The sequence below is a fragment of the Pinus tabuliformis genome, chromosome 2_2, assembly GCF_031772625.1.
Source record: "Pinus tabuliformis cultivar Carrire ecotype Pingquan chromosome 2_2, CPIR1, whole genome shotgun sequence".
In the NCBI taxonomy this organism is placed as follows: domain Eukaryota; kingdom Viridiplantae; phylum Streptophyta; class Pinopsida; order Pinales; family Pinaceae; genus Pinus; species Pinus tabuliformis.
In genome coordinates, this window is record NC_142300.1 from 815158743 (window position 1) to 815302921 (window position 144179).

The following is a 144179-nucleotide window of genomic DNA, read 5'->3' on the forward strand; positions in this document are numbered from 1 at the left end:
ACACCAAGGGGAAGGCTTACAGAGACTGGAGACCAGGCGACTTGCGATTGCGATATCGCAATATCACATCGGAACTACACCAAAGAGCGAGGCTACACACACACACACACACACACATATATATTTACGATCCAGTCACCGGACCCGATAGCACTTTAAGATGATATTCCATTAACATTTCAAATCTAATATAAAGCCATTGCTACAGGATTTTGAGATATTTTAATGCATTTCTAAAATACAAAGCGACAAGCCATTTTGTGACTTGCGACAGCGACTTGTGGGCGGACCTGATAGGAGTATAGACTAGCTTTGAGGATTTTTGAAATCCGATACACAGTGTTTTTGGCGGATTTTCACAGTTTTGAATATATTTCTCTGTGTTAACAAAAAGTGGTCATTTCAGGGATTTCAAGGGCCCGATGCACTCATCCATTGCAGAATAGGTGGCCACCTCCCCTTAATGTTTTATGCAATGATTGTTTAATGCTAGAAGATGGCTTCAAGCGGATAGAGTCCGAGAGACATAAAGCCGAGAAGAGGAAATGAACAGGCAGAGCAGATTGGCTTTAAAGCAACAGACATAGAGAAAATATAGGCAAGCAGTATTGTACGTAGTGTCGAGATAGAGCAAAGACAGAGACAGAGAGTGATTGAGAGAGTTTGTGTACTCAAAGAGGCTTGAGAGGTTCAAGTAAAACTCTTGTTGTTGTATCTGTTGTGTGTTAAGACTCAAGTTGAGCTCACATTGTTGTAAAACTCTATTCTGAAGACATAATAGAGAGGTCACCACTGAAGACTGGACCAGGAGATGTGGCCCATGAGTATTGGGTGAACTCCTTATTAAATTTTCTATGTTTATGTGTCTTGTCTATTATGATTCTTTACTGCTTCATTGTCTGTGTATTTTGCAATCTTATCGATCCATTGCATAAAATAACATAGGAAAATCCATGCACATGAGTTTGTAATACCTTATTAATTGTCTTAGATATCATTATCAGGTCATTTAATTACTACACAATATAGAAAATAACCTTGCTATGGATATTTGGGAGACTGATATTCAATGTTACCCTTCCCAATGCCCTACACTATCTAAGAAATATGTAGAAATAGATTATGAAAATCACTAGAAAGAACTCACAAGTACACAAATGCTGCATAAATGGAAACAAAAATCCTTTGATTAACTTGAAGTGTTAAGTATTACAATAGTATCACCCAAAAATATGCTTTAGGTATCAAACCTTCTTACTTAAAATTATCAACTATATATAGACTCCTTAGAAAATATCTAATCTATTATAGATTTTATATGAAAATCAAAATCTTTATCCAAGATAATTTGGATAATCCTAATCAAAATGACTCAAAATAGAGATCCTCGAATTGATTTAGTGAAACTGCACACTATTTAAGGATTCAGTTTCCAACTTCTTGCTCAAAATCAACATCTTTCTGATTATGCTCCTAAAATATCTATCTTTTGCTGAAATGTTGCTTGAAAAACTTGTTCCAAAAAATAAGTTCAACAAACTTACCCTATAGGTCTTCATTTGGACATGAAAACTTGATTACTCTTCTATATGCCTCATCAACTTCAATATATTTTTCGAATATTGGTTTACTGATGAAAAGATGGTGAACTTCGTGAGAAATAAACAAGTCATCAGCTATACCTTGAAGAAAACTTTGACCACTAATAGTTCCTTTAACCTTAGAAAATTTGGATTTTTCTATTGCTATATCATGTAATGATCTTTGATAATCTTCATCCTAAACTAATCCACCATGAGAATCTTTCAATGAGGGCATTCCTTTTTGTTCAAGAACAAAAACTTCTTATGAAATTTCTTAATCTATGCTTCCAACTTTTCGGATTTAGTCTCTAACTGTAGCATTATATATTTGTTGATCAACACTTTTCTTACTTCAATAACTGCATATGTGCTACCTTCAATGCACATTTACTCTATTTTTTCTCTCATTTTTGAATACAAGACTTTAATAATTTTGCTAGCATCTCTAGGTCTATTGTCTAGCTCTTCTTTAATGTCATTAATAGCTCATTTAGCTTCCTTTGGTAACTTATCCTCATCAAAAAATATTTCTATTAATAGCCATAAGTCAGGAATTGCACAATTTATATCTAACCAGATTTGTTGTTTTTCTTCTGCTAAACTTCGTGCATTAATAGATTCATCTGAATATTTCTCCAACTGCTTTATAAGATTGAAATTATTTTCTATCTTAGACATGTATGCATTATCTACTTTGATCTTCTACTCTCTAGTGTTGGAGCTATAGTGTTAATAGTTTTCTCTCTCTCTTACTAATATTTTCATTTCTGCCTCCATTTTGTGTGTCTGTAGATTTTGTTCAATAATCATGTGCATCATGGTTTTTTTTCTTTTGCAAGCTCTCCCACCTCTTGAGTTTGAGGATGCTCTATTTTTGGTAACTTGAGTCTCTTCCACAAAGCTTGAATGTCAACATTTATATTTTTGATAATTTCATGTGTGGCATCAACATCATTAGGATCTAATCTTAACTTAATGATGATATCCTATAAAGATTTAAGCCTTGTGTCCTTGGTGACAGATGACATCCTTTCCATTTTGAGCTGAGAATATATATTATTCAAATAACTCTATAATTTTGAAACAATCATGGTAGAATTTGTTAATGAAGAATAAATTAATTCAACCTCCTTTTTATGTAAATCTATCTGGTCTATAGGGCGATTTTTTTTGTATCAAAAGATATAGAGAAGTCTTATAATAATGAGTAGAGAAGTCTTATAATAATGAGTAGTCTTTGTTGTTAAAATTTCTAAACTGAAATTCTACTACTGCAGCAATTGATTTATTTCACCTACTTATTATTCAAAATAAGTTATTTACGAAATCCCTTCAGAAAATATTAAAACAAATTTTACTACATTTATCACACAATTACCCAAAGAAAAATACATGCACAAGAACTAATCACATCAACACAGATATTTTTGGACAATTGTACCTAGAAAACCCAATGTGGGAAAATCGATGCAACAGATGAGGGCATTATTAATATTCAACAACAATTGCTTTTACAAGGAATGATTTTACAGAGAAACTAAAAGAAAACACTTGATACTCTCCCTCTGAGACCTTTTGATAGTTTGGAGACCCTGCTCCCACTTCTGCGTCACCCTTGTGTCACTCTACGTGGCCCAACATGGCTCTAAGTGGCTCTATGTCCTTTTGCGTCATCTTGTGTAAGCTCTGTGTCTCTCCTCTGGACAATGTATCTCTAAGCGTTGTCTCTCACTCTCCCTGCATCAAATCCTCCTCAATCATTGTTTGTTGATGATGCCCTTCTCTTCCTCCACCCTACAACTCTCCCTCTGAAATCGATCTCCTCTACTTGAGAATCAATTTTCCTTGAGATATTGAGTATGTATCGGTGTGTCTCCAAATGATCCTCAAGTCTTCTCTTATACTTTTCCTGTTGATGAATCAGTTACCGAGATTAAGTCCCTAATCAACGGCTAAGATTAAAATAGACTTGATCCTCGTCTCTTAGAAGCTTCTCACCCTTATCTTTATTAATACCCATTAATATTTTTATTTTCCTAACTTTAGACTTAGGAACCCATTAAAAATATTAATTATTTTAATAACTCCTCATCTGGGTGGAATTTCTCAAAACTATTTCTGGGTCTTGGAGATCTCATGTGCCTTATCCTCTAATAGAAATTTCAAGGCTAGATCACATATGATGCTACCAAAAATCAACACTACCTCTTAGCGAGGAATGTTCTCTAACAATGTTTCACTATAGAAACATCACATTGATCTTCTGCATCGGTACCTGTGTTGATGCCTGGCTTGTTGTATCACATCCCCTACACTGTTGCTTCCTGTACTGCTATCCATGACACTACCACTTCCACTGTTGCTCTTGTACTGCAGCTCCCTCTCAACATGTTGCATCATGTTTCCCATAGCACTGACATTGCTAACTGCTGCACTACAACTCCTGACACTTATCCATTTTTCTCTGAAATGGATTCCTTACCATCCCCATCTTCTCCCTAAAATAAACAAACTTTTTTCTTCCTAGAGCCTTGGTGAGGATGTCTACCACCTATTCTCCTATAGGAGTGTATATCAACTCTACTACCCCTCGTTGGACACGGTCTCTAACAAATTGACACCTGATATCAATGTGCTTCAACTGATCATGAAATACTGGATTCTCAGAGAGATTGTTGCAACTTTGATTATCACACATTATCCTGTTCGCTTCCATCCTTCTCCTAAATAAATTCACAAGCAATTTCCTAAGCCATATGGCTTCGCACAAAGTTGTACTAGCTGCCATGTATTATGCTTCAGCTGAGCTCAGAGCCACGAATTTATGTTTCCTACTGCACCAAGAGGTTATTCCTAATCCAATGTTGAAACAGTACCCAGTTGTACTTTTCTTATATGCCAAACTTCTAGCCCAATCTACGTCAGTGAACCCACTAAGCCTGATGTCATTACCTCTGGTGTACAATAGTCCATGCTTGACTATTCCTCGTATATACCTGAGAACATGTTTGGCTGCTACCCAGTGCACCCTCTTAGGTTCCACCATGAACTAACTGAGGTGTTGACAGTGTAACAAATTTCTCGCCTGGTATTGACCAGATACATCATGGACCCTATAAGTTGCCTATACAAGGTGGGATCAACATCTTTATCTTCTGATGCATCAATCTTCTTCCAGTTGGTGATCATTGGAGTAGCCATAGGTCTACAGTCATGCATCTTGAATCTCTTCAAGGTTTCTGAAGCATATCTCCCTTGGCCAAGGAATATCTCACCCTTTTGCTGCCAAACTTCCAACCCTACGAAATAATGCATTTCTCCCAGATCCTTCATGTCGAATTATGTTTCTAGGTTCTTCTTGCAGTCTTTGATGATCCTAGATGATCTTGTCAGGATATATCATCCACATATAACACTAGGATTAGAGGCTCATTCTCTACAACTATATAGTAGAGATTAGGGTCTGCATCACTCTTGACAAACCCCATCTTCTGCAAGTAGCCATCAATTTGACCATACCATGCCCTAGGTTCCTATTTAAGCCCATACAAGTCTTTCCTTAATATGCATACATGAGATTTCCTCTCATGTATCTCAAAACCTTCTGGCTATTTAATGTATACTTCCTCTTATATTACCCCATTCAATAATGCCATCTTGACATCCATCTAATGAACATACCACCCCATCTGTGCTACAAGAGATATCACAATTCTAATAGAAGTATACCTAGATAGTGGGGTGAAGGTTTCGTCGTAGTCTATCCCTTCCTTATGATCATACCCCTTAGCCACAAACCTGTCTTTGTATTTCTCCACACTATCATCGGCAGCATATTTGAACTTGTAGATCCATCTTGAACCTACCACTCATCTATCATGAGCCCTAGGTACCACTTCCTAGACATCATTAACCATTATAGAGTTGTATTCCTCCACCATAGAATCCACTCATACTTGATGTTGAATGGCCTCCTGAAAGAAAGAAGTTTCCCCAACTTGAGATACTAAGGCATGGTATCTATCTCCCTATCTTCGATCCCTTTTACTATTCCTGGGTGCACCAATCAAGTATTATGCATCTCATAGAATCTGTTGGAGTTCCCGACTCGTTATTCCACTGGTATTAGGAACATCTAACAACTCTTCCTCTTCCTGAGATTCCTCCTATTATGAAGATTTGTCTTCAGGAGAATTTATGGTACTGGTTTCCATGTAGAACATTAAAGATATATGAATTAATAGATTGTTTGAAACATGTTATCTAATATTCTTAAGTATATTATTAATGAAAATTCAACAAAAAAAACTCTTATCGACCTTGTTCATTTTGCGGCTCTACATGATACACAACAACCAATACATATTAGATAAACTTACATATAGCTCAAACATATTAATTTTGTAAAGAATTTTCCTTCTCTGCTTTTTATTATGTGCTATCATTGCACGTCGATCAATATTTCTATTACTTGAGACCTTCTTAGACACGTTTTATCAATATACAACCTGTAACATTCAATATAGAAGTCATTAAATATATTTTAAAAATAAATCAAATAAATTTCAGCCAAAAACGTTAGGGTAATAGTGGCGTTTATATAAATAAATGCACCAGTGCATCTATAACATTAAATGAACCGGGTGTTTAATTGTTTAGGCGCAATGTCGTGGAAAAATAATTTTTAAAAATAATTTTAAATTATTACGGTACTATTTGTAAGGATAAATGCACTGAAATTATTTAACGGTGTTGTTTGGAAGAGGCATGTCGGTGCAATATATTACACCGGTAACAATGATTAACAATCTAGACATAATAGAGAGTTTTCTAATATGTCGGTGCGTTGTATTACATAGGGAGCATCAGTGTGTCATATTACAGAGGGTGTACCATATAGTTGTTCTAAAAAAATGAAGACAACTAATAGGTTTGGGATCTAATTCAATAAGTCATTCCCCTACTTTACATGTCAAATGCCCTATATATAGTAAGTGCACAAACCCATTAAATCTAAAATCCCTAAATTGAAAAGCTTTAATTGTAAAGTGGTAGAGGAAGTTAAACCCTAAGGTGAAATTTTGCAGGAAGAAGCAAGGGTTTAATGTAAATATTGTTTTTTTTTTGTTTTTTGTCTGGATTTTAATTAAATCTAAATAGGAAACCAGATTGTAAAAAACATACTAGTAAAATCCATAGTAAATTTTTTATTATATAGGGTTTTAAAATATATATTTTTTATTTTATTTTATTTATTTATTTATTTATTTATTTTCTAAATTGTGAATAAATCTAACAGAATTTATAAAATATTTTAACAGCAAAATTTAAGATTTTTTCTATCTAGGGTTTTGAGTGTATACCTTTCAACTTCTGATCTTAAAGCGGATCCAAAATATTTCGCAGCTCCATAGTTTTCTCAATATGTCTCTCTTGCAAACGATCTCTCTTTTATTTAAACCCTAACAGAAATTGTAAATTTTTTATTAGTAAAATAAACAATAAAATTTAAAATTTTATTATGCAGGTTCTTGACTAAATCACCATACCTTTCGGCTTCTAATCTTCTGAATAGTTTTGTTGCTCCAAAGTATTCTGCTACTTCACAGTGCTCTTGGTATGTCTCTCTTGCAAATCACTCGCTTGAAATTTTGGGTAAAATAATGAAATGGTGAATAACATTTCACTATTTAAAACAATTTATGAAATTACATTTCAAAAAATCATTTTTCGCTTGTTTTTTAATTTGAAAAAGAAAGAAAAAAATTGTGTTTTTTTTTTTCAATTTCTCCACACATCGGTGTGTTCGATAGTCAAACGCACTAGTACATTTATAAAAAAAGTGCACCAACATTATTGGGGCAACAAATTTTTTCAATGCACTAACATGATACAATTTTTTATTATTTTTGAAATCCCAAAATGGGGTGATTAATTTTTTTAATGCAACAATGTGGTTTCTATTTAAAAGCATCGTGCTCTAATTGTTATAAGAGCATTGAATTTGTTGCATTCGTTTTTTTTTTTTTTTGATTAAGAAACAGGTGCGCAACAGTGTTTTTTTTTTTTTAACACATCGGTGCACTTTTGTAGAAGAGCATCGATATGATAACATATTTTTTTCAGAATGTTAAAAGTATTGCGGGTATTATTTAAAATCCCTAGTCCGTATTGTTTAAACACATTGGTGCCTTTGTTTTGATAAGTGCACCGATCTAGTTTAAAAACTATCTGAAATTTTCTTTTCACATAAAAGGACATATTAATCTCAAATTATCCTTTAGGATGCATCCACATGAATTGCAGTAGTTCATGATACACATTTTCCACTTAAGTCGCCTTATTCTTGAAAAAATGTTTGAAAACTATATTGAAATTCATATTGTTATTATATGGTTCTCGAGATTAATTTTTGATTAATAAATTTTTTCTCAAATGCGGGGATAAAATCTCAATAATATCTGCAAATGGCCAATTCTTTAAATTCCAACTCATTCCATATTGTTGATCAAAGTCCTGCATAGAGTTCTCCCTTTCCATCTCCAATAAATTCAAATTTTATTTATATTTTGATTATCTAATTGATTTTTTTTTAATCCATGTCAATTTGAATATAAATGTATCCAAATTTGGGGGAACCTGATTCAAAATCGATTTCGGATGCAGAAAATATTACTCCATATTATTTTCAAAAATGTCGGAAGCTCTTATCAGGAGCAACATATCACAAGAAGTTGGTAGCTGAAAATGGACAACCTCTTCACCCTGCCAATTTGAACATGGCATTTCCAGCTGCAATCATGGATCAACGATGGTAATAATTTTTTGGTATAATGTAATTTCAGAGAACCAATTACATTGACGTGCTTACTAATATCATTGATATTGTACTAATGATGTTCAATATTTTTTGAAATTAGGATTCTAACCATGATGAGAAACCCACCTACCATCTTCCAGAGCACCCACCCCACTACAATTTCAACCTGATAGAAGGTTGCATTAAGAGAAAGAATCAAAGAGGAAGCATAAAAAGAATGGTTGAATGAACCACCTGTTCAATTCCCACTATTGAAAATGCAATAAGAAAATATTGATTTAATTTTGTCCTTGAATTAAATTAGGAATAAAATTGTAATTCCACATCACAAGACAACTTATATGAGTTAACTAAGTTAATTTGACTTAGTTGGATCAGTTAATTCTAGTTAAGGATCTAACTTGAGTCATGTAAAGTGTCTCCTACTTTATAGTAGTCCTAGTTGAGTTTATTTTGAGTTGTAATTAATTAACTCAGTTTAACTGAGTTAAAGTTAGTTAAACTAGTTCCAACTGATGGAGAAACTAGTAGTAGGTTAGACAATGGTGTGTTGCGTCATGTGTTCAAACAGTTAATTGATGATTCACTCATAAATTACTCATTCATGTAAGATCTAAGAGTTACCCAGTTGAGATTGGAGTTCAATGGTAATGTACTATTGGTTGTATAATCATCCAAATTGTATAGATGGTGCATGTATTCAGAGGAAGGCCTATGATGATTATGCAATTCCAATTGATGATTTTCCCTAATTAATAGGGGATCATTCCCAAGGGAACAACACATGGAAATAGGGACTTGGGAAAGCAAAAAATTGGTTGAGTATTGACCTAGGCTTGTCTAGGAAGATGTGGGATAGATAGAGATAGTGTAGAGGTTGCTTGGGCTTGAGTAAAGCATTGTAATCTTCTCATATTTTATGACTAATGCAATATACAGATAAGAAGGGGTTTTAGCTATGGATTTCCCCAGGAAATCATTGTGTAATGTGTTCATTAAATTCTTTCTCTTGTATGCTTTATGATTTCTCAATCAATTAATTGTTTTCGCTAATGAGTAGAGTAGACTCAAGTCTTTTGTTTTAGAAATTACATAAGAAGTTTCAATCTACAAGGAATTTCTACATGGTATCAAAGCTAAAATCACATTAGAAGAAGAGAATATGATTTTGTCTTTGCAGGTGAAATCGAATTTGCAAGATCATTCTTCAGAGCCAGCAAGATGTCATTCTACGGACTGAGACTCGAATATTCCCTTAATGGTAGTTCGAATTATATATCTTGGAAGGACATGATGGATGCATTGTTGGAAGACAATTGGCTGAAGGAATTAATAGACAAAGATATTCCTAAGCCTCCAACAACTGATGCTCAAGATCTAGTAGAGTGGAAGAAATGTGTTACAAAGGCAAGAAGGATCATACTAAAAGGAGTTTGAGATCATATTGTCTCCAACCTCCATGGGAAGGATAAACCATATGCAATGTGGAAAGCCTTGATCGACTTGTTTCAAAACATCAATAACCATAAGAAGCTAGCACTAAAGGAGAAGCTTCGTAAGATCAAGATGGAGAAGGGCGACACAATACCATAATGCTTGAGCAAGTTCACCCAATATTGGAATGAGCTTGGGAGCATTGGTATTATAGTTGTTGAAGATGATCTGGTCATCCTAACACTTCTAGTCCTTCCCAAGAGTTGGCACAACTACTAGGATTTAATAAATGGGAGGGAGCATATACCAAAGTGGGAGCGTTTATGGTCCGACTTGGTGCAAGAAGAGATAAGGCAGAGCACTAGAGATGGAACCTCATCCAAGCATGATGATGAGGAGAATTGTGCCTTAGCTGGAAAGGTGAAGAAAGGGAAAGGAAAGAAATTCCAATCCAAAGGAGATTCCAGTCAGGGAAACAAGAAGAAGGACTTGTCAAAGATTAAATGTTTTCACTATCATGAGTTGGGACACTATGCCACAAAGTTTATGCATAAGAATGCTAGAAATAATCCCTGAGGAGGAGCGAGAAGTGAAGCTCTTTCTTCAAAATTTGTGTCAGATTTAACCCTCACTGCGTATGTGGTAACATCAGTGATGGGCATTTTTTCGTATATGGATAGTGGAGCCTCATTCCATATGACCGAAAATAAATAACTTTTCAGTGACTTGGAGGAGAAGGACCTCCAGATGCACATTGATATGGGAGATGATGGAAGGTATAGCACGACCGACATCGGTACTGAAATTTTCAGAGGGAATCAGGTTCTCCTCTCACATTAAAATATGTCATGCACGTTCCGAGTCAAAAGAATAATTTAGTTTTAGTTACTATGTTGGAGGATCATGGCTACGATGTGATATTTAGCAAAGAAATGGATTTCCTTCGTCACATAGCTAGAGGACAAGTGAAGTGGATCAGGGTTTCAGTGAATAACCTTTACAAATTGGACTTAGAAGATTGTGTTGCTTTGAGCACAAAAGCAGAGAAGTTGTATAGTTGAGACATCGGTGAATTATACCATAGAAGATTGGGCCACTTGCACCATGGATATTTGAAGATCATGCAGCAAATTTTTACAGGACTTCCCATGGGCGCACTAGAGAAGAGAGATACATGTAAAGGGTGTACATTGGGGAAGTACACCAAAGCCACCTTTCATGATATGGACAACGAAGCGCAAACGATCCTTGAAATAGTTCACTCATATGTGTATGGACCATTCTTGATAGCCTCCATGGCCAAGCATAGGTATTATGTAATATTTGTAGATGATTTCTCACATAAGTGATGGATTTTCTTCATGCGAAGAAAGATCATACATTCTCTAAATTTTGTAAATTTAAATCACTTATTGAGAAAGACACTGGTAGTAAAGTGAAGGCTCTCAAGAGTGATAATGGTGGATAATATGTGTCGAATGAATTCGATAGCTTATGTGCATCAGAAGGAAATCGACGTGAGTTAATAGCACCCCATAACCCACAATCGAATGGGGTGGATGAAAGGAAGAAAATAAGTATTGTGGGATCTACATGAGTGATGTTACATGATCAAGACCTGTCGTTTCGCTTATGGATTGAAGCATGCAACATAGTTTTATATGCTCAAAATAAGAATCCTCATCGGATTCTCAGGATGAGTACTCCAAAAGAAGCATTTTCAGGTAAGAAACTAGATGTGGTGCACTTCAAGATCTTTGGTTCATCACTTTATTGTCATGTTACGAAGGAAGCAAAGAAAAATCTAGATCTGATAGTTGAGTTGGGCATATTTGTGGGTTACACTGATACACCTCACAACTATAGGGTGTACCTATCATATCATAGGATGATAATGGTTCGTAGAGATGTGAAGTTCGATGAAGAGAAGGCCATGATATGTTCCCTTGAGAGGGAGTTTTAGTTACATGTAGGTGAGGATATTTTAGCTCCAAGGGAAGAACCTCAAGATGATGAGGAGCAGCCACATGTAGAGGAGAAGAGAGTGGAAGAACCCACTCATGCAAAAGACTTTCAGAGATGGAAGGAAGTGCACCGAGAAGATAGCAGATTGATGCATGATGCTAGAGAGAATGTGGGATCACTCACATCATAGCGCAGGCAGAGAAGGTCACCAGATTGGTACACTAGCTACATGGCTCTGATGAGAGAGAGTGTAGAGACAAGAAATCCTCATTCGAGGAATCACTGCAGCAACCAGTATGGGTTGATTCCATGGTAGAGGATTATGACTCCATTATCAAAAACAATGTTTCAGAAGTGGTCCCAAGACCAGCAGACAAGTCAGTGGTGAGTTCCAAATGGCTTTATAAGGTAAATCACGAAAATTTTGGGAGTGTAGAGAACCATAAGGCCATATTTATGGCCAAAGGGTTCTCTCAAGTGGAGGGAATTGATTATGAGGAGACCTTTGCTCTAGTAGAAAGGTACTCTTCAATTAGATCTATTTTAGCACTTTCAACCCAGATGGGATGGAAGATACATCAGATGGATGTGAAGACAACATTCCTCGGCGAAGTGATTGAGGAAGAGGTGTACATTGAGCATCTGGAAGGATTTGATACCTTCAGCAGAGAGTCGCATGTGTGAAGACTCAAGCAAGTGTTGTATGGATTGAAACAAGCACCTTGTTCTTGGTACACCAGGTCTTAAAACTATTTCACTAGGTTGGGTTTCACCTATTTCACTAGGTTGGGCTTCACAAAAAGTGAAGCAGATACAAACCTTTACCATATTTTGGTTTAAGGTAAATTATTGATTATAGTGTTATATGTCAATGATTTAATTCTAACAGGTGATGAGAAGCTGGTCAAAACTTGCAAATAGGATCTTGCAAGAGAATTCAAGATGAAGGACTCGGGGCTCATTCATTATTTCCTTGGTATGGAATTATGGAAAGGAGATGAGGAACTGTTTGTCTCTTAGGGAAAGTATGCCAACGAGATACTGAAGAAGTTCCACATGGAAAGAAGCAAGCCCATGGAGACCCCTCTAGTATGGAATTAGAGGAAGGAAGATGCTACTTTAGGTGAACACACGACTGGACATATGTTCACTTATGTATTTGGTGAACACACGACTAGAAATATGTTTTTCAAATAACTAGCTTAGTCAATAAATGGTTAAGACAACAAAACTCTATTGCAAGGCAGTTGAACATGTGTTGAGATACCTCAAAGGCACCACTCATTTTGGTATTTGGTACATACAGATAGAGGGAGTGAAGCTTCAAGGCTTCACAGATGCATATTGGGAAGGGATTCCATTGGATAGGAAGAGCACATCAGGGGGAATCTCCAGTATTGGGTCAGCAGCAGTTTCTTGGTACAATAGGAAGGATAGATCAGTTGCACTCAGTTCAGCAGAAGCAGAGTACATGGCTGCTAGTCAAGCCGTTTGTGAGGCTATTTGGATGAGGAAGATCCTTGTTGGATTATTTGGTTAGCAGATGGATCCTACAGTGATTTACCGTGACAATTTGATTTGTATCATACTCTCTGAGAATCCAGTTTTTCATGATCGGTCCAATCATATCGACATCTGGTATCACCATATATGAGATTTTGTGTAGAGAAGAATCATATTTTTGGATTACATTCCTATAGAGGAACAAGATGCAGATATCTTAACTAAGGCACTGTCAAGAGGAAAATGCAAGTTCCATAGAGGTAGGATTGGGGTATTTGATAATCCCTTTCTTATTGAGTGAGAGTGTTGAAAATGCAACAAGAAAATGTTGATTTAATTTTTTCCTTAAATTAAATTAGGAATAGAATTGTAATTCCACATCATATGAAAACTTGTATGAGTTAACTAAGTTAATTTGACTTATTTGGCTCATTTAATTTGATTTGAGGGTCTAAATTGAGTCATGTAGAGTGTCTCCTACTTTATAGGAGCCTTGGTTGAGTTTATTTTGAGTTGTAATTAATTAATTCAGTTTAATTGAGTTAAAGTTAGTTAAACTAGTTCCAATTGATGGAGGAACTAGTAGGAGGTTAGACAATGTGGTGTTGCTTCATGTGTTCAACCAATTAATTGATGATTAACTCATAAATAAATCATGCATGTCAGATCTGATAGTTACCCAGATGATATTGGAGCTCAAGGGCAATGTACTATTAGTTGTATAATCATCCAAATTGTATAGATGGTGCATGTAGTCAGAGGAAGGCCTATGAGGATTGCTCAATTCCAATTGAGAATTTCCCCTAATTAATAGGGGATAATTCCCAAGGAAGAAACATAAGGAAATAGGGACTTGGGGAAGCTATGAGATAGATAGAGATAGTGCAGATGTTTCTCAGGATTGAGAAAATCATTGTAATCTTCTCATATTTCCTGAGTAATGTAATATACAGATGGCAAGTACTTTTAGTTGTCACTTTCCCCAGTAATTCATTGTGTAATGTGTTGATTGAATTATTTCTCTCATATGCTTCATGATTTATAGATTAATTAATTGTTTCTTCTGATGAGTAGAGTAGATTCAAGTTTTTTCTTTTAGAAAATTACATAAGCAGTTTGAATTTACAAGGAATTTCTACACCCACTACATCCAAATCCACCAATTAGGAATGCCAACAAAAATAGTAGTTCTTCATCACAATTTGGAAATGTAGGAGGAAATCAAATGGACATTGGCATGGATGATTACTTATGGGAGATGACTACCATGGAGGAAATGTTGTTATATGCATTCCAGAATGATGAGCTAGGGGATGATGCTCATATCGTTGACACCTTATTCGAAAGCCTGAAATCTTCTTCCACCACCCCTCTCTTTGGATCTGGTGGCAAGTGAAAGTCCACTCAGCTATGGACAATGATATTGATGTACAACATGAAAGAAATGTTTTGCATGTTGAATTCATGTTTCTCAACAATATTGAGGTAATTGACTTCCATGATTGATCAAGTTCTTTATATTTTGTCACACAATCAAATTTAAAAATGGTTGATTTTATGAATTTTAAATATTGACATTGTACAGTTATATTCCCCATCGACTATAAGATATTCAAGGATAAGGTTCTTTTGAGTGATAACGTCCTTCGAGGTAGCTACAAAGAGGAAAATCAGTTGTTGAAAATGTTGGGGATTGAGTACATATCATATCATGCATGTCTGAATTATTGTATTCTATATAAAGGAGAACATGTAGAAAAAGAGATATGTCTGAAATGTGGGCATCACAGGTACTGTAATTAAAAAAAGGGGTAAATCACATGGTTCTCCTCTTAAGATATTGAGGCACATGCTTATAATCCCAAGGATTTAAATACTCTTTCGTTGCAAAGAGTTAGCTGTGTTTCGGGGATGGTATGCATCACATAGAAGTGAGTCAAGATTTGTGTGAATCCAAACAAATTCAATAGACATGAAGTATATAATGGATACATGGCATGAAAAATTCAAGGATGAATTATGGAGTCTACGACTCAGCATAGCCATGGATGGCATCAACCCATATTCCCTCCAAAACACTGACTATTTTTTTGGCATGTAGTATTGATTAATAAACATATCCCACCATGGTTGTTCATGAAGAATGAACCTATTATGTTGGCTCTCATAGGCAGTGGTAGAATACAAGTGAAGAATATGGATGTCTACTTACAACCATTGGTAGATGAATTGAAGGAATAATAGGAAGGGATACATGTGTACTATGAATGAAGACCCATTGCAACAAATAGGATTTTTATGTTGTATGGCATATCTTCTTACACCTTAAATGATTATCCAAGATTAGGAGTTTACTCTGGTAAATTACATTCTTATTGATATGTTTAGTAACAATATTGTTTCACATATTAATTTAATTTTCTCCAATTATTAAAATCTTCATGGTCACTAATGTGTCAGCCTGTATACAATAATTTCGCAGGTCTTGTAACAAAATGGTATCATGGATGTAAATTTTGTGGACCTTCTATGAAAGCTAGATGTTCAGACCACCTAAGAAAGCTAGTGTATGATTGCTCCAGGGTATTCCTCCAAGAAGAACACCTTACATAAGAGCACCGTCTTCTTTCAATGTTAAATAAGAGAGAACCCAAAGGCCTGCAATAATGAAACTAGTTGAATGGCTTAGAGAATATGAGAGAGAGGAGAAGGAGTTTGCAGAAATGTTCGTTTCAAATGGGGAGGCTATGTTCAATGATCTATAATTCTTCGATACCTATGTTGAGAATTTTCCCATTGGGATGAAAAGGAAATCTCTCTTTTATGAGCTCCCTCATTGGGAGCATCTTAATATTTCTCACTTACTAGATCCCATGCATATATTCAAAATTGTTTCATCTTATTTATGGAGGCACATATCATCAAAAGAAAGTGACACTTTGGCTATTATGAGAGATCTTATTCCTTCAAAAACTAAATAGAAACATTAGCCAAGACAAGCAACTAGAGGAGAGGTTGGTCCCTCTCTGTCTTTCAAATAAGGTGATGTCCCATGAATTTTAAAGAAATATGATCTTTCTTTCGAAAAGGAAGTTATCATGACTATGAGGGTGCCTTCTTTATATGGTTCTTCACTACGATGCTGCTTCACTGTGGAAGATCGTTTTTCGGGGTTGAAATCACATGACCATTTGAACCTTCTAAGAGTACGTATGTCAAAAACATGTTTTTTTTATTTAATGGGATATTTTATAATTAACTTTTTTATAATGTACTATTTAAGATGCAGTGTCATTATCTTCTGCTCATGTGTGGTGTGTCAACCATGACTTCCCCCAATACCTACAACGTGCCATATCCAAATTATATTCATTTGTATGTTGGATCACATAAAAGGAGGTTCGTATTTCTTGCATTCCATGGTAGCGTCAAGAGATAGCTAAGATTGTTTGTATGTTTGAGAAAGAGTTGCCAACGAGTTTCATGGGCTTGCAAGTTCCTATTTTAATTAACCTAGTAGATGAAATTGAATTAGTTGGGGTCATTTCTTGTCATTGGATGTTCATCTTAGAGAGGTACATGAATAAATTGAAAGGTTTTGTTCAACAAAGGGAAAAACCCGAGGGGTCTATGGAAGAGGGGTATATATCGTATGAGTCTTTCTATTATGCTAGTGAGTACATCAAGCAGATTGGAAACACACTAGGTGCAACGAAAGTTGGGAAAACAAAAGGGATGAAGAGAAAAGATAAGGGGATATTCTTGAAACGAATGGAAATAGGCACATGATAAAGAGTAAGTGAATTATTACACAGTAACTATTCACACTGAACTTCACATTAATGCATATTTTGATCTCATACATACTATATATATATATATATATATATATATATATATATATATATATATATATATATATATATATATATATATATATATATATATATATATATATATCTGTGTGTGTGTGTGTGTGTGTGTGTGTGTGTGTGTGTTGGTTTGATTTTATCATTAGAAAATTTAGAAATTGAAGCCATCAACAAATTCATTCTTTACAATATGGCAACGACATAACAATGGAGTGCATTATACGAAGAGAAGAGGAAGAATGGGACAGTGACAGGAAATAATTCAAACAGTTGAATGGTAGAAGTGTGCCTTATCCTGATCATTTAAAATAAAATATGCCAATGGCATGCCCTAATAGTTGGGTTGTTGATCAAATCAGAGAGAAATACAATGCATCTGGTCATTACCCACGTGCTGAAGAGGATGCGCTAAACATAGGGATTAGGTGCAACAACTCGGTAATTATATTCTCTTTTTGTATATTTTTAACTTCATACTGCACTTTTGAATTGTAATATATATATATATATATATATATATATATATATATATATATATATATATTATTTTTAATTATGTTCGGGTTATTAGACACATGACACTGTGATTTTTTCACTTTTTTATAGTGCATTTGTTCTCATCTATGTGGGTATATGGACATCATTTCACATGGAGGATGTTGATAATGGATGCATGACACAAGACTGTGGAATGAAAGTCAAGTTTGATCAATCTAATCGTGCTACCCACCGCAATGAAAACCTGATACAGGGGGCATTAGGTTACGTTGGAAATATACAAGAGATCATTCAAGTGGATTTCTCTTTGTTCTAATGTGTTATTTTCAGGTGCAAGTGGTGGGACACCTTTTATCAGAATAATATAAAGCAAGATAGCAATAGTGGGATTATATATATCAACTCTAGAAAGACGTGGCATGAAGCTAGGGAGCCTTATGTTTTCCCAAAACATTGCAACGAAGAATTATTTTACCCAGAAGTATTGGATATGGATTGGTTCTTCGTACTAAAACACAATCCTAGATCAAAACATATTTTTTAGAACAACAATGTTATCATGTCAAGTGAGGAAGATAATCAAGGTGATAACAATGGGGAGTGATATGTATTTATTATTTCATCATTTAGACTATTGTTGTATGTTTGTCGACCCTAGATCAAAACATGTTTTTGAGAACAAGAATGTTATCATGCCAAGTGAGGAAGATAATCAAGGTGATGATAATGGGGGAGTGATATGTACTTGTTATTTCATCATTTATACTATTGTTGTATATTTTTGTTGTCATTATTTTGCGAAACATATTACCTTTTTATTCATCTTATTGACATTTTATAATATAATTGGCAAGATTCAAAAACAGTTTTACATGATTTTTTTTGCAGTGGAAACATTTTTACAATACTTAAAACTAAGTATTTCCAATTGTGTACATTATCTATGATAATAAGGATTCAAGGTCACAACCCTTCTCAAATAGGAACATATCAAGCACACTGAATTTGTGATGGTGATTAAGAGGCATTTGTTTGACTTTCAAATAGATTTGGTGATGCATTTTTGTCTCCTATTTAGATTATGTGAAATAAATATCTATTTTTTTATGTATTTATAACTAAATTATTTAAAATAGACATGTCTTTATCATTGTGAACATGATGTAATATTAGCTAGGAGAAATGTGAAAAACATGAATTTTAGTGACTATCTCGTGATAAGTATGTGGAAAAAATAATATTTTTTGAGTTGCTCATTAAGAAATAATCAAATATATTATTTGTCAAAAGTTTAAATCTAATTTATTATCATTTATGTATTATTTAACTCATATTTATTATTAAAATCAGTTAAATTTAAACCAGTACAATAGAAAATAAATAACCAAAATAGCATCAAATTGTCATATATTTATTACTAGAAAAGAATTTGCTTGCGTCTTTAAGGGAGAATTTATAATAGATGAAATCTCCAACTACAAGTAACTTCATGTGAAGTCTTATCATGTTACATTTCTTCATCCTCATATTTAGAGAGAGAAATTTCGAATTTAAATTGGTAAGATTTGCAATAAATATTAAATTTAAATTGCTTGAAAATCTCATAACTTTAACAATCAATTAAATTTTATAAAAATGGACCTTTTAAGTTTATATTAAATCTAAATTAATTGCACTGAGAGGCCCTCTACAACTCAGCATGGGTGAGATGTAACATAATGTTACATTTAAAAATAATAAAATAATAATTTAAATTAACAAATTAAAAATAGTAATGACAAAAAAATTAATGTCGGTCATAATTACAATACTTCAATTTATACCTTAATCTTATATAACTTTATATAGAAATATAAAGTTACATTTAAACATAGTAAAATAATAATTTAAATTAACAAATTAAAAATAGTAATAACAAAGGAAATTAATGTGGGTCATAAGTACAATACTTCAATTTATACCTTAATCTTATATAACTTTATATAGAATATAAAGTAACCCAAAGTAAAAAAAATAATAATTTAGCTTTAATTATGAGGAAGAAATATAATGAGTAAAAAAATATAATTTACTATTTACTACAAGGAAGAAATGTAATTTTTTCACATGATGTGTAACTCATTCTATGTTCCATTTACATGTGATATTTAAAACAAAAAATATATTTATGAAAAAAGTGTTTTACACCATAAGTAAAATATTTCAATGTCCATATTAAATAACATAATTTTATAGACTCTTTATATAGAGAAAAATAAAGTAATTTAAATTTAAAATTTTCCCATATTTTCACTTCAGTGAGAAAGATTGAGACAATTCTTATAAAGTAACCGAAAGTAAAAAAAAAAAAAAATAGCTTTTATTATGAGGAAGAAATATAATGAGTAAAAAAATATAATTTACTATTTACTACAAGGAAGAAATGTAATCTTTTCACATGATGTGTAATTCATTCTATGTTCCATTTACATATGATATTTAAAATAAAAAATATATTTATGAAAAAAGTGTATTACACCGTAAGTAAAATATTTCAATATCCATATTAAATAACATAATTTTATAGACTCTTTATATAGAGAAAATAAAGTGATTTAAATTTAAAATTTTCTCATATTTTCACTTCAGTGAGAAAGATTGAGACAATTCTTATTCCATTAATAGTTGTTTTCTAATTCAATGTATGAGGGATATTTGTAAATTTTTCAATGTTTAATATGGATTTGATATGTAATATTTTACAAAATATTAATAATAAAAATAATTAAATGTATACATACATGAAAATATTATGAGGGGGCATATTTTAACATTTTAATGGGGAGAACGTGAATTATAAATAAAATATTTCAATGTCAAGTGCATATAAATTATACTAGCCTAAATCCATATCAACCAATTATATTAGCCTAATTTTACAATCATAGTTTCAACCATACTAAACTTTGTAATTTATAAAAATATCTTTACATTTTTGTAAAGTAGTTTTGCATGCAATTTCATATATAAAAGTTTCATATAAGTTCACCAATACATAATCTATAATAAATATTATTTCATAAAAATAAACATCATGATGATAACCGTCTAACAATCATAAACATCATCTAATATACACATTCGAATTCACTACCATCATCTAATTATATGCATAAATAATCCAACAAAGCATCATCATCATGATCACATCTAACAAGACACAAACATTCTAATCTAGCATCATCACCACACACATCCTCAAATTAATATAAATCTCATGTAAAATAAATGTTGGCATGCACATCTATTTGCAAACACATTAAATGAACATATCTAACATGACCTATCAATATACACATCAACACCAACATATAAATTACTTACATAAATGTGAACAAAAAATGAACCATATATATATATATATATATATATATATATATATAGATATATAAGTTAAATAACTACATCAAGTCAAATAAGTGCAATCAAATATCCTATAAAACAAACGTAGTGTCATGTTGATCTATAGGAGAAGATAATGCATGCTCAACTACTACATGATAAACATTTGTTGAACTCAACTCACGTGGAGAAGGATGTGGCTGGTCTGCATGAGTAGAAACAATGGATAGTCAGCTACATATGCGCCCTTAACGCGACTTGGTGAACTTAGAGGTGGAGAAGGAGGTGGTTGGTTTTCTCTATTACGAGAAACATGAGGCACATCCTCTAGCTTTGGCATCCGTCATTAGGTGAATGAGGATGTGTACTACTAAATGGATCACCGATACCCTAATGGACATGATCCGATTGGGTGGTACCACCAGAAGCATCATGATCGCCACCCTCATCATTATGATCATAATCATCATCCTGATCACCATCATTACCACCCTCATTTGATGTATCTACCACTGCATGATGTTGGTTTTCATCACTCCTCAATGTCAACACCCTACTAGCTTCCATGATATGTCGCTTAAGATAAAACATCTCGCAAAAATAGTCCATGTTCAAACCCATGAAACTAGGATTCGCGATGATATCTCGAGGCATCATGAGGTGGAGTCTCGCATCAAACATAACTCTGACCAATAGGTCACAGTAGTCCATCTGAACTCGTGGACTAGGCGTACGACCCTGGACGCCCACACCCCCCTAAGGATGTGCCTCACCCTCTTGGGCCTCGCCCATCTCCTCATCTCCTCCAACATATGGTGGAGGAGGAGGCACATCCCCATCAAATGTGTCAATATCTACAATATATATATATATATATATATATATATAGTACATATAAAAAATTAGAAAAATTCATTTAAAAATTTAATAAAATAAGTTAAATAAAATGCTAGAACAAATTTTATTCTAATTCATTAAAACAAGGAAATGAAACTAGTTGATTAATTTAAAGAAAACAATAACATTACCTCTATAATCTGGAGGCTCAATAGTTGTGAAGAAGATAATGGGACACCCTCTCCAATCAATCCCTGTGTATGGAAATGCTAACATAACAAACACATGGTCATCCTCACTGGCCAATAGTGCTAGTGCCTCGCAAGAAATCCTAGACAAAAACTCCGATAGGCCCCACTTGGGCACCATCTACCCCCCCATGCACATTCGGACCTCATTGATTGGCCTAGGAGGGTGACAGACAAATGTAGGCCTTGTCTCTTGAAAACTCTCAAAATATAAATAAAAAATCTGAAGCAAAAGGGAAGGTCTCCCTCCCATATCTTAATGCACAACATCTATCTAAATTCATGCACAAATGCCTCAAAAAAATGATAGACCATCTGATGCAACATGGCACCTGAATCAAAGAATCAACATAATACAAAATAGGGAAACTAATGTTCTTCCCATCACTACTAGAGTGTGAAATGATGGTGACTAATAAAAAGAGGCACATAACCTCCTCTGCAACAAAAAAATAAATATGTAGTTGTCCACCACAGACCTGAAAAAGTTGATGGATGGACCGCATGAGGCTTGACATATCTCAGAGTGTACACAAGATGACTCTCAACTGCAATCACATGGGGTACATCATGGAATTGGGGAAAATCCTTCCCTCTCCTGGATAGACTAGTAATAAAGTATATGTACTCCTCAGTGGGCCTATACCACACCCTAGGACCAACATGGAAATCTTGCTCCTGGACATTCTATCAGTGGATCAGATGCACCAAAAATACAGAGTGTTCCTTTAAGGCTATAGCCTCCTCATAGTACTTGAGGAGGCCTACTTTCCTCAACAGAGCTCATGTTTCTGCAGTAATAGGGCGAGGATATAAATCCCTCTCCCTCTCTTTGACATGCCATGTTCAGATCATATTGTATGGGTCTACCTGTTGCTCCTATTCTTTCTATTTCTCCCTCTACTGACGTATTTGCTATATGATTGACATATAAAATACATCAACCTTATACATAAAATACATTTTTTTTTATTAAATGAAACATGTATGTATAAATATGGAAACTTAACATTAAATTCTAAAAAAAAAAAACTTATCGATGAGAAAAAAACACAGTCATGCACGGGCGTCAATGTACATTCAACTAAAATGGCACCACTATTGTTGAACACATAAGTATGATGCATCGATGTTGGTTCACAATTTTAACTTTTGACAACAATGCGGAAAACTTGTGCACCAGTGTTCACATATAACCTTTTCACACTAGTAACAAACGTTAAGGTTGTCGAATGCACCGAGATATGGCTATATTTTAAATATTAAGTTTGTGGTGTATGTGGTAAATATAAACGCACTGGGCATGGCACACCGATGTGAAATTTGTCGCATCAATCTCGATGCATTTTAGTTTACAATACGCACCGCAACAATGGTCGTGCATTATGTTCACACACAAAATTGCGATGTACCCTATAAATTTATAGGACACACTACTATCGGTGTGAGCCAAACGTATCGAACGCGCCGCGCAATGGAAAAAAAATGAAAAATAGTGGTAAATCTAGCCTAATTTACAATTCTAATCCACTAGAAAATTAAATTACAAATAAACATAGACATTACCTGGACATTTTATCGTTGAGGAGGCATTGTGGACACGTTATGGAGAAAAATAAATTTTATGATAGTTTGAAAAAATTGAAAACTCAAATAGTGAGCATAGTACAGAAGGATTGTGAATAAGAGAAGCATCGATGTCAGGGCACTTGAATGTTGCAAGAGTGGCACTGGTGCTTCAGAGCTCTCCCACACTGTAGATTGTAAAAATGAAAATTACGGTCGGGAGGGTATTTTTTGTTTAACCCTCCTTTAGTGCATTTTCTTAACGCACCAGTGTGCCACTTTTTTTTAATTAAAAAATATCGTGGTGCTTTTCATGAGATGCCTTAGGGCGTTTCACTACAAGTATTGCACCAATGCAATTTTTTTACTATAGCAACTCCCTTTTTTTATAATTTAAAAACCACCTAACAGTGCTCTTTAGAAGATGGCTCAAGATTTTTTATTAAGCATACCACATCGGGGCTTTGTTGGAAAATAGCACCACATTTCTCTGAAATTTAAAATTATAGTGGTTCTCCTTACTAGTATGCACCATGTCATTTTACTATGTGGAGGGAACCGGTGCTATCAACTATTCAAGCATCAATGCATTATGTTATGTAACACATCGTGTTTTTTTACTCTATAAAAATAAGTTTTTGGTGGTGCACCATGTTATTTGCAGCACTAGTGCTTGTATGGATAGCAAAGCACCAGTGCGTTTGTATATTTTATATGCATCGTTGAAAACACATATGCTAAAACATATACCCACCCACCTCCGCCAGTGACCTCCACTACAAACGGATGTTTGGGCTATTTTTATAGGGGATTCCACAAAAACCTCCGCTAGAAGGTATTTTCCTTTTAGTGTACTATGAGTGGGTTGGAAATGTTTGTAGTGTAACAAATCAGCAATGTTGCAGACATAGACCACTATCCCAATCACTTAAAGGAGAAAGTTCTTGTCACAAATCCATAATGTTACATGCATATACTACTATCCCAATCACTTAAAAGGAGAAAGTGAATAGTCAAATCTTGTTAGTGTCCTTGTCATTGAACTTAATTCGACTATAGATTTTGGGAATATTTCAGAAATTGATGAACATGAGTGAAGTCAATTATTTAAGATTTCTTTGTTCCCATCGGATTTCAATATATTCCTTAAATATAAAATGAGATACGAATGGCCGTTTTTGTACATACCTTAAAGGAAATGCAACCTTGCCCATTAAGACATCCAAAATTCAAAAGCAAATATTTTAATTTCACATAGCTCCATATTTCAAATAATATGTATCTCTAGTTCTATCAGAAACATCCTAGGTGTGATTATTTTATATATGATTATATTTGATCCTCCTCACCCTCAACCTTTCAACCTTTCCTAAGTTTTTCTTTTACCCTTCAAATTTTTCATCCATCGATTCCAAAGAAGGGAGGCCCATGTTGGTTTTTATGAATTTTGCAGGAAAGGAAAATTTCTTCTTCCTCTGTATCTTTTTTTCTTTTGTTTCAATCCTTTCTTGCATAATAATGTTTTCTCATGGAAACATTTCTACATTTTGGCCCCTTAAAGATTGTTTGAAGAGGATTTACAATAAGATTTTCCTAAGGTTTTGGATCAAATATTTCCCTTTCTTAATACCTTTGATTCAAAACTTTAATTGTTTCCTTGGATTTTTGAGCCTTTATTCTTGTTGGAGGAAGATCCATCAACCAAAGTGGCCACTCTCTACGGAAAAGAGGGAGCCTTGGGGTTTGATTCATTACTTTTAGGGGATTTTGTAGCCATATTTTGTAGATTTATGCCCTTATTTATTTTTAGTTATTGCCACTAATATTCATTTTCATTATTTTTCTATTTTTCTTCAACTTTCTGGAATATTTGAGAAAAAATCCCATACTTAGGACAAAATTTTCATTTAAAAGGTAGTTGGTCATAATTTGCCTCCTAAAAATGAGTCTAGTTATCCAGCTAGAGATTGATTACTCTTGTAATACCCTTATCTAGATCTACTTCCACACATATTTTGGCACATGGTTGCATTCCCTCTCCCGACTTAACTCGAACAATGTAGTGACCTAATTCATCACTAGTGTATTTGAAATTTTATTCATTCCAATAGTGAAGGGGAAAATATTGAAATTTCACCCAAATTGGAACTGCTAAAGGGACATTATTTTCCAACTTAAAATTTAGGTTTCATCTATCCAAATATAGTTCTTGAGCTCCCATAAAGTAAGGTCCATTACATAAGACGAAATTTCAATCTACTTTATTTTTAAATAAAAAATGTGAGAAACCTTTACCACATAAGGAGACTAACAACTTCCCTTATGTATGAGGAATATATTTTTTGTCAATCCACATATTCAAAGACCAAGGCGATGATCAAAGGCCTGTGAAAATTCAAATAATACCATTTTCAACAAGTTAGATTAATTTGCATGGATTTGGTTTCTTAGAACTCATTGAGTTTTTTGACAAACTTGGTTGGCTTGAAGCATTGAAATATTGGGCCTCCAACAACAAGGGCGTTGAAGGATGCAATGCTATAGTTAGTTGGAGGAGGAGAGGTAAGCACTCCAGATATGAAATCCATAATAGAGCAAGTATGTAGCTAAGGTTTTCTTGAACAGGTTCAGAGCTCCAATAGCCCAAGAACCTAAAAAAAAAATTAACATTGAAGTTTTAGAGTTAAAAGTATTCTTGATTGGTTTATGAACTTTTTCTTGATTACATTCTAATTTTACCATATACCAATATAGATCCATCTTAAGCAAAGATCTACCAAGCATCGAGAAAGATCAAAACTCTTGATATGAAAAACTCTTTTAGAGTGCAAATTTTGAAAAATGGTTTGCACCTCTATAGACTTAATTCCTCTCTACTCTTGATGAATGCATGATTAAGATGTATATTTATTTCCTTTATATGTGTGGGTGTGTGTGTGTTTAGTTTTTCATTGTTTAGATTACATTTTGAATGCATAAATGGATATAATGCCTTGAGGTAAATCTTAAATTTGCAATTCCAACAAATCTTTGCTAGATTTTAAACAAATTTGACAAGAAATATACCTTAAAAACGACAAAAATGTAAAACAATAAGACTATATGAAATGCCTTAACCATATATATATGTGACATTGAAATATTGAAATATTTTATTTATGGACTAATTGTTCATATTAAAATGTTATTATGTTATTAACATATTTTTAAATACACAAGTAATCTTCCATAGTGAAATATTTTATTTATCACTAACCTTGAATATTTTAATTATTATTAATATTTTTTAATGTAGAATACTCGGGCCATTAGTTTTACAACCACAGGATGGGGTAAATCCCTTTTAATCGACATTGTTTACTGCGAAGGGTTTTGACGATTAGGGTTTTGAGACGGTTGCGTTCTTCTCGCTGTGCCGATTTAAGTTTGTTTGGCTGCGGTAGAGATGGGGTTTGATAGCGAATTTCTTGAGCTCGAGCCTGCGCCAGAGGACCTTTTGACGTGCTGGGGACACGAGGTCTCTTCCAATAATCTTGACTTGTTTTTCCCAAAGAATGTAAACATCCAGGGTCCCAGTAAAGAGGCGATTGCGGGAGGCTCACAGTATGGGGTAAGTCGACGAGATGAGAACCTCCCGAGTGTCTAGAATGGTGTTTGGCGGGTGGGCGCTACTCCTGTGGAGAACCAAGAGTAGCTGCGGGCAGTCGAAGATCGGGCGGAATTTTTGAAGCATTTCTCTCATATTATCTCGTCGAACGAGGATCAAGTGGCTCATGTTGGCGGAGTCTCGCAAGGTCAAGCTAGCCCCTATCAAGGTTTTCCTCTGCTTTTCGCACCCCAGGGTCAAGAAACCTCACACGGTGGTGGAGGACCTTCTTTAAGCTCCATTCCGGCTGCTGCTTGCATATATCGACTACCTTGGGCCACATCTTGTGGGGGGGTTGACAGAAACCCTAGGACCTCGACCTCTAATTTGATCCCTCAGGCTGTTGCTTACTCAAAGGAGGTTGGGACCGTTGAAGGAAACCAGTAGAGGAGGTCAGACGAAGCAGAAGTCCCTTCTGTGCCTGAAGGAGGGGGTCAAGGGCCACCTGTTTCGGTTGCGCTGAATGCTCCTGTTCCAAATTTTGTGGGAGCGGAAGGGGACTTCAAGGAAGTCGTGGGGGCAAAGAGAAAGAAATCGAAGTCCATCAAAAAGAAAGAGCTTCGTCCGTGCTATCTGTTGGGGGTAGATATCAGCATAGAACAAACAATGGACACAACTGAGACTATTCTGGTTGGCCGTGTAAGAGGAAGGAAGTACTCGGCCGAATACATAGCGGACTGGGTCCAATCCGAGTGGAAAGAAGCCCGGGCAAGCCATCAAAGATTATTTTTTTGGAAAGAGGTTGGTTTAGTATTCATTTTGACAGCAAATCACATGCGGACTGGGTCTTTGAATGGAACTAGTGTTTTGGAAAGCGTCCCATTATTTTTCGCAGATGAACTCCATTATTTGATGCACAGAAGGAGAAATTGGCGGAGTCCCCTATCTGGGTAAAGCTCCCTGGACTTCCCTTACAATTCTGGACGGAATCTGTTTTTGTCTCTATTGGTAATACCCTGGGTAAATTTCTGGATTATGATAACTCTTACATCATAACCAAGGACAGGAGTATGGTTCGAGTGCTTGTAAGCCTAAATCTGAGGGAGGGATTGGCGGATGCGATGACGTTAAAATATAGGGACCTTAAATTCCTTCAAACTCTAGACTATGAAAACCTCCCTTTCCATTGTCTTCGGTGTCATAAGTATGGTCATCTTGCGAACGAATTTCCATTGGGACATCATTGTCGTCGCCGTTAGATGAGACCCTTTCGACCTCAGGGGGCTCCTGCACAGGAAGCAGGGGGGGCTCAGCAGAAGGTTTCAATGCAATCTCTAGACCAGGTGAGGGCTTCAGAAATAATCGATCTAATGGAGCAGGAACACCTCTTGGATGGTAAAAATGCAGCTGCTGCTCAGATTAATCCGCCGGCCACCCTAGCTCCCTTACCTGATGAGCTTGCTGGGGCGTCCATGGCAGGTACGTCTTCTTTTCCTCCTTTTTGCGAATGTTCTTCTGCAATCTCTTTACAATCTCTCTCAGAAAGGCCTGGTCCCTACAGGCAAATTTTAAATGATTTCTCTGCGCTGAATTTATCTAAAGCCTCCTCTGATAGTATTATTATCTTGGTCTCCCTTCCTTTTGATGATGCCTTACATCCATCTGAGATTGCTATTACTTCTACTGAATCCTATGTTCATATCTTGGATAACCCACCTTATAATCTTTGCCCTTTGGCCAATAGAAAGGGTAAGGGACAGGCTGTAGGAGGAATTGCCTTGGACCCAGTGGTTATTGGGCCAAGGAAGTTAAGGCGAAGAAAATCTTTACTCTCAAAAGCCCAGTTCAAAGCTGTCATTGATATCACTGACGGGAAGCAGAAAACTCTTCTTGGGGTGCTTAGAGCGGAGCCACCACCCCCCCTGTTCCTTGATGATTCTACTTTCCTTCAACTGCAGAGGCTTAGCTAGCCAGATGAAAAAGCTAGCCTTCAAAAACCTTGTGCACTCCTATAACCCTGATGTTATTCTCCTCGAAGAAACATTGGGGAAAAGTGACGATGTTATCTGTACTCTTCAAAAGTTTTTGCCTGGGTGGGCATTCTCAGCTCTCAACGCTGAAGGCAGGTCGAGGGGTGTAGTTACTGGTTACAATATGAGGAATCTCAAGGAAGTTTCGTCTTGGGGTTCTGAAAACTTTTTGGCAATGGAACTCTATTATGGAGAGCTGTGTATATCCTTCCTTATCCTGAATATCTATGGGCCCTGTCTGGAGAGGGAACGCTTCTGGAACTCTTTCTTCAGCCTCTCTTGCCTCTCCCATCCTTACCTCATCATTGGTGGTGACCTGAACTTCTCTTTGGGGGATTTGGAATCTTGGGGTGCTAATTCCCACTCGGACCCCTTCTCTGTTTTTTTCATGAATAAAATTGCTTCCTACCACCTGGTCGATGCTCCTTTGATCAAATTGTGCCCTACCTGGAGAAACAGATGCCTCGGTGTCGATTGGGTGGGAAAAAGACTAGTCCGCTTCCTTCTCTGTGAGCCTCTGGTGGATTTTCTATCAGTTTTCGGACATTGGGTCGGGGAAGGGGGTCACTCTGATCATTTCCCGGTCCTACTGGAATTGAAAGGAGATGCAAAAAAACCAGGAACCCCTTTTAAATTCAACTCATCCTAGCCGAAGGATGAATCCTTTGAAGCTTTTTTCCATGATACATGGAGAAAGGACAATCATAATGAAGAAGGAAGCAGAAGCATCCACTTGTTGAACAATCTTAAGAGAATGAATAAAGCGACAAAAGAATGGGCGCATCAGAAGAAACTGAAGGAAGAAGAGGAGATCAAAAGTATAAACTTTGAATTAGATCTGTTGGAAAACTCGGATGGATCTGGTTATGAGTCCTTGGATTCAAGAAACAAAATTAAATAGTTGGAAGCATCTCGGCGAAAACTTCTCCAGTTAAGGGAAGAAAGCTGGAGATTGAAAAGCAGAGCCATTTGGCTACAAGCGGGAGATGAAAACAATAAGTTTTTCCAGAATTTTGCAAAGGGCAGAAAGATTGCTAATACAATTTGGGAATTGAAAAAAGAGGACGGGGAAATGGCAAAATCCTTTGAAGAACTGGCTTCTCTAGGTGTAAACCACTTTAAGAATCTTTTCAAAGCCCCAGAGGAAGTATCCATAGCGGAGGTCATCAGAGTTGCTCAATTCTTTCCAAGATATGTTGAGGAAGAAGACAATGACTCTATTATGGAAGCTGTCTCTAAACAAGAAGTGGAGGACATTCTCAAGGATATGCAGAAGGACAAGAGTCCTAGGCCAGATGGGTGGACAGTGGAATTTTTCCTTCATTTGTTTGAATTCCTGGGGGATGATCTGGTTGTAGTTGTGGATGAATCGAGATCCTCTGGATATATCTATCAACCCTTCAACTCAACCTTTCTGGCTCTAATCCCCAAATCTGATCAGCCAGCCTCTTTCGATGACTTTCGGCCTATTTCCCTATGCACCTATGTCTATAAAATTATTGCTAAAGTCATTGCTTCCAGGATGAAACCCTTCTTATCTAGGAACATCTCTCCATAGCAGTTTGGTTTCCTGGATGGAAGACAAATTCATGAAGCAGTGGGAATTGCTCAAGAAACCATGCATAGTTTAAAGAGGAATGGAAAGAAAGGGGCAATTGTTAAAATTGATTTATCAAAGGCCTACGACAGAATAAGTTGGATGTACTTGAGCCTTCTGTTGACTCACCTTGGTTTCAGATTCGATTTTGTAAGGTGGATTATGAGCTGCATTACTTCATCCTCTATCTCCTTATTAATCAACGGAGCAGCTTCAAATTTTTTCAATCCGAAGAGAGGGCTGCGACAAGGATGCCCTTTGTCCCCCCTTCTTTTCTTGTTGGCCGCAGATGGGATGAGTCTGATGCTTAGTAGGGCAAAAAGACAAGGAGAGATCCGAGGAATTGAAGTGGCTGTTAATCTGTGGGTAACCCATCTGCTCTTTGTAGATGACATCATTCTATTCAGCAATGGAAGTGTGGAGGACTGTAGAGCTCTAAAGAGCATCCTGGACCTTTTTCTTAAAGCTACAGGTCTTAAAATCAATGAGCAGAAATCGACCCTTACAATATCGGGTATGTCTTTGGAGGAAAGTGGCAGAGTAGGGGCTCTTCTTCCATTTGAAATCAAATCTCTGCAGGAAAGCTTTAAATACTTGGGCTTCCTGTTGAAACCTGATACTTACCAGGTACAGGATTGGAAATGGCTCCTGATAAAAATAGAAAAGAAACTAAATTTGTGGAGTCATAAATGGTTGTCTCGAGCAGGGAGGCTGGTCCTAATAAAGACAGTTCTGATGGAAATTCCTGTTTACTGGGCTAGTCTCATGTGGGTACCTAAAGGTATACTAGCTTCCATAGACAAACTGTGTAGCAGATTCTTGTGGGTCGGATCTAAAGTAGAACATGTAACTCCCTGGGTTGCATGGGATAAGATTTCGAGACCGAACGAATGGGGAGGATGGGGAATTAAGCATTTATCTTTTTTTTCAAAATCCTTAGCAGCTAAGATGGCATGGAGACTTATATCGACCGATTCTCTTTGGTCCACTGTTACAAAAAGAAAGTACATAGCTCCGGCCATTGCAATGGAATGGGTCCGCAATCCTATAAAGTCCTCCAAAACTGCCTCGATGGTCTGGAAGGCAGTAGTTGCTTCGGCTCACACTATTGAACAAGGACTTGCATGGAAAGTGGGGGATGGTACTCGGGTGAGGGTTGGATGTGATCCCTCGGTTGGGTGCTCAGAAAGATATGCCTTATCTCATGATATGAAATTATTTTTAACTAAACGGGGATATCTTTTTGTGAATCAGGTGGCCAATCCTAGGACTACTACCGTTTGGAGAAAAGGGTGGTTGACAGAAGTTGACCTTCATTTGGAGGAGAGATGGAGGGAGGAATGGAGCCTTTTTGTCTTGGACCTCCAAAACTCCTCTGTCCGGATTTCAGAAGCAAGGGATGAGCTAGTTTGGGTCCATGCACAGACAGGAAGCTACTCACCTAAGACGGGCTACAAATGGTTGATGTCCCAACAAGGTTGGGAAGACCCTGCATGGTGGTCAAAACTTCTCTGGAAGCTGAAATGCCCTGCAAAAACTAGACTTTTCTTCTGGTGCATCCTTCAGAAAAAAGTGCCAACATAGGATTTCTTACAGAAAAGGGGGAAAATAGGCCCGGGATGGTGCTCTCTTTGCAAAGAAAATGAGGAATCAACAACACATTTATTTCTCACGTGCCCTTTCAATGTCAGCCTTTGGGTTGAATCCTTGAGACTCATGAATTCTCCCCTCAGGTGGGAAGGAGACAGTATCCAGCAAGCATGGTTCTGGTGGTGGCAGGAGGCCTCTGATGACAAAGTCTGCTCCATCCCTCTCCTGATAGCCTGGGGCACTTGGCTAGCAAGGAACCAAGTAATTTTCAAAGATCTTCCCTTCCCTATTGGAAAACTGGCTGTGGAAGGGGCAGCAATATACGACAGCATCCCATCCTCATCTGGACATTCCATCCACCGCTCTATTCAGACTGAATTTATTAGGGAATCTGTTTCGTGGGCCTACTTTGATGGGGCTGCAGAATTAAATGGACGGTGCGGAGCAGGTTTGGTCATTCATATTACTCCTGAAAAATCTTTCCGTGCCTCAATTGGCCTTAGGCAGGGGACTAATAATTTTGCTGAGCTCAAGGCTTTACATCGCCTTCTTTGCTGGCTTTCCTTGAAACAGTTGAGACAGGTTCAGATTTTTGGTGACTCAAATAATGTTGTGCATTGGTTCAACAGGACTCAACATTGCAGAAATTATATTTTTCTTCCTTTGCTTAATGAGATTTTGCATATCAAAAGCTTTTTTAATGAAATCACTGTTTGCCACATCTACAGGGAAAGAAACCAGGAGGTAGATAACTTATCTAAAACAAGTGTACAACAAGATTTGGGGACCTGGTCAGTAACAGAGATGGACAAGGGGGTGATCAATCCTATTGACCAGCCAGTCTTCGGATGACATTGTTCTGCTTTGATGTTCTACTTAATATCATGTTGCTGCTGTTATTTTAGTTTTAGTTCGAACTACATATAATCTGTTATGTCTCTCCACCAAAACTATGGACTATCTCATTTATGTTTACTTTTTTGAGGGTTGTTTTCCTCATATGAGGAAGCCTGTTAACACAGTTTTCACAAAAAACTTTTTCTGTGTTGTTTTTTCAAGTAACTTTGAGACCGGAATAGTGCCTACTGTCGGTCTCTACAGGAATATACATTTTGATATGTTTGTTGTTTCTTCATATGATGAAGGCATGCTTCTGTCTTTTTCTCTTATCTCTGTTTCGGTGATATGCCGAGAGATTTTAAAGACTGGAAGTGCCCTCTTTTTGAGAAGAAGTTTTTCTGCTTTGGAAGCCTTAGGGATGCTTATGGGTACCCAAGGAAGCCATGACTGCTTTTCTCCCTCACCTGAAGGAGATCGGGAGTTGATTTGTAATGCAATTCATATGATATGAGACTCTCTAATATATATAGAAAGTCAGATTTTTTTTCCGTGGAAAAAAAATACTTCTTCCTATTGGGCATTAAAAAATTTTACTATGATGGATGTGTGAATATCTCCATCCTAATAAAAAATAGCTGAATTACTTTACTTTTAAATACTTCTTCCTATTGGGCATTAAAATATTTTACTATAATGTGTGTGTGTGTGTTTGTGTGTGTGTGTGATTTTAAATTTTCTAAAGTCTTATTTTGAAATATTGACAAGATTTTATATACTTTTAAATACTTGATTTCTTTAAACTTATGATACTTAAAATAGACATCAAAATATTTTATTTATGACTTCCATAGTGAAAGTGAAATATATTTACAAAATCTCCTTTATACTTGGTTGTAAAATTAATATTAATATTTTATAATGCTTTTAATTAAAACTAACTAAAATATGTATCTTTATGACACATTGTTTTTTATTTAAAGTGTATTTTATTTTTATTTTAAAAAGAAAATATATCAACTCCACATTGAGCATGGACAAAATCACACATGACCCTCATACTCGACTTAGTATGTGCCTTGTTACACTGAGAGGGTTCAAATCTCATATGAAAAATTTTTTAAATAAAAAATTTGAAAAATTGTTTCCACTCAAGAAATTTAATTCCTTTCCACGCTTGATAAATCCATGATTAAAATGTATCTCTATTCGTTCTATATATGTGTGTGTAGTTAGCAAGTTTATTTAAGTCTTATACTGAAATATTTATAAGTTAAATATTTTATTTACTTTTAATTATTTTATTTTGTTAAAGTTAATATAAAATTATGGTACTTAACATAGACATGGAATTACTTTATTTATGACTTTTGGAGTGAAAATGAAATGATTTTACGACATCTCCTTCCTACTAGGTTGCAATATTGACAACCAATCAATTGAGCACACCGAGAGTGAGATTATTGATATTATATAATGATTTCAATTAAAAATAACCAAAATAGTATATTCATTTATGTCCAAATATTCATTTATATCCACGTTGCTTTTCTATTTAGAGTATATTTTACTTTTTTTTAAAAATGAACACATGTCAAATACACATTGAGCATGGACCGAATGCTCTCATAATGGACTGTAGAAAGAAAGTGATCAAATCTCTTGATATAAAAACCTCTTTTAAATTGCAAAATTTGAAAAATGGTTTTGTCACATCTCTTGAAATATCATTATATAAATCATCGTAAAAAAAAAAAAAAAAAAAATTGAATTCATATATACTGTAATAAATATCCAAAGGAGTACACCTATCACCTTTATTTTATGGATTAAATTACCTGGTACAAGCCTTACGTAGAGTATAAATGCTTACTATACATGGTAAATATTAGCTTTGGAGTTTCGCATACTGAAATAGTATACTCCGGTGATTTCATTGTAACATTTAGTTATATTTCTATGGTTAAATCCAAGGTTTTTATACCTAAAATCTAATACATTTAACTTGGTTTCCCCCTAGAGTTGGTGGGACCAGAGTTCTGGGTTCTTCCGACTGCCATCCAGTTGTTGGGAACCTTCTCGGGAAGATCTCCTCATCAATGGTCCTCTGTAAGGCAACTCCATCTGACGGAGTTGATTGAAACCTTAACTCCTTTGACATTTTCTTTGTCAAGTGGGTTTTGCATTTCCCTTTCTATCTGGCATAGCCTTCCAGTTTCGGCCCATGGCTTCAGGGTTTGACGTAGGTTTTGCTTCTGCCTCTCTATATTGTTAATGAAGTTCTTTCTGCTCCTCCATAGCTTCGTCATTACTGTATGCCTGGCTTAGGTCTGCAAAGATCATTCTGGCACTTACCGCTCAAAATGAGTCGTCCTGTCGCAACAGTCTAGCCCAACTAATTGATTTTACCTTATACTTAGAATAACACACTTCAATATATTCATTAATTCATTTGTTAATAGGTTGTTCATTTGGATTGTTATGTAATATACCTAGGATGTAGTATACCTAGGGGGATAATATGGGGTACATAGGGAGGTACCCAAGGGAATAATGTAATAATGGGATGGGCCATAGTAATAAATAAGGTGGTTAACTCGTATCATGTAAGGGACCACAAGCGGTTAGCAACAATGTAATAAGTCCATGGTATTAGATAGATGGTATTGAGGGAACCATGGTAATGACCCATGGTATTGTATGTATGAGGCCTATATAGAGGCTAGAGACTCCCCGTTGAGAGATGTCAAGGATTATTGTATGAACAGGCATATGGCTTGTGGAGTGTTCTCCTTCCTTAAGGAGTGAATGTATGGCGTTGCCCTATCTTAAGGGTTTGATTAATAAAGAAGTATTTCTATCTATATTAAAATCTTGTTATTCTTCGGTATAATTGTATTTTGATATATTTTCAGGTCAGATCTATGACAAGTGGTATGAGAGCACTTTCTTGGGCAAAGCAAAGATTTTTTTTTTTTTTTTTGCAGGAACTTTTTGGGGCGACGAGTTTGTAGATCAGATCTGTATTTTCTGGTGAAAATTTTTCAGAATCTAATTGCATATCTAGGTTGCTTGCAAAAAAATACGCAATTTGAAAAAAAAAAAAAAAAAATCAGCCAAATCGGAGTCCGGATGAGGGAGATATTGCTGATTTAAAAATCAGCTGTGTTGCAAACATTTTTCGGGGCGGCGAGTTTGTGGATCATATCTGCAAATTTTGGTGAAAATTTTGTAGAATATAATTGCAGATCTTGGTTTTTGGCAAAAAAATACCAAATTTGAAAAAAAAATCGGCCGAATCAGAGTCCGGATGAGGGAGATATCGCTGATTTAAAAATCAGCTGATATTTTTCGAGGCGGCGAGTTTACATATCAGATCTATACGTTCCGTGGCAACATTTGTAGAATCTAATTGCAGATCTGGGTTTTTTGAAAAAAAAATACCCAATTTCAAAAAAAAAATTAGTCGAATCAGAGTCCGGATGAGGGAGATCTCACTAATTTAAAATCAGCTCCTTTCTCAGAAATTTTTGTGATTGCGGGACAACTGAAGCGCAAATCTGAAATTCTAGTGCCTAGATTGGAATTTGATGAAGATGTACAAATTTTATGGCTCCGATCCGACAATATGGTTAGCACAAATGGAACATTATTTCACTCTGAATCACATCATAGATGATGAAACTAAACTACGTGTGGGAGAACTTTACCTTGACCAAGAAAGATGGCAATGGTGGCAGTCGCATTCTAAATGCTATCCAAGGACAATTACTTGGCAGATGTTCGCAAAATCCAATTGTGACAACTTTGACCATGAATCTAATTTTTTGGATCCTCTTACTAAGATCAGACAGACAAGCACACAACCTAGCAAAGATTTTATTTTTACAGGAAAAAAGGAAACCAAGAAACCTAATGGGTTATTTTCTGTTGGTATCTCCTTATTGCAGGTTCGTGGATTGATTCAGAAGGATGAAAGATCATTGTGTCTATAAATCCTAGTTGTAAGAATAATTTTATCAATGTTAATTTGGCAAAAAAATTGCAAGTTCCATCGAAACAAATGGAGCACATACGGGTTAATAATGAGGAGGTGCAAGTTTATAAAGATTTGAAGTTTTCTATGGATAAGTATGTGTTGCATTGTGATTTTTATATTTCAGATATGGATAACATGGATGTTGTTTTAGGATATCCTTGGATGGAATTTGTGGGTACTGTCAATATTAATATGCAAAATAAATTCATGAAACTCTGGTATAAAAAGAAGAAAATAACATTGCAGGATATTTCTATTAAGACCCAAGAAGAGACTATGGAAGTTGATGCACAAAGCTCTAATGACACTGACACATCAGAAGATGATCCGCTAATGGTCGACAACCAAACACAAACATCAAACCAAGTACCAGAAAAACAGGGAGAATCCAAGGAGGCTGAAGCAGAAAATGTTACAGGTACTGATACATCAAATGAGGACTTAGTGGTTGAAGTAATATTGGAAGATAAGAAACAACAGCAGGCACCACAACATGTACCAGATACCAGTCAGGCTCCATTATATGGTGAATTAAAGAAAAATACACCGTTGATTAAAACTTCAGCATATCACCACCCACATCACCCCGCAAGAAAACAACCAACAAGATGGCAACAAATTAGCCACAAGGACAACAACCCCTGCATGACAGATAGAGAGGGGCGACGATCCACCTACTACACATCAACACAGAAGAGCCGCCAAGGTCAACTTCCATCTCAAGCGAGCGAGGCACCAACTAGATCGAGGGTTCACCTTTCTCTTGGATGGCTAGATGCACGTGCATGGTACCAGTGGACTACTCTTTTGAGTAGATCTTATTATTTGTGTTCTTCTTATGTTTCGGGGATGAAACATGTTTAAGGGGGGTGGAATGTAGTATACCTAGGGGGGATAATATGGGGTACAAAGGGAGGTACCCAAGGGAATAATGTAATAATGGGATGGGCCATAGTAATAAATAAGGTGGTTAATCTGTATCATGTAAAGGACCACAAGTAGTTAGCAACAATGTAATAAGCCCATGGTATTAGATAGATGGTATTGAGGGAACCATGGTAATGACCCATGGTATTGTATGTATGAGGCCTATATAGAGGCTAGAGACTCCCCATTAAGAGATGTCAAAGATTATTGTATGAACATGCATATGGCTTGTGGAGTGTTCTCCTTCCTTAAGGGGTGAATGTATGGTGTTGCCCTACCTTAAGGGTTTGATTAATAAAGAAGCATTTCTATCTATATTCAGATCTTGTTATTCTTGGGTATATTTGTATTTTGATATATTTTTAGTTCATATCCATAACATGTTAGGTTTCACCGGAGGGTTTCATACTGCTTGAGTATGCTCGCACAGAAATAAAACCTTACCTCCTCATACCTGTCTGAGGGTTGCAAACTTACTTGTCCGTACAGCCTCCGGGTAATGTGAAGGGTTGTCTCATGAAATCTTGGGTTGAAGAGATTCAGAGTCATAGAGAGTTATCGGTTTTGTCTTGTTAGATTCTTAAGTTGATTTTCACTTAAAGTACACTTAGACTTATATCTTGTTGTATGTAAAGATGTTCTGCGACTATAGTTTCCCTTTTTGTTCTGAGCATAGTGTCGTCGTTTCCAATTTAAATGATTTTGGGCATGCAGCTTGATTTGGGTTTGCATCTTCCCATTGTAAAGTAAATCATATTTTGATACCAATTGGAAGAAGGTGACTTTGCATTCTGAGTTTTATAGTTAGATACAGAGCTCTGTTACTATGAATTTTTGTGCCTTATATTTTGAAAGTTACAAGGTTTGTGCATTTATGGAAAGGGCTTCTACCTTTGCACAATTCTATTCTTTACACAGAGGTCTGTGGTGTTCATCCGAACTGGCTTTCCTTCTTTGTTTAAAGAGAGCATTAGTCGTTTACCCACATTCAATTATTATGGTCTTGAATTTTTTTATATGTTTCATACCATCTTGTTTCAGTATTTGTATCTGCATGCATTTTTGGGGTTTCTACCCGCATCCCAACATGAAAAATACTCATTAATTTACTATAAATCTCTGATAATTTCGCAGCAGAGTCTTGTTATGTTTTACCCAGATAACCCATGCTCGTTTGGGGTTAAAGTTCTGGGTTCAAAATTCAATTGTTTTCTGAATGGCATTTTTTAAGAATAAAGCTTGTTCGTTTTACCTTATTTCCAGCTCTGATTCTCTCTTTTCCTTAAGAGGCAATTTTCTTCTCAATTTCAGTTCAGTATAATTTGGTAGGCTTGATTTTCCTTAGGGTTTAAATTGATGTTCATTGCTTGCATTTTCTTAGCTAACGAAGCATTAAAAGGGTCATGATCTATATTTTCTTTTCCTGTATCTAGGTTGTCTGTAAGAATTATTTGTTTATTTCTTTTCCAGAATAGTAACCCTCTCCATTTGAAAGTTTCTAAACCCATTCCGATGAGTTCTAAGAGTTTCTTGCTTACTGGTTTATTACTTTTTGAGGAATTATGTATTTTATATATATCCTTAGGAAGTGGATTCTCCTAAAGGATGACTACTAATCTGATTACAAATCTTCTTATTTCTTTAGAATTTCCTTAGTTAAACTAATTTATGTTAGATAGCTAGCATGTTGATTATATACTTTTCTTGGTAATGGTTAGTCCTTTACTGAAATTAGCACATTTAACTTTTCCAAAAGATTACATGTATTTATTTCAACAACATGTTTAACTTTCAGAAAGAATTAAATACTTATCTAATTCCTATAGCAATTATAGTCGACTACTTAGTCCCAGTTTGACTATAATTTTACGAATTTCCTTTGAACCTTGAGACCAACTTTCCAGCCTGAGTCTCCCCCCGAGTTGTTCCTCACATGCAGGATGTTTCCTTTAAGACTAACAGTCTTAACATGCCACAGCTATTTGGTCTTAACCAGACTTAGCTTTATGAACCCGTCTGACATATCAGCGCGGTATCTTTAGTTTCATCTCCTTTTTCTTGATCTCAGGTACGTATACCTTCTTGATCTCTTCCTTGAGAATAAATCTTCAAGGAAGTAGTTAGGGATAGGTAACCGCCTACCCTAACTACCTGACATGTGAGAATTACATGATTTTCATCATCAAGACATTCACTTCATGCATAGCTTAATCAAAATAATAAATATATAAACTTATAATAATAATATCTAGTTTGTTTAACTGCAATAATTAAATATTTACAATTACTGGGGACATCACATCTTTCCCCCCTAAGATTAAACATCGTCCTGATGTTTCTCTACTGCAAATATATTTGGAAAAGCCTCCCTCATAACCTGTTCATCCTCCCAGGTGGCCTCCTCTGGCCCAAAGTGTTTCCATTGCACTTTAACTTGGGTGATAACTCATCTCCGCAACATTACTTCTCTCTGATCGAGTATATCCAGGGGTTCGACCAAGAACTCGCCTTCTAGTTCAACCTACACATAATATAAAAAAAAAAAAAATAGTTAGCCCTTTCCTTTGGTAATCTGCCCTTGCAATTATTTATAATACACTATATCCCTTATGAATAATATAGTTACCTATATATCCTGCTAATTTATTATATGGTTGGGATCATATATATCTATATATATATATATATATATATATATATATATATATATATATATATATATATATATATATTATACATAAACATGAAAAACATTATGCACGCGTATGTGGCTGGGAAAAGCAAGTTGATAAGCCACAAGTCCAATTCAGGCTAGGATTTGGAAAGAACCGCAAAATTGAGGTGCTAATTTAGCACACCCACTCCAATGCAGAGTACTCTTCTTGGCTCATAGACGAACATAAACATGATCTCCAACTTGAAACTCCCAAAAACTTCTCTTCTGATCAACAAAATTTTTCTGTCGATCCTGAGCGGTCTTTAAATTTGAGCATACTTTTTTAACCATATCTTCCATTTCTTTTAACAATGTCAGGACCCAGCACCAATTTATCCTCTGGGCCGCCCCAACTTGAGGGTGTCCTGCACATGCATTTCTATAATACTTCAAACAGAATCATTTGCAAGGATGTATGGTAACTATTGTTGTAAGAAAGCTCCACTAAATGTATATAATCCTCCCACTTAGATGGTTGCTACATTACATAAGTCCGCGGCATATCTTCCAATATTTGATTCACTCACTCAGTCTTCACATTTGTCTTAGGGTGATAGGTAATGCTAAAATGCAATTGTGTGCCTAAACCTCCAAATAAGCCTATCCAAAAAGCCGATATAAATTTTACATCACGGTCGGAAATTATAACCCTCAGTATTTCGTGTAGTTTAAAAATATTTTGCATGAATATGTTAACAATTCGAATAGCCTTAAAAGTAGACTGTACTAGTATAAAGTGAGAATACTTTCTCAACTTATCTACTACCACCATTATTGATTCATTCTTCTTTTTAGACTTAGGTAATTCTGTAATAAAATAAATGGAAATAGTTTCCCATTTCCATTCTGGAATAGACAATGGGTGGAATAGTCCAGTTGGGTGTTGGTGTCCTTCTTTCACTTATTGACACCCCAAAGAGCAAACCAAATATTTGTTCACCTCTTTTTTTATATTGGGCCAAAAATATTCCTTTCTGAGTGTGTTGATTAATTTCTGATATCATGGATGGCCTGCACGAGCAATTTTATGGTATTCATCTAAAATTAATTGTTTAATATTTTTCTGGTTTGCCTCATACATTCTCCCTCTATAAATCAACATACCTTCTTGGTTTACCTCATACCCCAATTATTGTTTGTTGCTATTTGTATTTTTAGCTTGCTACCATAAAATTTTATATTCAGGATCCTGCATTGCTACTCCTTTAATCTGCTCTTTAAAAGTGGTATGCACTTCACTAAAAGAGACTTCATAAATACAGTTTACTTTCCAACTTAAGGCATCTGCAACTCGGTTTTCTTTTCCTTTTAAGTGTTTGATTTCAAAGTCAAATTCACTCAAGAAATTGACCCAATGGGTTTGTCTAGCATTCAGGGTAGGCTTCTTGAAATAGTCAGTTAAACTATGATGATCTATCATTAATAAAAAATTCTTACCCAATAATTAATTTTGCCACATTTTTAATGCGTGGATTACTACCGTCAGCTCCAAATCGTAAGCTGAATACTTTTGTTCATGCTCCTTAAGTTTCTGAGACTCATAAGCAATAACTCTACCCTCTTGCATTAGAATGCCACCAACACCTTACTTGTTGGCATCTCTACAAACGATGTATTATTTTAGATATCATTTTTGGGATTCAACTGCGTTAAGTAAGTCATTCAAACATATGACCATTTCCATGAGAGGTAGTCGTAACTGACTAATTTCTCATGATTTTTGAATAGTTCACTTAGCACTCATTGCATCGGGTGATGCTCACAGGGGTGAAGAAGTGGGATTGAAACTAGTGAAATGTGGAGAACGAATCACATAGCATCAATCATCACTTCCGGGGCTTGCACCCGGTAACCAGGACTTCCCAGGAGGTCACCCATCCTAGAACTCCTCTGGCTCAAGCGCGCTTAACTGTGGAGTTTTTCCCACAATCAAGCCCACTTAGCTTGCTACCCCATTTGCAAAACCTTAGCAAGTATTGTGCCTCATGAACCATTCAAGTAGAGATCCCTTGACTCTTTTTGAATTTAAGTATGGGGGATTTACGCAGTGCATTATATTAGATATCATTTTTGGGATTCAACTGCGTTAAGTAAGTCATTCAAACGTATGACCATTTCCATGAGAGGTAGTCGTAACTGACTAATTTCTCATGATTTTTGAATAGTTCACTTAGCACTCATTGCATCGGGTGATGCTCACAGGGGTGAAGAAGTGGGATTGAAACTAGTGAAATGTGGAGAACGAATCACATAGCATCAATCATCACTTCCGGGGCTTGCACCCGGTAACCAGGACTTCCCAGGAGGTCACCCATCCTAGAACTCCTCTGGCTCAAGCGCGCTTAACTGTGGAGTTTTTCCCACAATCAAGCCCACTTAGCTTGCTACCCCATTTGCAAAACCTTAGCAAGTATTGTGCCTCATGAACCATTCAAGTAGAGATCCCTTGACTCTTTTTGAATTTAAGTATGGGGGATTTACGCAGTGCATTATATTAGATATCATTTTTGGGATTCAACTGCGTTAAGTAAGTCATTCAAACGTATGACCATTTCCATGAGAGGTAGTCGTAACTGACTAATTTCTCATGATTTTTGAATAGTTCACTTAGCACTCATTGCATCGGGTGATGCTCATAGGGGTGAAGAAGTGGGATTGAAACTAGTGAAATGTGGAGAAGTCCTGGTTACCGGGTGCAAGCCCCGGAAGTGATGATTGATGCTATGTGATTCGTTCTCCACATTTCACTAGTTTCAATCCCACTTCTTCACCCCTGTGAGCATCACCCGATGCAATGAGTGCTAAGTGAACTATTCAAAAATCATGAGAAATTAGTCAGTTACGACTACCTCTCATGGAAATGGTCATACGTTTGAATGACTTACTTAACGCAGTTGAATCCCAAAAATGATATCTAATATAATGCACTGCGTAAATCCCCCATACTTAAATTCAAAAAGAGTCAAGGGATCTCTACTTGAATGGTTCATGAGGCACAATACTTGCTAAGGTTTTGCAAATGGGGAGCAAGCTAAGTGGGCTTGATTGTGGGAAAAACTCCACAGTTAAGCGCGCTTGAGCCAGAGGAGTTCTAGGATGGGTGACCTCCTGGGAAGTCCTGGTTACCGGGTGCAAGCCCCGGAAGTGATGATTGATGCTATGTGATTCGTTCTCCACATTTCACTAGTTTCAATCCCACTTCTTCACCCCTGTGAGCATCACCCGATGCAATGAGTGCTAAGTGAACTATTCAAAAATCATGAGAAATTAGTCAGTTACGACTACCTCTCATGGAAATGGTCATACGTTTGAATGACTTACTTAACGCAGTTGAATCCCAAAAATGATATCTAATATAATGCACTGCGTAAATCCCCCATACTTAGATGTATTATTTATTTGGGTTTGTAATACTTAAAATAGGTGAGGTAGTAAGCAAGTTCTTCAACTAGTTGAAACTTTTTTGATAGTCCATGGCCCAAGTGAAGGTTTTCCCTTTCTTTTGCAAAGAGGTAATGGGGTATGCCACCCTGGAGAACCCTTCAAAAAATCTCCTATAGTACCCGACCAGACCCGTGAATGATCTTATATGTTAGCAAACCATCTCACAAAAAAATAGAAAATATTGATCAATGCCTTAGAATTCAGCCTCTTCGAGGGGGAAACTCCCTTTACATTACACAAATGAACAATTCTCGGATGATACAAATGACTAAACCTCCCTTCTATATATAGGAGTCTAAGGAGTCACAATATAATCAAGCCGACCTAACAGTAATAACATAAGAGAACAACAATAACAATAGTGGGTTTCTATGGGGCACACTAATAACAATATGGGGACAATATGGGCACAATAATAACAATAAGGGATATAATGACAATAGTAATGGGGGAATCACCAGTATTATAGGGACCTAACGTTATATCAGCTACACTCTTTGGTACTGGCCATTCCATTATATTTTTTATTTTCTCTAGGTCCACATCAATCCCATCCTTGGTAACGATATGTCCTAAATACTAATATTTTTCTTTAAATAAATCACATTTGTTGTACTTGGCGTACAACTGATGCTCCCTCAAGGTTTGTAGGAAAATTCGTAGGTGCTCCTTATGTTCTTCTATATTCCGGGAATAGATCAATATATCATCAATAAAGATCAGTACAAACTTATCCAAATATTGATGAAAAATGTTGTTCATTAGACACATAAAGGTCGCAGGAGCATTAGTTAGCCTGAATGGTAACACAATGAACTCGTAATGCCCATAGCGAGTTCTAAAGGTTGTTTTGGCTATATCTTCTTCCTTTATTCTAATTTGATGGTACCCTGAGCGAAGATCAATCTTCAAAAATATGGTCACTCCCTTTACTTGGTCAAACAATTCATCAATACGAGGCAAAGGGTATTTATTTTTAACTTTCAACTTGTTTAGATGTCAGTAATCCATGCACATTCGTAAGGTTCTGTCTTTCTTCTTGACGAAGAGTACAGGAGCTCCCCAAGGTGAGACACTTGGGCGTATATACTTTTTATCAAGCAGTTCTTGTAACTGCATTTTCAATTCGGTCAGTTCTGGTACACTCATGCAATAAGGGGCTCGGGATACTGGGGCAGCTCCAGGGATCAGCTCAATAGTAAAATCTATATTCCTCTTTGGAGGAAGTCTTGAAATCTCCTTGCGAAATACATTTGGAAAATTTTGTACCACAGGTATATTTTCTAAAGTACGAGCTTTTTCCGTTGAATTGATATACCCCACCTGTATGGCATAAATATGACATCCTTTTTTATACATTTTGCGAATTGAGAAGTTGTTACTGGTCTTATTTTTAGTGGTCTCTGTATACACTAAATTTCTTGTCTCATACCCTCTTCATCCATGTAATTAATAGTTTTGTCTTTACAATTAATGAGGGACCAATGTTTCTCCAGCCAATCCATACCTATTAGGACATCATATGATCCTAAAGGTAAGACATTAAGGTCTCCCATAATAGGATGACCTGCTAGCTTTAGAGCACAATTGTTGACTTTAACCAGTACCCTTCTCTTTACTCCTGTGGCGAGTTGTACTAGCCAAGGGTTTTTAAATTTAACAGCTTGTAAATGACATTGTTCAACCACTTTTGGACTTATATAACTCAAAGTAGCTCCCGGATCAATCAAAATAGATATAGTTCGGTCGAATATCTTACCTTTGAATTCCACCATTGTTGGTTGGTATTCCGCCTAATGATCTTCGAGGGCAGCGTTGATTTTAGGAATACTCCTCGTCACTTCTCCCACAGTTGATGCTTCTCTAATCTATGCAACTTGATCAGTTCCCTTGCAGTACAAATAGTTTTTAACATAATGTGGTCCTCCACATCCCCAACAGTGTACTCGGGGTCTAGCTGTTGTTTCCACTTCAGTTTTACCAGACTATTTTTTTGTCTTGGACTCACTTGAAAATTTTAATTTGGGATAAGTTCTATTCATATTTCTAATTGGTTGACCTTTATGGGGTCCTTTGTTGACAACAGTCTTATTTCCTTTGCTGCCAGAGGAAAACTTAATTCCCTTTTTATCAGACCATCTCTTTCCTCCATCACCCTTTTGTCTATTTTGCTGATAGCATATACGAGCCTTTCATATAACTTCATCCATGGTCTTCAAATTGTCAAATTCGAGACATTCCTTCATGAATAGTGGCAAACTACTGATAAATCTCTGCACCTTTTCTTTCTCTTCTCGTATGTAGGGAACATATCACAACAAGGATGTGAATTTTGTTATGAATTCATCCATAGACAACTGACCCAGTCGAAGGTCATGAAACTCTTTTGCCTTCTCATCGTAAAATCTTTCAGTTAAATATTTTTCCTTAAAATACTTTTGAAATTTTTCCCAAGTTACGTTCTGCTCATTTACTCCACGTACTATCTTCACCTCCTCCCACCACAAGGTGGATTTTCCTTGCAGTTGATAGATGGCTAAGCAAGCCTTTAGATTGTGATCATATTCATACAACTGAAAATACTTATTCATAATTATAATCCAGGCTTTAGCAGCTTCCTCTTGTTCACCATCAAAGAGGGGATGTTTGATCTTTCGAAACTCTCCTTGCAACTCAATTTTGTATCGTTTTTTTCTTTTTGTGATCTGATCCATTATCAAATTCCTCCTCTTGATTTTCTTCACCCCTTTTTGTTCTCGACTTTTCATTTCTGAATTCATGTTCTCCAGTCAGGTTTCCATGTTCGGGACTGGGAATCGGTTGCCGTTGATTCTGTCTGTCAAACAAACTCTTCATAATTTTCTCTTGTTCTTTCATCAGCCTTTCATTGTCTGCCCACAACCTAGCCATTTCATCCTTTAGTTCTTGTCCAATTTCAAAAATGGTAGTGTTGCTATTGCACAGCTCTTCCCAAAACTGCACCCATACCTCGGGATTGGCTTCTGGAAAGGATGTTGGTCTTGTTCCTGTCACAGGTCTGTGTGGTGTAAGTCCAATCCTCCTCATGTTGGCTGCTTTTTTCTCTTTCTCTGTGCACATCACAAACATTGTTATTCATTCATTTCCAGAGGTCTCAGTTTTGCAACCTGAGCGCTCTGATACCACTTGTCACATCTCTTGATAATATCATCATATAAATCATTGTAAAAAAAATTAAAAATGATTTCATATATACTGTAATAAATATCCAAAGGAGTACACCTGTCACCTTTATTCTATGGATTAAATTACTAGGTACAAGCCTTACGCAGAGTATAAATGCTTATTGTACATGGTAAATATCACCTTTGAAGTTTCGCATACATACTGAAACAATATACTCCGATGATTTCGCTATAACATTTGGTTATATTTCTATGGATAAATCTAAGGTTATTATACCTAAAATCTAATACATTGAACTTGGTTTCCCCCTAGAGTTGGTGGGACTAGGGTTTTGGGTTCTTCTAACTGCCTTCCAGTTTTTGAGCACCTTCTCAGGAAGGTCTCCTCATCAACTGCCCTTCGTAAGGTGACTCCATCTGACGACATTGATTGAAACCTTAACTCCTTTGATATTTTATTTTTCAAGTGGTTTTGGCATTTCCCTTTTTGTCCGGCAGAGCCTTCCAATTCCGGCCCATGGATTCAGGGTTTCACATAGGTTTTGCTTCTGCCTCTCTGTATTGTTGACGAAGTTCTTTCTGCTCCTTCATAGCTCTGCCATGATTGTATGCCTGGTTGTTAGGTCTGCAGAGATCCTTCTGGCACTTACCACTCAAAAGGAGTCATCCTGTCGCAGCAATCCAGCCTAGGTAATCGGTTTTTCCTTATACTTGGAATATTGCACTTCAATGTATTCATTAATTCATTTGTTTAATAAGTTGTTCATTTGGATTGTTAGGTTTTGCCGAAGGGTTTCATACTGCATGAGTATGCTCATGCGAAAATGGAACCTTACCTCCTCGTACCTGTCCGAGTGTTGCAGACTTACTTCTCCGTCCAGCATCCGGGTAATGTGAAGGGTTGTCCCATGAAATCTTGGGTTGAAGAGATTCGGAGTCATAGAGAGTTATCGGTTTTGTCTTGCTAGCTTCTTAAGTTGGTGTTCAGTTAAATTACTCTCAAATGTATATCTTGTTGTATGTAATGACGCTCTGCGACTATAGTTTTCCTTTTTGTTCTGAGCATAGTGTCATTGTTTCCAATTTAAAGGATTTTGGACATGAAGCTTGAATTGGGTTTGCAACTTCCCATTGTAAAGTAAATCATGTTTAAGCTTATACCAATTGGAAGAAGGTGATTTTGCATTCTGAGTTTTATAGTTAGATACAGAGCTCTGTTACTATGAATTTTTTTGCCTTATATTTTGAAAGTTACAAGGTTTGTGCATTTATGGAAAGGGCTTCTATCTTTTCACAGTTCTATTCTTTACATAGAGGTCTGTGGTGTTCATCCGAACTGGTTTTCCTTATTGTTTAAAGAGATAATTAGTTGTTTACCCGCATTCAACTATTACGGTCTCAAAAAAATTTATATGTTTCATACCATGTCATTTCAGTATTTGTATCTTCATGCAATTTTGGGGTTTCTACTCGCATCCCAACATTAACAATACTCATTAATTTACTATAAACCTCTGATAAATTTTGCAGTAGAATCTTGTCATGTTTTACCGAGATAACACATGCTCATTTTGGTTAAAGTTTTGGGTTTGAAATTCAATTGTTTTCTTAATGGCATTTTTTAAGAATAAATCTTGTTCGTTTTACCTTATTTCCAGATCCGATTATTTCTTTTCCTTAAGAGGCATTTTTCTTCTCGGTTTCAGTTCATTAATATTTTGGTAGGGTTGATTTGCCTTAGGGTTTACAATTGATGTCTGTTTCTTGCATTTTCTTAGCTAACGAAGAATTAGAAGGGTCATGATCTATTATTTCTTTTCCTGCATCTAGGTTTTCTATAAGCATTATTTGTTTATTTATTTTCGATAACAATAGCCCTCTCCATCTGAAAGTTTCTAAACGCATTCCGACGAGTTCTAAGAGTTTCTAGCTTACTGGTTTAATGCTTTTTGAGGAATTATGTATTTTATATATATATCCTTAGGAGGTGGATTCTCCTAAAGGATGACTGCTAATCTGATTACAAATCTGGTTTATTTCTTTAGAATTTCCTTGGTTAAACTAATTTATGTTAGATAGCTAGCATGTTGATTATATACTTTTATTGGTAATAATTAGGCCTTTATTGAATTAGCACATTTAACTTTTCCAAAAGAATACATGTTTGTATTTCAACAGTATGTTTAACTTTCAGAGAGAAGTAAATACTTATCTAATTCCTATAGCAATTACGGTCGACTGCTTAGTCCTAGTTTGACTATAATTTGCCGAATTTCCTCCGAACCTTGAGACCAGCATTCCAACCTGAGTCTCCCAGCGAGTTGTTCCTGACATGCATGATGTTTCCTTTAAGACTAACAGCCTTAACATGCCACAACTATCGTGTCTTAACCAGACTTAGCTTTATGAACCTATCTGACATATCAACACAGTATCTTTAGTTTCATCTCCTTTTTCTTGATCTCAGGTACATATACCCTCTTGATCTCTTCCTTGAGAATAAATCTTCAAGGAAGTAGTTAGGGATAGGTAACTGTGATGCGGGAGCATCTAGCCCAAAGGGAAATTATTGTAAATAATAGACATAGGGGTCATGCATTAGTTTCCTAAATTCCAAGTTAATTAGATATTCTCAAAATAAATAAAACTAGGAGAGCTTTTAGGCATAAAGGAGTGTATGTGTACCTTTAAGTGATAAGGATAGCTTTTCTATTCTAGAACAGAAAAAAAAAAAAAAAAGATGGAATAAAGCTAAAAAGATGCTTTTGCCATGTGTATGCATTGCATGTAGAATTAGAGCTTTTAGTTGAGTGATTTTGGGATTATCATGCTAAGTTTAATAAATTATGGAGCCTCATAGGCATTGAAGGCAAGGAAGTGTGAGGAGTGAGTGTGAGAAGTGAGTAAGGTTTCTCCTTGGGAGCCTTCGGGCAGTTTGTAAAAGGGTCATAGATTTGCATATCTGGCCATGAATATAACTTATGTCAATGCTTATTTTTATGTCCATATGAATATGGTGAATTCAGTTCTGTACGAGCATGTTTGTGTTTAATGAATTCCGAGATATGGTTCTGCATGGGTGACAGAAATTGATGTTATACAACTTGAATTGGAATGAGGCGCTGATGGTTCTATTTTTCTAATGCACAGTTGCTGTGTGTATTAATTATAGAAATCGATTCCCTTTCTTTTTATGATATTACAGGCTTGAACTCTGGTTGCATATCTGTCTCTGTCTACACTTGGAATTCTTGTGGCTTTAATGGACTTACAAATTTAAAGCGGTCTTGATTCTTTAATGGCCCATATGGTTGATATCGTAATTGTTCTTGCGATCTTCATTTGATGGTTTTGGCGAAGAAAAGTTCTATGACCATAAGCCGCAACCTCGTGGTTATAATACATGCCAGCGTAGTGCTCTGTTCATAAAGACCCGTGGCTGACTAGAGGATAACGTAATAACAGGGCGAGTTCCAATTTGTAGCCGAACAATATAAATTGTGTATACATAATTCGGGGGAATCCGGCATCGCATGGATAACTGCATCGAATGCAAAAAAGCGGAACGGCTACAGAAGACTTAGTGCAAATATAACTGGACATGAGTTGATGTATATAGAAGTCATAGGAACCATTATAGAAGAAGCAGTGGCCGCCCGTTTCTCCCCATTTGAGTCGCGTAAGGTTTTGCTGATGTCCTGGATTATTGCGTACAATTAAGAATTGGTCCCTCCATGTATCCCTGAGAAAGGTTGAAGATTAAGGGATAGCGATAGATAAAGACGAGAGTGGATATCTTTATTGTATGCGTATTGCGTGCGTATAGTTAATAACCATTGAAGATTGCGTATAGGCTTACTGATACAGTATATCTGTTGTATGTTTAATTACCGAGGAAAAGTGATGCGATACACCTGTTATGCCGGTGCTTGATTATAAAACATAACTGTTATATATATATGGCCTCGGTTGCATAAGGAGGAGGCGTGGTAATCGTGGGGCATAGAACTGTATGCGGTTTGAGAAGGTGTAACGCTATATGATATAGCGTATGTATGGTTGTATGCGTATCGCTATTCTTTTGAGATTAATTGCATATAGGGCATTGTTTTTAATGTACCACCAGTTTCTGGTCAAGGGAAAGTATTTTAAATTCAACGCAGCGTAACAAAGTTCTGGACGAGCGGAAGATCCTGGTAGAAGTGGCCTGGGAGTGGCCTGAGCTGCATCAAACTGCCTACCCTAACTACCTGACGTGTGAGAATCCTGGTAGAAGTGGCCTGGGAGTGGCCTGAGCTGCATCAAACTGCCTACCCTAACTACCTGACGTGTGAGAATTACATGATTGTCATCATTAAGAGATTCACTTCACTCATAGCTTAATCAAAATAATAAATATATAAACTTATAATAATAATATCGGGTTTGTTTAACTGCAGTAATTAAATATTTACAATTTTTGGGGACATCATAGGTTTGCACCTCCAGAAATGTAATTCCTCTCTATTATTGATAAATCGATGATTAAGATGTATATATATTAGTTTTATATGTGTGTGTAGTATTTTCATTGTTTAAGTTGCATTTTGAATGCATAAATAGATACAATGGCTTGAGTCAAATCTTAAATTTGCAATTCCAACAATTTTTTTCTAGATTTTGGACAAAATTGATAGGGAAATGTACCTGAAAAATGAAATGCAAAATAATAAGACTATTTGAGATGTCTTAACCATAAGGATTTTTTCTTTAATTTCTTTATATAGTGTATGCATACATGATATTGAAATAATTTATTTAATATGGATATTGACATATTTTATTTATGGACCACAATGTTCATATTAAAATGTTTTTATGTTATAAGCATATATTTAGATTCACAAGTAACCTTGCATAGTGAAATATTTTGTTTATTACAAGGTTTGGATATTTTAATTATTAATATTTTTTTGAATATGGAATAATAAGTTTATATTAAGACTTAATAATTTTATTTAAGACTTATATTTAAATATTTATAAGGTAAACATTTTATTTATGAATTTAGTAAAAGTGAAATGTTTTTACCACATCTCTTTTATAATGGGTTGCAATATAAACAACCAAACAATGAGATTATTGATATTTTATAATGCTTTAATTAAAACTAACCAAAATATGCATATCCATTTATGTCCATTTTGATCTTTTTCTGTTTCTTTAATTTAGAGTATTCATAATTGAATGCACGTTTATATGCAAAAACCTTTTTTAGAGTACAAAATTTGAAAAATGGTTTGCACCTCAAGCGACTTACTATGTTGATAAATCCATGATTAAGATGTATCTCTATTAATTCTACATATATGTGTGTAATGTTTTATTGTTTAAATTGTATTTTATATATATATATATAAAATTGTATTATATATTCGTATATAAAACTTGCACAGAGGCCTCACTTCTACACCGCGTTATGGTTGAAATGGTGATATATTTTTAATGTTTTAACGCTAGTACAATCAAATCATAGAACTTTTAATGTTGCAGATTGATATTTTCATGTGGCATGTTATTTGATTTTCCTAATGGCGTTTCCAAGGTTTGATAGCTCGCATTTATCACATATTTACAAGGCCTTCGATGTACCTTTCTCTGAATATTCTAAAGATATACAGTTGTACTGAGATAAGACTTCTCGTTTTGGTTCACCTTGGGCTTAGTGACAATTCCAGATCTACGGTGCAAATGCTTAGGATGTGATTCGACGGTGAGGATTTCATATTGAGACCTTGAACACTCATGTGAGTGACTTTAAATTATGGAATATCAACTCTTTTCGACTGTTTGTGTTCACTGTTGTATACGTTCGAGTTACAAGTTTCTCCTTTGGCTCGATGGATAATAATAGTTACAGCCTTCGGCCCTATGTTTATATATATATGATGTATGAATTTTAGAGTTTTTACACAAATCGCATTTAATTAAGTAATTCCATACCAACGTATTTGTGCATTGTTTTATTACAGTGGTTGTTATTCTCATGTTTTACCTGGTTTTTGAATACCATCATCAAGTGTTAAATCCCTTTATCTGGTTTTTCTTTATTAACCCTGAGGGGTTTGGGGTTTATAGATTTCTATTCCACTGTTTTTAACTATTGAGTCTCAATTCAACTTGATTATAAAACTTCACTTTTAAACTGTAATATCAAAAATAAGTTTTTGAAACAAACTCTATTATATTTTACAAAAATATTATTATTATTATTTGGTTATTATTATTTGGTTCAAAATAAGTTCACTTAATATCAATATGACAGAACCTATATTTAGAAACAAACTCTACTATATTTTATAGAAACATTATTATTATTATTTGGTACTGTGGGACCTATTTTTAGGACCTTCCATTTACATTCCAAACTAAGTAATAAAGAATTAAGGATTGTTCCCAATTTATGGAAAATTGTTTGTTATGGTTTGAAACTAATCTAATTCAATAGTATTATATGACTATTTCATAGTATAATAATTAAGATTCAAAACATTTTCTTATTAAACAAAAAATAAATACATCTAGGAAAATCATTCCAAAAACACATTTCACTTATTTGTTTCTAAGTCACTGGCCTGCCACAAAAATCACAGTGGGAAAAAGAATGCTCCACTCAACCAATGAGAACTCTCTTCGAGCCAGTTTCACATCCAGAGCAATCTTCCATGAGAGAGACCACACCAAGTCCACCTAGGACTTCTTTGACGGCACTAAGTTTAGCCTAGGGTTTCACTGACCACACAGAGTTCAATTTGGAATTCCACTGACCAATCAACTCAAGAATTCCTTACTTTGGCAATGTATTGCCTCCCTCAACGGCGTCTTGTCTTAGGGTATCAAGCTTAGAAGTTTTACTTTCTTCTCTTGGACCCCTTCAACCAGGCTCCAAGTTCACCAGGTTTCCTCAAGATTTTTCCCCTCTCACCCTCTTGGCTCTCTTTTCCCTAACTGAGATAATTTATCTCTAAGGAGAGAAACCTAGGCAAGCAACCACCTCTCCTCATGACTTTTTTTTAACTATATAGACTATGAAACTCTCATTCAGCATATTTTCCCACTATAATTTTCATGGCTGACTAGATGTAGTATTTCATTATTATAAAATTAAAACGATAAACATTTATGTTCATCACTTATTCATACCAGGTTGTTAGCTCCTTCATTTTGAGAATTAATTTTGACAGATTTGGAGGTTGGCCACATTTTACCCAGAGATAACCATTGGGAAGTAACAGAGGAGACAACTAGGGAAGAAGGAGGGACCCACCAAAGACCAACAATTTCAGAAGGATGGCCAAAGAAATCCAGACTTAGGCAATCAAAGTCAAGCTGAGAGGAATGTTGAAGACTGAGGAAGAAAATGCAGTCAAGCATCAGAGGCAACTAAAAGAGGGAAAAATGCATCATCTGAGGGAGAAGTAGCATTCCAAGAGAACGCATGGTTTAATAAGGCCGAGGGGAAAGCCGAGAGGGGGACAGAGGCGGAGAGTATACTAAAATGTTGTTGCAGAGTCATTTGAGCCCACTCTGTTACTTATTATCTTGTTTATGTATTGCTCTATCATGTTAGTTTTCCCATTATGTCTATGAGGCCTTCGAGTCAGATGAAATATTTTAATATTACAGGGTTTAATAGAAGAAGAGATTACATGGATATGTGAGTACCTTTGTGTATAGTCTTGTGTGGCTTTTTCAAAATTTCAAAATTCTTGTACTTGTGTGATATTACTTCTCTATGTGCTTGATCTATTATGGTTGGGTCTCTAACTATTATAGTTTGGATTTTATTGGGTATTTACAACCTCCATGTGGTTTATTTCGACACTGGATTCTAGCCCTTGACTAACTAAGGTCACGACACGCCTCGTGTGAGATGCCTTATTCATCCTAGCTAAGGTGAGAATACCAGCGTTGTGCTAGACTATGACAGAGCCTTTGTTGGCCTCTATGGTCGAATCTGGCGTCTCAAACCATCCATTATTTTTCTGCCAACTAATGCTTCATTTGTCATGACCTGAAAATTTCCAAAGGGGTTTGGAATATGGTGTCAAGGGTCTTTAAGAAGGAGTTGCAAGATTGGTGGCATGAACAAGAAGATTAATTTGATTCTCAACAAGCTCAACTTCATTTTCAAAGTATGAAGTAGCTGAAGGAAGAAATCCTATACGTGGAACCTGTAAGTGATCAATACGAGATATTCTAGTTCAAGTTCCCAAAGGAGCTCTACAATTGGTTTTGGAGATTACAAGTAAAGGGAAAGACCAATGGAAAGAATTGATCTCAGCATACCTGGACTCAAGAAGATCTTGTTGAGCTACATAAGCTTAACACAGATCTAAACCAAGCTATAGATTTCTAGGTGCATACCACATTAGAGGGATACATTATTGAGTTTTTGCAGAGGGTCATCAATCCTTCTCTAAGGGTGATTTTGTGTTCAATTCAGGGTTGCAGAGAAGACTACTAAGGAAAATTTTGTTGTGGGTTAAGGTTTTGACGGTGGAAGAAAACGTGTTGGTCTTCTAGAACCCACTGATGACAGCTTAAAATCCCAGTACTAAGGGAAGGGCCTAAAGGGAGGGACGCTACCTGGTGGGGAGCTATGAAAATATTGAAGAAATGGACGTTGATGACTTCCAGAGGGCCAGAGATTTGAGGGCATAAAGGAGAGTGCGGATAGCTAAAAAATGGTGGGAGATAGCTCTATGGGAGAATGACAGAAGGCAGAAAGGGATACACCAAGTAGGAGTGGTGTTAGGAAATCTAGGAGAGGGAGAAAGAGAATGAAGTCGGCTAAAGTTGTGGAGAAGTGGGGATAGACAGAAGATATGGTCATAGTGACAGTGGGTCAGAGAAGTGATGGGGGCTCCACCCTGCCATCATAGATGGGAACGCTAGATGGAATGGGCTTCATAGGCCCCGAGGAAGGTCAAGATGATGACATTCACTTCACCATGAGAATATTTTTTTTGAGAATGTTGTGTCCCCCATGAGTAATGTTTGCCTCCTCGCAGCTCAAGTAGTATGTTCCCCAACCTTCCCCTAGTACTTTATCACAACCCTGATCATTTTTTGTCTAAATTAATAAAAGTCATAAAGATTCACAGTGTGCACACTACATACAAGGTTGGTACCTGTAGCGGTAAAAATAATAATATTAGTACAGTTCTCTAAGTTTCATCTCAACTTGGTTCTCAGGGATTGAATACTCCTCCCACAAAGTCAATCAAGCATGGCAGGATCCATTGCCCGATATCCCAAGTTCTATGGAAGGGGGAATGAGGACGTAGAGCAGCATTATACTTATGTGAAGCCATCTGGAGGGCTCGTCAGACCCTAGATGCTACAAATTTGATTGAATTCCAAACCACTCTTAGAGAGAGAGCATTGAGATGGTTCATCAAATGGTTTTCATTACAACAGAATCCAATGATGGATGAAGTTAGATGAGAGTTTGTTCAGGAATTTAAGCTTCCCCAAACCAACCAGCATGGGTTTTATGAGTTATGGGAAATCAAGCAACGAGAAGGGGAAACTTCCTGGGAGTTAATGCATAGGTTTAAGGGTTCAATTGGAAATATGAGCTACCTGATTGACCCCAATCATCAACGAGATTGGTTCATTAAATCATTGTTACCCCTTAATCGCATGTCTTTGACTCAACAGAAAATCGATACTCTACAAGATGCTCTCGAGAAGGCAACTCAAATTGAGGCTATGGATGGATACCCACATGAATACTGGGGGAAGCAGTCTCACACAACCCATCTATATTAGATATGAAACATCAAATTACAAATCTGACAGAGAAGCTAAGGGACTTGCAACTGGAATGACCTATGCGACCGTATGTATGATGTAGCAACTTCCTTTTCGAGGGGCACCATGTTGCGGAGTGCCCAAGTTTATAGGTCTCGAGCACTCCCTCTGCACCAGTGGGACCATCCACATATTTACCTACCACAAGAGTTGTGGAGATATGGACGCAAGGTCTATCAACAAGGCACACTCAGATTCATGCATTTCTAAACTAGCAGAATGCAGCACCAACCAAGTATTGTGAAATATGAAGAATTTATGGGCATCTCCCCTATCTTTGTATAATATTTCAAAAGTATTCCAACATTCCAAACAACACTTTTTGTGAATTTTGTGCTTCGCCAACTCACCATATTGATCAATGTAGAGCGCTAGATGCCTTATCTGATCGATTGGATCGATCATCTTATCAAATCAATGGGACTCCTCAAGGATGAGTGGGCGGAGGAAAAAAGGGGGGAGAACAGGAGGCAGAGGTTTGATATGTTGCTACAACTTTGATTAGAAGGGGCATGTCGCAAGAGACTGCCTACTACCTAGAAGACCTTGGTGCTCTCAGTGCAAGGTTAACACACATTTAATGGAAGACTGCCTAAAGTTGGTCACTAGATGGAAAGAGAACAACAATCAAAGGGGAGAAAATTTAATCAATTCTGAACCAAGGTTTTTGGATATAACTCCTCTAAATACGGGAGTTGACGTTGGAGCCATTGAATAACCCATAATCATAAAATTGGCCTCCCAAAAATTCTCATATAATTCTAAACAACAAAAAGAGGTACTAAAAATAAGTTGTGGATAATTTTAAGAAATTGAATTTAAGTGGTGAGTCCCAAGGAGAACATCTAGTATTTTAAAAATCTAGGAGCTCGGACCTACCACAATCCAAGGCTTCACCCATAGCAAAATGTTTCAGCCTATTTCTACACATTTTGAACGATGATAAGATGCTCAGAAAATTGTAGTAAAGTCTTAAATCTTTTGTCAAGGATGGAGTAGACGAGGAAGGAGTCATTTCTACCAACTTACCCAAGAGACACTCTAGGAGAGTGCAAAGGAACAATAAGAGAACAAGAAAGGAGTTATGGATTGATGCTCAAATTGTGGGCTTCCAGATCAAAGATACAATTTTGGATATGGGCTCAGATGTCAACATCCTACTGAGAAAAACTTGGGAAGTCTTGGGAAGGCTGAAGTTGGAATTTTCTCCAATTCAGCTACGTATGGAAAATCAATATTGTATTCTTCTGGTTGGAAGGCTGAATGACATAGAATTTGACATAGAAGGAGTGAAAAATTATGCGAACATAGAAGCTAACATAGTAGGGATTTAGAGTGACCCAACCCCTAGACCCATACCAAGGACCAAGTTTCACCGAGTTGACAGGTGAAAGGGAAGGCCCTGAGTTGTTCGATCATTTGTACTGACTGACAATGGGAAGAAGAGAAGATTATATCAATCGAACAATAGAGGGATCGATCAACTGGAGGAGCATTCAGAGCTCATAGGTCGACTCTAAGGCCACTTGGGATGACTGGTAGCAGGGCGGGTACGAGATCAACACCAGGTGTTTCGCCACGATCCATCATATCAACTAGGTTGGTACTGAGGTATGAGAATTCCCTATTTTCAATGGAATGGACTCGGTTAATATAGTTTATGTAACTGTCTCTGAAGAACACAAAGTGCCCTTACTAGATGTCGCCTTACAAGCGACACTAGCAAAGTGGTGCGGAACTCACCACAACCATCTCATGGAATGATAGGAGATTAAGACAATGATGAGAGTCAGATTTGGGCATTCAGAGGATTACCCACAAAAATTGATTAAGTACAAGGGGGAGTTGCGACCCTCAGCATCACCTACAAGATTGTAAGGCCAACTAGATCAGGGAAGGGCTTCCAGAGGACTTATGGATGTATATATTTATACACACAGTGGGGATATTTCCGAAGGCATAGTACATAAAGGAAGAGATAAGGACACATACTGGTGATTGTGACTGTATGGAAACTCAATTTATTAGAGATTTTTCCTTTACTGATAGTGATGAATGAATCACAATTGCTTTGTAAGTTGTTAAAAGGGTTCTTCTCAGGGAAAAATAGTTAATAGAGGGATGTATAAACTAGGATACCTTTGAGCATCTATATGAATCCAAATTCCATGAATCCATAGCTTACTAAAAGATTGAATAGGAGCCGAATGAGGATCACTTGGAGGAATTAAGACATCTAACATTCAAGGAAATTGATGGGAAACATAGTGTTAAAGATGGGTTTGTAACCAATGGTCCATAACAAATGCCTTTGAATTTGCAAAAATAGAACATCAACATTGATGAGAAGTCGAAGCTAGCCTCAATTGGAGATTACCGAGATGAGAAAATACCAAGGAAACCTTCGATCTCCTAAGAGAGTATGAATATTTGTTCCCTTCATTTGTTGAATAACTTAAGGGGATCAAGGGAGAGTTAGGGGAGATGAAAATTGTGCTTAAACATGATGCAAATTCATTGAAACATCGGTCATATATGCTAAATATGAGAGTCAAAGAGAAAGTGAAGAAGGAGACAGATAAATGTTGGTGGAAGGGTTTACATTCCCAGTCGACGAGGCTAAGTGGGTCAACTCACTTTTTATACAGAACAAGAAGGACACTAAATAAATTCAAGTCTACATGTATTTTTTCATTCTGAACAATGCCTATGTTCATGACCCCTTCCCTACCTCATTCAGTGACGAATTTCTAGACAATGTGGTAGGAATCAAACCTTACTTGTTTACATATGGATTCTCTAGTTACCATCAAGTCCGTATTGCAGAGGAAGACAACAAGAAACCCACATTCACCACTGAATGGGGATCCTGTGCATACCATGTTATGCCTTTCGAACTCAAGAATGTACTAACAGTATTCTCAAGAATTATAATTGCTGCTTTCAGGGATTATAGTCATAGGTTCTAGAAGCTTACATGGATAATTGGACCATCTAAAGTTTGATAAAGAAGCATTCCAGTTTTCTCTAAGTGATGCTTGATCATTGTATATAGCTACGGATTTCCCTAAACTTGAAAAAGTGCATATTTGTTGTCCCTTTCAGAACACTTATGGGCCATATAGTCTACAAAGATAGAGTATGTGTTGATCCTGCTAAGGCCACAGTGATTCTGAATATGTGGCCACCAACAACCGTTAAACAATTGAGATCCACCCTTGGTCACACAGGATATTACAAGATGTTCATCTGAAACTATGCTTTGATCACTGCAGCAATGGAGAAGCTATTGAAGAAATCCAAAAGGTTTGTATGATCAAATATATGTGAAGTTTCCTTTAATGTGCTGAAGTAAAAACTAGAAAGTGCACCAATCCTAGTTTATCCATATTGGAACAACCAATTCCACGTCCACATAGATGCATCGGGTATTGCCTTGGGTTTGTTCTGGCTCATCCCGGGAACAAAAATCTTGATCATCCCATTTTATTTGATAGCAAAAAATTATCCATGGTAAAAAAGAATTATACGACAACTAAGCATGAAGTTCTTGTGATGGTATATTCACTACAAAATTTTCAACGCTATCTCTTGGGGGGTTCGTTCAAATTATTCACTAACCATTATGCCCTGAAATACTTGGTGAATAAGATTATACTCGAAGGAAGCATTTGAAGATGGATTCTACTTTTCCATGAGTTCACATTTGAAGTAAGTATCAAGTTAGAAAATTTAAATGTGGGCCCTGATCACCTTTCTTGGTTAGATTCAGGCGAAACTAAAGGGTCAGTAGATGATAAACTACCATATGTCGACCTGTTTCGAGTCGAAGCCATACAAGACTACTTAGAGGATATTGCAATATTTCTAGACATAGGTAAATGCCCGAATGGGTACACAATGACACACCGAAGGCACGTGGTGGTTCATGTTGTTGATTACCAGTTGATCACAGGACAACCATACAAGTTGGGCCTTTATTAAATATTGCAAAGATGTGTTCTTGATCATGAGAGTCAGGATGTATTGTGGGAGTGTCATTCAGGAGTTTCGGGGGGGCAGCAACCGCTGGGAATGTGTTGCAGGAAAGACTCTGGTGGCCCACAGTTTTCCAAGATGCAAAGGAATATGCCAAGAGGTGTGACATTTTCCAAAGGGTTGGAAAATCATTGCAATGGGATAAACTTCCTTTGTAACCAGTACAAGCACTGCATGCTTTTGAGAAATGGGCAATTGACTTTGTAAGACCTATTAACCCACCAACATGCCACTCCCACACCAGATATATTATTACCTCCATAGAGTACCTTACCAGATGGGCTGAGGTGGCACCTGTCAAATATTGCACTACAGTTACTGCCGCCAGATTCATTTTCAAGAATATCATCACCTAATTTGGGTGCCCCCGAAGCCTCACTAGTGATCAGGGGCCCAATTTTATTAATGAAATTGTCACATCATTGCTACAAAACTTTATGATACAGCACCATAAGAGCATCCCATATCACCCCCAAGCAAATGGTATTATGGAAGATTTTAACAAAATCTTAGAGAGGGGAATCACCAAGATATTCTCAGCCAACAAATATGGTTGGGACAAGTGAGTGCCAACTACACTATGGACCTATCATACAATTGTCAAGCACTTACACAAGTATCCACCATTCCAATTAGTGCATGGATTATAAGTTGTAGTACTTGTACATTTTAACCCTATACAGAAATTACCTGCATATGAATTCTAAAACACAGAAAATAAACAATGCGAGAGCATAACACATAAAACACATATACACAGATATTTTCCCCTGGATCCCAAAACCAGGACTACCAGCTCGATTTTTCATTATGTTCCTTTCAATGTTACAATACATATTTATACATGCCGAAGCATCCAATACCATGGACCGAAAAACCATCGCGTCCAAAACCATGGACCGAAAACCATCGCGTCAAAAAAACATGTGCGAAAATCATGAACAAAACCATAGGTGGGTCCACCCAACCTAACATAGGTTCCAAAACCAAAATTTTCCTAGGCGCTACCTCGGACCCCATAAAGTGGGGTTATGGGTACGCCTCAAACCCCTTGTGACCTCCCCCCCTCTAACCCCCGGTTAACTACGTGGGTTAGTCGTGGAAAGAATAAAACACAACCCAACATTCTCCCACTTGTTGTTTTCTTTCCACAGGGGGCCACAAGAGAGCTTAGTCATTTATCTAGCCCTGCAACACCCATTGTTTCTCTACACCAAGAGAACTTCTCAAAGCTCACAGATTTTGTTAATGCATCTGCAGTATTCTTTAAAATGTCCACCTTTACCAGCAACACCTTTTTGTCTTCTATCATATCCCTCACAAACTGATACTGAACATCAATGTGCTTTGTCTTTGAATGATATGCAGGGTTCTTTACCAAGAAGATTGCACTTTGGTTGTCATAGTCTGTCCTTATAGCTTCTTGTACTAACCCCATACTTGAACACAATCTCTACAACCAAATTGCTTCCTTGCTTGCATGAGTGGCCGCGATGTAGTTTACCTCTGTAGTTGATAGTGCCACTACAGATTGATTCTAACTCATCCAACTGACTGCACCTCCAAATAGGTTAAACACATACCCACTTGTAAATCTTCTCTGATCCAAATCTCCAACCCAATCTACATCAGCAAAGCCATGAATATCCAACACTCTGTCCAATCCTGGTCTTCCTTGGTAGCATAAACCATAATCACTAGTGCCATGCAAATACCTAAAAACCCGCTTCACTATTGTCCAATGGTCCTTCCCTGGTTTTGACATAAACCTGCTCAATACTCCCACTACATGTGCAATTTCTGGTCTAGTACAAACCATTGCATACATCAAGCTACCGACTACACTTGCATATGGAACACGGGACATGTCCCCTTCCTCTTCTTGTGTCTTGGTACATTGTTCAATAGATAACCTCACACCTACAGGAATAGGAACCTTCACTGGTTTACTATCTTGCATATTAAACCTCTGCAGTATTGTTTCGACATACTTCCTCTGGTTTAACCAGAGCTTCCTCTTTTCCCCGTCTCTTTTAATTTCCATGCCCAAAATTTAGTTTGCAGCACCAATATCTTTCATGTCGAATATGGATGACAATTGGGTCTTCAAATCCTGGATAATTTCTTTGTCATTTCCAACCAGCAACATATCATCCACATACAAGACCAAATAAATGACACGATCACCAATTAATTTAAAATACACACAATGATCTGCTTTTCTTCTAGTGAAGCCAAGTCCCCGTATAAATGTATCAAATTTCTAATACCATATCCTTGGTGACTGTTTTAACCCATACAGAGACTTCCTTAACTTGCATACCAGTTCTTTCTTACCCTTCACCGCAAAGCCTTCAGGTTACTTCATGTAGATTTCCTCTTCCAGATCCCCATGAAGAAATGATGTCTTCACATCCATCTATTCTACCTCAAAAGAAAAATCAGCAGCAACAGATAAAAGTAATCTAATAGAAGTTGCCTTGGAAACAGGAGAAAAAATATCACCAAAATCAATTCCCGACACCTAGGAATAACCTTTTGCTACCAACCGAGCTTTGTATTTCTCCACCTTTCCTTCTACATTTGTCTTCTTTTTGAACACCAATTTGCTTCCAATGGATTTCCTTCCAGCTGGCAACTCCACCAGATCCCAAGCCTCATTTTTGTGCAAAGATGCCATTTCATCAACCATGGCCTCTTTCCAAAGTTTTTCATCCTCTGAATCTACTGCTTCTTTCACAGTTTTGGGATCATCATTAGTAATAGATAAAGCAAAAGTTTAACAGAAAGCAGATGGACTATACCTTTCTGGTTGCCTTCTTTCTCGAACTGATCTTCTCACACCTGGAGTTTGTGGCTCTTCATCTTCTGATTCCTCCTCTGTTGTAGAGTCTGATTATTCCTCCTTTAGCTCAAACTCTATCTTCTCTGGTTCCTTTGTTTGAACTTCATGTTTAATAACATATTTCACCTCTCTAAACACCACATCTCGGTTGTACACGACCTTCCTTGTTACTGGGTTCCAGAGCTTATAACCCTTTAAACCATCCTTATACCCAACAAAGATGCACTTTTCATATTCACTATCCAATTTGGTTCATTTCTCCTTTGGAACATGTACATATGCATCACATCCAAATACCCTCAGATGTGAAAGAGAGGGTTTCTTACCAGTCCATACCTCTTGTGGAGTTTTATCCTCCAACGATGATGAAGGTGATCTGTTGACTAGGTAACATGTTGTCTCTACTACCTCTGCCCATAATTCTTGTTCTAACCCGGCAACGCTGAGCATGCTTCTTGCCCTTTCCATCAACGTCTTGTTCATTCTTTTTTCAACTCCATTTTGCTGAGGTGTATATGGAGTAGTCTTCTGCCATGCTATACCACACTTCTTGCAGAATTCTTCAAATTCCTTATTGCAAAACTCTCCACCGTTATCTATCCTCAGCACCTTTATCTTCTTCTCTGTCTGGTTTTCCACCAGAGCCTTAAATTCTTTAAACCTATCAAACACTTCAAATTTCTTCTTAAGGAAATATATCCATGTATTCCTTGAGAAGTCATCTATAAATGATACATAGTACACATAATTACCCAGTGATGGAACCTTCACAGGTTCAAACACATCACTGTGCACAAGCTCTAATATATGTTTCACCCTCTTACCACCAGAGGGGAAACTCACCCGATTCTGCTTCCCATATAAACAATTTTCACAGAAATCAAGATTCAGAGAGATATTACTCATACCTTCTACTGTAGGAATTTACAGGGTAAGTTCCTCAGAAAGAACACCAAAAGGACACCGCTCACAACCAGATCACAGATCAATACACCAGTATTTTTGACGTGGTTAAAACCCTCAAAGAGGGAAACAGTCCATGGCATGTGCCAACGTGGCTACTACAAGCAATTTATTAATCAAAGAATGAAAATTTACATAAGCTTCTCTCATGCACGGATTACCCGAACAATGACCCTCCATGCGCTTTAAATAGAACTCATGGACCAATCGGGTGTCAAGCCACGGATCAAGTGTCGGTAATACCAAGGAGAGAGTGAACCGTCGGATCACTACATATCGTGACCGTCGCATTGTAAGTTACAATATGTACAACGGTAAAGAAACACACTTTACCTAACTCTATACCTAACTCTACACTAGACCAAGTTGAACTTAACTATATCCTATGTGTCGGAATATCCTAACATCCCCCCTTAAGAACAACTTGGGATAGGATTGAAGGATTTACAAATATGACATAATAGGAGAAGGAAGGAGGCACTAGAGCCTATCCCCCCTTAGTGACAACTTCCTGAACTCCAAGCATATATCGAAGTTTAGTGAATTTCACCTCTGTGAGAGCCTTTGTGAAGATGTCTGCAACCTGATCAATTGTTGAACAATATTGCACTTCAAGAACATGGTCATGAATGAGGTTTCTGATGAAGTGCATGTGTAGTTGAATGTGTTTGCTGCGCTGATGCTGGACTGGATCTTTGCATAGCTGAATGGCACTTTGATTATCACACCAAAGTGTGGTTGGATGCTGCTGCTCAAAGCCAAACTCTGATAGGATCTGATGAAGCCACAAGGCTTCCTTACTAGCTTCCACGGCACCACGATACTCTGCTTCTGCTGACGAAAGAGAAATGGCAGCCTGTTTCTTACAAGCCCATGTAATAGGTCCTGAACCAAGAGTGAAGACATAACCGGCAGTAGACTTCCGATCATCAGGGTCACCTGCCCAATCAGAATCAGTGAAACCAACTAATAGAGGAGCTGCTTTGGCACTGTAATGAATCCCAAACTGAATTGTACCTCGAACATAACGAAGTATTCTTTTAGCTGCTTTCCAATGACTTTCACGGGGGTTTTGCATGAACCGAGCAACAAGGCCAACAGCAAAGGAAAGGTCAGGATGAGTATGGGTTAAATACAAGAGTTTTCCTACAAGTTGACGGTATAATGTAGCATCAACTTCAGGAGAAGTACAAGAGACTTAAAGTTTGACTCCATACTGAAAGGGAGAAGGGGCTGGTTTACAGTCTTCCATGTGAAAATGACGAAGAATATCACAAGCATACTCAGACTGGGAAAGGGAAATACCCTCCTTGGATTGCAAGACTTGAAGACCGAGAAAATAGTGTAAGTGTCCTAAGTCTGTCATTTAAAATTTCTTTTTAAGGCTGGACTTCACATGGTTGATAAGGTTGGGATCACTACCAGTAAGAATAAGATCATCAACATAAAGAACAAGGATGATAAGAGAGTTGCCCACTTTCTTGGTGTAGACAGTATCACCGAGAAAAGCCAGATTCTAAAAGAAAGCTATCCATTTTGGCATACCAAGCCCGAGGAGCTTTCTTGAGACCATAGAGAGATTTCTTAAGTCGACATACAAGGCTGGAGTCTGTTTGGATGAAGCCAATGGGTTGTTCCATATAGATTTCTTCATGCAAGTCCCCATGCAAGAAGGCAGATTTAACATCCATCTGATGGACTTCCCATTTTAAAGAGGCAGCAAGGGAAAGAACAAGGCGGATAGAATTCATTTTGGCAACATGGGAGAAGGTTTCAGTGTAGTCAATGTCTTCAACCTGTGAAAAACCCTTAGCAACAAGAAAAGCTTTATGTTTATCAACTTTCCCATCTGGTCCATACTTGGTTCTGTAAACCCATTTACATCTAACAAGTTTGCGTCCCTTTGGTAGAGGAACAAGATCCCATGTATCATTTGTCAACAATGAATGATATTCTTCATTCATAGCTGCTTCCCAATGTGGATGGCCTGAAGCTTCTGCAAAAGTGTCAGGATCATGATTTACTGGAGCTTGATCCAGTAAAGAAGAGGCTCTTTCAAACTGAGAACGTGTACGTCGCTAATCTGTAGGATCACCGGCAAGATCACCTGCTGCATCCTGAGTAGCACGGACCTATCTTGGAATTTGAGGATCCTGAGAAGGTGGGGGAGGATTATCATCCTCACTTTCATCATCGAAAGAAGAAATGTTTTCAAAAGTAGAAGAGATAGGAAGAGGTGGCACATCCGTCGGACTAGGCTCGCAGGCCGATTTATTTTCATCAAATTTTACATCTCTTCTAATGATAACATTTTTGGACTTAAATGGAATAAGTCTATAACCTTTTACATCTTCAGAATATCCAACAAAAGTACATTTCTCACTCTTAGGTTCTAAAGCTTTATGCTTTTCATCTGGAATATGGGCCCATGCTTCACTTCCAAAAACACGAAAGTGACTTACATCTGGTTTAATGGAACTCCAAGCTTCTTCTGGAGTGATATTCTTTAGAACCTTAGTAGGAGTGTGATTGATTATATAATTTGCACAATTAATTGCTTCGGCCCAAAAACTAAGACTGAGTCCTTTAGATTGCAGCATACAATTAGCCATTTCCTTTAAGGTGCGATTTTTCCTTTCAGCTACACCATTTTGTTGTGGAGTGTATGGAACAGTATGTTGCATTTGAATTCCATTTTCGGTGCAAAAGTTGATGAATGTGTTTTTAACATATTCTCCACCATTATCAGTTCTTAGCTTAAGAATTTGATGTCCAGATTGTTTTTCAACAAAGGCTTTGAAGGCCAAAAATGTGTTAAATACTTCGCTCTTGAGTTTTAAGAAGTATACCCAAGTGCGTCTGGAGAAATCATCAATGAAAGTTAAGAAATACTTGTAGCCAGAGAATGAAGCAACAGGAAGTGGACCACATAAATCACTGTGCACAAGCTGTAAAGGGGCTGAGGCGTGCCAAGAGGCACGTTTTTCAAAACTATCCCGATGATGTTTTCCGAGTACACATCCGGAACAAACACCATCTCTGCAAGATACCATAGGAAGACCTGTCACCATATTTTCTTTACATAGATGCTGAAGGGAGCGATAGTTTAAGTGACCAAATCGCTCATGCCAAAGTTTGCTCACTTCATCATTATGAGAAACAAATACTGAGGGAAGATTTGATGACCCAAAGTTGTGAAACTTATACAACCTTGTGGAATCATCAGCAATACCAGTAGCTAGAATCTGTTTAGGATCTCTTAGATCCTTGATTACAACATCATGAGGTGAAAATTCAACATTTTTACCTTCACCTGAATGAGTTATCTGATATACAGATAGAAGGTTGCAGGATAAGGTTGGAACACATAATACATCATTAAACTGACCATTGTCTAGATGAACAGTTCCAGTCCCTACAACATTAAGAGATCTATCATCACCAACATATATATTTTTGGTGTTACAATCATTTAAAGAAGAAAACATGGCTTGGTTTTTGGCCATGTGATAAGAGGCTCCAGAATCAATGAGCCACTCATGAGAAGGAGAAGAAGAAGATACATTTAATGCATAACCAGACTGAGATGATTGACAACGACATGCAGAAAGTGCCATTCCGGAAGTTGAAGTTGAAGTATGCTCCACATGGATGTTATGTTTCTTCATTGCGGCTTCCAAGGCTTCCATCTTCTTAAAGCATTTAGATTCTAAGTGGCCATCTCGATTACAAAAGTTAAAATGTCTATCAGTCTTCTTCCATTTGTTTTTATTGGTCTTATCATTTTGCTGAAATGATCTTTCATTTTGAGGCTGAGTTTGCTTAGGACCCTTGTTTGGTTTAGGACCATTCTTTTTAGGATATGACTTCTTAGGATTCTTTGAATTTGGTTGCTGTTGGGCGGCTAACGCTTTCTTGGAAGAGTTTCCAAGATTAAGAAGACCAAGGTGTAACAGTTTTTCTTGTTCTCTTATTAAGGAATCACAAAAGGAGTCAAAGGAAGGGGCCTTGTAGTCTTTTCCTTGACAAATGAAAGCTTCCCTTGTAGAATGGAAAGTGGAAACAAATACATAGTAGGCTGGTCCCAACTTAGTAAGGATGGAATAAATAAGGTTACCATCTTCTTTCTTTACCTTAACACCTTCCAAGAGATATCTAAGGGTCTTGAATTTGGACAAGAAATCTTCAATGCAAGAAAAATTATTAGGATCCAAAGTAAGCAACTCATTTTCAAGTTGATGGGCTCTAATTTCATTTTTAATCCCAAAAACTTTAGCAATTTTTTCCAATGCTTCATGAGGAGTCTCAGGTTCTGCAATATGGAATCTAAGATCAGGAGAAATAGACATCCCTATCAAACCACGTGCTTGATCTTGTATATTTTCCCATTTTGCAGCCTTGTCTTCATCTTTTGGTTTCTTCTCTTGGTCTGTGGCTATTCTGTAGAGACCTTTACTTCTAAGTAAATCTTCCATGTAGGCTATCCATTGGAAGTAGTTAGTGCTGTCAAGAATGACTTGGCATGGACTTTCCATTTTATTTTTTTTAACTGAAGCTGAAGATGCTGAAAGTAAATGTTTCAATGGATAGATCTCGAAAAATTAGGCTGTTTTAAAAAAAAAGGCTTTGAAAAAGGCTTCCGGATGAGGAAGTTATGGCTTTTTGAAAAACATTTGTTGAAGTTGCCGGCAAAGTGCGCGAATGTGCGGGAATGAAAAAATCCGCCCCCACAAAATGGAGACTTGAACCCAAGACCTATAATCTCTTAAAATAGCTTTGAACCAATTGATCTATACAAAAAATTTGAGAGAGAGAGAGAGAGAGAGAGGGTGGGGGGCCTTGGTTTGCGTGCTTGCCTTGAGAAAGCTCTTTTTCCCTACAAAACACAAAACACAAAACCCAACACGAATATGCAAAGAAAAACGAACCTTGCAGCTCGAAGTTAACTTTAGCCAAAAAACTAGATATTTTTAAAAAAATGAACCTTGCGGCTTAAAGTTAGCTTTAGCCGAAAAACTAAATATTTTTCTCAATGTTTCTGATTTTTCGAGATCACACTAAGGTGCAGGGAAAAGAGCATACGCATGAGAAAAATCCTTCCTTTCTGTTTCTGATTTGCCCAGATCGCACAGAGTCGCAGGGCAAAGAGCATACACAGAAATGAAAGGTATAGATCCGGTTAAAAAAAAGGCTAAATAAACCGAAACCGAAATAAGCAGAGAGAAAATAACAGTAAACTGCAAAAACATTGTATACCTCCCGATCTGAAAAATGACGCAGCTAGGGCTACCGGAAACCTTTTCGCGTGAAACGAAAGGGGTTCCTCACTGGAACAGATGCTCCGAATGCAACAGAGCAGTCCTCTCGGCCCGAAAGCAGTCAAAAACAACAGATCTAGGAAACGACAGCCGCATGCAGTTCTACCGGCTTCAGATTTGGATCACCAACGGACGCGGCCCTCAAATATCTCTGATACCATGTAGGAATTTACAGGGTAAGTTCCTCAGAAAGAACACCAAAAGGACACCGCTCACAACCAGATCACAGATCAATACACCAGTATTTTTGACGTGGTTAAAACCCTCAAAGAGGGAAACAGTCCACGGCCTGCGCCAACGTGGCTACTACATGCAATTTATTAATCAAAGAATGAAAATTTACATAAGCTTCTCTCATGCACGGATTACCCGAACAATGACCCTCCATGCGCTTTAAATAGAACTCATGGACCAATCGGGTGTCAAGCCACGAATCAAGTGTCAGTAATACCGAGGAGAGAGTGAACCGTCGGATCACTACATATCATGACCGTCGGATTGTAAGTTACAAAATGTACAACGGTAAAGAAACACACTTTACCTAACTCTATACCTAACTCTACACTAGACCAAGTTGAACTTAACTATATCCTATGTGTTGGAATATCTTAACATCTACCATACCTTTACCATGAAGTATTCGTAGGCCCTTCTCTCCAATATGTCCAAGCCTTTGATGCCACAGCATGGTCTTCTCTCCAGAGACCACTAGATTTTCTACTGCACTTTTAGGAACCACAGAACTGTTGCACCCATCAATAACAGTGCTACCTTGCAGCTTGTATAGAGTTCCAATCCGAACTCCCTGCATCAATATCAGTGCTCCCCGAACCATTTTGCAGGGATCCTTCTCGAACACTATTTTTACAGCTGCATCATCCAACTTGCTTACAGAAATCAGATTCCTAGACAATGCAGGAATATGTAGAACACCCGAAAGTGTTCTAACCCTTCCACCTTGCAACTTCAACTTTATATTTTTGCGACCAATGATTCTAGCCTTCCTATCATCCCCTAAGAGGAAATCACCACCATCATATTTCTCATACTCGCAGAACCACTCTCTATGGGGAGTGAAGTGAAAGAAATCACCTGAGTCAATCAACCATGCCTCATGATCTACATGTGTACTTGAAGAAGCCAAGTACACATCCCCACCTTCATCTGAGGTGGTTTTAGCCTCTGCAGAACGAGCATCATCAGATCCCTTTCCTTTATCAAGAGCTTTAGATTTACAATCCCTTTTGTAATTCCCTTCCTTTCTGCATTTTCAGCACACCACCTTTTCAAGTTTTCCTAGAGATTTAGATCTCCCTCTAGATTTAGATCTCCCACTCAATGACTTTTTTTTTTTTTTGTTCTGGGACCTTCCTCATACAGACAAGGCATCACCATTTTGTCTCTCCATATTTTTCCGTCTCATCTCCTCTATCAGCAAGGATGACACTATTTCATCAAACTACAAGGCAGTTGCATTGCTACCTATTTCAATAACCAGACTATCCCACGAATCTGGTAGAGAACACAACAAACTGATGCACTTATCTTCATCTGAAATTTTAATATCAACAGATGCTAACTAACTTACCACAATAATAAATGCATTCAAATGCTCTGTCACCAAGTCTCCATCTTTCATCCTCAGGTTATATATCTTTTTCCGCAGGAACAGTTTATTCACCAGAGACTTAGATTGGTACAAAGTCCCTAACTTGTCCCATAAAGCCTTCGTCGTAGCTTCCCTTGATACATTCAGCAATACTGAATCTGAGACACATAATCGTATTGTGCTCTTTTCCTTCTGATCCAACTTCTTCCATTCTTCATCGAACACTCCCATTGGTTTAGTACCCGGATCTACCGCAATCCACTAATCTTTGTCCACCAAAAAATCCTCCATCTTGAGTTTCCACAACTCAAAACCCTAACCATCAAATTTCTCAATCTCTATCTCTCCACTGCTCGCCATCTTCTTTCACCACTAGAATCGATCTCACAGATCTCCCACTGAACAGGGTCTACCACAGGCCCGAGCGAAACCCCTCAGCAACAAAGGCATCCCCTTGAAGCCAAAACGGCTCTGATACCAAATGTAGGTTTTAACCCTGTACACAAATTACCTGCATACGAATTCTAAAACACAGAAAATAAACAATGCGAGAGCATAACACATAGAGCATAACACATATACACTGAGATTTTCCCCTGGATCCCAAAACCGGGACTACCAGCTTGATTTTTCATTATGTTCCTTTCAATTTTACTATACATATTTATACATGTCGAAGCATCTAATACCATGGACTGAAAAACCATCGCGTCCAAAACCATGGACCGAAAACCATCGCGTCCAAAAAACATGTGCAAAAATCATGCACAAAACCATAGGTGGGTCCGTCCAACCTAACATAGGGTCCAAAACCAAAATTTTATGGGGCACTGCCCCGAACCCCATAAAGTGGGGTTATGAGTACGCCTCAAACCCCCTGTGACCTCCCCCCCTCTAACCCTCGGTTAACTACGTGGGTTAGTCGTGGAAAGAATATAACACAACCCAATAGTACCTAGCAAGTTTACCATCTCCAACCTCTTCATTGCACAAGCCACTCACATGACGGAGGAGGATTCAATTCCAAAGAGATTGGAAGGTTTATGTTTATGGAAGATTTCCACCAAAATGTCGAAGAGCCATAAGGCATGGCATGAAAGGCATGTGAGGCACAAATAGTTTACATTTGGATGGCATGTTTTGCTATACGACAGTAGATTCTTAAGGTTTCTTGGGAAGCTGCAAATGCATTAGTTGAGACCCTTCATTGTTGCGAAAGTGAAGGAATCAAGAGTTTTCAAGATCACACAATTCGATGGTGTTTTACTGCTGGGATGGTTGAATGGTGCATGCCTAAAACATTTCTATGGATCAAACAATTCTTCACCAAATTGATTGAATCTCTGAAACAGGATAGTAGGTAGGTTTAGTTAGAGTTAGTCAGTCATTTGTAGTATATGAGTTGTGTAAGTTAACTTAGTTTGTTAGTTGTTCCATTCGAAGTCAATCAAAATAAACTTTTGTCGTTTATTTTAGTTGCAGAATTATTTTCACCCTACCGCAACTACTTGTGGTCAGGGAGTCACACGTGTTATTCATTGTATCCATGTGTCAGTTTGAATTTGGGCTAATTAATATTTCCTATAATATCCCTGGAATTATTTGTCATCAACTTCTAGGGGTCTGCCATCATAAAACCATAATTACCCATCAATTACACCCTCCTTTTACAGTTTTGTGTCATCCGATTCAGGTTCAGCTTAGCCATCTTCATTGTTGCAATGGTTGGGACCGAGTGGGGAAGTTACTGTATTAATTAGTTAAGTGGTATAATAAAAAAATGTCGTGTTGGCTTTTCTATTTAATTTTCATGGAAATGATAATTTTTTTAGAACTAAAAACCGAGGTGGTTGAATTTCATAGTCTGGAGTTTGTATCTAGCTTTCCTTGTTCCCAGCCCAAGTTCAAGCCCCCCTTGTTCTTTATGTATCATTGTTGCTCTACAGCAATAATAAAGACTGTAATTTTTGTTCCAGGAGTTGAGCCAAATTCAAGAATTACAAAGAAACAGCATCTCTATGGAAAGTATGATAAATTTGTTCTTTTAGACAGTGACCTCTCAGATTCATTCCAGTTTCCATCACTCAAGCAGGAGGTCTACACAAAACCTATAATCAAAGCCAACAGAATACAATCAATCAAATTTACAGAAGACTTCAGGGGACTACAAAGGTTGACATTGTTGAATTTAAGGAGTCTTACAGAGTTTGGCATGATAAGAGCAGTTATGCAATGCACGAAATTCCTCATCAGTGGGATGCATGGAGGGTCATTATGGCTAGACAAACAATACCTGGCCCATGTTATTGACATTTAGATACTCACAAGCTTGTTTGTTTTCGGTGTCATTGTATTAACTACTTTTCAAAATGATTTCAAGCGGGGGAAGAAAACATGCGATGACAACTATTATAGTAGGTATGGTACCCAGCGAGGAGGCAAGGATGTTATGATAGAGCCAATTAATAAACCCAACATAAAATTTTCCTATTACACAATTGTTGGGAAACTCATGCAACATTTTTCAAGAGGAGAGTGCACATTAGACATCATTTTAGTTGTGAAGGCTTGTGTGTAGGCTACTTAGTTGAATTGGTGTAGCTTTCTACTACATGAACTTTTTTATGCTTGTGAAAATGTGTATAAAAGGGCTACTCACTTTATTTATGGATATCTTATTGTCACATTGGCCATGTGGAAATGGTGCCCACTAGAGGGCTGAGAGATGGCAATGGTTACTGAATACCAACCACTTGCTCTCAAGTATGTGCAATGGTGGACCTGATGGGATCCTATTAGAAAATAAATCAATGAGGCCTCCTATTTCAAATGATACAAGAAAATTTTGGAAATCACCATGGCCATACCAAGAATCCCATTGTGCCTCCTCGATGAATATTCGTAGGATATTTGGTTTGGCATAATTCATGGCAGCACCCGAGTGCAGCCTAAGTGCATCCTTCCCGACACATTTCAGATGTAGACCCAAAATTTTATGCTCATAGAGGAATCCTTCCATATCTAAGTCTCTTCCTAGTCGGGGATTACTACAGATGTTTGGAAGGGGAGGCATATATACTTGTTTGAAGGAATCGTGCCCCAACAACTACCGGGAGGAACCCCCGCGGCATTAAGGAAGAGATTGGTCGAGAAGACACTAAAACTGGTCATCATCAAGCTCAATACATAGATGTAGTCCTTATAGGTAACTATGGTGAATCACAATGCCTCAATAAGTCCATTTCCCAATTTTTCCAAATTTCACAGTTCAAGGCTGCCTATTTCTTTAACTTGTAGCCCTCTTGTTGCTTCGATTCCTGTAGTGGGTCCCCACACTCAGTTAGAACCTAAAATTATGAATCCTCGACCTATTTCCACTGAGCCACCATCTGAACCCAAGAAAAATATTAAAACTAGCTCTACCCAGGGTGTTAACATTACCGAAGAAGAACCCCAATCGCACACCGCCACACCCATCATCGAGTAAAATATACCTTCCACTTTTGTCGCATCACCATGGTCGCGCAATTCATCACATCGTACAGCCTCCACATTTGCCACCATTTTAGACATACTTCCATATGGAACTCTTCCCGATATAGAAATAGAAATGGAGGTCAAGTCCGTTATCAGCACTTACTACCCACATTATAGGCACAAAGACCATTCAAATTTTTATGGTGTCTTTTCTACTTGAATCAAGTCCATTCACAGTTACTGTGAAGATTACTACCCCTCCCCTTCCAACCACATTCCATGCATTTCCCCTACCCTTTGATCCCATCTCGTCATCACCACCGCACCCCACCCCAATCTGCATTGATCCACATACAGTCGAACCCTCATAGATGGAGACATTTCCCCAAGAGAAATCTGAGAAATCCATTGCCAGTGGAAAGTCGTTGTAGAGTTGGTTCCTTGGACCTGTTAGCTCTACTATGCAATGCCGATTTTTAAGGATAGAAGAGATCAGGTCTATTTGGTTGTGCTCAAAAAGGTTTCATATTCAGTCATTTTTCCCTTCTTTCTTTTCTATCTCGCTTTCTCTCTGCCCTCCATTCCTCTATTTTGCTACTAAACCCTGCAAAATAAGCCCCTTTTTACTTTAGCCTCGAGCGCAAACCCCAATCCCGTCATAGAACTGAACTCATATGACCTTGCGTACTCATAAACCCATCGCGCCTCTTTCCCACCGTTGATTAACCCCTACTGATCTAATGGCCCACATCATGCCTAATAAAGTAACCTATCCAAGTACTTTCCACAATCAAATCCTTCTTCGTCATAATCCGATGTTTTTTGCTCTTTCCGTGCCCACGACCCAATCAAACGTTAGTGCACGATGAGAGCGGTTTTTCTCTCTCATCTGCCACTACGTGTTGATTGCTAAATGGAATCGCGCGACTCGCGAATTTTACCGCTTAGGACCCTAAAGCGGTGCGATGAATACCATTACTGCTCATCAAAACTGCTCGCGCGCGTTAAATGACCACACAGCTCCTTAACCCGATGACCATCCGATCTATCCGCTGAAGATCTAACGACCCCCCAATTCACCCCGGTCCCACCTCGGCCTGTAGCCTCCGTTGAGCCATCTTCGCCGTCTGTTTCCTCGATCCGACGGTCATCCTTCATTCTCATCCCGATTAACTGTGTGCCCATGCATTCCACGTCCTTAACCACTCTGTTTCCTGAGGAAGGACATCACCAGTTTGCTGGTACTAGTCACATTCAGTTCCCAACAACCATATTAAACAAAAGGCATGGCAAAGGGAGAAAAGGGACAACACAGCACCTGAACAGATTAGATTCATCCATCGAAGCAAGCAATCATGTTCAGAGACTCCATCAAGCAGTTAAATGCGGTTGGTGGTCAATTATGACCCCTCCATACCTAAAATGGCCAAGTGCCCTTGTAATGTAAATCTATAAATACCCAAAAACAAGATGTAATCAGGGTTGGCATTTGATGTAAAGTTCAACTTTTGGAGACTGTAAATATTTTGTCACTTGCAGCGTCTCGTCTTCATTTTCAACTAATACAAGCTTCTTTTGCTGTTAACTGCTCACTTTCCATTTTCCTCTATTCTAAGCTATGCCTGATATGTTGTGTTCTTGATCTCTTGGTGTTTAGCACTAGATAGCTATCATCTTATCTCTGTATTAGAATCTTGTATGCATCATTGAATAGGTGGTCCAGGTTTCTTTCTATCTAATGTAGGAGAGCTGTCATCCTGTCTTTGCATTAGTAGAATAGATTTACAGACTTCTTTACTAGTTGCAATCGGCCATCACATGGTCTTGTGCATCTGCCAGTGTGGTTAGTATTCTCCATATTCATCTTATATCTAAAACTGTGAGAAATTAGTGGTCTAAAGCCTTGTAGTCTGTGGGTGTTCACACATGTCTGGAGTGAAACAAAGTAGAAGTGGTTATCTGGCTTGAACTAAACCATCATTCCTTCCATTAAACCTACAACAATAGTTTAATTTATATGTTACTAGGCATCTCTGAGCTACAACCTAGGAGAGTTTCTTGGAATCCTAACATAATTGGCGCCGTTGTCAGGGAGAGGAGATTGAAGCTCAGCTTCCTTTGGAGAACGACACAGATCAAAATTTGATGATAGACAAAGTCTGTGTTGGAAATAATACTAAGAGGGGGGGGTGAATCAGTATTATTAAATTATTTTCAATTTATACAAAGATTTGCATATCTGACTAATGAAACTTGCGTATACCTCCCAGACTTATAATTTAATTTATTCTTTAGATGTTGATCATTAATCTGTGTGTCAAAATCATATAATAATAAGCAGGAACAGAAAAGTAGAGTAGACAGTCACACAAAAGAACACAAGATATAAGGTGGAAACCCAATGTGGTGAAAACCACCTGCTGCAATATGTCTTTATCTTCTTTCAATTAGAAACTTATTTTTACAATGATTCTATACCGGTGTAGTCTTATACCAGTACGCAGGCTTCAACCTGCAGAAGGTTGCAACCTTCTCTCGTTCTCCAGATTCTTCTTGAAGGGATCTACAACCCCCTTAGCTCTTGTACTAGCTGATGTACTAGTACGTAGGTGCTGACCTACAGAAGACTTCTCTTTTCTTCCAGGGACCACGTTTCATAAATTTTCAAACTGGATCCATGACTATCAATCAAACATCAAATAAATCTACAATCAACCAACTTCCTTGTACAAATACTGAATCAATAACTTCTCAGAACACAGTACCAGTAACCAGACACCAATTCAGAACCCTGAACACTGCAGTAATAGACAAAAGCAGCTAAAACATATTTCAAGAAAAAGTTCGTAACTTCACCAATAGAAACCTGCGTACATCTGTAGTATTTACTTCTTTAACCTGCGAGTATCTGCACCTCCGCTGTGTCGAACCTGAGGGTATCCGCACATGCACTGTATCGAACCTGCGAGTATCCGCACCTGCGCTGTGTCGAGCCTGCGAGTATCCGCACCTGCTCTGTGTCAAGCCTGCAGGTATCCGCGCCTGCACTGTGTTGAGCCTGTGAGTATCCGTACCTGCGTTGTGTCAAACCTGCGGGTATAGATAATTTATCAAACTTCAATTATACCCCATATTATCAGATTTACAGATCTGATCATGCGCCAAAGAGATCTCGACCCATCAGTAGATCCATCTTGTAATGCTCAGGTTTCTCCTTAATTCAGGACCAGCTATAACTCACCAACTAATCACCAGAATTTCATATCTTTCTCTTCTCAAGATATTCAACACATCAGTCACAACAAGCCAAATGATCTCCTTTCCTTTTTATAGTCTAGGCCTTACTCAAACCATGGTCCAAAATCATAGAGATCCAATACTAGGGACCCAAAACCTAGGTTCAATAATTTATATGCAAAAACCACAGACCAAAACCATAGGTTCAAAAATGTCGGACTAAATACCATGGACCAACCATAAGATTTCCCAGATGCGCACTTTTCTCTGCATGAAAGTGTGTGTACTTTACGTCCACACTTTTTGTTCGGAGAACCTGCATATATGTCCACACCTTTTGTTCGGCGCACCTGCGTATGTCTGCGGTTTTGTGAACGGGAACCTGCGGGTATCTCATTTTCTACTAATTTGAGAGCTTGAACTTGTGATCTGTTATTTGAGTGAGTTTCCATCAAGGACAACACTTATGTCATCGAGCCAAACCTATGTCATAATGCCAACAATCTCCCCCTTTGGACTTGATGGCAACCCAAAGTCACTCAAAGTCTTTTCTCCCCCTTTGACATCAAGGGCAAAGGGTTATGCTCCCCCTGAGTATATGCTGAAATCTCTGCTCTGCTTTGTTGTCCAAGCTCCCCCTAACGTATAGGCAAGATCTGCAAGAAGATGTTCTACAAAAGAAATATGACTTTATACAGCATAACTGACCTTCCTATCACCAAAGACTCATACATACGACTCCCAACCAAGTGGGGATACATGATATAATAAGCATATTACATTATCCATCCTAGGCATAGTGGGGCACCAAGATAGGCCGTTACATGACCTTGACAAAAGAAAGATAGAGACAAAATATCAGCATCATCTGACAATCATTATTCAGAGCAGTATCCATGTTCTTTTTCTGCACTTGCTCCTCCTGAAATCAAAACAACTGAAGAATTGAACCAAGATCTTCTATGATAATTCCAAAAATACATTATTAGAAGAATATATGCTCCCCCTGAACCTATGCCAGATGGTCTCTGACAGACCCATATCGGACTCTTCTCATCCTTGCTTTTCTTCAAGTCGATTGTACCCACATAAACCAGTGTATGTATGCGTATACCCCATATGAAACTCGCGTATAGCCAACAATCTCTTAAACAGACAAGATTCAATAGCACGATGATGCATCAACTACCCCCAGCTTTTGTCTGAGGTATTCAAAAGTCTCTATGGGCAGTGGTTTGGTGAGAATATCAGCAACTTGTTCCTTAGAGGGAACATACTCCAATTTGACCTTTTTTTCAAGCACTTGTTCTCGAAGAAAATGATACTTGATCAGTATGTGCTTAGTCTTTAAATGCATGACAGGATTCTTTGAAATACTAATTGCACTTGTATTATCACAGAAAATGGAGATAGGTGGAGTGCAAGTGATTTGAAGATCTTGCAATGTTTGCATCATCCAAAGGAGTTGTGTGCAACAAGATGCAGGAGCTACATATTCTGCTTCAACTGTAGATAATGCAATAGAGCTTTGTTTCTTGTTGAACCAAGATACTAATCTACGACCCATGAAGAATACAACACCACTAGTGCTTTTCCTATCATCCACGCTTCCTGCCCAATCCGCATCAGTGTATGCATGAAGTGTGAGATTTGTACCTCTAGGATACCATAAGCCATAGTTTTGAGTTCCTTGAAGATACTTGAAGATTCTCTTAACTGTCTGTAGATGAGTTTCATTTGGATTTACCTGAAACCTTCCAACTATTCCCACTGCATGCATAATGTCTGGTCAGGTGCCTGTTAGATAGAGCATACTACCAATCATGGATCATGGATCTATAGGTTGGTTGATGTACAGCTATCGATTCATGATTTGCACTGAGCCTGCATCTTGTCACCATAGGGGTACATATTGGTTTCAAATCCTCCATCCCATATTTCTTCAAGATCTACTTGAGATATTTGGTTTGTGATAGAAAAATGCCATCTTTGTTTTGTTGGACTTGTAAACCAAGAAAATATGTGAGCTCACCAAGCATGGACATTTCAAACTCTTTCTGCATCACCAAGGCAAAATTTTGACTCATGTCTTCTTCATTTCTACCAAAGATGATATCATCAACATACACAACAAGTATCAACAACTTATCATTGTCAATTTTTATATATAGATTGCTATCAGTTGATCCTTTTATAAAACCTTGTTGATGGAGGTACTTATCCAACCGATAATACCACGCCCTTGGAGCCTATTTAAGGCCATAGAGAGCCTTTTTGAGTCTGCATACAAGTTTTGGATCATTTCCAAGAATAAACCCATCTGGTTGTTCAATATATACTTCTTCATTTAAGTCTCCATTCAGAAAGGCAGATTTTACGTCCATCTGAAATACTTTGAACTTCTGAAAGCTAGAGAGAGCAAGGAACATTCTTATAGCCTCAATTCTGGCAACTGGATCAAAAGTTTCTTCAAAGTCTATGCCTTGTTGTTGCGCATATCCTTTACAAACAAGTCTTGCCTTATTTCTAACCACATCCCCATTTTCATTCAGCTTATTTTTTAAAATCCATTTTGTCCCTATGACATTCTTATCTTTTGGTCTAGGAACTAACTCCCAAGTGTTATTATTTTCAATCTGCACGAGTTCATCCTCCATGGCCTTGACACGGGATTCATCTTTGCAAGCCTCTCTTACATTCTGCAGTTCAGTGGAGGAGAGCAATGCTAGATAGCTTGAAGCTTCTGAAATGGTTCTTCTTTTTTGTACACCTGCCTCTTTTTGCCCCAAAATTTGAGATTCTGGATGATTCTTCTGAACGTATCTAGATGGAGTCTATTAGCACTCGAATTTTCCTCAGGCTGAGGAAGGCAAAACTCGAGGCAACATCAAACCACGCTCAGCCTTGTAGCTAGCCCTACGAGGACAGGAGAGGGCTCTCTCCGGTAAATCTCGGCAAAAGGTAATCAAATAGGCTCGAGATGACTGAATTGATGACTAATTTTAGGGTAGGTATGAAGTACAAGGACTATGGAATTTATTTTTTGAAGTTTTGTTGAATTCAAGGGAAAGGCAATTTTGGGTGCGGGGATGAGGCACAGCTTTTGCAGAGGTCTACTTGGGGCAAGATAGGCGATTGTTTTGATGCCTTTAAAGTGATTGAATGAATATACCTGATAGGTGAGGAGCTAAGGAGAGCAAGGAAGTCTCAAGGATTCTCCTTAAACTGAAGAAAACATGGAAAATTAAACAAATTTAAAGGCAGAGCATAGCAAATTTATGGATTCTACCTTAACACTTCATTTGTTTAATTGCAGAAGATTAAATAAGGAAAGTGGTACACATACACAACTTACAAGTACTGAGAGAAACACACCATCAACACATAAGGCCACATGAATCCCAAATAGTGCTGCAAAACCCTGGTCTATCCTTTGCCAAAAATGCAGATAAAATATGTACAATAGTGTATCAAGCTATTCCCAAGAGTCCAACCATGAAAATGACTAAGAAAATACATAATATAGGCAAGCTAACTCATTCCCTTGCCTCTAGGGGTCGAGCTCATCATCCTAGGAGCTGTTTCAACCAATTCTAAACAAAGCACTACAATCTAGGCAGTCAAAACAACTTGCCTCTATAAGGTAGGAAACTGATTCATTCATTTAATTTTCACTTTTTTAGTGAATGAATCTTCTAGAACAAGTAATAAAGTGCCAAAATTACATCATGTTGCATTAATTACATCAATAGGAGTGAAAAAATCCATCACAAGTCAAAACTGGTCAAACTGGCTTCGTTTCCTGAGCTGAAGATGAAAACTTTGCAAAAAATCCTGATGCGTCGCGCGCCTGAGGCCTATGCGCCATGCGCCTTTCCAACTACTTTTGGGGCACTTCCTGGCATCCAAATTGAGCTTAGGTTGGCTTGTTGGAAAGCCCTAGATGTTTACTTCCCAACCCAAGTGCAATTTTCCAATTTGATGTCCATTTGCCCCTCCAAAAGTGCATTCTCCCAAGGCTGCTTCGTGTGTGTCCAAAAAGGGGTAGTGAGGTCATTTTTTGCATGTTTTTTGACCTTTTGGGGACCCAAACCTTGATGAAATGCCTTGGCAATAGCTGAGCAGGTGTATTTCATCATGACAAATCCAAAAATGCAAACCATTCGTGATTTGGACCTCCCAATCTTATGGGTAGCGCGCGGCGCGCTACGCGTTGAGCCAAAAAACCTGTTTTTTACACAAAATTTTCCCCAAACTTGTTGAAATTTGGGCTGGGTGTCCCCAATCAAGTACTATGCTCAGTCAAAGAGGCTTCAGCCAAAATCTGAAGACGATCAAGCTCCTTTTTTCTTTTTTGCTTCTTGACCATTTTCCTCAATTTTTCCTTAAGACTCCTAATTCGCACCTTGCAAACCAGGTTCCGGACCTTGTAATGCATAACCATGTGTTTCAATAATGCATGGTATCTATTGGCCCTTTTCAGCCGTTCCTCCAAGTAGATGTTGACCCTCTCGATATTAGCCTCTCGATCCTCATTTACCTGTTGCTCTAGAGAAGTGAACTCAATTTCTCTATGTTGTGTAGCTTGGCGATTCTCGCGGATGTTTTGTAGCTCTATGATCATGTGCTGGTCCTCAAGCTATTTATTCCGCTGCTCTAGATACCTGATATATTAGGTCTTCTCTGATTCTGAAGCTGTCGAATCATGAATAGTAACAAAACCAGATGGCTCACCTGAAGGCCCCTCCTCATGCTTGGGCTTCTTTCCCTTATCCTGTACCTGCGGTGTTGTTATCGAAAGCGAGGCCCCTTCCACACGAGGTGGAGATAACACTCGTTGTGCCGATGAAGTCAACGAGACCGCTTCCACCCCGAGTGGAGATAGTACTCGTCATGTAGATGCAAATAATGCCCTGTGACCTCGCTGATATGTCACATATGGAGGAGCACTTATATGCTCAGTATCGGGAATGTTTGGCTGGTGTGAAGGTCCTCCCTCATCATGAACTATCTTGGGAGGTGGCTGTAATGGTGCAAAGTAATCACGGGAGATGAAATCTTCCCAAGTAATGCCCTGTTGTGCCAACTGATGCATCACTACAATTTTAAGCAATGCATAATGATAGATGCTCTTATGTTGTTGTGCCGAGCTCTTCCTTTGAACTAAAGGCGCCATCCTCTCTATGTTGCGACACATGAAAAATGGAATGTTCATCATACGTACCCTTGTAAAATGCATCAACAAACGGACATGGTACGCATAGAGACGTGAGAATCTGCCCTCGCAACTGAAATATCGAATGATGAGTTTCATCAATGGTGCATACTCATCCCTTAGGAATCTGAAAGGAAAGACTGCAGTCAAGTGTCTTATATACCCGGGCTTGATATATGGTTCATAGTAAAATCTGTCTAACTGCTGGCGTTTACTCCATTCCTCCCCTACATTTGGTATCCCAGTGGCCTGAGCAATAGTCTCGGGTGACAAGGTGAAATTCACTCCGCAAGGTTTACATGGCCATCCTGCAAATGTAGAACAAATAAACGGACTAGTTCCCGATGATGCTGGATTTGTGAGATCCACTCACAGTATTCAAAACATGATTGATACCGAAAACAGTCCATTGCAAGTGGACAAGCTTGCAATTGAGCCAAAGAAGTAGGCTCCTCCCTGACATGCTGACCACCTTTGCCACCTTTGTGATACCTCCTTGGCACACTTACCTCTGGTGTAGAATCACTATCATAATCCTGCTCATAAGCTGACTCGGTCTCTGACATGTTCTTTAAAAACAAGGTAGCTCGAATATATATATGTTGATATACAACTGTGTGCAAAATTGACTGTAGACTTTTTCTTTTTCTCAAAATGTTGTGACCAAGGGGACACAAATATACAAGGTAATTGTTAGGAAAGGGGAAACATTAGGGAAATGGGGACAATGGAAATAAAACAAGGAATTTAGGGAAGGGAAGGGGCATGGAAATCTTGAAGTTTTAGGGTTTGGGATGAGGTAGGGTAGGGAAAATATGTTTGTAGTAGAAGGGAGGGGTTAGGATTTGAGGGAGGATAGTGTAGGGTTTTATGAGGAATTATTTGGGAAAATATTGGTGAATATAGGGGGTGGGAAACAAAGGAAATAGGAAAACCTTGGCACCATTTATTTTTGAAAACCCGACAGCAATCTTGGCATTTAAATCTTTACAACAAACTAATGGACAAGGAGGGTTTTTACACTTGGTTTTTCATGGCAAATATAGCATAATTTCTTTACATAAACCTTTCTAAACCAAGAATGAGCCGTGGATAAAAGCCTACCTGTGATTTGATGCGTGAGAAGAGGTGTTTGAGTGTCTTTTGGGCAAAGTCTGGGCATAAACTCCAATGCACCGCGCACCTCACCCAACGTGCCGCGCGCTCCTGATGCGCCTCGCCTTTGCAAATTTACACTGTATTTTTCCTCCTGATGCGCAGCGCGCCCCTGATGCGTAGCGTGCCCAACCTGATGCGTAGTGTGCCCTGGAAATGGCCCAATTTTCTCACAAACTCACAAAATCACCTAAGAACAATGCTCTTTGCTCTTGGAATGCGGAATGGGTTGCAAATGAAGAGAAATATCTTCATATAGACTCCTTTTTTATTTTTGCTTAACCCAAAACCCCTTTTCTTATGTTTGGTTGTTGACACTTTTTCAAAATTAATAGGCTTTGACCTTTTTGGTTTCCCCTTTAAAATTGGTTGAAATAATGATTTTCTCTGATAATGTTTTGCAGAGATAGCTCTGATATGCTCTGGCAAAGGAGACCAAGGCTGCACTTGAACGATTGAAGAACTGAAAATTTTGACAATTTTTACAAAAATGAGATGGCGACTTATCTTCAAAACAGAGTTTTGAAGAGAAGTCCTAATTCAGCTGTACAGTGATGAAAATTATTGAAGTGATGATCTATCAAAAACATCCCTCTGGCCTGCTGGTCTTCTAAGACTTTTCAAGACAAAATTGACTCAACCCTAGACCTAAGACCTCAAAATTTAAAACATGATTGTAAAACACCTTTGAAGACTTATTTTAATAAACAGGCCTGAACCAGCAGTGCCAAGCACGAGGGGAATGAGTGACACAACCCACTCCATCAGATTTATGGCATGCCTAACGAAATGCAACTGATCAAAACTGATGGGACACCTAATCATGAAATGCAAAAGAGCTTTGATCTCTGACGGAGGGATAACTAGACCGACTCTAACATTGGCTCCAATGGGGATGGTAGCTCCTTGGAGATGCCAAGAACCGCAGATCTCTGTAAGAGCTAGACAGTGCCTTCATCCATTGGGCGATGGAGTCATTATTCCGACACAAAATCTTGAGAATTTGACTGGAAAACCAAAAACCGCTTTGACCAAACTAGACTCAAAACTAAAAGATTTAGACACTGACTTGACAAACTTAGACTAACTAACCTTCATTTTCAGAATTATAGCCTTCACCTCAGGCCCCAGACTGAAGATGATAAGTTAGTTTACATGTGCAATAGAATAAAAGTAAAATGGTATGTACAATGATGATGAAATGAGCAGAAAATATTCAGAAGTAGTATCTCTTTAACAGCCGACCATTAATCGGCCCTCCAGGACATTCATCTCCAATCATTTCTTTGAGGAGGAAAGCATTTTGGCCACGATATGCTGCAATTTTTTAGGGACCCTTCCATAAATTTTCAAATTTGCCATGCTTTCCCTTATCTTCATGTCGAGCATCCCATCTCAAAACTACTTCATCTAGCTAAAATGTGTCTGCCTTTGCTTTCCGGTCATAAATCTTTTTGATGCGCTCCTGCAACTTGCAAGTGTTTTGAAATACCTCCTCCCGTGTCTGCTGTAAATGAATCATCTGATTAATCCTTCTGTGCATAGGATCTTCCTCACTACCCGCTTCTTGAAGCAATTTGACTACCGGGACAGCAAGCAAAGTTGGAAAAATTGTGTCTGTTCCGTACACCAACTCGAAAGGAGACATGCCAATAGACTTTTTTTTACTCACCCTATCAGCCCATAGTGCATTTATCAACTTCTTGTGCCAGCCCTTTTTACTAATTTCCAACAATTTCTTAATGATATTGACCAAAGATTTATTAGATGACTCCGCCAATCCATTTCCTTGAGGATGGTATGCGGTTGAATGTCCCAAGCTGATATTGTACTTATAACAAAACTCAACCATCCTTTTTGATTTAAATGCTGCTGCATTATCTGTGATTAACTTACTTGGGCATCCAAAACGTGACAAAATATTGGTTTCAAGAAAAGTGATAATTACCGCATCCGTGGCTTGTCGAGTAGGAATTGCTTCAATCCATTTTGTGAAGTAGTCTGTGGCTGTCAATATCCATCGATGTTGTCCTGATGATGCCGGATGAATTTCCCCGATGAAATCCAATCCCCACTGCTGAAAAGGTGCGCTGATTTCAATTGGTTTGAGAGGCAAAGGCTGTAGTTTCTGCTTCCCTTCGAAAATTTGGCATTCATGACAATTCTTAACAGCCTTATATACATCTGAAAATAATGAAGGCCAATAATAACCTGCCCTTAGAATCTTGTTTGTTGTGGTTTTCAAAACAGATGGCCTCCACAGTCCCCTCTATGAAAGTCTTCTACAACTCTTTTGGTTTCCTCCTCTACCAAACAATTCAATAACATTCCACCAGGATCTTTCCAATACAATGCAGAATTTAGTATGCAGAATTTTGCAGCTTTCAATTTCAGTGTTCTACTTTTGTTTCTAGGCATTCCGGGAGGTGAAGACAAATGCTGAAGTACATATAAAATGTCAGCATACCAAGGAGAAGAAAGAAACATTTCAGATACCTAAACGGATGAATTCTCCTCATCTTCATCAGACACAGCAGCAATCAAATTTATGTCTAGAACTTGCAAATTCGTTTCAACCATTAACTTGGCGAGTCCTTGACCTTTGATCAGTTGGGTTGGTTTAATCTCCACAGCATACTCTAATAACGCAGCAATCCACTTACCCCGCCTGCCTTCTGGATCTGCCTGTACTAAAATATATTTGACTGCTGCATTAGGAACATAAGCTAGAATATGGGAATGCAATATATACACACGGAAATCTTTCAAGGCCTTTACAAGCGCAAGTGCTTGCTTCTCAATAATGTTATATTTCAATGATCCATCTCTTATAATCCGACTGAAAAAAGCAATGGGCTTTTCAACAGCTTCCCTCTTCTGCATTAATACAGCTGCCAAAGTGTGCTCAGAAGCAAATGAGAACAAAATAAAATCCTGAGTGTAGTCTAGGCTGATCAAAATAGGAGCTGAAGAAAGAGCTAACTTCACTAAATTAAATGATTTCAACGCCTCTTCGGTCCACTTTACTTGACTGTCCTTTTTTAGCATGCTCGTGATTTCTCTAAGATGCTCTGCTAGTTTTGGAATGAAGCGACGCAGAAAATTCAGTTTACCATTGAAGGACTGTATTTCTTTCTTGTTTCGGGGCTGTTCAATTTGCTGAATGGATTCAACACGTGCAGGGTCAATACAGATGCCGTCTTTAGATATGATGTGGCCAAGAAGTTTTCCCTCATCCATGGCAAAAAGACTCTTTTTCGGATTCAGCAAAATGCCATATTTTCTGCACTTTTGGAAAACAATTTTCAAATGATACAAATGTTCCTCATCTGAATTTGAAAACACAGTCAAGTCATCAAGATAAACAACTAAAAATACATCTTTCTCATTGGCGAAAGCCATGTCCATTGCGCGCTGAAAGGTGGCTCCTGCATTTTTCAAACCAAATGGCATCTTTGCATAATGAAATGTTCCCCATGGAGTGGTGAATGCTGTCTTGTCACGGTCATCTTCATGTACTAAAATCTGATTGTATCCTGAATAGCCGTCGAGTAGTGACATTCTTGATGCTCCAACTACTCACTGCAATATATGGTCCATTTTGGGCAGCGGATAATTGTCTTTTAAGGACACCTTATTCAAATTTTTGAAGTCAATACATAAACAGATCTCACCTGTTTTCTTCCTTACTGGTACCAAGTTTGATATCCAATCTGAAAATCGGATAGGCACAATGATTCCTGACTTATACAATCTGTTTACCTCTTTTTCAATTGATGGCAGCAGCTTCGGATTGATTCTTCTCAACTTTTGACGGAAAGGCTTCTGATTCGGCTTAATAGGAATAGTATGCTGAATGATATTTGTGTCATATGTTTTTAGATCTGAGTAATCCCATGCAAAAACATCATAAAATAAAGGCAACAATTTCACATAGTCTGCTTTCACCTTTGGTAACAATGACTTTGATAGCTTTACTCTCTTGGGATTCTCAGTTGTCCCAATGTTTACCTCTTCAACACCTTTTTCAGTCGGTCTTAAGGTCGGTTTGCGGGCCACATCATCTTGGTCAAACAGCTCCTCTAAAGGAATCAATCCCTGAGGAATAATGTTGTCTTTAAGTTGCAGCACATCCATTTGATTTACTTGTATATTATCACTACCATCATCATGTTCAGTATCTATTGAGGTATCTTTGAACTTACCCTTATTTTGCAGAAATTGATTGATCTCTTCATCATCTTGAAAGACTTGCCAACATCGCTGATTGTCTGGAATGGTGGGACGATGTTTCACATGAATCTCAAACTTGCTGCTAGAATTCATTAGAATTTTTAAATTGCTTGCTGCTTTAGCAAGTCCATCAGCAACACCATTTTGTATGCGAGGCACACATGTCAAGGTATGATCAGGAAATAACTTCAAAATATCTAAGACTGCATTTCGATATGCCCTCATACGAGGATGCTTAGCCTGAAACTCACCCTTAACTTGCTTTATCACCAACTCGGAATCACCATAGACTGCAATCTTCTTCGCTTTCAACTTTCTAAGAATCTTAAGGCCAGCAATGAGAGCCTCATATTCTGCCTCATTATTTGAACAGTCAAATGCTATTTTATAGGAACACACTCTCACCTTGCTTGGAACTTTGTCTTTAGCGGAAAAGGAACTTCGAATCCACACACCAATACCAGCACCATCACTACCTACTGCGCCATCAAAATCCATAATCCAAAGACCATCCTCATCTTCTTCCAAGTGTTGAAATTGTGTTAGCTCTGTTTTTTCTGTTTGTTGTCCCTTATCTTCAGCTAATTGCTCCATAGTAGCTGGGTTTTCTCCTCTTTCCTTTTGCAGAACTTCTCTGAAATTTTCAGTGATCTCTGGTATATCTTCTGCCTGAACTAACTGACTATCTAGATCATTAAAACTATCAACAAATAAAACAAATGACTCCAAATCTGTATGTACATAATTTACAGGATGATTGATTGGCTTTTCTTTGTTGGTTATCATGTATTTCATCTTTTGCTCTCGATATAGTTTTCTCATTTGACCGAAGACTGGAATTGTAGCATAAGAAAAGTCTAACTGTAGAGTACCCCTCAACTTAGCCCCCCAAGATCTTGAAAGTATCATACCAAAACGTGGAGGAATGTCCACCACAACCACATCCATCAAGACATTCTTCGTTGGGATTTGGTCTAAGCTAACAACCAAATCTTTGATGAGCCTGATACATCTTACACGGCTGGAATCAAATGAATACAAATCATGATATTTCCTTGTAATGTCTAACCCCAGCTTCTCCATGATCGCCTTTGGCATCAAATTGTGCGAAGCACCCGAATCGAACATAGCATTGTGCAAAACATATTCATGCAATCTCAAACTGATATAAAAGGGAGGAACATCACTATCAGGGGACTCACCATCCAATGTTGGCCCGAATATCAATTCCGGTTGATCATCTTCAACGTTCACCGTGTCAAACATGGGATCAAAATTCAGAATTTTAGAGACTTGACCTCGATAGCTGTTGTTTTTCATGATTTCAGTCAAAGGAATAGATACTTTTAATTTGGAAATTTCATTTTCCAAACTAAATGCTGAAACTTTGTCGACTTCTTTGACCGGAACTTCTCTCCTATCTTTGATTATATTTGCTTGATTTATCCTTTCTGCTGCTGATATCTTGCTAGTTGTGGGATCAATTGTCTCCTTTCCTATCTTCTGTGGTATCGGTGAATCCGTCTTTGGTGCTGTAGCTTCTTTTCTTTTCTGAATCGGATTGATAGGAACATCTCGGTTTCTCAATGAATACTGCTTCTGTTGAGTGGACAAGGCATTCAAATATCCTCTTTGGTAATCATCTAAATCTGCATCATTAGCTAAGATAAAATTTTCATCTTGCTGGACACCTGAACTTTCTCCATACTCTTCTTCTTCAGTGATGTAAGTGGGCAGATCATCAGGAGTAAAGAAGTGATTTTGGTCCCCTACTACATCAGCATCTTCATCTGAATCTTGACTCACAAAATTCTGCAAAAGAGGAGTCTTGATCTGTTGTTGGGCTGCCGGCTCTTGTACTCTTTGTTCACGCTGCTTAATTCTGAACTGAGGTTGTTGCTGGCCACGGTAATTTGGATTACGAATCTGCGGTTCTGATTTGTCAAGGTTCATTCTTTTGAACATTTTTTCCATCTCACGAAGCCAAGGCGGTTCTGATGTAGATTCTTCCTTTATAGTTACTCTTTTCTCTTCCTTCAAACGTGCTCTCTTGTCATTCAGATTCACCTCAACATTAACAGCAATCTTTTGCATATCTTCTAAAGTAGGCGGATCTCTATCCCGTAATGAATAAGCCATCTCCGGATCAAAACCATCCGGGAATTTAAGAAGAGCTGATTTTCTAGATGGTCTTAAATCATCCGGAATAGCATTATAAACTGTATTGAACCTGATAATGTAGTCTTGGACAGACTCACCATGATTGCGTTTGATATTATTGTACTCGGCATTGATCTGAAGCGGATCCTTTCTGAGTTCCCAACGATCTAGAAACTGTTTCTAAAGTTCAGCCAACGTAGGTATACTTCTGGATCCCAAGCCTCTGAACCATTTTCTTACCTCTCCTCCGAATGTTTGCACAAACAATCGCATAGTTACATCTTCTTCATCAATCTCATATAAATCACAAAAATTTTCCATTTTGTCTATGTGCTGCTGAGCGGACACACTTTGAGGAGTGCCATTAAATAAAGGAATCTTACTCTAATAATCGTAGGCATATCATGCAAATCTTGAGGAAGAGCGAGAGGAGCAAACCGAGTAGCCATTGCTCTAGGCGGATTTGGTCTGGGAGTAGTTGGTGGAGTAGATGTAACCGAAGTATGAGGAGTATGAGGAGGTGTATGTGGAGGAGAAGCGACGTGAGATGAGGAAGGAGAATTCACTGTGGACTGTTGATATGTGATTATAGGTTGCAGGGGAATAGTGGGAATGAAAGGCAGTTCGGTGGGATTTTTTGAAGCGGAAGCCGTGACAGCAGAACCAATATTTGCAGATGCAGCTTCTAGGAAATCAGCAAGATTTGCAGCCTGAATGTCACTCTGAAGGTGCCTCAAGATAAAATTTTCAATTAATTTATTATGTTTTTCAACTTTAAGAGCTGCAGCAAAGTCAGGATTTGGAACGAGAGAATCAAGTGCACTTTCGGATTGAGTTTTAAACAGCGACAATTCAAATTTCTCGTCAAAGTCAAGTTCTTCAAGATACTCAAAAATTGCAGGACATGAATGAGATTTAACCAAGGGAGTTGCCGAGCTTTCTTGACGGAGGATTTTTCGAATTAAGTTTGGATTTTCGTAAATCGGAGGTGGATCTGGATCAGGATTTAATCTCGTGTATCTTCTAGAAGCCAGTGTGGAATTGTTCGGAACAATCAAAGGGACACAGTAAATTTCAGCCTATCAATTTTCTAGACTCAACCATCCAAGGTCTAGAACAAATAAGTGTACTGGGGTAAATACAAATGAAGTGCTACATTCACAAGCTCACCGGAGATCGACTGAAGCAGTGTTTATCTACTTTCGCTTATGCATAGCAAAAGTGTTTCGAAGGCTACCTGGCATAACTTCAGACTCCGTCTAAGACTCATGAAACAAACACATCAACCAGCAAACCATTTCTTCCCCAGTATGGTCGCCACTATGTTAGCGCTCGAATTTGCCTCAGGCTGAGGAAGGCAAAACTCGAGGCAACATCAAACCACGCTCAGTCTCGTAGCTAGCCCTACGAGGACAGGAGAGGGCTCTCTCCGGTCAATCTCAGCAAAAGGTAATCAAAGAGGCTCGAGATGACTGAATTGATGACTAATTTTAGGCTAGGTATGAAGTACAAGGACTATGGAATTTATTTTTTGAAGTTTTGTTGAATTCAAGGGAAAGGCAATTTTGGGTGCGAGGATGAGGCACAGCTTTTGCAGAGGTCTACTTGGGGCAAGATAGGCGATTGTTTTGATGCCTTTAAAGTGATTGAATGAATATACCTGACAGGTGAGGAGCTAAGGAGAGCAAGGAAGTCTCAAGGATTCTCCTTAAACTGAAGAAAACATGGAAAATTAAACAAATTTAAAGGCAGAGCATAGCAAATTTATGGATTCTACCTTAACACTTCATTTGTTTAATTGCAGAAGATTAAATTAGGAAAGTGGTACACATACACAACTTACAAGTACTGAGAGAAACACACCATCAACACATAAGGCCACATGAATCCCAAATAGTGTTGCAAAACCTTGGTCTATCCTTTGCCAAAAATGCAGATAAAATATGTACAATAGTGTATCAAACTATTCCCAAGAGTCCAACCATGAAAATGACTAAGAAAATACATAATATAGGCAAGCTAACTCATTCCCTTGCCTCTAGGGGTCGAGCTCATCATCCTAGGAGCTATTTCAACCAATTCTAAACAAAGCACTACAATCTAGGCAGTCAAAACAACTTGCCTCTATAAGGTAGGAAACTGATTCATTCATTTAATTTTCACTTTTTTAGTGAATGAATCTTCTATAACAAGTAATAAAGTGCCAAAATTACATCATGTTGCATTAATTACATCAATAGGAGTGAAAAAATCCATCACAAGTCAAAATTGGTCAAACTGGCTTCGTTTCCTGAGCTGAAGATGAAAACTTTGCAAAACATCCTGATGCGCTGCGCGCCTTTCCACCTGCTTTTGGGGCACTTCCCAACATCAAAATTGAGCTTAGGTTGGCTTTTTGGAAAGCCCTGGATGTCTACTTCCTAACCCAAGTGGAATTTTCCAATTTGATGTCCATTTGCCCCTCCAAAAGTGCATTCTCCCAAGGCTACTTCCTGTGTGTCCAAAAAGGGGCAGTGAGGTCATTTTTTGCATGTTTTTTGACCTTTTGGGGACCCAAACCTTGATGAAATGCCTTGGAAATAGTTGAGCAGGTGTATTTCATCATGAAAAATCCAAAAATGCAAACCATTCGTGATTTGGACCTCCCAATCTTATGGGTAGCGCGCGGCGCGCTACGCGTTGAGCCAAAAAACCTGTTTTTTACACAAAAATTTCAAAATTGACAAAATTTTCCCCAAACTTGTTGAAATTTGGGCTGGGGGTCCCCAATCAAGTACTATGCTCAGTCAAAGAGGCTTTGGCCAAAATCCGAAGACGATCAAGCTCCTTTTGTCTTTTTTGCTTCTTGACCATTTTCCTCAATTTTGCCTTAAGACTCCTAATTCGCGCCTTGCAAACCAGGTTCCGGACCTTGTAATGCATAACCATGTGTTTCAATAATGCATGGTCTCTATTGGCCCTTTTTAGCCGTTCCTCCAAGTAGATGTTGACCCTCTCGAGATTAGCCTCTCGATCCTCATTTACCTGTTGCTCTAAAGAAGTGAACTCAATTTCTCTATGTTGGGCAGCTTGGCGATTCTCACGGATGTTTTGTAGCTCTATGATCATGTGTTGGTCCTCAAGTTGTTTATTCTGTTGCCCTAGATACCTGATATATTGGGTCTTCTCTTATTCTGAAGCTGTCTCATCATGAATAGTAACAAAACCAGATGGCTCACCTGAAGGCCCCTCCTCATGCTTGGGCTTCTTGCCCTTATCATGTACCTGCGGTGCTGCTATTGAAAGCGAGGCCCCTTCCACACGAGGTGGACATAACACTCGTTGTGCCGATGAATTCAACAAGACCCCTTCCACCTTGGGTGGAGATAGTACTCGTCGTGTAGATGCAAATAATGCCCTGTATCCTCGCTGATATGTCACATATGGAAGAGCACTTATATGCTCAGTCTCGGGAATGTCTGGCTGGTGTGAAGGTCCTCCCTCATCATGAACTATCTCGGGAGGTGGCTGTAATGGTGCAAAGTAATCACGGGAGATGAAATCTTCCCAAGTAATGCCCTACTGTGCCAACTGATGCATCACTACAATTTTAAGCAATGCATAATGATAGATGCTCTTATGTTGTTGTGCCGAGCTCTTCCTTTGTACTAAAGGCACCATCCTCTCTATGTTGCAACACATGAAAAATGGAATGTTCATCATACGTACCCTTGTAAAATGCATCAACAAACGGACATGGTACGCATAGAGACGTGAGAATCTGCCCTCGCACCTGAAATATAAAATGATGAGTTTCATCAATGGTGCATACTCATCCCTTAGGAATCTGAAAGGAAAGACTGCAGTCAAGTGTCTTATATACCCGGGATTGATATATGGTTCATAGTAAAATCTGTCTAACTGCTGGTGTTTACTCCATTCCTCCCCTACATTTGGTATCCCAGTGGCCTGAGCAATAGTCTCGGGTGACAAGGTGAAATTCACTCCGGCAAGGTTTACATGACCATCCTGCAAATGTAGAACAAATAAACGGACTAGTTCCCGATGATGCTGGATTTGTGAGATCCGCTCACAGTATTCAAAACATGATTGATACCGAAAACAGTCCATTGCAAGTGGACAAGCTTGCAATTGAGCCAAAGAAGTAGGCTCCTCCCTGACATGCTGACCACCTTTGCCACCTTTGTGATACCTCCTTGGCACACTTACCTCTGGTGTAGAATCGCTATCATAATCCTGCTCATAAGCTGACTCGGTCTCTGACATGTTCTTTAAAAACAAGGTAGCTCGAATATATATATATATATGCTGATATACAACTGTGTGCAAAATTGACTGTAGACTTTTTCATTTTCTCAAAATGCTGTGACCAAGGGGACACAAATATACAAGGGAATTGTTAGGAAAGGGGAAACATTAGGGAAATGGGGACAATGGAAATAAAACAAGGAATTTAGGGAAGGGAAGGGGCATGGAAATCTTGAAGTTTTAGGGTTTGGGATGAGGTAGGGTAGGGAAAATATGTTTGTAGTAGAAGGGAGGGGTTAGGATTTGAGGGAGGATAGTGTAGGGTTTTATGAGGAATTATTTGGGAAAATATTGGTGAATATAGGGGGTGGGAAACAAAGGAAATAGGAAAACCTTGGCACCATTTATTTTTGAAAACCCTACAGCAATCTTGGCATTTAAATCTTTACAACAAACTAATGGACAAGGAGGGTTTTTACACTTGGTTTTTCATGGCAAATATAGCATAATTTCTTTACATAAACCTTTCTAAACCAAGAATGAGCCGTGGATAAAATCCTACCTGTGATTTGATGCATGAGAAGAGGTGTTTGAGTGTGTTTCGGGCAAAGTCTGGGCATAAACTCCAATGCGCCGCGCGCCTCACCCAACGTGCCGCGCGCTCCTGATGCGCCTCACCTTTGCAAATTTACACTGTGTTTTTCCTCCTGATGCGCCGCGCGCCCCTGATGTGTAGCGCGCCCAACCTGATGCGTAGCGCGCCCTGGAAACAGCCCAATTTGCTCACAAACTCACAAAATCGCCTGAGAACAATGCTCTTTGCTCTTGGAATGCGGAATGGGTTGCAAATGAAGAGAAATATCTTCATATAGACTCCTTTTTTATTTTTGCTTAACCCAAAACCCCTTTTCTTATGTTTGGTTGTTGACAGTTTTTCAAAATTAATAGGCTTTGACCTTTTTGGTTTCCCCTTTAAAATTGGTTGAAATAATGATTTTCTCTGATAATTTTTTGCAGGGATAGCTCTGATATGCTCTGGCAAAGGAGACCAAGGCTGCACTTGAACGATTGAAGAACTGAAAATTTTGACAATTTTTACAAAAATGAGATTGCAACTTATCTTCAAAACAGAGTTTTGAAGAGAAGTCCTAATTCAGCTGTACAATGATGAAAATTATTGAAGTGATGATCTATCAAAAACATCCCTCTGGCCTGCTGGTCTTCTAAGACTTTTCAAGACAAAATTGACTCAACCCTAGACCTAAGACCTCAAAATTTAAAACATGATTGTAAATGACCTTTGAAGACTTATTTTAATAAACAGGCCTGAACCAGCAGTGCCAAGCACGAGGGGAATGAGTGACACAACCCACTCCATCAGAGTTATGGCATGCCTAACGAAATGCAACTGATCAAAACTGATGGGACACCTAATCATGAAATGCAAAAGAGCTTTGATCTCTGACCGAGGGATAACTAGACCGACTCTAACAGAGTCTTTTCTTCTATCCTTATCTGTTCGTCTGGTGCCTCATGGGTTTCTTCTTCGTCATGAATTTGATTTGATGTTGAAGGATAGTCTTCACCATCTTCGAAATCTTCAAATTTTACCTGCCTAGGAGTGTTTCCTTCTTCATCAACCACTACATCAATACTTTCAACAATTTTACCAAGTCTTTTATTGTAACATTTGTAAGATTTGCTGTGGGGAGAGTAGCCAAGTAACATGCCTTCATCTGCTCTAGGTTCAAACTTGCCAAGACTTTCATCAGTCCTTTTAATGTAGCATTTGCTTCCAAAAATTTTGAAGCATTTTACCGTGGGAGTCTTACCGTACCAAAGCTCATGAGGAGTCTGAGTGTTGTTTACCCGGACGTTTGTCTTGTTGAGAATAGTAACATCGGCAAATGCGGCTTCACCCCAGAAGGTTGCGGAAGTTCTAGACTCATCAAGCATAGCACGAGCCATTTTTTGAACCATTCTATTCATCCTTTCCACTACTCCATTTTTCTGAGGAGTCCTTGCAGCTGAAAATTCCCTTCTGATTCCATGTTCTTCACAAAAATCAAAAAATTCATCTGAGGTAAATTACCCTCCTCGATCAGATCTGCGGCATTTGATTCTGTAATCTAATTCGTTTTCAACCAAACCTTTGAATGACTTGAACTTTTCGAAAGCTTCATCTTTATACTTCATGAGTCCTATCCAACCCATCCTTGAAAAGTCGTCAATGAACAATATGAAATACTCTTCTCCTCGAGGTGACCTCTTCCTAGTTGGACCACATATATCAGTGTGGACAAGTTCAAGTGGCTTGCTTGCTGATCTTTCCTTCTCAGGGAAATTAGTTCTGGTTTGCTTACCAAATTGACATGATTTGCATATTGTATTGTCTGGAATTCTGATGTCAGGAAAATCATGAACTGCCTGATATTTGCATGCTTTCCTTATCTGAGAGAAGCTAAGATGCCCCAATCTTCTGTGCCATAGCCAGTGTTCATCATTCTTGCTTAAATAGCACTGTTGTTGTTCTCCCTTGAGTACGTATAAGTTGTTTGGAGTTCTTATGCCCCTGATCACTGTTTTTCTTGTATCAAGCTCACGAACAATACATCCATTTGATCGAAATATTACATCTGACTGACACTCAATAGATTATGCTTTAAGCCATCAACATACATAACATTTCCAGCCTTGACCTTTTCTTTCAAACAAAGAGAGCCTTTACCTTTTATGAATGCAAGGGTGTCATTTCCAAATGAGACCTTCTTTTCCTTTTCTAAGGCACTATATGACTGAAGTTTTTCTTTATTACCTGTCATATGTTTCAAGCATCCATTGTCGATGTACCATTGATTTTCCTGTCCTTCCACATATAAGGCTATCCCACATCTTTCCGATTGCGTTTCTTTCTTTTTCCATGTTTTGGAACTCAATGAAGCTTGCTCCTTCTGAGTTGTTTGCCGAAACCTGCTTCTGCATTCAGAATCTTCATGACCAAAGTTGTTACAGATAGAACATTCTATTTCATTTTCAAGAGCAGAGAAGTTATTGTAGGTTCTTTTCATGATTCCTGTCATACTCCTTTGTTTTCGAGCTTCCCTAGTCATAATGGTCTTGTAGGCAACACATTGAGCAGCTTTATGACCAAAGTTATGACAAGAGAAACATTGGCCACTGAAGAAATTCCTGCGATTATCAAATCTACCAACCATATGATTGTAGTTTCCATCCATTCTTGAGCCAAATTGAGAATGATTTACCTGTGGTCGGTTGAGGCTTCTGTTCATCCTTGACGTAGATTGCCCCCGATTTACTTGATAATCTTTGATCATTCTTGAAGCAAATTTTCCCTGATTTACCTAGTGATATGCATTATGCTTTTGTTGTCGATTGTCAACTTGTTCACTTCTCCTTGCTGCATCAAGATAACTTTTGGAGGTGGATGGCTTCTGCGCTTGCTTCTGAGCTTGAGATGCTTCTTCGGAATATCTGAGACCAGTCTTGATTAGAGGAGAACGCTACACTTTGATAATCTCATCTAGAGTTTCAGATCCTTTAGCAAATCTGAGATTAAGGGCTTTTGTTTTCTCAATTTCTTTTCTAAGTCCCACAATTTCACATTCTAACTCTTCATTGTGTTTATCCTTTTCAGCAAGTTGGAATGTTAGAGTATCTATAATCATATTCTTTTCCTCTAAACAAACTTTAAGTTTAGAAATTTCTTCATAAAGACCTTCTTCATTTATAGCATCCAAGAAATCATCATCTTCAAAAGCCATCAAAGTCTATCATCATTACCTTGTTCATCCCCATCACTATTTGACAATCCATCATTGTCTTCATGCGTGTAATAGCTCTTCTTATTTACATTCTGTTTTCTGTTCCATCTAACAAGTTCCTTACCTTTGTCTAGTTTATCTTTATGAGGACATTTTGTAGCATAATGACTGACTCTTCCACAAGCAAAGAATTTGAAAGGCAGCTTACCTCTGAATCTTCCAGTTCCTCGTTGAAGGTTCTTGAAAAAATTTGATTCTTCCTCTTCTTCTAATATAAGTCCTGACTCATAGTAATCTCCTTTTCCTAAAGCCTTGAATGCAGCTTCTCTCCTATCTGATGGTCCTCCTTTTCTCATTTCGTAAGCAGTTAGAATTTCGTGCAGCTGTGACATGGTAAGGCTCTGTAGATTCTGCTTTTCTTCTATGGCAGAAACTTTTGAATCAAACTTAGGAGACAAAGATCTTAGAACCTTTTCAACCAAAACAACTTCTTTTATTTCTTCACCCAAGTTTTTCATACAATTTACGATCTCATCTATACGTAGGAAATAGCTAGCCACACTTTCATCATTATGCATTCTGAGACTTTCATATTGAATTCTAAGAGTTTGTAATTTTGCTCGTTTTACCTGTTCATCTCCTTCATAGCTCAGAACGATCTTGTCCCATATTTCTTTTGCGCTTTTGAGCTGCATAACCTTGACGAATTCTGATTGAGATAGACTTCCTAATAGAGTATTGACAGCTTTTGCATTTGTTTCATACTACTTCTTACCAGCTGCATCTGTAGGAGTTGCTGATGGAAATGTGTATCATGTTTCCACAATATCCCAAACTTTTGTACCAAGAGATTGAAGATAGGCAGTGATTCTTACCTTCCAATAGACGAAGTTGCTCCCATCAAAAATCGGTGGCCTGATAGATGCTTCCTTTTCATAGTTGCTCATGATGATAGATCTTCCTTCAAGTGATCAAGCTTTTCTTGAAGGACCTGCTCCGATACCAATTGTTGGAAATAATACTGAGAGGGGGTGGTGAATCAGTATTATCAAATTCTTTTTCAATTTATACAAAAATTTGCAGATCTGACTACTGAAACTTGCGTATACCTCCCAGACTTATAATTTAATTTATTCTTCAGATGTTGATCATTAATTTGTGTGTTAGAATCATATAACAATAAGCAGGAACAGAAAAGTAGAGCAGACAGTCACACAAAAGAACAGAAGATATAAGGTGGAAACCCAATGTGGGTGAAAACCACCTGCTGCAATATGTCTCTATCTTCTTTCAATTATAAACGTCTTTTTACAATGATTCTGTACTGGTGTAGTCTTATACCAGTACGCAGGCTTCAACCTGCAGAAGGCTACAACCTTCTCTCGTTCTCCAGATTCTTCTGGAAGGGAGCTACAACCCCCTTATCTCTTGTACTAGTTGAGGTACTAGTACGTAGGTGCTGACCTACAGAAGACTTATCTTTTCTTCCGGGGACCATGTTTCATGAATTTTCAAACTGGATCCATGACTATCAATCAAACATCAAATAAATCTGTAATCAACCAACTTCCTTGTACAAATACTGAATCAATAACTTCTCAGAACACAGTACCAGTAACCAAACACCAATTCAGAACCCTGAACACCATAGTAATAGACAAAAGCAGCTAAAACATATTTCAAGAAAAAGTCTGCAACTTCACCAAGAGAAACCTGCGTACGTCTGTAGTATTTACTTCTTTAACCTACGGGTATCTGCACCTCTGCTATGTTGAACCTGCGGGTATCCGCACCTACACTGTATCGAACATGCGGGTATACGCACCTGCACTGTGTCGAGCCTGCGAGTATCCGCGCCTGCTTTGTGTCGAGCCTGCAGGTATCCGCGCCTGCGCTGTGTTGAGCCTACGGGCATCCGTACCTGCGTTGTGTCAAACATGTGGGTATAGATAATTTATCAGACTTCAATTATACCCCAGATTATTAGATTTACAGATCTGATCATGCGCCAAAGAGATCTCGACCCATCAGTAGATCCATCTTGTAATGCTCAGGTTTCTCCTTAATTCAGGACCAGCTATAACTCACCAACTAATCACCAGAATTTCAGATCTTTCTCTTCTCAAGATATTCAACACATCAGTCACAACAAGCCAAATGATCTCCTTTCCTTTTTATAGTCTAGGCCTTACTCAAACCATGGTCCAAAACCATAGAGATCCAATACTAGGGACCCAAAACCTGGGTTCAATACTTTAGATGCAAAAACCACAGACCAAAACCATAGGTTCAAAAATGTCGGACTAAATACCATGGACCAACCATAAGATTTCCCACGTGCACGCTTTTCTCTGCATGAAAGTGTGTTTACTTTACGTCCGCACTTTCTTTTGGAGAACCTGCGTATATGTCCACACCTTTTGGTCGGCGCACCTGTGTATGTCCGCATCTTTGTGAACAGGAACCTGCGAGTATCTCATTTTCTACTAATTTGAGAGCCTGAACTTGTGATATGCTATTTGAGTGAGTTTCCATCAAGGACAACGCTTATGTCATCGAGCCAAACCTATGTCATAATGCCAATAGTCTGGAAACATTTTTGGTTGCAATCATCTATTTAGCGACTCTACTGAAGGACCAACCTTTTGGCAACTACACATCACAGTTCTGGCTGAGTTTGTGAGGCATACTCGGAGAAATCCTCAGAAATCACCAGCTGACCCAGTGCCTGACCCTGAGAAGATTGTCAAGCAGAGAAAAACATCACAGAAAGGAGCATCAGGATCAGGTAAACCTAAACAATCTTATGTATCTCTGCAAGAGAGGCTTGTAACTGAGCATCTTCATTTTGAAAATATAGAGCCTAGAATTACGAGTGAAGAAATAATCTTAGAGATTCATAAAGCTCCTTGTTCAATAAGTTCCCCTTTGGATCTCAGTCCAAAGAAAACCTCCCCTATAGTCCATCATACTCCTTTGTCCTTGTCAGTCATTTCTCAGCACCCTACCTTTCGAACTGCCAGTAGCCTTCCATCTACCCCAGTCATGATAGGCCCACAAGCACCTACCAAAATGGAAAGAATCATCGCTACTAGGTATGGACCCCTGGTCCTGCCTATCCCTTTGAATGCCATGCCTATAGGAGAATATCAAAAATATATGCCTAAGTTCATTGGTACAGAGGGAGTAACAGTTGAAGAGCACCTTGAGTCTTTTTATAGCTATTCTAATACCCTAGATATCAGTGAAGATGATGTGTGGATGAGAGTGTTTGTCCAAAGCCTTGATGGAGAGGCTAGGAAGTGGTTCAGAGAGCTCACCCCTAGGTCTATAGCAGATATTGAAGCATTATATGATGTGTTTTTAAAGCATTGGGGAGATAAGAAAGACCTGCTATACTACCATACTGAGTTTGGCAACCTCAAAAGGGAAAATAGGGAGTCATTGTCTGACTTTAATAAAATATTCAACCGTATGTATAGAAAAATATTAGCCGAAGTGAAGCCTACCCCCACCTCTGCAAAACTCACCTATGCTAATGCTTTTGACTCTGATTTCTGCATGTTGTTAAGAGAAAGAAGATGTGCTTCTCTAGTTGAAATGAAAGATGCAGCCTTAAAGGTGGAATCTAATATCATGGCTGCAGAAAAACTTAAAGTCCATGTTGACAGAAGGAGGCAGAGAGGTGAAGCTTCCTCCTCTTCTTCATCTTCAGAGCCTAAAACAGACAAAATGACTAAAATGATAGAGTCATTGGCTACTAAGATATCCAAGCTGAAGGTCGAGCAGAGTTCTGGGAAGGCAAGGCTACCTAGCACATTTGCTCCTAGAAATCCAAATCCATTCAGAAGAGAAAATGAACAATTGCAAATCATTCAAAGAGGCAAAGAGTCCAGTGAAGAACAAAGTTTTAAGACTCCTTTCCAAAACGTAGTCATGGAGGAGGAACAGTTTGATGAAGAGGATGAGATTCACTGCATGGAAGACAAGGGCAGTGCTACCTTTTTGACATTAGCTACCTATGAAGAATCATTACTCAAGGACCAGACCAATCAAGAGTGGGAGAAAAAAGTTGTTCTACGGACTGAAGACCAGCGAAGATATAACTTGAGGTCAACAACAAGTGATGTCAAGGAGAATCCTGCCCAAAGAGTTGTTGTCCCCATAGAGCAGCAGAGTAGCAAGTAGATAAAACCAGCAACAGATCCAGTCATCCTCAAGACACCAGCTCAAGAGGTAAGAGGCCCTGACAAGTTCCCCTCCCCTTTCAGTTTTGAATCAGATGTCCAGAAGTTAAAAATATATGTACCTCTGATAGAACTTGCCAAGAATGAGGTCTTTAGAAAGCCTATCCTTGATTCCCTTAAGCTAAAACCCTCACAAGCCTCCAATGATTATGTGAATTTACAATATGGTAGCAGTTGTGCATAGCCCAATCACTGAACCTGTTGATAACAGTTCCCCGTCATTTTATGTCTCTTTGACCATTCATGACAAAACCCTCCATAACTTCCTGTTGGACACAACTGCCAGCCATAATCTCATGCCCAAAGTTGTCATGGAAGAGTTAGGCCTTGACATTACCAGACCTTATCATGATTTATTCTCCTTTGATTCAAGGAAGGTGAAGTGTCTGGGGTTAATCAAAGATTTGGCTATCACCTTGACTCGGCTACCCATGAAGGGCATGATGATGGATATTGTGGTAGCAGATGTCCCCCCTACGTTTGGTATGCTACTTTCCAGAGGGTGGATTAAGAGGTTGGGTGGGACATTACAAAATGACTTATCTTATGCCACAGTCCCAGTTTTTGGAGGAGAAAGCAGAAGACTATACAGGGAAGCCCAGATGGCCTATATCATCAATGATGAGAATAACCCCACTAATCATCCGATTTACGTTGTGGACACTGATTTTGAGGCATGTATTCTTCAAATTGAAGAATTCCATAAGGCCCCGCTGCATCTCAAGAAACTAGTAGGCCAGGCCATGGAGGAAAAAGGGACACAGGTTTGGGATATGTTCTTTGATGGAGCATGTTCAAGGGAAACTGCAGGAGTAGGAGTGGTGCTGGTATCTCCAAAGCAAGAAAGCACACATCTGTCTTTTAAGCTGACTTTTCAGGTCACCAACAACATAGCAGAGTATGAGGCTCTAATATTGGGCTTAAACGCATCCAAAGACAGAGGGATCGAAGACATAAATTTGTTTGGAGATGTTGATCTCATCATTCAGAAAGTGAACAAAACGTTCCAAGCAAGGCACCCAAGGCTGAAAGCATACAGAGATGAGGTATGGAGACTCAAAGATTCTTTTGACAGTTTTTGTATCTCATATATTCCTAGAGTCAAAAATCAGCTTGTTGATTCCCTTGTTGTGTCTGCTAGCATGTTTATCCCTCCCATGCCCCCTAGGTTATTTTATGAGGTTCAAATAAAATATAGACCATCCTTGCCTGATAATGTCCAGCACTGGAAATTTTTTGAGCTTGATGATGAAGTGAATAGGTTTCTGCAAGTCATTGATGAATTCTCTGAAATGCAAATTGATCAACAGAACGAAACCTTGGAGGAATGTCCCCGGCCCCTGCTAAAGAACAAAATTGGCCCAGACAGTATTGTACAACTTCCTAGCAATCATATACCAAAAGGGGTGGTGCCTCTAGAGAAACTGTTTGACCAAAATGACGTGCCTCATAAGATTTCCCAAAAAGAAGATCAATCTACAGTTCATAGGCATAACATAGGGAGTCCAGATCATCCAAAGTATATAAATCTGTCCACCCATTTGTCTGCTGCCCAAAGTTCTGAGAACTGCATCTTAATGAAGCAATTCGCTGATGTCTTTGCCTGGGAGTACAGTGACCTCAAAACTTATGACAAAAAGATCATCCAACATAAGATCCCGTTGGACAAAGACACCATTTCTTTCAAGTAGAAGCTGAGACCCATAAATCCTTTGCTCCTTCCTTTGATTGAAAAGGAAATCAAGAAGTTGCTAGCTACCAAAATCATAGTCCCTTTGAGATATTCAAAATGGGTAGCCAACTTGGTAGTAGTGAGGAAGAAAAGTGGAGAAATCACGTTGTGTGTTGATTTCAGGAACTTAAACAAATGCTCTAAGAAAGACAATTACCCTCTGCCCATGATGGAGTATTTTCTGCAGAAAGTCTCAGGAGCCAAAGTCATGTCTTTCCTGGATGGATTTTCAGGGTATAACCAAGTTGTTGTACATCCAGATGACCAAGAAAAGACTGCTTTCACCACTCCTTGGGCACTTTTATGTACTCTAAGATTCCCTTTGGGCTGATGAATGCTGGAGCCACCTTTTAGAGAGCTATGGATATAGCGTTTGTAGGAGAGAAGGATAAATTTGTCCTGATCTACCTGGATGATATAACAGTATACTCCAGCAACCATCAAGATCATTTGCAGCATTTGAGGAGAGTATTTCTGAAGTACATAAGGTTTGGGATATCAGTGAACCCTAAGAAGTCACAGTTTGCTTTAGAAGAAGGCAAGTTGTTAGGACACATTGTTTCTGCTGCGGGCGTCAAAATTGACCCAGAAAGAGTAAAAGCAATACAGGCCTTGTCTATCCTGAGATCAAAAAAGGACATACAATCCTTTCTGGGCAAAATAAAATTTGTAAGGAGGTTTATTCCTAATTTTGCAAAACTGGTAAAACACATCACCTCCATGCTAAAATGGGGGTCAGAGGTCAAATGGACTGATGAAGCAAGAAGATCTTTTGAATCCATCAAAAGCGCCATTATGGAAGCTCCCACTTTGATCAACCCAGACTATGGCAAGGAGTTCCATATCTTCTCCTTTGTTTCCGGTGACACCCTTGCAGCAATTTTATTGCAGAAATATGATGAGGATTCAGAGTATCCTATGGCGTTCTTCAACAAAACATTAAGGAATGTTGAACTGAGGTATCATATTATTGAAAAATAGGCTTATGCTCTGATAAAATCCCTATAAGCTCTCAGAATATACATTTTGCACTCCAAGGTAATTGCATATGTTCCCTCTGCTTTAGTAAAGGATATCCTAACGCAACTAGATGTCGATGGAAGAAGGGCTAAATGGATTGCAAAGCTTATTGAATTCAACATAAAGTTGAAGCCCACCAAGCTTGTCATAGGTCAAGGCCTTGCCAAACTAATGGCTGAAGAAAACTGCAGAATATTAGACATGAATTGGACAGGCACAAGCTCAGATGACAGACAGACAAGGGAAGAAACAGTTGAACCAGGGCAGAACCAATCATTGGCAGAAAATCTAGCTTCTTGTGAATGGTATTCTACAATAGTTCAATTTTTGCTGAAGCTAGAAATCCCTCCAAGCATAAGTTCAAGCCAAGCCAAAACTATTAAAATTAGGGCAGCCAAGTTCTGTGTTCATGAAAACCTGCTTTATTGGAGGGATCCATCTAGAATCCTTTTAAGATGCCTAGACAAAGAACAATCTAAGGAGGTCATGCATCAGTTCCATTCCAGCATCTGTGGAGGACATCACTATTGGAATACCACAGCCCACAAAGTCCTCAGAGTTGGGTATTATTGGCCCACTTTGTTTTCCGATGTCTTTTCATTTGTAATCTCTTGTGACAGATGCTAGAGGTTTGAAGGAAAATAGCAGTTGAAATCCTTACCCTTGAAGCCAATACATGCCAGTGGCCCTTTTCAGCAGTGGGGTTTGGATTTCATAGGAGAAATCAATCCACATTCTAGTGGCCAGCACAGATGGATCTTAGTAGCCACTGACTACTTCACTAAATGGATTGAGGCCATCCCTACCATGAAAGTTGATCACCAAGTGGTCATGAAGTTCTTAACAGAAAACATTTTCACCAGGTTTGGCTGTCCACACAAACTGATTACAGACAATGCAGCAGCTTTCAGAGAAAAAGAGTTGGTGGACATGTGTGACTCAATGGGCATTAAACTAGTTCATTCCACCTCATATTACCACCAAGGTAATGGCCTAGCAAAATCATCCAATAAGAGCCTGATAAGGATAATAAAAAAATTGTTGGAGGACAACAAAAGGAACTGGGATTCCAAGTTGAAGTATGCATTGTGGGCTGATAGGGTGACCACCAAGAAGTCCACAGGGAATTCTCCATTCAAGATGGTATATGGCACTGAGGTTGTCTTCCGAATTCAGTTGACCCTCCCTGTATCCAAGTTCTTGCAGGATGAGCAAAGTGTGGAAAATGACATGGAAAAGAGGATTAGTGACCTGGCAGAAGTGCACCAGATCAGGGATCAGTTGATTGAAAAGTCTGCAGCACATCAAAAGAGAATCAAGGAGGCCTTTGACAGAAAGACAAAAGTGGACAATCTTCAAGTTGGAGACCTGGTGCTCAAATGGGATGCACTGAAGGAAAAGAAAGGCAATCATGGGAAGTTCGATGCTCTGTGGACTGGACCATTTGTCATTGCTCAGATCCAGGGGAACAACACTTTCATGCTGCAAAGCATGGAAGGAGAAATAGTTTTTGATGGCCTAGTCAATGGGTGGTTTTTGAAGATTTATGTTGTTTAAGGCCTTTAGGCCTCAGCATTGTAAATATGTTCTTTTTACTAGTTTTAGTGTAGGCTTAATTAGACTCCATGCCCAATGGAACACTAGGAATTCTTGCTGATCTGTTTTGTAGGAAAGGCAGTGGTCTACAGTTCTTGAGACCTCACAGGGAGGATCTCATCCCCAGAAGGAGCCAGTGTTAGCTCTGCTATGCAATGCTGATTTTCTAAGGACAGAAGAGATCTAGTCTATTTGGTTGTGCTAAAAAAGGTTTCATATTCGGTCATTTTTCCCTTCTTTCTTTTCTATCTCGCTTTCTCTGTGACCTCCATTCCTCTATTTTGCTGCTAAACCTTGCAAAATAAGCCCCTTTTCACTTTTTCCTTGAGTGCAAACCCCAATCCCATCATAGAACCACACCCATATGACCTCGCGTACTCATAAACCCATCGCACCTCTTTCCCGCCATTGATTAACCCCCGCCAATCTAACGGCCCACATCGCGCCTGATAAAGTAACATGTCAAATTAATTTCCACCGTTAGATCCTTCTCTGTCACGATCTAATGCTTTTCGCTCTTTCCACGCCCATGACCCAATCGAACATTAGCGCACGATGAGAGCAGTTTTTCTCTCTCATCCGCCGCTACGTGTCAATCGCTGAATGGAATCGCGCGACTCCCAGCTTTTACCACTTAGGACTCAAAAGCGGTGTGATGAATACCATTACTGCCCGTGCCTGTTAAACGACCACACAGCTCCTTAACCCGATGACCATCCGATCTATCCGCTGAAGATATAACAGCCCCAATTCACCCCGCTCCCACCTCGGCTTGTAGCCTCTGTCAAGCCATCTCCGTCGTCCATTTCCTCGATCCAACAGTCATCCTTCCTTCTCATCCCGATTGATTATTTTCCCATGCGTTCCACGTCCTTGACCACTATGTTGCCTGAGGAAGGAGATCACCAGTTTGCCGGTACTAGTCACAATCAGTTCCCAACAACCATATTAAACAGAAATCATGGCGAAGAGAGAAAAGGGACAGCACAGCACCTGAACAGATCAGATTCATCCACTGAAGCAAGCAAGCATGTTTAGAGACTCCATCAAGAAGTTAAATGCGGCTGGTGATCAATTATGACCCCTCCATACCTAAAATGGCCAAGTGCCCTTGTAATGTAAATCTATAAATACCCAAAAACAAGATGTAATCAGGGTTGGAATTTGGTGTAAAGTTAAACTTCTGGAGACTGTAGATATTTTGTCACTTGCAGCGTCTCATCTTCATTTTCAGCTAATACAAGCTTCTTTTGTTGTTAACTGCTCACTTTCCATTTTCCTTTGTTCTAAGTTGTGCCTGATATGTTGTGTTCTTGATCTCTTGATGTTTAGCACTAGATAGTTGTCATCCTATCTCTGTGTTAGAATCTTGTATGCATCATTGAATAGGTGGTCCAGGTTTCTTTCTATCTAATGCAGGAGAGCTGTCATCCTATCTTTGCATTAGTAGAATAGATTTACAAACTTCTTTACTAGTTGCAGCTGGCCATCACATGGTCTTGTGCATCTGCTGGTGTGGTTAGTATTCTCCATATTCATCTTATATTTAAAACTATGAGCAATTGGTGGTCTAAAGCCTAGTAGTCTGGGGGTGTTCGCGCATGTATGGAGTGAAACAAAGTAGAAGTCATTATTTGGCTTGAACTAAACCATCATTCCTTCCATTAAACCTGCAACAATAGTTGAATTTATATGTTACCAGGCATCTCCGAGCTACAACCTAGGAGAGTTTCTTGGAATCCTAACAGGACCTTCCATAATGAACCCTGGTGACCTCTAAGGCTAGTCCTCGGTCCAATTGTTTACTTTCATTTAACTGGATACACACAAATAAGAGGGGTTGTATAGTGTTTTAGCTAATGAACATGTGTAGTAGGAACAACAGATTCTTTACCTTGAGGGGGAAAAGAGACCATCTCCTCGAGGAGAAACAAACTCTCTAGGGTCATCTCAACCAAAGTATTGAAAAATTCCAGGATCTATGGCCCTCAGTCGCAGAGAGTGTCACAGAGGCCCCAAAATATTTCTCGGCCTGCACACTTCTTGAATTATGTGACCACATCAAATAATCTTGTGTTGACCTTGTCTTGACCAACCGAGAACTTAAGAGAAGTATTGTTGCACTCATAGGGAATTACCAGATCCTTCCACCTAGTATGCTAGCGAAATTGAGAACAAAATAGCAGAAGTGGTTGATCTGAAATCATTTATCATCTAGGCTACAGAGGAAGCTCAAGGACTCTTGGAGAAAGTGTATGATTGGTCAGGCTTCCTGTCCAAGAAAAATCATACAGCTTACCCTCTATGCCACCATGCTAATCATTTGTTTAACCAAGCTAAGGGTACCAAAGACAAAGCACATCAGAAGGAGCTTCTGGCACAGGTGGATGCCCTCGAGGCCCAGATCTAGCAAATCAAAGATGACTTGAGCAAGGAAAAGTATATCCTTCGTGACCATGATCTTCCAGCACAGTATCACTTGGAGACACTAAAACAAATCAGTGAGGAAATAGAAACGTAGTGGAATACTCTACTGAGGACACTCCTTCCCAATCCTACTGACAAACTCACGACGTAGTTCCTCGACCAGGCACACACTCTCATAGGATCATGACAAGCAACCCTCGAAGCATACACGCAATTCAAAAATGTATCCATTGAGTCCATCTCAGAGTTGGGCCCTTTGTTGGAAGGATCCAGGTGAGGAGAAGCAGCATAGGAAGGAACGCCATAGCAGCAGGAAGCACCACTAGCACTAGCAAAGGATTGACTCGGGGACGAGTCAATGGAATGTGGTTGGGGCCTATTGGGTCCTTCAGTTTGAGAACCAAGTTTGACATATTTGGAGGTTGACCACATTTTTCCCAGAGATAATTGTTGGCAAGTAGCGAAGGAGATAGCTAGAGAAGAAGAAGGGACTCGCCAATGACTAGTAGTTGCAGAAGGATGGAGAGAGAAACCCGGACTTAGGCAATCACATCCAAGCTGAGAGGAAAGCTAATAGCTAAGGAAGCAGACACAACCAATAAAATGAGGAGGTCACAAGAGGAAAAAGTTAGAGCATCTTGATCTTACGAATATTTTATCCAAATACCACATCCGCATCTCCCTCCTTGTGAAGCCCCATCAAAAAAACCTGTTGGGTATGTGTTACCCGGAGCCATCCCCTTGTCTTCCTTGTTCTTCTGCAAGGTTCCATTTTCCTGACCAAAATTGATCCATCGATCTATGTAGTCACAAATCATATCTTCTCTCCACTTTTTACTTCCAAAGATAAATTGATTGCACCATTTCCAAATTTCCCAGAAGACTGCAAGAGAGAGCGTCCTCCATCTAGTGCATTGTGTACTCCACCATTTTAAGCAATCATTTATGGTATTGAATTGGATATATGGTATCTTCATAATAGCAGTGAAATGCTTCCAAATACTAACAGAACTTGGGCATTGTAGAAATAAATGTCTGTTATCCTCGCCTTCATTCCTACATAGGTAGCATATCCCCGGGCCATGTCGATTTCTCTTTTGTAAATTGTCCCATGTAAGGTTCTTATTCTGCCATGTCAGCCACAGGAACATGGTTATCTTTATAGGAAGGTTTGTATATTAGAATTTATGATTCAGGTGGCTCCGTCGATTCGATTACACAAGTGTTCAAAGTGTCGTCATCAGTGAATATGGGTATCGTTCAGTGTCGTCATCGCTTCAGTTCAGCCTCGACAGATCGATAGTGTTGGTTATGATCAGTGTCTTCAGTGGTATAGACGCATCGCCTGAGTTGTCGATGATGTGTATGGGTTTTCGTCATGGCAGAAATTTTGATATCATCGTTTGTCGATGATGTGTATTGGATAATTGTCGCATTGTGACAAAGTTTTAATCGGGATTTTTATTCTAGACCCTAAAAATCCTTAGACCTACTTCTTCATCCTAATGTACTAAATCTTATGCCTAAAACCCTAAGCCTATGCTAAACACCTTAACCTAGTCCCTAAACCCATATTTCAAACACTACACATTCATGTTATGTATTTAAAATACATTGTCATACAATGTATTAATCAAAATACATTAAAACAAACCTAAACTATGGTTTATTACCCCTCGGCCTATATTAAAACATTAAAACATTACAATTAAATCAAATTACAGTCCTTAACCGTATCAGCTTCTTAACCGCGTCGGAGATCATGTGAACAACGCAAAAGGTTTTCGGTTAGCAGGTTGGAGGTTACCGTGACTGTAACCGCGTCGAGAGCACTGTGGCAATGTGAACAGGAATGGGGAACCGTTAGGGTTAACAGACAACAATTAAGCACCGGAACCATGGGATAGCAGGTAACAGTCAGCATGAGATCAGAGCACGTGGTCGCACCGCTAGCCGGGACAGCCAGAGTAAGTTGTTAGGTGGCAGTCAGCCACCTATTCCCATGCCGAAGGTTAACCCCCTCCACCCAGTTCGCTGATAGCTAACTGTCACTGGCTATTCTAATGTTTTATTTTCGGTTTGTAAAGATTTTAATGCAGATTTAATGCCAAGAATCATAAATTTAATCCCTAAGTGGCAATTTGTGATGAAACCAAGGGGAATCAAATCCCACAAATCAACCTGTACATGCCAATCATAATTTGGAGACCTCGAGTGCACCAGGAGGCCTTTAAAAGGCATGTATGCTCATTGAAGAGAGAATGGAGAGGTTTTTAGAGGTTTTGTATGCAGATTCTTCCAGAGAGAGTATGTTTGGTTTTCAGTGTAACAAGAGCGTTGGGAGTTGAAATTGGGAACCGAGACAGGCATTGGAAAGGTGGTTCAGAGAGCTTTCTGTTGACACTATCCAGAAGTGCCTACAAGCACATTCAGTCTGGTCAAATTTCTGTGTAATCAACCTTCTCAGATTCATTCCTAATAAAGAGTTCACCCATCTTGAAAGCGGACCGGAGACGTAGTCCATCAGGGACGAACTCCGTAAACAATATTGTTGTCTGGTATAGATGTGTATTTGTTGTTTTCAGTTCTTTTTTTCATCTTGATTAAGTTTTCCAACTGTCACAAAGTCCTTCTTCTCTTCACTTCTCACGATTTCTGCACTTCCAGTTAATAATCAATTCATTAATGGCATAATCTATTCTACATCAGTTTTAATATGATCGTTTTCAGATCAAGTTGGTATCAGAGCTAAAGGTTTCAAAAGTTTTGTAGAATTTTCCAAGTGAATGTTAACCAGATCATAGTTGCAACGTGGAGAATGAATCCTAGAAGAGATTGATCCAGAGATTGGAAAACAAAGAGTCGTTCATAAATCGACCATGTCAGGATTAGATGCAGGTGAAATTCCAGAAACTAAGTGGAGCGATGAACAGTTTCAGCAAGTGTTCATGAATATGCAACAGATGTTGGGTGAACTGTACGAAGATAAGAAGATGAGAGATGCAGCTTCTTCTTCAAAGAAATCGAAGAAGGATAAAGGTAAAGGCAAAGTTGATAAACCACCTTCACCTCCATCATCTCCATCATCATCTTCTTCTTCTTCTTCTTCATCTTCCAGTGAAGAATCTGAAACAAAAAAGAAACCTAAGAAAGAATCTCTTTTGAAACTTGATGTTAAATTTGAGTTACCTATATATGATGGCGAAATGAATCCTGAAAAGCTAGATAACTGGATTAAGCAGTTAGAAGTGTATTGTCACATTCAGAACATTACTAAGGATAAAATGAAAATTCAGCTAGCTACACTTAGAATGGGGGGAACAGCTTTAATCTGGTGGGAAAGTAAAACTCAGATAGATGTAAAGCAAAAAGGTAAAGTCATCTCTTCATGGTCTAAGTTTTTAAGAGCTCTTAAGAAGCAATTCTATCCTTTAGGATACATGCAGCAAGCTGTTATTGATTGGTAGCACTTGAAGCAACGTAAAGGATAGAGTGTTCAGGAGTTTACTCAGGAGTTCAGAAATAAAGCCTTAGCGCTTGGTATTTCATTGGATACACGTGAAACTTTGTTAAAATATATCGGCAGTTTACATTCATATTTGCAGCATACATTGTTGATGTTTAACTCTAACGATATTGATGAAGTGTGTGTTCAAGCCATTCATATTGAGTCAGGTGGAAGACCATACAAATTTGCACCACCATCATCCAAAGAGCTGGAAGCCAAAGATTCCAAAGACAAGAGGAAGAACAAAGGAAAGAAATCAGCGCTAGCTCAGAAGGAAAGACCTACTTGTACTCATTTCCAGAGAGTCGGTCATGAGGAATCTAAGTGTTGGAAACTTCATCTAGAACTTAAGCCCAAAAAGTTCCTTAAGGAGAAGGATGAAAAGAAAGTAGCTACAACAATCCAGCAGGATCTAGGTTCTGATTCAGGTGATGAAATGAAGATAAATGCTATAGTTTCGACAGGTAAAATTTCTAACCATGGTTCAAGTTCGAGTACTATTGCATCTTCAAATAACAGTCTTTCAGATGAGAATAAAAGAGTTGAATTGTTTCACATAAGGATAACTTCTAAGCACACAAAGATAGACACAATGTTTGATAATGGATCACAGGCCAATTTGATATCTGAATATTTAGTTAAGAAGTTGGGTTTGGAGACATGGAAACATCCTAAACCTTACCCATTAGGATGGCTAAATAAATCAAATCAGATAAAGGTCACAAAGCAATGTCGATTAAGATTTGCCATTACAGCTAATTACATTGATGAAGTGGAATTAGATGTGGTACCATTAGACATATGTGGAGTTGTCTTAGGGAGTCCTTATCTTTATGATCGTGATGCAGTCTTTTACAGGAGAGAGCATAAATATCACCTTAAGAAAAATGGGGTTGAATTTATTGTCAGGGCACATCAAAACAAAAATCAATTGAATTCAGTTGTTTCTAATCAAATGAAGCAATTAATAAGTTCAAATAAGAGATTTGTAATCATGTGTGTAAAGGAACAAACATCATGTTCAAGTTATGAGTCCCAGTTTAAAGATAGTTTGATCAAAGAGATAGAAACTTCTTTAGTTCTATTTAAAGGAAACAAACATCTTACTCATAAACAAGGAATACAACATGCATTACAATTGATGCCTAAATCTCCTCTTCCTAATGTCAGAATGAATCAATTTAGTTTAAGTTTGAAACTTAATAGTTGCAGGGATACAGATCAGTATTGGGGAAAGTCAGTGTTTGGTTTCTCTTGTATTGTGTCGCCATTAGAAGCCTCTTTTCAAGTGGAGAGGAAGCATTTTTGTTTTCATATCAAAGCCTTTCTAAAAGCAGTGTCAAAGTATCCAGCTTATGCATCAGGGGAAAGTGCTAATCAATGGAAACATCAAATAGTGATGTCAAAAATGTCTTTGATTGTCTCTGTCATTCTGCAAAATAGATTGTTAATACATGTCAATGGTATTGAACAATATCTTATAGAGACTATTTTCAAAGATTGTGAATCACTAACTCATGGTATCTTGTGGAAAGAAGTCAATTGCCATGTTTATAACAGGTTGTTTCACCATCATCGCAAGTTGTACATACTGCAGAAGAGTGGAACAGGTCACCAGTTCAAAAAGTGCCATGGTCAGCATCAGGGTCATCACTTGCAGGTGATTGATCGAATGTATTGGTACATCATCAAGTCAGGGTGGAAAGAGAGGGAGTTCTACCCTCATCGACTATTTAATTAGTCAAACTTTTGGTGGTCCAAAAGCTTTCAAGTGGAGAGGAGTGATCCAGGTGGCTCCATCGATTCGATTACACAAGTGTTCAAAGTGTCGTCATCAGTGAATATGGGTTTCGTTTAGTGTCGTCATCGCTTCAGTTCAGCCTTGACAAATCGACAGTGTTGGTTATGATCAGTGTCGTCAGTGGCATAGATGCATCGTCCGAGTTGTCAACGATGTGTATGGGTTGTCGTCATGGCAAAGTTTGGATATCATCGTTTGTCGATGATGTGTATTGGATAATTGTCGCATTGTGACAAAGTTGTAATTGGGATTTTTTATTCTAGACCCTAAAAATCCTAAGACCTACTTCTTCGTCCTAATGTACTAAATCATATGCCTAAAACCCTAAGCCTATGCTAAACACCGTAACCTAGTCCCTAAACCCATATTTCAAACACGACACATTCATGTTATGTATTTAAAATAAATTGTCATACAATGTATTAATCAAAATACATTAAAGAAAACCTAAACTATGGTTTATTACCCCTCGGCCTATATTAAAACATTACAATTAAATCAAATTATAGTCATTAACCATATCGGCTTCTTAACCACGTCAAATATCATGTGAACAACGCAAAAGGTTTTTGGTTAGCAGGTTGGAGGTTACCGTGATTGTAACCACGTCGGGAGAGCTGTGGCAATGTGAATAGGAACAGGGAACCATCAGGGTTAACATACAACAATTAAGCGCCAAAACCGCGGGATAGCAGGTAACAGTCAGCATGAGATCAGAGCACATGGCGGCACCGCTAGCCAGCACTGCCAGAGTAAGTCGTTAGGTGGTATTCAGCCACCTATTCACATGCCGACGGTTAACCCCCTCCACCCAGTTAGCTGACAGCTAATAGTCATCGGCTATTCTAATGTTTTATTTTGGGTTTGTAAAGATTTTAATGCAGATTTAATGCCAAGAATCATAAATGTAATCCCTAAGTGGAAATTTGTGATGAAACCAAGGGGAATCAAATCCCATAAATCATCCTATACATGCCAATCATAATTTGGAGACCTCGAGTGCACCAAGAGGCCTTTAAAAGGCATGTATGCTCATTGAAGAGAGAAAGGAGAGGTTTTTAGAGTTATTGTATGCAGATTCTGCAAGAGAGAGTCTGTTTTGTTTTCAGTGTAACAGGAGCATCGGGAGTCAGAATTGGGAACCGAGACAAGCGTTGGAAAGCTAGTTCAAAAAGCTTTCTGTTGGCAATAACCAAAAGTGTCTGTGAGCACATTCGATCTGGTCAAATTTCTGTGTAATCAACCTTCTCGGATTCATTCCTAATAAAGCGGTCGCCCATCTTGAAAGTGGACCCGAAGACGTAGTCCATCAGGGACGAACTCCGTAAACAATATTGTTGTTTGGTATAGCTATGTATTTGTTGTTTTCAGTTCTGTTTTTCATATTGATTAAGTTTTCTAACTGTCGCAAAGTCCTTCTTCTCTTCACTTCTCACGATTTCTGCACTTCCGATTAATAATCAATTCATTAATGGCATAATCTATTCTACATCAGTTTTAATATGATCATTTTCAGATCAATTTATAGAACTAGCACCTATCAGAGATATGTAGTTCTTTCATGCAAATATTGAAATAGTAGTCCGCTACTTCTATCTCCCCAGATTCCTTTTTTTTCCCGGTCCATGTAATCCAGTCTCCCCTGCAATCATAACAAACTTCGACGCTCTTCAAAGAATTAATGATTCAGATCCATTCATGTTCAAGCTACCCTGTGAGGTCAAAATGATTAGCTCCATCCATATTGGTACGGTACCAATCCGCTCTCGAATGACCTTGTTCTAGAAAAAGATTCCTTTGCTATTGAGGCAATTTATTAACTCTGTTGAAATAAGAGAATCAGTGCTCGTGCCTAGAATACGATCTTTCCCCAATATAATCTTGTGTCCTGTGCCAAAAATCCAGGATATGTTCTGTAAAAAGATTTCTTTTAACTTGTTGAAACTGCACCAGATCTTTGATCCATTTTTTTTTTCCAATAGATCCCTGTCTCATCCAGCAAGTAAAGTCCTTATTCTTAAGGTATTTGAAGCAAATTATCTTACCCCATATGCCTTCACTGAAAATACCCCTCCATAACGATTTAAGAAATAGTGCCCAGCCAAAACGTCTGACATTTAAAACTCCCCATCCTCCAAGCTTTTTCGGCCTAGTGATATTTGAAACTTTTTCTTGCCCCAAACCAAATGTATTGTGCCATTATACGATTGAGAGAGTTTAAAATAAGTTGCGGGATTCAAAATAGGTGAGCCCAATAGACTCCCAATTGCATGAGCACCGACTGAGTGAGGGTGATACGGCCTCCCAGAGATAGGCATCGGTGTTCCCAACCCTTGATTCTCATGTGGAATCTATCCACAAGCCACATCCAATCTATGTTTTTGTATTTTCCTAGCTTTAGGTGATATCCTAAGTATTTCATGCCCATATCCAGAGGATCTGCTCTCACCTTGAAATTCCTCTGAATATATAAGATGTCTTCCAAATTACAAGATCCATATAGGATGGAGGATTTAAGCTCATTCATAAAGAGGCCAGTGGCTCTTCCGAAATTCTTGAAAATTTGGGAAAGAGTGAGCCATTTGAATATGTTGATCATTCCCATCAATAGGATATCGTCTACAAAGAAGCTGTGTGAGATTGAAATTTGACTACTAATTTTTAAAGCATCAAATTGACTTGTAGTCACCGCTTTTTTGATGTGTAATCTTAGAGCGTCCATGGCAAGAATGAACAGGAGGGGAGATAGAGAGCATCCTTGTCTAAGTCCCCTCCCAGCTCCAAAGAAACGAGATGGATAACCATTAATTACCACAGCATATCTGACTATTGTGACGCATGCCATTATCCATTCAACAGCATTTGGTCTTATGCCAATTTTATGAAGAACCATTCTCAAATATCCCCAGTCTAGGCAGTCATATGCCTTTTTGAGGTCCACCTTCATAACTGCAGCATTCATCTTTTTTGTCTGAATAGTGTGCATGCACTCCTAAGCAACAGCCATGACATCATGTATTTGTCTGTTGTTGAGAAAACCATATTGCTCTGGGGAAATGTATTTTGATAACAATGCCTTTATCCTGGTGGTAATTGTCTTAGATATAATCTTATAAATAAGATTGCAAAGAGAAATTGGACGATAATCAACAAAGGTGGCCGCCGTTGCCTTCTTAGGTATGAGTGCAATGAAAGTAGAATTTATATGAGGATGTATAGTTCCCTTGATTCTAGATTCTTCTACCATTCTTAGTAGGTCCTCCTGAAAAATGTCAAGGAAATGAACAAAGAATTCAACCATCCAGCCGTCTGGTCCCGGGCTTTTGTCACCCTTCATCGATTTCAAGACCTGGGTCAGTTCCTCCATCGTGACAGATTTATACAGCTCCTGATTCACCTCCTCGTCAAACATCGTAGGGTATTCACTTATCACCCATACTTGTGTCTCCCCGCCATCAAATTCCATTCTTCTGTAGGCATGTTCAAAATGAGTGACCGCAAGAGCTGTGATTTCCGGTTGAGTACTATAGCAGTTTCCAACATCATCTGTTATCTCCCAAATGGTGTTCAGTTTCCTTTTGTGATTGGCATATCGGTGGAAGAACTTTGTGTTTTTGTCCCCTTCCCGAATCCAAATTGCTCGGCTCTTTAAATGCCATGTGGTCTCCTTTAGCTGGAGTATCTTCTTTTTCTTCATCTCGAGAACATGGATTTGTTCCCGTACTTCAGCAGACGGGGAGTGTGTGGCCATAAGATTATGTAGTGGCCTTAGGGATTTTTCTATTTCTGTCAGCTCTTGTTTCAGACTCACCTTCTTCTTCCATTCCCATCTTTTAACCACTGCTTTTAAGGCACGTAGCCTATGTAGAATCTCCTCCATGGTGGATAGGCCAGTCTTTCTGTCCCTTTCTTCAAACCATTGGGCACAGACAAGGGATTCAAATTCTGGGTCTTCCAGCCAAACCCTGTTGAACTTAAACGACAGACCAAGTCTTATATCTACACTACGCCAAGTGAGAGTAATTGGTCGATGGTCTGATATGTAGTTATTGACAATACAAGATCTCACATCTCCCAGCTTTTCCACCATGTGTTCATGTAATAGAAAACGATCAAGTCTCTTAGCTATATAATTATTTCCATTCCTACCATTGTCCCAGGTAGGTGCATTCTTGGCTGGGCAGATGTCTACAAGATTGTGTTCAAATATAATATCTCTAAGTTTTTGTGCCATCTTATCAACACTTCTGGAATGACCCCACAACTCATCGATCCCAGTAGTGCAATTAAGGTCTCCAACCAATATAAGAGAAAACGAATGCAAAATTCCAGATGCTTCCATGTTGTCCCAGAAAACCTCCCTATCCCTGTAAGGGGCATATACATTAAGGATGTGTGTCTTCCCCAGAATGCCTCTGATATTTCCTGCCAAGAACATGCCCGCAGAACAGGAAAAATCCTTCATCTTAGCCCATTGGGGATCCCATAGGGCAGCTAAACCCCCGGATCTACCAGTAGCATCAGTAGCCACCATATACCATGTAGGGAGCATCCTCTAAAAATAATCTATAGTCTGAGAAGCCAAGTGCATTGTTTCTTGTATGAGTATAATAATAGAACAGGAAGAGAGGAAGAGCTCCTTGAGGGCGAGGAATTTTGGAAGGGCCCCCAAACCCCTAATATTCATAGAAAGGATGGAATTCATTTAGGCCTTGTAGAGGGCATGCTTGCTCTAAGGGCCCGGGGAGAGATGGGGGATGAAATAGGAATATCGATGAGGGAAGGAGAATTTGTCAGAGTAGTATTAGTTTGTCGAGGGCATCCCCTAAAGTGCCTGCTACCTCTGTTTTGGGTTCTCCTTACAGTTATGTTCCCAACAGAGGATGGGTTGATGACAGGGGACGTTGAACTAGGCGGTTTGTGAATAGTGAGAGAGTGAAGGTCAAGTGTCTTTCTCTGAAGTAAAAAGTCCAGGTCACTATCAATTGAGTTATTTGGTGAGGAAACCGAAGAAATCAGTGAAATGGGCCTAGTTGGAGTTGAAATAGGGTGGGTGGTAGGGGAGGAAGGATTATGTGCCTGTGTATATGTGGCGTAAGATGTGGAGGGAATGTCGAAAGGAGGACTCTGAGATAGAACAGAAATCAGGGGTGGCAGAACAGGGGCGGATATAATCTGATTTTGTTCCTGTCGGGGTGAGTCAGCAGAATTATGAGAGCCAGAGTGTTCTGATGTCCAGGGGGATGTGGGAACATGAATGGGAAAAGACGCATTATTTGCAAGATGGGGAGACGGATCAGAAAAAACAGAGTCAAGTGATTAGAGTTACCTGGACATGGGAGTTCACCACCTTGAGTCGCGGCCTTTCCACGACGAGAGTAATAATATTCAGGCCTGGCCTCCTCCCTGTTCATGTAATTTTCCCTGTGACGTCCCTGGGTAGAATGCCAGCCACCTTTTCCTTTAGGACAATTTTCCATGAGATGGCCAGTTTGATGGAAATGAGGCATCTGAAGGGTATACCCCAGAAATCCAGACGTTGTCGAAGATTGATATCCTCCCATCTTAAATCAATATGGTCTGGGAAAGCCTCGCAGAAATCCTTTTCAATTAGAACCCAAGCAACCCTTTTGTCCCTGGCCCCCAGACAGCGGGGGTTGACATAGATGAATTTTCCTATGGCGTTGTCGATATCAGTGAATACTTCCTTAGTCCAGAATTCTAAAGGAAGTCCCGGTAATTTAACCCAAATGAGCTTGTTTTTAGGCGTTTGCTTCAGAGGATTAAAGCCCACATACCAGGAGTGTAGAGCCAGGAACCCGCGTCCCTTTACCCATGGTAGCGCTAAGATTTTATGTAAATCCTCCTCACTGAGGAAATGGTAATTGTACCAGCCACCCATTAATCTAACCACCATAGGTATGTATCCCAGAAGGGATTTCCATTTAGTCGCAACCCAATTCCGCATCTCTGCTTCCTCAATCTCAACAAAATACCATTTTCCCACCAAAGCCCTCTTCTGAAGGCTAATTACTCTGTCGAACAGAACGTCATGGCCGAAAGACAGAATAGGTGTTGGAGTAGTAATTTGGATGGCACGATGTTTTTGGCCACCCCGTCTTCCACCACCTTTTTTATGTGCCTCGTGTATGACATGCGCTTGATGCCCGCCATCTGCCCACATATCTCTTCCATCTCCTAGGGTCGTCAGTCGAGGAGGGTGGGCCATGTTCCTTGTCAACTCCATGATAGCGTGGCACTGTGACTCAGCATCCACCGTGGCTTGTATGAAAGCCTCGTGGGCTGAGGTGTCAGATGCAAAGGGGTCCATTCGATATCTGATGACTGAATGGAACAATGCCCAAGTATGGTACCATCCCGCCAACCAAGATAATATCTTGCAGACAATAAATGAGAATCCTCCCTCCTGTTGAGGGGAGGTCAGTTCCCACACCTCAACCAACTTGGATCTCGCAAACCAAGTAGTAAGAACGCCACCAAAAACAAATGCCTGATAAGGAAAGAATGTACTTCGGATCTGGAAATGATATAGGCCCGAAAACAGAGAGTTAGCATATAAGAGGGGGCAGGTGGGGACGTCAGAGAGAGTGTGTGAAGTGTGATGATAAGGACTCCCGTCAAGTCAGAAATGGAAATCCAACCTACCGCCCTTCAGATTTTTTTAAAATTTAAAAAACCCCCGGAAAATTTGAGTTTCTGGATTCCAGCGGTTGCCCCTCCCCGGAAAAACTAGAGCAATCGAGGACCAACAACCTAGAACAAGAATCAAGACTCTAGACCCTCACAGCAACAGATGCAGAAACAACCCCAGCATGACCACCATCGATAGCAAATTCTAATACCAAAGCTCTTGCATGGTTGAGAAACTATGAAAAAGTTTGTCCATTTATACCAAATTGTATATAGACTTTGTGTCTGGAAACAAGGTTCCTCTACCAGGGATAGTGAAGGGCAAGTAATATCAGGGAAATTAGTCCAGACTGGCATCTGGGCGACAAGAAAAGTGGAAAGAGTGTGTCTTAAAAATGCATATCAGGATGTATACAACAGAGAGAAGAAGCAGGATGATATGGATTAATTCCAAAGAGAGAAGAGGCGAAAGTAGATCAAATAATAAAACCGGCATTGCTAAAACAACAAATGGAGAGATGTGCAGACTATCTATAATAAAATAACTTTGAGTATAACCAGTCCCATTCCCTCAATTGATGGCCACTTCCTATAGACAAATCCAGCTAAAACTATCAGCTTTTCATGTGAAAACCATAAGACTTACTGGAAGACTGCCAATGAATTTCCCGACATTAACTGGAAATTTTCCTGCTCACTCGCCATTAATATCTCTTAGGCACTTCAACGGCAACAAACTCTACAATTAAATTATATTTAGGTAAAAGGAAATAAATTAATTTTTCAAGATTCCAAGGGGTAATTGGGTAGCCGGTAATTCTAGGTGACATGGTTTTATTTGATTAACAGTGATGTGTTAGTTTGTATTTGAGAATAGCAGCCAGTGATAACTATCCCCACTACTTATTTGACAACTAAATTATAAAAGATTTTCTCACACAATCAATACTAATGATTCTCCTCCAAACAAATTGTTTCTAATCTGGTGGTTTTCCACGGTAAGTTGAGTTCCCTACAATAATACACTATTCGCTTGCCCTTGCACCCACATATAGTAGCTAATTACCTGTCATAGGTGTCTGGTCCCTTTCCATACCTACCTACCGTCACAGACTTCTATTTTCTTATTCAAATGAAGGGTAACTACTTTATCTATATATTTGATCTTGTGATTTTATTTATTGTGTTAGGGTGGAGTAAATTAAAAAACAAAATGTGTAGGGAGGAGTAAATTTAAAAAAAAGAAAGTGGAGCAGTTATTTTTAGTTGGAGGGTAGACATTAAAATATTTTGAAAATTTAATAAATAGGAGTGAAATTATTTTAGTTTTTTATATTTAATATTTCATAACATGTAATTTAGATTTTGAAAAATGCATATTATATAATTCAATTATATTGAGGTTGAAAAAGTAAAAAGATATAGCTTAAAAATAGATCAAAATTAAGATAGATGCAATTTTCAATGAGCTTAAGGGATCAGTTTATATGGTTCAACTTTAATAAAGTACTAGCACAACTATATTTACCAATGTGGTTGATATACCCGATAGACCTATATGAAACACATTTTATACCACATTAGTGTATATAGTTGATATACGTGAATAAGCATATATGAACCACATTAATAATTATTAAATATATATTATTAACTACTAATTATTCTTGATTATTAATAACTGTATAAATAATAACAACCATATTATTGTATATTTATTTATTTACAATTTTAATATTAATATTATATTAAGAGTTATATAGATAGCTATAATATAATAATATTATTTAGTTATTATTAATTTATCTCTTACTATATTTACAATTTTAATTTTAATATTATATTATATTATATTATATCAAGAGTTATATTGGTAGCTATAATATAATAATATTATTTAGTTATTATTAATTTATCTCTTACTATTATCTCATTTCAGGTTTAATAATTATTATAAATTTATTAATGTAATTGTCCATATTTATTTCTATATATAATTAAATTATATTGATAATATTAATTTTATGTAGAATATATATATATATATATATTAATTAGATTTATGGTTATTTATTATATTATATTAAATATTAGAATTTATAATATTGAGTTGTTAACATTGCTTTTAATGTAAGGGTTTATAATGTTTTTCTTAATATATGGTTTAAATAACGTTTATATAAAGTCTACACTTAGAAAGAAAGAAGAGAAACTATTGATCTATATATTATTATAATATATATATATATTAGAATTATATTTAGTAGATTTTAATAAATTTCCATAGTATTGAAATTATATGAATACTTTTTGGTATTTTTTTTTTTTTATAAATTTCAATAATCTCCATATAGATTCCAATAAGTAATCCATGTATTTCTCAATAAATTAAATAGATTTGCCATCAATGAGATTTCATTTTAGAATAGGTTGTTTAATGTTTTGTTAATAATTTTCATTATCTTCTATACATATATAATTAGAGTATATTGATAATATTATATATATATATATTATAAACTCAAGCTATTAATATTATAAATTGGATGTATTAATAAATCCAAGGGATTGACAATATAAACCCAAAATCCAAGGCATTAATAAACTCAATGGATTATTAATATTATAAACCTAAGGAATTAATATTAAAAACCCAAGTGATTAATATTATAAACCCTTGGATTAATATTATAAACTCAAAATATTATTAATATTATAAACCCAATGGATTAATATTATAAACTCAAGTGTCTATTAAACCCAAGGAATTAACATTATAAACCTAAGGGATTAAAATTAAACAGTAAGATCAATATTCTAAGATCAAGATATATGTCTATCAGTGTACCAACCATATTTACTAATGTGGTTGTAGATGTGTTTTATATAGGTATATCCACATATATCAACCGCATTAGTAAATAAAATTATGCTAATATAATATTAAACTAGAATATAATATAATATTATTTTTAAATAGTATATATATATATAAACTCAATATTATTACAATAAATTAATTATATGGTTATTTATTACATTTTAATAAATATTATGTTTTGGGTTATAATATTGGGTTTAATATAAGGGTTTATAATATATTTTTTTTAATATAGGGTTTTTAATACATGACTTATATAGCATTCACATAGGGTTTACATTTAGGAAGAAAGAGGAGCAATAGTTAATCTCTATATTATTGTAACATATATATATCTTTAGTAGATTTTAATAAATTTCCATAGTTTTCAAATTATATGAATACTTTTTGGTATTTTTTTTATAACATTCAATAATTCCAATATATTTCAATAAGTTATTCATTGTATCTCTCAATAAATTCAATAGATTTTCCATCAATGTTACATTTTGGAATAGGTTGTTTAATGTTATATATATATATATATACACTCAACGTATTAATAAACTCAAAAGATTAAAAATACAAACCGAGGGGATTAATAATATAAACCCAAGGCATTAATATTATAAACCCAAGAATTTAATAAATCCAAGGAACTAATATTATAAACTCATAATAATAATATTAAAAACTCAAGGACTATTAATATTATAAACATTTTGGATTAATAAATCTAGGAGATTAATATTATAAACCGAAGAAATAAATATTAGAAATTCAAGCAATTAGTAAACCCAAGGGATTATTAATATTATAAACCCAAAAGATTAATAAACCCAAAATATTATTAATATTATAAACCCTTGTAGTCAATAAACCAATGGATTAATATTATAAACCTAAGAGATCAATAAACCCATGGGATTATACCCCCAATCGGGGTGCAAGCTAGCGGATTACCACATTAAGTCGGGATTAATGGTCAGTAATGCAAGGTACAAAGCCACCGCCCCCCACACGCTTGAGGTGATGGGTGCGGTGGCCCTTTGCATGATGTCAATCACTGCATATAGGAAAGGTGGCAACGAGAGGAAGGGGAATGTTGGAGTTTGTAATTGTCCCGGAGAGAAGTCTGGTGAGTATCAGAGCGATTGTGGGCAAGGAGACTAGAGCGGAGGTCTGGTTCTATGGTGCCACGAGCAGCAGAAACTCCATCGACTACATGCGAAGGATTACAGGTATGTTATCAGCCATCTCTCTTATCTCATTATGCTACCTTGTTTCGGGTTTCGTTTGAGGGAGAGGGCAGGAATCCTGGGGATGGATCGTATGGTTGTGGGGGGCTGGGGGCGTAGGCTGGTGGCATGTGTTTGCTTCTTCTTTTGTCTTTGGCACCTGATAGGCACCCTCTCCATTTCGCTCTGCTTCGAAATTCTCCTCTCCCGTATGGGAATTTGGATGGCTCTAGGCAGGGGGCATAGTGTTGAAGCATGTAGGTGTATTGCTGGAGAAGCTGGGGGGTTGGGCTATGGGGATGTCTGCAAGTTCACCCGCATTGTGAGAGGAAACCTTTGTAACATAACCATGCACAACCGGAGGGGGGTTTGCAAAAACTTGAGAATGGGGAAGAAGGAGGAGAATTGAGATTGGCTATGGTAGGAGGGATGGTGATGGCAGCGTTAGGGGGCTCAGGGATGGGTGGATACTTGGGTTAGGTCCTCTTTTTGCAAACTAGGCGGATAAAAATGGGCATGCTAAGCAGGTCAGGTCGGCGACCCGTAGGCAATTGCACCTCTTTACTGCATGTTGGATTGCTGCTAAGGGGGGGTGTCTTTGCGAAATGCAACCTCTGGTGCAGGTCATGGGTTGGTCCCTTCTATGGAACCTTCCTGCGACCATGAGGAGCATGGTATTGCAATTGACAGAGGGGGGTTGGAAGCTGGTGGGATGGAGCGACGCAACCCTACCACCTGTGTGCATGCACCTTGTTGTAATACTTTGAAGTTTAATCAGGTTATAGTTTGCCTCACTATACAGGACTGAGCCAGAGAGACTATGGCACGACCTACAAAAACCTGAGGCCACAGTAAGAAACCACGCGCGACAAGGCAAGACACAGAACCGGGACCGTCGGGTGGTCGATGGGGTTGGAAGTCTATCGAACGGTATTTTAACGAAGCGGCAGTTGCTTATTGGGAGGGAACCAATGAAGAAATTCGAAATTTGTTAGAAGAATGGGAAGCAGAAGTGAAGCAGGAGAGTGAGACGGATACGAAATTGGAGGACTAGAGAGTCCTTGTCCCGAACTTTGGAAATACAAGAGGCAGAATCACCCAATTCAAGCAGACCCTCTACCTATACTAGCTGATGAAAAGCCTACTGGGAAAGGCAATGGAGCAAATCTTGGTAGGCATGGCAGTCATAGTTCAAGGAATGTCGAATTACAAGCAGGAATTTCAGAAGGTGCAGTTTCAATGACATTCGTCTTGGCCGAATTGAGTAGCACTTGCCATGTATCTTGTTCCAGATAGAGTTGCTTGGTACGAATACCAAAGATCCAACACCGGTGGAATCAACAACAACTGAGAAGCATGACTAGCAACCCTTCTTTCTGAAAGTTTTATTTATATATGTGGATAGCTTTTAAATTTGCCTATGCAATTATATATGTATGTAGAACTCTAGAGTATGGTAGTCGACAAGAATCTGAAACTTGTATTGCTTGGATAAAGAGACTTAGAATTTGTTTCTACTAGATGGCATATAATGTGGATAGGTGGCCAACAAACTTGGTTTCCCACTGGGAAAGTTGAGGAAATTTACTTTATAATTAATGAAAAATGAGAATCTATCAAACTTAACAAAAAAAAACCCATAAAATTATTAATTTTATAAATACAAGAGATTAATATTAGAGATCAAGAAAATTAATACTATAAACCCTTGGGATTATAATTATAAATTTAAAAGATCAATAAACTCAAGAAATTATTAATTTTATAAATTCAAGAGATTAATATGAATATGAAAATTTGACAAATATAAATAAAATCAATTTAATTTTTTATATTTAATATTTTATAATATCTCATTTAAATTTTGAAACATGTGCATTATACAATCCAATTACATATAAGTTAAGATAGATGCAACTGATATCAGCCCACCCAGTTAGTATATTTGAGTATGAATAATTTCATAGTTGGAAGTCATGTTAATGGAATCAAAAGCAATAGAGGAGTAGAGGTGCAGGAAGTTTATGGCTACTTAGAGCGTATTTGTTTGGCTAGCATTGAAAAAATCTTATCAAAAGCATGGTATTTTTTCTGCACATTTACCCTCTCAGCTTGTCCATTCCCGTTGAGCTTTTCAAGATGCACACCTTAATTGTTTGGTTGTATAACACATATACCATGTTTGGAAACTTGGGTAAGGAAATCCTGAGAAATGTCTGAAAAGTTGGTTGGGTTGATGGGTTAGCCCAAACCTACGATGGTGTTATAATGGTAAATAACGCATATTTTGTGTGACCAGATTTGCTATAACCATTGCTTTAGTACTTTTATCAACAAAATAAAGGCGTATTTTAACTAGGCGGAGGAGTTGTTCAAAAGTTGTAGAAATTTTGGTTATATTTAGAGAAAATCTAGCTATGATTTTTGTAAACCTAAATTATAGTTGTTAAACTTCAAAATTTTAAGTATTTTAGACGTTTTTGATGGTGCTGAATCCATTTCCACCATTAAAAACACACGATTCAAACATTGTCTCTACAAGAATTTTTGAAGTTTTTTTCCCTGAATTCCAGCCACTTTTAGCCATCCAAGCAATTCCTCTGCCTAATCAGACAAACCCAAAATAGAAACTGTACCTATGTAAATGTAACAGCTAGTGTAATATTTTAATAATATCATCCACCATATAAAAAATATCTTAATGTACTTGTAACAGCTAATATAATATTTTAAAAACTAATATAATATTTTAAAAATATCATATTAGCCGTGTTATTTTTTTTAGTGCATATTGTTTTATAATATTTTAATATTATCAAGTATCTATAGTGATATAAAAAATAAGTGTTATATGGTGTTATAATAAAAATTTGAAATTAAATTATATTTTGATTATGACTTTCTACCTGTTAAGATAAAGAATTATTGGAATGTTAAAAAAAATATCAAAAGTTTATTTTTATTTAGTGTTCAAATAAAATTTTGGTTTAAAAAAAAAATTAAAATAAATATAAAAAAATATTTTTTAAATCAAAATAAATAAAAATGATGCAATATTTTGATTCAAATTTAATGCTTTTGTTACCTCATGATTTAACAAGTTAGTGTTAGAATTATAAATTGATGTTAATTTTATATTAGGGATTAAAGTTCTTGATATGCACTTTCATAAATTTGATCTTTTTTGGGTCTTAATAAAGTTCTAGATTAATATAGGTTTATGTTGGTTTGATATACACACATACACACCATGTTTTTACTCCATGTTAAGCATGGAAGGAATTACACATCTCCTTCATTGAGCACAAAAAATAAATAAATAAATAAAACATATATATATTTCATATGATATATACATAGTTAACATTGAAATATTCATATTGAAATGTTTTACTTACAATCCATATTGAACTTTTTTATTAACTTTACATCAAATGCAAAACCTGAAATTAACAATTATAATTCAAATCATCCAATCCAGAAAAAACTTGTAATATCCCTACAACCAGCATATTTATGTTGGCATCTCTCATTTATTAACATAAAATATATATTATTGACGTAATCCAATTGGTTGGTGCCAAGAATTAGTTAGAAAACTTCTAACAATTTTGAATAGATTACAACTACCATATGGGTAACAAAAATCATCAATCTTCCAACTACTCAAAAACCCACATGTTATGAATTAAGAGGACATGCATGAGTTTTTGTAGTTTTTTTTGTTAAAATCATTGGCTTTCATTGTATTTCACAATCCCCCCATGGCGCTCTATCATGTTTCAGCCTCTAAGTTTGGAGATTGAGGCCTGGTATTTCTTTGTCCTTTACAAAGTACCCTTGCATTTGATAGTTGGTGGAACTTTTCACTATGTTAGCTAAAGGTTTGAAGGCTCAAGTTGTTCGATTTATTTTGGTCCTCCCTATTACTGTCATATATTATAGTAATCAAAGTCAATTTTTGTCTTTTTATTATTCAGGTCAATTTGTAAAGTGTTGCTATGACCTCATAGAGATCAAGTCTTAGTGTCAGTTTAGGATACGATATGCTAAAGTGTTGAGTGGTGAAAGAAATCAAGTTATTAATTTCTTAAAACGTCTAGGTTTAATAAGTCTAGGGTTAATGTGTCATCCAATCATGGATAAAGGTAAATGTTAGGTCCCTATACTACTAGTGTAACCCCTTATTGTTATTAGTGAAACCCCTTTATTGTATTATTGTGCCCATATAGTCCCCATGTTGTTATTATTATGCCTCATAGAAGCCCACTATTGTTATTGTTGTGCCCCTACAATATTATTGTTATGTAGGCTTTGATTGTATTGGGACCCCTTAGACTCCTATATATAGAAAGGAGGTCTTGTCATTTGTATCATCCAAGAATTATTCATTTGTGTAATTTAAAGGAGGTTTCCCCCTCGAAGAGACTGGTTTTGAAGTGGTTGATCTATATTTTCTTCTATTTTGTGAGCTAGTTACATAACATTTGGTATCAAAGCTTTGGATTCTAGGATTTCACTGCTCCAAACAGATCATCATGGAATTTTCGATATAACTTTTTCTCTACGAAGTTTCAGAAGCTAACAAAACAACCCAGTTGAGCCGAAATATTTATGAACCTTGGGTCTGAATTTCAGATCTTGTCTCGTTATATTTTCGAAGATATGATTTGAGGAATTTATGGTTTTTGCAAGCTCCAGAATTCCATCTCAAACAGGTCTTTGTGGAGTTTTATCTATAATTTTTTTTATACGAAGGTTCAGACTCTAAAATTAAAATCCATTTGAGCCAAAATATTGGTGAAGCTTAGGCCCGAATTTTAGATCTTGTTTCGCGATATTTTCAGAGATATGGTCCAAGACATTTTGGGTTTTTGCAGGCTCCCGAATTACATCCCAAATAGGTGACCTTGGTAGACTCGTCATAACTTTCCCTTTGAGCATCATATTGAAATTGCATAAGAAGTTGCAGAAAGAGGATGTACTATACTTTTCTGTATATTTTTTTCAGGTCTAAAGATCGAAACAATGACACGTGGCACTTCGAACAAGTTCGCTCTACTGAAAAAGTATATAATCAAATCATCTTGGGAGATTGAGCATAACTCTTTCTTGGAGAATCCAATTTCGATCAGACTAGTGGCATGGGAAAGAGGATACAGAGGGATACTGTAGGTCGCAAGTTCAGACCTTGGAGATCCAAAGTTTTAGAGATACAAAAAATTCAAGAGAGAGGTTCTAAAAGAAAGAAAAAGGAATGACTTGAATCAAGAAAATAGAAACACCGAGTAAGAAAAATTAGATGGATGATTGAAGAATGTGATCGAAGCTAAGATAAATAGTTTTATATGTGCCATGGAAGCTAATATCAATGTTACGGAAGCAGATTTGAAGAAAGGCATGGAAGATTTGAAGAAAGACATGGAAGGTTTGAAGGAAGGTGCGACAAAGCTGCTACAAGAGAGGCCTCCTAATGACGAAAAGGTAGTAGAGGAAACTCACGATGAGCAAAAAAAAAAAAATTAATCATGATTTCATAGAATCTAACATTGGATTGAAGACCCACCATATTCAAAATATCGATATGAGGAAGTTTGATGGCAAGGATCACATAACATGGATACTACAGATGGAGAAATATTTTGATCTACATGATGTGGAATTGTTACAAAAGATATGTATTGCATCTTTATATTTAGAACCGAATCAAATTTTATGCTATAAATGGATTTGTTCTCGTAAACCACTTGTCACATGGTCAATTTTCATGGAGGAAATGATAGAACATTATGAGCATACAAAGAGAAACACCTTATTTAGCCAATTGATAAATCTTAAACAAAAGGGTTCCATGGCAGAGCACATTGAGGACTTCCTAAAATTGAATATAAGGATAAATGTTATTCCAAAGAAGCAGAGGATTGATGTCTTCATAGGGACTTTAAAGGATAACATTCAACATGAGGTTCGCCTTTGGGAACATGATTCATTAGAGAAGGAATACAAGTTAGAAATAAAAATTGAAAGCAAAATTATGGCAACAAGGAAGCCTACCACTCATAACTATAAAGATGGAAGTGTTGTTGCTCCTAGCCTTTCATCACCTAGAAGGAAGTGTTGTTGCTCCTAGCCTTGGGAACATGATTCATTAGAGAAGGAATACAAGTTAGAAATAAAAATTGAAAGCAAAATTATGGCAACAAGGAAGCCTACCACTCATAACTATAAAGATGGAAGTGTTGTTGCTCCTAGCCTTTCATCACCTAGAAGGTTGAGACCACAACAGTTGGAAGGAAAAAGAGCAAAAGGGCTTTGTTACAATTGTGACAGAAAATACACTAAAGGTCATAAGTGTGCTGAGAAGAAATTGATTTACATAGATGGGGAAGAGGAGAAAGAAAAGGAAAAAGAAACGTCAAAAGAAGAGGATATACATTAGGAACCAATCCCAGAGAAAGAATAAATGAATCTGGCCACATCTTGTAATGTGTTAACGGGAATTACTACTCCTCAAACTCTCAAGATAGAAGGGAATATCAAGGAGAAAAAGGTAACAGTGTTGATTGATTCGGGTAGTACCCATAATTTTATTCAGTGTAGGATAGCCAAGGAATTGAATTGCTTCCTATATCTAGCACCAAAGTGTCAAGTAATGGTTGCAAATGGAGGAACCATAAATTGCTCTGGAAAGTGCCATAATATCAAGCTATCCATGGGAGAATATGTCTTTAATAGTCCAATGCTTTCGATTCCAATGGGTGGTGTGGATGTTGTACTAGGAGTTCAATGGCTACAATCTTTGGGTACGATAGCTTTTAATTTTCAAGAACTTTTCTTGAAATTTTTTTGGGAAGGAAAGGAGGTTGAATTAATGGGTATCACAGGGAAACCGGGAAATATAATCAACTCTAATAGCATGACAAAGTTTCTAAAGAAAGAACAATGGGGCAAAATTGCCCAATTATGTTCACTAGAGGTACCCACATCGAAATCATCTATTTCTCTAGATCTCCAAAATGTTTTGGACAATCATTCCAAGGTATTTGAGACTCCCAAAGGCCTCCCACCTATTCATGATCATGATCATGCTATTCATTTGATTCTAGGAAGTGTTCCCCCAAAAATCAGGCCTTACAGATATGCATATGCCTAAAAGAGTGAAATTGAACATATGGTTGCAGAAATGCTAGAGGTTGGTATCAACTACTCATTGGTTAGCTACCTTGCGGATCTGAAATATTATCACCACAGTTTCTATTTCCTCATCGAGTCCAATTAATGACTTCTTGATTTCACCTGATTTGGTTTAGAAGGTTGTGCAGTTTTGTGGGCCCTTAGCCAGGTTCTCGAGCAGTTGGCTCAGATCCCAATGCACAGGGTGCCAGTTGTATTTTATGTAACCAATTTTTTACCTTCATATGAATAGAAGGTCTGTTTCTTGCTTCAGCCAAAAAAAAAAACTATTCAAAATTCTCTCTCTGCTCTAGTGGTATTGGTACACAAGAAGGATGGATCATGGTGCATGTGTCCAAATTATAGGGAGCTCAAAAACCTTACTATTAAAGATAAATTTATCATTGATGAAATATTGGATGAATTACATGGAGCAATTTACTTCACCAAGTTGGATCTTCGTTAAGGATATCATCAAATTAGAATGAATATTGAAGACATTCCAAAAACAACATTTAGAACTGATGAGGGTCATTATGAATTTTTGTCATGCATATTGGCTTACCAATGCACCTTCTACATTTCAAAGTTTGATGAATTCCATTTTCAAACCCTTAGAAAATTTGTGTTAGTATTTTTTGATGATATACTAATCTACATCAAGTCTTGGAAGGATCATGTTCAACATGTTGACAGGGTGCTCAAACTATTGGAGGAGAAACAATTATATGCAAAAATCTCCAATTGTTTCTTTGGAGTACAAGAGGTGGAATATTTGGGTACTCAGTTAGCTCATAGCTCATCTTATCATCCTGAATCTGATGGGAAAACTACGATAGTGAACAAATGTTTGGAAGGATATCTCCATTTCTTTGTATCTGATAAACAAACACAATGGGTCAAGTGGTTTCCTCTGTCTGAATAGTGGTATAACACTTCCTTCCATACTGCAGCAAAAATGACCCCATTAATGGCACTTTATGGATATAATCCATCATCAATCACATCATCTTTAAAAGAAAATTCTAAGGTTCAAGCAGTGGAGGATCACATCGAACATCAACAACAAGTTCTCAAACTCTTAAAGGATAACCTCACTTTGACGCAAAATAGAATGAAACCGCACGTAGATCAACATCGCAGCGAAAGAAGTTTTGATGTAGCTGACTGGGTATTTCTACGACTACAACCATACAAACAAATGTCCCTCAAGCAAGCTAAGAGGGATAATAAATTATCACCAATGTATTATGGTTTGTACAAGGTGTTACAAAATATTGGTACTATGGCATACAAATTGGAGCTTCCTGCATCTCCGGGGTGCACCCAGTTTTCCATGTTTCATGCTTAAAGAAGGTTATAGGTGAGAAGATCCCAATTCAAACAACATGACTATAACTTGACGAGGAAGGAAAAATCATATTGGAACCTGAAGCAGTCACAAAAACAAAAAATCGACAACCATGAAATCGATCAATTTCAGAGTATTTCATCAAGTGGAAGAACTTACCCGTTGAAGATTCCACATGGGAGGATGAGAATTTTATACATAAGCATCAAGAACTACTCAAGCGTTGAGGACAACACTTTTTGAATGAGAGGGACATGTTAGTTCCCTATACTACTAGTGTAACCCTTTATTTTTATTAGTGCAACCCCCTTATTGTATTATTGTGCCCATATAGTCCCCATGTTGTTATTATTATGCCCCATAGAAGCCCACTATTTTTATTGTTGTGCCCCTACAATATTATTGTTATGTAGGCTTTGATTGTATTGGGACCCCTTAGACTCCTATATATAGAAAGGAGGTCTTTTCATTTGTATCATCCAAGAATTATTCATTTGTGTAATGTAAAGGAGGTTTCCCCCTCGACGATGCTAATTTTGAAGTGGTTGATCTCTCTTTTCTTCTATTTTGTGAGTTGGTTACATAGCAATAAATAATGGGTTTATTTTCTCATCATTTGGATAGTTAGCGGTGCCTTTTCAATCAATTTCATGGTCAAATCAGGTAATACATTATTTCTTTGTAATCATGAGTTGTTGTTGCGCTTCTCCTTTGTGTTGCACTTGAACATTTTGATTTGAAAAGTCATCATTGAAGTTAAAGGGAGTCATGGACCGTGTGGAGGATTAAAAATCCATCGAGCATGTTACTTATCCTCCTCAGTTGCCCTGGATATCAAACAAAATTTGTTGCGTTTTGGATGTTGGGAATCCACTACGCTTCTGAAATCGAGGGTTTTCTCGCCACCACAACAAGTTTCAAATCTATCTTTTATAGAATAATTCATGTTGTATGTAATCTAATTCATCTTTAACAGTCAAGGAGAACACCCAAATGGCCTTTCAACCCTCACAATATTCAACTTGTTGCGCTTTCCTCATTGCGCATGTGTTTTTGTAATTTGTTGCGCACATAAAAAAATTGTTGTTATGTTTTTTCCTGTCACTTAAATTTGTGTAGTTTGAGATTTTAAACACAAGATTTAACCATTCAAAATCTTGCCAAAAACCATTACCCAAACCCTAATTCAATTGTTGCTACATTCTTGTTGCGCTAAGTTGTTGAGCATAGTAATTGAATTTTGAAACCTTCAGAAATTTTTCATTCTAAGTCATGACAACACCAAACAAGAAGAAGAGGTACAAAGGGGTTGAAATAATCCAATTTGAGCCTCAATACCTTACCATGGAGAATTCATATCAATCTATCAGGGTTTCATTTGATTAGACTGGTTGCACTAAGCTTTGTGAAAAAATGCAGGGTTACAGTGTTTAGGTGACCAAAGCATTTGCCTTAAACTTCATTGGTGTGGAAGCCAAGGTTGGAGAATTGAGTTTCTCAGTTTCAGAGGTTACTATCCCAGCTGCTACAAAGATTCATTTGCATGGAGAATAATGGTTCAAGCGCATGCCATTATATATGGTCAATTACAAAGATTTGTTGAAGCCAAAGTATAAAAAACAAAGAATATGAAGCTATTGTGCCAAGAGAATATCTTCTTGAACCTTACAGCAAATTTCTCAAGGTGATTCAAATATAATTCAGTTGTGAAGGAAAATTTAGGAGGGTTTATCAATACCACTTCAGGTTGTTGATGCATTTTACAGGTAAAAGCCATTTAAATCTACCATTTTACTTGTTTAGGAGCATTGGTAAGATGGAAGATAAGGTTCAAGGTAAGAAGAGTCAAGTGGAGCCCAGTATCTTTCATTTATCCTTGATCAAATTGTTAGTGGTGGAAGAGATGAGGAAGAAAAAGCAGTCATGGCAAGCATTTTTGGATTCATCCAAGTTGACAGTTGAACTTTCAGATAGTCCCTGGAGCAAAAAAGATACACCCTCATCAGTGGCAAAGGATGTTCAACCAGTAGTAGAAATCTCATTCAAAAGGCCATAGACTTCAGTTGACCAATCTGATAGGAAAAAAGGAAAAAAGCTTCATTTCTCCCTTGAGGTGGTGGAGGTTTCCAAAAGACCAAACACAAGAGCTGCTACAAAAAGTTTATCTAGGGAGAAAATACCTGAACAACCTACGGAAGTTCAAGTAACCATATCAAAAAACATTGATGATAGGGATAAAGAGATTATGGAACTACAGGAACAGTTGAAAAAGGCTCATTTAGTCATTTCTCAGCTTCAACGTGATAATAGGGAGTTGAAGAAGAATATTTTGGAAAAGGCATCTAAAGTTGATGAAGTAGAACTAGTGGCTAAAACCACTTCACCTTCCACCAAATTCAAATATAAAGGAAAATCAGAAACAGAGGACAGTCAGAAGCTAGAGACCTCGCAGTCAAGAATCCCTGTAACCAGATCTTTACCTAGGAAATTGGAGCTACAAAAAGAAAGTCTGATGAAAGGAAATTCAATGTGAGAGAAGAAGAAGACTGAGTTGGATGAACGACAACACACTTTCCATAGGCTAAGGAAGTAGTTAAGGAATGATCAAGATGGAATCATTAGGCTTAGAGAACAATATGAAAGGGCTAAACAGAAGATACATGATTACCTGAATAGTTTTGGGCCATCACTGTTTAAAGCTAAATATATGTTGAGGAGAACTTTGCCCTTACATAGACAACTCAAGAACATGTACAAGCAACATATCACCTTGAAAAAGGAGTTGAAGACTACAAAACAGGAATTATAGGAGGCATTGCAAGGAAATTTGTTGCGTTATTGTCAAAAGCATCGAGATTTTGTAGAAGATCACAGTTTTGGCACTTTTTCCTATGTATGGAGGTTTAATAAGGTATTGAGACTGTCAAAATCATCCATCAACCATTTTTCTTTCTCAAAGACTTTGACAGTTGGTCAAATTCAAGAAAAAAAAATCGATGCGCTGAGTTGTTGCACTTTTGTTGTAGGTGATGATTTTAAAGAAGCGAGGTTTGCAGTTTGGACAAATGTTTTCTAATGGGTATTTGATGTTTTAGGGATTGTATTTCACTTGTCTGAAACATTCAGGAGTACAGGAGAAGATCATAAATATGCAAGTGATAATTTTGCTAAGCTCAAGTTGTTGCACTTTTTCTGAATAAGGAAGTAGTGTAGCAAATTTGTTGCACTTCCACACAGTCAGCAATTCGACTCCAGAACTCCTAAAATTGCTTCATATGGTTACAAAAAGTGTCTTGAAGAGTTTTGGAGATTCGAACCTATTATTTATGCAGGAATTCAATGTATTTTGATATGTAATTTGTTAAATATTCCTTTAGTCAAACAATTCCCTAGTTTGTAGTAGGTGGATCTATATTCGCTGCTACATGTAGAAAACTAAATATTTTTGGAGAATTCGGTTCCTAACGAGAATAAATAATATTTTTTGATGTATATATGATGTAATTTTGACTAAGAAAAGTGTTGGTGAGTGTGTGATAGAGAAAATACATTGTGCATTGTACAGTTTTATTTGAAAATTTTAGTGAACGATGAAGGTTGAAGTCCACTTGTTCAGGGATTCCTGTGTTAATCATTTATGGTGATGTTTATCTCATGTTTATGCTTCTTTATATTATGTTATATCCATGCTTAAATGTTATGTATTCAATGTTTAGTTTAATAAATTCACTTTCAGGTGCTCTGTTATAAGTAACTAAACATTTCAGTGTTTTCCTCCACCATAATATCTAAAATTCATCCTCATCTAGATGCTTTAGATATTATCAATTCCATTATTCCTCTACTGACCACTCTACAACAAAAATTTTCAAAGAAACCATAAAGGACTGCCAACCTTGCCCCTGTCTAAGGATCTTTCATTTTCCCATCATATCACTGAAAATAATTAGCTTAATTTGACTCCATGCCCAATGGATTTTCCCTCTTCCCTACAACTGTTGAAATTATTCTACCTTAATCTATAGACCTATCCTCAGATACAAAAGATTTCATAAGAGAGAGCCCTCTCAAGGTTTCTAAGGGCTAGCTTCCAGCCCTAAATTTTGGTTTGTGGTTACCTTTGGGTTCCTCTCCTTAGCCTGGAGGAATTACTAAGTGCTTTCATAGTGGCGCCATTGTCGAGGAACAAAGGTTGAAAACTTCCCTGGAAAAGTATGCTCTTAAGGACAAATTTGGTTCATGAGGGTGACAGTGAACTAGAGAATGAACATGCTGAATATTTACCTAAGTACTAGTGTTTTCAGAACCATCTACAATCATTTTTGTTTCAGGAAAATATGGCTCCAAGAAGAATACACAATAGGCAGCATCCTAATCCCAATCCACCCAAGATCTTGGCCAGTCCAAAGAAGATATTCAAGGAAAAGAGGCCTGCAAAAGAAACACGTACAAGTTTTTTAAAAATATCTTTGTCTCTCCATAAAAGAGTAGAATCAGTTGATGGTATTCAATTTGATTTAAAGTTTTAACAAAGCCTTTTCATATCTAAATCAAAATCCAACCTATCAGAAAAAGTCCTTGATGAGGCTAAGCTAAAACCCTATATTCCTTTTCATAAAGTGAGTGTTTCAAAAGTAGATAGATATATATGGGTACAGTTTCATAAACTAGAAAATTTGGTGCATCAATTGCAAGAAGCTGCTTCTAAGTCCCCCGCATTTCAGCATCATGTTTAATCATTTTCTACTCCACTAAATATTCCATATTGTTCTAGCTGTGTTGTTTCTGTTGTTTTTACTCCTTCCTTCTCGTCAGTTGTTCAAACAACAGACTCCTTATCTCACTCATCCTTGTTACATATCCCAAAGGTTAGTACAAGTCCACCTCATATAGGCATGGTTGCTCGTTATGCTCCTTTAAATTTACAAGGCCCATTGCATGATCTTCCACAAAATTATGGTCATCTCTTGCCTTAGTTTGATGGTACATGAGTTATTACGGCCCAAAAACATCTTGATAATTTGAATGACTTCATAGACCTAGAGGAGGTAGACCATGAAGATGCTAAATTGACACTCTTTGCTCAAATTTTTTCAGCATACGTCAATAAATTGTTTAGAGGCTTGCCAGATGGAAGCATTGCATATTTCCAGCAACTTGAACAAAGTTTCCTTGTTAGATGGGAAGCAAAGAAGAACCCTATGCAGATATTGGCTGAGTATGACAACCTAAAGAGAGGTCTAGGAGAATCAGTGCAAGAGTTTTTAGCTAAATTTAATAAGGTGTATAAATCAATACTTGTTGAGATAACCCCCCCATGGTTGGCTTTGCTTCATTACCGTGATGGATTTGATGTTGAGCTTACTTATTAGCTTAGAGAAAGGAATCCATCCACATTGGAGGATATGTAGAAAAATGGTGTTGGAGTGGAAGTAAATATGTTGAACAAAAAGGCAAAAATGAAAGTTGAAAAAAGGGGAGTGGTTAAGGAGGAGCCTTCATCATCATCATATAACAAGTTGGATGTTATGGTGAAAACAATGGAAAATCTGGTAGAAAGGTTAACTTTAAAGAACAAAGTTGTTGTTAGAGAACAACAGGCTCCCCCTCAAGTAAGAAATCCCAATTTCTGAAGATCTCAAGTTCAAATAAAGCAAAGAGACCAAAGGAATTAAGGAGATCAACAGCAAATAAGGCTTCCTTTCCAAGAAAATTTTGCAGAAGATGAATAAATAGCAGAAGATCAAGATCACATACATTATTTTGGTGAAGAGGAGGACACAATCTATTTGACAAAAGAAGAATAAGACTTATTCATTCATCCACAATAAGATATCTTTCTCATGGAATCAGAAGATTATTCCAAAGGGTAACAGGGTACCAAAATGCAATCATGGAAGTTCAAGGACAAGATAACTTGAGAAACAAGAAGGTTGTGGTAAATCCTCCAAACAAAGACCAATCTGATGTACCTACTCCCAGTCAGAAAAAAAGATAATCCTGCAAAAGAGGTTTCAAAAAAGAAAGACACGACCACTAAAGAGGTAGATAAAACTCAGACTTATTTTAGTTTAGAAAATGAAATATACAAGATCAAAATATACCTTCCTTTTAATGAATTGATCAAGATTTTGCTAATTTGAATGATGATCATCCTGCGATTCTATTTGGTCCAAAAGCTGAAGAAGAATTTCAAGATGGATATGTCCCACCTTTCTATGTCATCTTGAATGTACATGATCTGATTTTACATAATGAAATGTTAGACTCAAGTGCATCACATAACCTAATGCCAAAGGTTATCATGGAGAAACTTGATTTGGACATAACTAGGTCATATAAAGAAATGTTTTCCTTTGATTCAAGTAAAGTGAAGTGTTTGGGTTTAATTAAGGATTTGGTTGTCTCTCTCACTCAAATTCCAGCAAAGAGTCTAGTAATGGATATAGTTGTTGCTGATATTCCTCTGAATTTTAGTATGCTTTTATCAAGGTCATGGGCTGCAAAATTGAAAGGCACTTTACATATGGATATGTCATATGCCATCATTCATGTTTTTGGACAGCCAAGGATATTGTACAGAGAGACATTGATGTCATACATGGTAAGTAGCAAGGAAAGGCCTAATAATCATCATATTTACTCAATTCATTCTGATCTAGATTCTTTCATATTGTATAATGAATTGTGTTTGGAGGAAGAAAGTCAAAACAGGGTCATCTTATTAGAGGAGAAAGAAATTGAATTGCAGGGAAAGAAATCAAAGCACAAAGATGAAGATGATGGCCTTTGGAATATGGATTTTGATGGAGCAATGAGTAAAGAAGGGGTTGGAGTTGGCGTGATGATAGTCAACCCAAGGGTGGACAAGTCAAAATTATGTTCTTTCAAGCTAGCTTTTGATTGTACAAAAAATGTGTCTGAATATGAAGCATTGATTTTGAGATTGCAGGTTTTGAAATATTTGGGGGCAAAGAGGATTTTAGTTCATGGAGATTCAGAGTTGATTATCAATCAAATCAAAGGTGTGTATCAAACTAAATACCCAAGGATGAGGGCTTATAGGAATGTTGTCCTAGAATTGCTGCAACTTTTTTTAGAATATAATTTATCTTTAATTCCTAGAGGATAGAATATGATAGTTGATGCATTGGCCACTTCATCTAGTGTGTTTAAGATTCCTATCTATCCCAATAGGAAGTATGAAATAGAATTCAAACATAGACCAGCAGTCCCAGACAATGTAAAATATTGGCAAGTGTTTGAAGATGACAAGTAGCTTAATAGTTTTTTGCAAATATCTAAGGAATTTTCCAACTTGCGCATAGATGAAGAAAACTGCTTTGATGAGGATGAACAATAGGTTTTTAGTTCAAATTCATATGGTTTTAAAAATCAAATAGCAGATCTGGAGGTCATACAATTGAAGAATAATGTAATACCAAAAGGTTTGGTCCCTCTTGAGAAGTTATTTGATCAAAATGATGTAGCTAAGAGCCCCAAAGTAATTCCCACTAAAGCTGAAGTAGAGAAATCTAATATAGGGACAAAACATAAGCCTAAATTTGTCAAGCTTTCCAGATCTTTGACCTATGAAGATAGATAGAAATACCTTGATCTATGAAGACCTCAAAGTGTATGATAAGAGAATTATCCAACATACAATTCCAGTTAAGCACAATCATAAGAATTTTAAGAAAAAACTGAGAAGAAGCAATCCCTTGTTACTTCCTCTTATTGAAAAAAAAGTGAGAACATTTTTTAATGCCAAAATCATTGTTCCTTTCATATTTTCAAAATGGATTGCTAATTTGGTCCCTGTAAGAAAAAAGACGGGTGACATAAGGCTTTGTGTTGATTTCAGAAACCTCAACAAAGTATCTCTTAAGGATAACTATCTTTTACCCAAGATGGACCATATACTACAAAAGGGGGTTGGCTCTCAGAGGATGTCTATGCTTGATGGTTTCTCGGGTTACAATCAGATCTTGGTGCACCTTGATGACCAAGAAAAAAAAAACTTGTATTACACCATGGGGAACTTTTATGTATGAAAAAATGCCCTTTCGGCTGATGAATGCAGGGGATACCTTTCAAAGAGCCATGTATATTGAATTTGTTGATGAAAAGGAGAAGTTAATTTCCATTTACCTTGATGATATAACTTTATTTTCAAATTTTGATTATGATCATTTGTAGCATCTAAAGCATGTTTTTGACAAATGCAGAAAGTTTGACATATCTTTAAATCGAAAGAAGTCAAATTTTGCAATGGAGGAAGGTAAATTACCAGGGAATATGATATCAAAGGATGGAATTAAAATTGATCCTAACAGGGTTGTTGCAATCCAAAAAATTGATATTCCAAGGAATAAAAAAGAAGTTTTGTCATTTTTGGGAAGAGTAATTTTTTTGAGAAGGTTCGTTCCAAACCTAGCATAAATTATAAGGTTCTTTACCAATATGCTAAAAAAGGAAAGTGAAATCAAGTGGAAAATTGAAGCAAAGAAGTATTTTGATGAGGTAAAACTAGCCTTGGCTAATGCTCATGTCTTAGCTAGTCCATATTATAATAAAGACTTTATCATATTCTCTTTTGCATTAGAAAATACAATTGCAACAGTCTTAATGCAGAAAAATCAGTAAGGTAATGAACAACCAATAGCTTTCTTTAGTAGGGGTTTGAGAGATTCTTCTCTTAAGTACAATATTATGGAAAAGCAGGCTTATGCATTGGTTAAAGCCTTGAAATATTTTAGAGTCTATGTACTTCATTCACATGTGATTGCTTATGTCCCAA